The sequence below is a fragment of the Cyprinodon tularosa genome, unplaced genomic scaffold (genome assembly GCF_016077235.1).
Source record: "Cyprinodon tularosa strain WSP-4 unplaced genomic scaffold, ASM1607723v1 ctg46, whole genome shotgun sequence".
In the NCBI taxonomy this organism is placed as follows: domain Eukaryota; kingdom Metazoa; phylum Chordata; class Actinopteri; order Cyprinodontiformes; family Cyprinodontidae; genus Cyprinodon; species Cyprinodon tularosa.
This window is the reverse complement of record NW_024039185.1, coordinates 1,027,419-1,155,322: the sequence shown is the minus strand read 5'-3', so window position 1 is coordinate 1,155,322 and position 127,904 is coordinate 1,027,419. Positions and strand designations below refer to the sequence as shown.

The 127,904-nt window shown below is 38.3% G+C and overlaps 2 protein-coding genes and 1 long non-coding RNA gene across 4 annotated transcripts; 2 read left to right on the top strand and 1 right to left on the bottom strand.

The window, feature by feature from the left end:
* Nucleotides 1-40,664: 40,664 nt before the first annotated feature.
* LOC119793820 lies at nucleotides 40,665-42,658 on the bottom strand. The gene is made up of 3 exons (XR_005282135.1): nucleotides 42,510-42,658; nucleotides 42,292-42,395; nucleotides 40,665-40,780 (listed from the first exon to the last, which is right to left on the bottom strand). It is a non-coding gene; the product is annotated as an uncharacterized LOC119793820 (long non-coding RNA).
* Nucleotides 42,659-62,379: 19,721 nt separating this feature from the next.
* On the top strand, nucleotides 62,380-100,798 carry si:ch211-183d21.1. The gene is made up of 12 exons (XM_038301067.1): nucleotides 62,380-62,656; nucleotides 66,456-67,308; nucleotides 68,021-68,201; nucleotides 71,035-71,174; nucleotides 78,320-78,885; nucleotides 81,731-82,004; nucleotides 82,099-82,294; nucleotides 83,895-84,079; nucleotides 85,718-85,813; nucleotides 88,736-88,894; nucleotides 93,507-93,600; nucleotides 100,186-100,798. Exons 2-12 carry the CDS (start codon nucleotides 66,498-66,500, stop codon nucleotides 100,247-100,249), a joined length of 2,766 nt encoding a protein of 921 aa, XP_038156995.1. The 5' UTR covers nucleotides 62,380-62,656; nucleotides 66,456-66,497; the 3' UTR covers nucleotides 100,250-100,798.
* Nucleotides 100,799-103,714: 2,916 nt separating this feature from the next.
* On the top strand, nucleotides 103,715-127,269 carry nlrc3 (NLR family, CARD domain containing 3). 2 transcript variants are annotated; one of them, XM_038300964.1, is made up of 20 exons: nucleotides 103,715-103,999; nucleotides 108,842-108,900; nucleotides 109,903-110,072; nucleotides 112,384-112,647; nucleotides 114,006-115,752; nucleotides 115,835-115,921; nucleotides 117,713-117,796; nucleotides 118,947-119,030; nucleotides 119,140-119,223; nucleotides 119,336-119,419; nucleotides 121,229-121,312; nucleotides 121,437-121,520; nucleotides 121,623-121,706; nucleotides 121,974-122,057; nucleotides 123,398-123,481; nucleotides 123,725-123,808; nucleotides 123,936-124,019; nucleotides 126,330-126,413; nucleotides 126,933-127,016; nucleotides 127,099-127,269. In XM_038300964.1, exons 3-20 carry the CDS (start codon nucleotides 109,949-109,951, stop codon nucleotides 127,187-127,189), a joined length of 3,405 nt encoding a protein of 1,134 aa, XP_038156892.1. In that variant the 5' UTR covers nucleotides 103,715-103,999; nucleotides 108,842-108,900; nucleotides 109,903-109,948; the 3' UTR covers nucleotides 127,190-127,269. The 2 variants fall into 2 exon arrangements, with proteins under 2 accessions (XP_038156892.1, XP_038156891.1); XM_038300963.1 differs by lacking the exon at nucleotides 108,842-108,900.
* Nucleotides 127,270-127,904: the final 635 nt, after the last annotated feature.

The window sequence follows — 127,904 nt, the reverse complement described above, 5'->3', positions numbered from 1 at the left end:
GTTTTTCTTTACTTTGCCCCTTTCCCATTTTGAACTAAATTTGGGCCCAGTGGGTTTTCAACACCTGTCGTGTTCTAAACACTGGGGCTTCAGACAAGATGGTGATCAACGACTTTTTGTGGTAAAACTCACTTCAACCCTTACAGGTGGAGTTTTCTTGTCTACAAACATCCACAAAAGCTCACCATTTAACCCTTGTCTTTTTGGTATGAAATACAGATATCTAGTGATATCTATATTTCCTTACACACGCACACACACACACACACACACTCACTGCGCAGTTAACTTTTACTTTATTTCTGTTTACTTATTTTAAACACAGAGGACGCCGCCATCCTATGCAGAATTTAACTAGTTTACAACTCGGGGAGCCTGCCCTTACAAACTAGGGGAGCCTGCCCTCCCGCGGACTTTAACTGTTTTAAAATTTCTATTTTACCTGATAGAGTCTAGAATTGTCAGGGTTTTAGTACAAAAGGGGGACCTCGTTACCCCATGCGGAATTTAACTATTTAAGATAGAGGACACCGCCGTCCTTCACGAGGTTTAAACTGTTTGCAAAGGGGAATCTCGTGACCCCACGCTGAGAGGACTTCAAAAGGGGAATCTCGTGACCCCACGCCCTTCACTTCGATCTTTTTTTCTTTTTTTTTATATTATTATATTTTATAAATTTTTTATATTTTATATATTTTTCTTCCAATAATTCACTCACTCCTTATTAAAAGAAAAACTACTCACAATTCTCTGCGTCCTCGAAATGCTTCAACCGTCGGACCCCAGCTTGTAAGGGAGAGACCAGTCCCGTAAAGGGTCTCTTTGCTGCGGCCGCAGGCTTATCTGGATCTCACTCACCTGCTGGGGGTCGTCGGGTATCTTGCAATCCGGCTCGAAGGACCAATTAATGTTAGGTTTAAACACCAAACACCTTATTCAGCAACCTGCACAAAGAATGACACAGAGAATTTAGTATATTTTACTTGCAAGGAGAGGGGATCAGAAACTGCATTCAGTTACAACTTCAAACCCACTCTGAAGCAGTATCTGCTCTCCAAGCCCTTTATTGAAAAAACGCCCTGATTACAATGTGGTTTCAACCGCTAAAGGGGGAGGGAACAGAACCCAGTTGAAACCAGAATTTTCGTACAACATCATACAACATCAGAGGATAAGGAGAACCCCTCTCCTTATCTAGTTGCACAGTTCTCCATTCTCCTCCACACCCTTAACGACATCTGTTAACAGCAGTCGCAGTCAACATCCCTCCTGCACAGACTTAAAAAACATTAATGACACAGCAAACAAAACTAAATGTTTTAACACTCTTTGTAATATGAGTAAGATAGAGATAACAAAATGTGTAAGTATAATATGATTAAAGTAATATGATTAAAGTAGAATAACTTATGTTCAATTAATTAACCCAACAACGGCTGAATGTCATCAGCAAGATGTAATAAAATTAGAAAAAAACGTCTTTACTAAAGAAAATTTAAGAAAATAGTGGACTTGACTGAATCTGGTAGGACCCCAAATAATAAAGAGATTGAGTCAAAGGAAAACCTTTTCACTCAAATACAGAAAATCTTTCACCAGAATTACAGAACCGGCTTTTTCTAACTCTTTGGAGGAAAATATTTTTTTTTACAGTTTAGCAAGGTTCCTTAAAAAACAGAAAAAAACATGGAAAAATCAGATATTATATGTGAAACATAGTACAAAGACCAATGAAATACTGCATAAAGAGTTTTGTTTAAGTGCCTTTAAGTAAAAACAGCAAGTTATGGAGTAATTAATCCAATGGAAAAACCCATAAAAGAACATAGAGTCTGACTCCACTTGATGTAATAATAAATGTTTTTAAATTTCTTTAAGTCTGTTACATTTAAATTTGTTTTTATCATTTGTGAATAATATATATATATATATATATATATATATATATATATATATATATATATATATATATATATATATATATATATATATATATATATATATATATATATATATATATATATATATATATATATATATATATATATGTGCTAAAAAGCAAATAAAATACAAACAGTTGCTATAAATATTTGTATCTAACAATGAAAAAAGCAGATTTGTGCATAACTATGCTTCATGCACAGCATCTACCCCTGAAAGTTTTAAAATTTACTGAAAATTTTTTGAAACTTTTACTTTAATCTTTTAAGTATATCACAATTTCTAACCTTCAACTGTTAATACATACATAATTGTCTATCTTCTCCACTATGTGTTTCTATAACATAGGGAAAAGGTCCAAAGGTCTTATATGAAAGGTCCACAAGGCTTATCTGAAACCATATGAAGTGCAGAGGATAGTAAATATGGTAAAAAAGACCTTAGTGTTAGAGAAATTCTATAAAGGTTGAATGTGAGCTTCTCCAAGTTTCCGTACTTGTATCTGCAAGCCAACATCAGAGAAGACCCTTCTAGTATGTCTACCTACTATAACATATCTGAATATTGGAGCTTACTGGATGCAAAATTATGCTTTTTACTATAACTTTGTACTTTGTTCAAATAGCCCAAAGTATGATATTTTGATTTAAAAAAAACTAAAACAAACATGTCTGGAACACCTATGAGGCCAAAATGCTCTTAAGTCTTTGAAATCCCAGAATATTTGCGAGACAGATCTTCTGCATTTCTTTAAAAACTGAATGTAGGTCTTCACTGGGTCTTTTAGCATGATTCATATCAAAAATTTATTTCCAAACCAAAACATAAATTGTTTATCAGAGATTAAATTAACCTTCATCCATGTCCTTCTGGGAAAATTGGATATGTGCAAAACAAGGATGCTAAAAAGGCTCGCAGATAGGGTTTAAAAATCCAATGATTTCCTGATGTTTTCTTTTTTTCCTCCACTGAATAAATGTTCAAATTTATCAAATCAAAATTTACAGTTGCTTTTCAACATTTCAGACACTAATAAAATATTTATTCAAAGGATTTTAACACATAAATTGTTATGAGGCGCCAACATGTTTCTTGATCGATCTTTAAATTTGTATTTCTTTTTAAAGCATTCATTTAAAGCCTAAGGATTATATGAAAATAATTGCTTCATCTTAAGCTCTGACATTTTTGAGGATTTTAAGGTGAGTCTAAAATCATTAATCTCTTTAAAAAAAACTATCACCTTCACTTTGTTATGAGAATTTTGATGCATTTTTCAGTATATACACGATTTTAAACCATTGTTTCCATGCTAATCTAAAAATCTACTCTCAATAGCACTGGAAACAACTATTTTAAAATCCTCATTCCTCCAGACTTTCTAAAAATGTACTATGCGGGTGTATACATAAATGGAACCAGAAGTTTTGATCAGCATCGCCCACACTTTGCACATCTTTTTCTGCCTATTTTAACACTGCAGGGAGCACACAGTCCTATAATAAACCTCCTGCGTCACCCCAGTTTCCTGCCTCTTCTCCTAAAGATGAATCACTACATCAATGTTAGTTGAGCCTTGGACTTTCATGTCTTCTGCTGATGCTTGTTGCAGAAAAGGAAGAATTATTTTGGAAGGGAAAAAATAAGATGGAGGTGTAAAAGTTGTAAATTCAGTCAGCAGGGGACAAATGAGAAAACATGATTCCTCTGCTCACAGAAATGTGGAAAACAGAAGGCAAGGGATGCAAATAAAGAATGTCAGAGCAGCAGATGTGAAATGAGGGAATTATGTTTTTGTGTGTATGCCAGAATGTGCTACAGGAAGACAACAGGCACCCAATTATCTTCAGTTTAATTCTGCTATTTTAGCCTACATTTCCCTTGCCAGTTTTTAGGTCGTTGTGAGCCTATCGCCTTACAGGTTGCTTTTTATGATATGTAAGAAAATGTTGTTGAGATATATACTCTCAGACAGAGCTTGGTCGCCTGCCACCATTGCCATGGCAACGGAGACGATCCCAATTTAGAGGAGCTGTGAAATTCTGGTCTCGTTTTAGAAACCAGTCCCACGCATTCTTTACTGAGGAGGCACTGGGTGAGGACTTGATGTTTCGTTGTGTGTTTTAGTTTTGTTTATATCACAGTAACATGCTATTCTTTGTCTTAGAGGGGGTGTATTGTCTTCAGCACAAAAAGGGTTCTTAGAAGAGGGAGACGACTGCTTGTGCTGCATGTGCACAACCTGCCCCATTTACACATCCACATGAAGACAGGTCTTTGTGCCCCATATTGAAATGTACAGTAAGCCCATACTCTGGATAAGAAATCAAACTACTGAAAACTTTGCCATGTAATCCCAATTTATACACTGCATCAAGCTTCATTTTAAGGTTATCTAATAGAATAATTATAATTTATTTAGGATTTTTAATAACAATTTTCTAGTACAATGCTCACCTCCAAATGATCAGATCCAACCCAATATTTCTATGGGGCTCCAAAAGCAAAGTATTTTGAAGCCCAGAATGTTCTGATCCAACTCATGGACATTTTTGATCCATAAAATGTGTCTGTGCTGTAATATTTTCTGCTGCAGAGTCTCTAGTCTCTCTGTTGACTGCAGCTGTCTGCTAACTGCAGAAAGGATTTCCAATACAGGGCAGCATTTCCTCTCCCTCTCAGGAAGAAATCCAGGTGTAAATGTCTACATTTAACATTTATGGTTATATTCAGTGGTACTTCTGCCATCTGTGATCCAGTTTGTGGCCCTGTTGTCCTGTGTCAGGGGACAAATAACCAATAGAGGTAAGGGAGACGGTATTCTGGGGCTCAGAAAGAGCAGAGGGAAATCAGTGCAAAAAAACCCGGCAGAGCGAATATCAGAATTGGGATGAGGCGGCCAGCTGTGCTCCTGTGGAGCTAAGGAACCAAAGCAGGAGATCGGATAAGTCAGCCGAGCAGAGGCTGGGGCCTTCAGATATTTCAACTCCTGCAGCAATATGATAAGAATAATATTAAATCAAAAAGTGCTCTTGGAAATTTTTGGGTATCAGCAGATACCTAAATTTTGGGATCGGGATCAGATCGGAAGTGGAAAAAATGTGGATCAGTGCACCACAAGAAAATGCTTTCAAAAAATATTTGCTGATTTGGACAGATCACTCTTTCTACCTGCAAAGCTTTTTCTTAGAAATTGCTTTCTTCTTGCCTCTCTTCCATACAGATCAGCTGTGTGGAGGAAACATACATTAGCTGTCCTGCCAATTAAAGGGTAAGAAAATGCAGTTACATGCAGCTCTGTTTATGAATAAAATACAAAAAAATGGGTGACAAATTACAGGAAAATCAATTTTTCTTTAGTTGTGTTACTTCTGAAAAAAAGGACAATGGATTTATTTAATTGTATTGAAGTAGGGAGGTGAAATACAAATGCTTTTTATTTTTGATCGATAAAAAAATAGTATGTGAAAAACTAAAGGCATGTTTTTAGATGGAATATGGTGTAACATCACACACTATTGCTCTGTGTTGTTCTCCAGACTCTTGTTTGCAAACTGGGCCACCCATGCATTTACAAATACTAAAGTTATTGTATGAGGTTTATATATGAAGTCCAGAGACCTCAGATGCACCAAAACATTTGGTGCAAACATGTTTTTTCTTTTGATAAAGCTTATTGACCAAACTATAGAGTAAACGTCTTAAAAACATTTGCAAAAAAAAAGTCAGGGGTCATTTATTTAACAAAAAAAGGATAAGTTAAATCTGTTAATTGCTTTAAATTTTACAATAAAAAAATGCATCCAAATTAACCAACTTCACCCAAAATATCACGTGTTGTTAAAAACAGCTGAACACACACCTGAAGATGATCATTGGCCCAAGTAAAATTCTCTTGCTAGCAGTATTTCTTCACAGGCAACTAGTGGGGGAAACAAAGCTGGTGTGGCGGTAGCCAGAGGCTTTGCTTGTTTTTTTTAGAAGTTTTGATCAAGACAATGCTCAGCATCCCACCTAGTGGTGAAATATCACTTAATGCTCCTTTAAGGGAAAATGTTTTTCCATCCTGCCCTACAGAATCACCACAAGGTCTAATAACGTTTTAACCTGGAGAGACTCACACAGAGAAAAGCTGCCATTAGAGAAGTTTTATCCAATTCAGTTTATTAATCGAGCACCAATCCACACACGTACCCCCTATTCCATAGATTCCACCCAACCAGGTAACACAGACAGATTGGTCAAAAGTTTTCTATCCCGGGAAAACCAGCTGATTGAATTGACTAATTTACTCTTTGCAATCTCTCACACTGAGCATACATGAAACGACATTGGAGAGGAAAACCCCTATTTAACAGGAGCAAACCTCCAGCAGAATTAGACTCAGTGTGACAGGCTATCTGCTGAGGCTGACTGGAGTTTGTGATAGAAGCAAATGTACAGAAATTGACATAAATTAAATAAGTTATTCGGCGCTTGGGCCCTGGGAGAAGACCTTGATGTGGAGAATCGTCATTCGCTTGGATGAGGACTGGGAAAAAGGATTAGAAAGGTGAAAAAGCCAGGGACCCGGACACTGGTGGTGGAAAAAGCCAGAGGGTGAGTGGGATTGAGAATAGACTGAGAATGATGGAGGAATGAGGTGGAGGCGGGTGAAAATTTTTCTTATATGCGGCAGAGTAGCGAGGCAAGAGCCTAAATAAAGGGAATCTTGAGAGATGATTTGTTTCGGAGGTGCGGCCCCAATGCTGATTGGGTGAAGCTGAATGAAGGACATCGCAGGTTGCTCAGGTGACGCTGCTAGGAGTCTTCTAGGTTGAATTTTCTGTAATCTTCATATAGCAAATAAAATATGTGGTTGTAATATGACAAAATGAGAAAGGTTCCCAAAGGTACAGTGAGCTTTAACTGTAGTAGTTGTATGGATCTTTATGCAAACACGACTCAGACACGTAGCAGTAAGAGCTGCGGTTCACCAGAGCCACAAGACAACTTGTGACATGTTTGGCTTCTCATTGCTGCTAATTGTCCCGGCAATGTGTTTCACAGTTTGAATTCAAATTTTTACTATCATTAAGGATTGCTCCATCAAGCCTTTGAACCTTTTTGATTTTTTTCCATATGCTCCTTCATTTTTTCTCCTCCCTTTTCGCATGATTTGGTTCATCATGAAGACAGGAATGATATTCTGCTTGCATTTTTGGAGACTGAACATGTGCTGTCATGAGACACGCGTGTGCCACCCACTGACATCTGTCATCTTCCATGCTTCAGTACTCCAGTCTTCACACCCGAAGCCTGAAGAGCGGTTCCACCACCTCAATGCGTTTAAACAGTCTGTGATGTTCTGCTCACATCAGAAGGAAGTGCTGATGCTGTACTTTCCTTTTCTTTTGACTTCTAGAAGTAAGACTTCCTTGTGGGGGGTCCCCTGTGTTCATGCTGCAATGTGAAATTGCTTGAAAAATACTGTAACCTTTAGTGAGCATCCGAATATTTTTTGTAAATCAATGTAAGGATATGTAATCAGCAAAGGAAGAGCAAAAGGATAAAATGACAAATAGTATCTTATCTCTTATCAAATCAGGAAACCAGGATTTGTATACTTAAATCATTGCAATGTGTTTACCTGGTCGCAAGGTCATGTAAATGTAACTGTGCTCCTTAAAGTCATATTATATGTGCATAATTCAAAAAGCAGTGTAGATGATGGTATTAGGGTAAAGGTGAAATTAACAGGGTCGACTTCTTCTCCTAAATCTATTATGACACACATCCAAGATAAGATGATCAGATTTCAGATGTCAGCTCTTGATCTTTATCGAGGTTAATCTAGAAGATTAAGCTGTGATTATTGTGGATATTCTGGTTTAACAAAACTTTGGCCTGGTATCATAAAAGCAGTAACAAATAAGTTACCATGTTGATTGTTTCTGTGCAGCTAGCCTGCTCCAGACTCTAACAGCCAGGCTTAGTTAATTCTGCAGCTTATCTCTTCAGTCAGTTTTAATCCTGTTCTGTCAGAGACTGTTTTATTATTTGTGTGTTTTGGTATTATTTTTAAGCCTACATTAAAAAACCAGTGCTACGAAAGACTTATTATTTTTAAAAACATTGTGGTAGTCTTTACCGCTATTAATTCTATGACTATCCATGTGAGCATTGTTACTATTTTTTCATATGTAGTTTGATATATGTATGTTTTAGGCTATTTAATAACCCAGTTTATCTTCAGACTAGTTGCACCCCCTGAGCCCAATTTGGCATTCATTAAAAAGATAAAGCAAGAATGCACTGATCATCTCAAGCCAAGCCTAGTTTTCTGTCCTATCCTCGATTTCTAAATTACAATTTTGTTAAACAGGATTTGATGCCCGTCCATCGTGGTTATGTTGGTGTTGTCTGTGGCTTAGACTTTTTTTTACTTTTTATGGTGGCCTATTTTGGGTAGCCTACACAGCTTGCAAAATCATGTAAAATATTATGCACATAATTTCATTAATATTGAAGCTTTATAGAGAAACTCAACACATTCAATTTGATGAGGTTCAAAGCCAAGCATAAGGTATAAGAAGTAGGACCCACAATGGAAACTACCTTTGGGAAAACACACCACAGTTTAAAGGCAATGAACAGAACCTTGAATTTTCCACAGAAAAACATACACTTAAAGCAGGACAATAAGGAAAGTCAATAAGGAAATGTCATGCAAAACTCCAAGACCTAGTATGGAGAGAGTAGATTATGCAGTAATTAAAACCAATTATGTTTTATTATTGCTTAAAAGCAGAATGGCTCCCTGCTGGAATGAGGTAAAGACCATCATCCAGATATGATTGCATGCTTATAAAAATGCAAAGACCCCTGGGATCCTACAAACATTTCTCATAATCAGTGTCTGTACTTTCAATTATGCAATAATGAGTTTGTATAACAAGATGCGCAGCTGTGACAAAAAGGCCTGTGGCTTAACAGTGATAACGGATTTCAGTCAGGAGTCGGTTTTAGAAAAAGCAAACCTCCAATCAGTTTTCCTTATTAGAAGGACAAAAAGCTTTTCTGCATTGTTCTGAATGGATAATTTGTGTGGTTCCTCATTTGAATGAGAGACACAGAAATTGATAATTTTAAGATTATAAATAGAAGCAAAACAAAGCAGGTTTCTTTTCTTTAAGGGAGCCTGGGTTCAGGTTGGCTTCCCAAATAGCTTTGACATTTAACAACTGGCCATGTGGTCTGAAACAGTCCCAATCGATGCTTCCACTTGCAGCCATAGTCAGTGACCACCCTTCAGTCAGTTTTCTGATTAGTGTGAGGGTGAATTTAAAGCACCTGCTGAGACCTAAAGATTTTATATTATTGAAAAAACAGTCAGTTAGGGATAGCTCACCCCCTTAGGAAAGTCATTTCAGGGTGAAAACCATGTCAGGTATTTTCTTCCCTGTGGTTCTTTGCATTTACCTTGGTGGTATCTGAAACTTACTGAATATGTTAGAGGTTTAAAAATGAGTTTTAATAAAAGTATTTCAAAGGTTATGCTATTTTCACTCCAGTGAAAAAAATGTGACACAGATGTCCTGTTTTCTGCACGTATCTAAGGTTTAGGGTTGCAAAACAAAATAATTTCGGTACACAGAAATCATCCGTGTTAAAATATTTTAAAACGTTGCTGAGGATTGCTTTCAATTGTATTATTATGATTTTTTTAAGGTGGCAGAAATTATAAAAAGTATTAAGGAAACCTGCCAATATGTACAAGATGGCGAAGATGACAAGGAATTTAATTTTTCATCCATCACTTTGTCATGAACTGTCATTCTGGACTTTTTGGATCTGTTTAAGTTTTCATTTTTGGTTCTCAGTCATGCGTTATGTGTTGTTATCAAGATTTATATCATTTTGAATTCTTATATTTACTATTCCTTGTTATCCCTTTTCAGAATTTTTGGTATTATTTATATATTGGAGTAGTTTTAGTTAGTTATTCTTTCTGTTGTCTTTAGGTTATGTTCTCCCTGGCTTCAGTTATCTACTGTCCCTTCTCCTTTTCCCTAGTTTTCCCTTTAGTAATTTATAGTCAATCATTTTATTCCCCTTTAGCCTCATTTAAGTTACTTTCTAGTTACAGTTGAACCTTGTTTTCCCTGATTACTCTTTGTTGCCCCCTAGTGCCCCTTTCCTTTCCCCTTAGCTCTGTTTTTCATGTCCACACCTGCTCCCAATTAAGTGACTGCTCCACTTTTTCCCGTGTTCCATACAGTATATACTTGTCCTCTGCAGTTCCTCAGTGCTGGATTCTCTTCATTTCTTCTTGTATGTTTCTCCCATGTGTCTCCTCGTTTTGGTTCCTAAGTTCCCAGCCCTTTATTTCAGTATTTATGTTTTTGTACCATCTACCTCACCATTAAAACTGCGAGACACATCTCTACGTTTGGGTCCACAAATCCTGATATACTGTGAGTAGAAGTATATATCTATACCAACAAGTCAATGATTTCATTAGGGGGACAGAAAGTATTGTAATGGCTTTATCAAGATGTCAGAACTCAGAACAGAGAACCCAGTATTTAGGCTGAAAGACTGTATGATATCCCAAAAAGCGTTCTTTTAAAATTATGGATCTGTGGTGAACAGCAAGGGTGTCTCAGGCAAGAGGAAAACTAAGATTAAGTGACCACATCAATTTGGCAGAGGAAGATTATGATCGTGTGAGTCACTGACTTGGTCTCGTAGTTTAGTCCATGCCCAGAGAAAGAGGTAGGTTCCAACCGGTCGGCTACTGACAAGAAACGGCGGACACTGCCCAGAGAGTCCCAGATGTTGTGGCCCCGAAGCCTGAAGAAGCAGATGAAGGATGGCAGGACAATCCAAAGGGTAAGCCAAAACCAGTATCAAGAAGGTTCACAGGAGTCCAGAACAGAAGAACAGACAGGAAGATCAGATGAGGTACTGAAGACAAATCCAGGACGGTGTCAGGAAGCAGTTGCAGGTTTGGTAAACAGACAGAATCCAGCAGGTGTCTAAAGACAGGTCAGGCAAACAGATCCGAATGGGAACAGGCAGGCACAGAGGTCCAAAGGCAGTCAGGGTCCAAGGTCCATCAGGCAAACAGAAACACTAATAATCACTAGAAAACTCTTATCAAGGGCTCAAATAATTTGGCACTGATGACTGGAAGGAGGCAGGTTCAATAGAGGCTGGAGCAGGTGGAACAGAAGAGTGATAATGAGAAATTGGTCAGAGCTAGGAAGGTGAATGGAATGGGTGATGAAGCTAAGATCACAGCTAGGATCATCAGCGCCAAGATCATGACACTAGAAGGCCAAAATCTGTTTGAATTAGTAATTAGATGTTGGGTAAGCTCCAGTAACAATGAACAAAGGTCAGCTAACCTTAAAACCTTGAGAGCCTTTCTTACCTTTGCTCCAACAAAACCATTTTTCTCATAATGCAAAGGAAGCATGTTTTGATTTTTAAGTTCAAGAACAGAAAGTGCATTTCCTTTTGTACAGTTTTTTTTTCAATTGCTACATGAAAAACCTGAGCACCAGGTTGCTGACCCTAGATATAGAAAAATACATCTCAACATGTTTCTTCCACACCTTGCAACAGGAGGCAAAGGCAGTGATAAACACTCAGAAGGGTCTAGAAATAAACATGGGGCAAAAACATTTGGACATATTTCTGTAGGTGCTTGGTGTAAAGAGTCAGCTGATTGGTACTCTGCTCATCACCATGAATGAAATGGAAAAATGTGATAACAGCCTGCATTTTCATCTCTGCAAGCTCAGACCCAATTCTGTGAAACGGAAAGTTTCACAGTGGCAACAGCACATGGTGCCTGTGTTGTTGAAGTGATTAAAACAAGTTCCACACCGTCTGAAGTGCTTGTTTTTGCATCTGGTGTAAACACACACTTCTGTTGCCAAGGTAATCTCAATTAAACAGCATGGCTGGTGACAGGATATGACTGGATGCGTGATGTTTGTCGTTAAAAAAACCCCCCAAAAACGTCTGAGCAGAGAAAGATGCTTTCAGGAAGCGGGCAGGAGGCCCGCTGAGAGAGCTTCCACTTGCTGTCAAAGATAATGCATCATGAAAAAAGATGAGATGCTCTTGAAACCCAGCAGCTCAGAGGATGGTTAAATGTGCCAATCTAAATGCTTTGTGTTTATAATACTAGAGGAAATAAAATGAGGGATAATTTTTGTCCAAGCTGCGTGAAAAAGAACATTCTGCTAATTTAATCCTATTATCACCAAATATACAGGCCTGCACAGACCGTTGGAGTATTTATGTCAGTGAGTATAATGTAATTAATTCAGCTGGGCTTCGTCCTTCGTTTCTACACATCATTAAAGCAAACTGACTCTCTGCCGGAATTTCTTTTCTAACAGGTGGACTGATGAGGACTTGCTCAGTTTACTTTCATCAGATAAAAGAGCATTTATTATTTCTGGTAGAGGTGAAATGAGGTCATCGTGTAAAAGATTCCCCCCAAAAAAAGTTGTTTTCAAAGAATCCGGTTAATTACTGCATTTAGAGTGACAGGCTGAGAAGGAAAAACAATCAGTGTGATGCTTTGTTGTTAATTAAACAGAACCAAACAATGGGTTGTAAAAATAGAAATAGGCAATATTTACAGTGGGTATGGAAAGTTAAAACTCTTTGTTTCATTGCAGACATTTCCTAAAATCAAATAATTGTATTTTATTCCTCATAAATGTACACTCAGCACCCCATCTTGACAGAAAAAAACAGAAATGTAGAAATATTTACAATTTCAGGCCCTTTGCTGTGACACTCATATGTAACTGACATGCTCTCCAGTTCTTCCGGTCCTCATTGAGATGATTCTGCTCCTTGATTTGAGTCCAGCTGTGTTTAATGAATTTATTGGTTTCCTTTCCATTTTGTGTTATTCTAGTTATTTTTGGTTGTATTTTATGAGTTGTAATGTATTTCTTCATTACTCTCTGTTTCCCTCTTGTGTCAGTGACCTTCTCCTAGCTCACTTCTTGATTCTTCTGTCCACAACTGCTCCCAGTCTGCTGATTTGTCTGGTCTTTGTTCAGTCTCCCATTTATCCTGTTCAGTCACTGTTTGCAGGTTCTTCGCCGTTTCCTGGCTCCTCTTGTGTGTTTTCCCTGATGTCTCCTAAATTTTGGTTGTCTGTATTTTTGGATGTTTGCCTCAGGTGCCACATTTTTAATTTATTAAAACTGCAAGACACCACTTCAGCTTCATTCTCTACATTTGGGACCTCCAAAAGCTCCACCTAACCTGATAATGTCCATCCTATTGGATAATGATTTTCTATTCCCACTTGTCTTTAGATGTAGCTGGTGCCCATCTTCAGCAACTTCTGGGGTACAAACCAATAGGCATTAACTGAAGAGCAACATAGTTTTAGATAGAAAAAAAAGCTTTCCAAATCAACCAATGTGTGAAATATTGAAGATCAGACCCTGATAACCAGACTTTCTCCTTTAGGATTTTCTTCTTAGGAGCTAAATTCATGGCTCCATCATTTATGATAAGGCGGCTATGTTTGGAAGCAGGAAAGCAGGTCAAGATCATCACACTGCCCTTTTTATAATTTACAGCCAGTATTATATACTGAATGTTGTATTTCTTTTCCCCCAGATTTAACAGGACATACACCTTCAAATGGATCTCCATGTTTTTCTCATCAGTCAACAGAAAAATTGTTCAAATCTTTAGGAAGAATTTCTCTATCAGGAAGATACAGGTGCTGGTCATAAAATTAGAATATCATGAAAAAGTAGATTGATTTCAGTAATTCCATTTAAAAAGTGAAACTTGTATATTATATTCATACATTACATACAAACTCATATATTTCAGATGTTTATTTTGTTTAATTTTGATGATTACAAATGACAACAAATGAAAATCTCAAATTCATCATATCAGAAAATTAGAATATTACTGAAGACCAATAAAAACAAAGGATTTATAGAAATGTTGGCCAACTGAAAAGTATGAACATGAAAAGTATGAGCATGTACAGCACTCAGTATTTAGTTGGGCCTCCTTTGGCCTGTATTACTGCAGCAATGCGGCGTGGCATGGAGTCGATCAGTCTGTGGCACTGCTCAGGTGTTATGATAGCCCAGGTTGCTCTAATAGTGGCTTTTAGCTCTTCTGAATTGTTGGGTCTGGTGTATTGCATCTTCTTCTTCACAATACCCCATAGATTTTCTATGGGGTTAAGGTCAGGAGAGTTTGCTGGCCAATTAAGAACAGGGATACCATGGTCCTTCAACCAGGTACTGGTAGCTTTGGCACTGTGTGCAGGTGCCAAGTCCTGTTGGAAAATGAAATCTGCATCTCCAAAAAGTTGGTCAGCTGCAGGAAGCATGAAGTGCTCTAAAACTTCCTGGTATGTGGCTGCGTTGACCCTGGACCTCAGAAAACACAATGGACCAACACCAGCAGATGACATGGCACCCCAAACCATCACTGACTGTGGAAACTTTACACTGGACTTCAAGCAACGTGGATGAAGTGCCTCTCTTCTTTTCCTCCAGACTCTGGGACCTTGATTTCCAAAGGAAATGCAAAATTTACTTTCATCAGAGAACATGACTTTGGACCACTCACCAGCAGTCCAGTCCTGTTTCTCTTTAGCCCAGGCAAGACGCTTCTGACGCTGTCTGTGGTTCAAGAGTGGCTTGACACAAGGAATGCGACAGCAGAAACCCATGTCTTTCATACGTCTGTGTGTGGTGGTTCTTGAAGCACTCACTCCAGCTGCAGTCCACTCTTTGTGAATCTCCCCCACATTTTTGAATGGGTTTTGTTTCACAATCCTCTCCAGGGTGCGGTTATCTCTCTTGCTTGTACACTTTTTTCGACCACATCTTTTCCTTCCCTTCGCCTCTCTATTAATGTGCTTGGACACTGAGCTCTGTGAACAGCCAGCCTCTTTAGCGATGACCTTTTGTGTCTTGCCCTCCTTGTGCAAGGTGTCGATGGTCGTCTTTTGGACAACTGTCAAGTCAGCAGTCTTCCCCATGATTGTGTAGCCTATAGAACTAGACTGAAAGACCATTTAAAGGCTTTTGCAGGTGGTTTGAGTTAATTAGCTGATTAGAGTGTGGCACCAGGGGCCATCAATTTTGAACCTTTTCACAATATTCTAATTTTCTGATATGATGAATTTGAGATTTTCATTTGTTGTCATTTGTAATCATCAAAATTAAACAAAATAAACATCTGAAATATATGAGTTTGTATGTAATGTATGAATATAATATACAAGTTTCACTTTTTAAATGGAATTACTGAAATCAATCTACTTTTTCATGATATTCTAATTTTATGACCAGCACCTGTAGATGCAGCACTCTGGAAAATAATACCCTTGAATGTGAACTGCTTCCTAAAAATTGAGGAAAAATTCAAATTTTTGTCAGGACTGGAGAACAATGTGGATGCAAGATGAGTTTGGCCTAATTACCACACTGAGAGCAAAAATAATCAAGAATTTACCTCTGGGAATCTACTCTTTAAATCAGTTCTACATGACCTTCCATTTTGGTCAATTTTGGCTCCCCCCTCTGTGAACAAAAGCTTTATTGTATTACCAAAAGGCAGACTACATTTACCAGGAGGAGACGTGATAAAATCCGGACCTGTTTCCGGAGGCCGCGTGAAAAAGCAATAGCAATGAGGTAATGAACAAGTTTAGAGCCTTGATACAAATAAATATGTTAAGTTTGTTAATTTTACAATAAACACATATATAGATCTCAGCAGGAAGGTGCCACATTGCTTGAATATCAGCCCTGCATAATTAGCAGACATATAAAGTCTGATCCATTTTGGTGCCTGCGTACTCTGGTGGAAAATCTTACCTGGAGTGGGTCCTTCGAAGGATGTGAAAATAAGTCTGTCGGAAGAGTTGAATTTATGTCGGAAGATTCAAACAGTTCCTGCCTTCTCCAGCTGTCACCACCCCTAACTCAGCATAAGCTCTGTCGCCTAGCAACCCTGACAATTGACCCACAAAGCAGGCAAAGAATGGATGCCGACACTTCTTACTACAGTTCTGTGGGCTAGTTTCCTTCTTGAGGAGCTTCAGCAGCAGTACCGCCGTCACAGATATCAGATTATAGTCCCCACACTACAGGGATGTGGGAATCTCTGCTTAAATATCAGCCAAACCCATTTGCACAATGACAGATAAAACCTTTCAATAAGTCCAACATTTTCCGCCACATATCTGACTCAATTACCATTTAAAATAACAGTTTGTATTAATACAAGATTAAATTATTCACATACTTGTACTACATTAAACTACCGTTACAATATTCACCCTGTTTGACCCTTACTCTAAACCTAACCATTACATGTTCATACCCAACCAAAACAGACTCACATGGAGAAAAGCTGCAATTAGAAAAGCTTTATTGACCGAAATGAAATAGGTTCTTTGGAGCACGGGCCCTGGCAGAAGACTTTTATGCCGTGATTTGACATTCGATTGGATGAGTAACCTCGGACTAGAGTAGTCCCGACATTGACTGGCCGAAGCTTGAGAAGCTGATAAGTCTTCCAGACTGAATTTTCGCTTCAACTTAATTTCACACCATAGTCCTGAATGTGACCCCTGACCCTAAAACAACAATTCCCCTCATGGGGTCTAAGCATCTGGACCCCACCACAAGGAGCATTTACAACCCACAATGTGATATTTTTCCAGAAATTGCATCCTACAATGTAACAAATACAAGAACCAAGATGCACACAGCTGCATCATCTGGTTGCATGTTTCCAGTGAAAATAAAAAAGTAAGAAGAAGAAGGTAATGACGGCTGTTTAATTGTTTGGAAAGTACATACAGTATGCACATCTGTAGAAAGGATAATGTTAAGGGTACATCTAAATATTGTTTTTAATGTAGAGAAAGTGAAAACCAGAGGTTGTAGTTATCACTTTAGTTTCTCAGATTGATCCCAATATAATTATAGCCAGTACTTACTTCACTAATTTATGCAATACAGGTACATCTCAACTTATTAGAATGACACTGAAACGTTAATGTCTTTCAATAATTCATCCTTTAAATATGTAATCATCGCACGTAATTACACACAGTGTGTTATATGGCCATCACTTGCAATGTGTGTGTGTGTGTGTTATCTGTTTTAGTTCAATGTAATACTTTAAATTTCCTTGGAAACAGAGTTGAACTCTATGCCAGACTCAGCCGGATAAACTGACACAAATACCAGATATAGAAAACTGCATGTCATTAATTTTCGGTAAAATTGTTACTTCTTGTCAGATCTGGGGGGCTGAGAGCAGCTCTAGTGTGTTTTGCTGTTTGTCACTCCTCTGCAGGTGGGGAGAAATGATCAGCCACAGCTGCAGCTTGTCAGAACTCATCAAAAGGTTTCTTGGAAGGATGAATGAAGATGAAGTCTCCAGAGTTAAAATAACTAATTTAAATATTACGAAAAATAAAACAATTACAAAGTGGCATTATACAGTAGAATTAATAGTTAAAATGAAGGTGTTAGATTAGGTAAAAGAAGTTAGAGACAGGAAGGGTGTAATGGTTCGACCGGCACAAGTGTTCATTAGATTGCATCAGATTCAAGATAACATAGATTTACTTATTTTTCAGGTGTTAAAGTTATGCCACAGAAATCAAACTAATGTAGGTTCCTGCATATATTAGTAAAGAGGCTGGGCTGCCCAAAGTCGGTCTTCAAGGGCTGCTGTCCTGCAGGTTTTAGGGGTTTTAAAGTTTTAGGGCCGGCTCTGATGATTAAAATTCAGCAAAAGCCTGTTAATCAGCTATCAATGAAAATTAGCTATGCTGAAGAAGGGAAACCTCTAAAACCTGCAGGACAACGGCCCTCGAGGACCGTGTTTGGGGAGCCCTGTTATAGAGGGAAATAATTTGGTGGAGGAAATTTAAAAAATTTCAGAAAGTAAAAATGTATTTATCAAAATGAATGAAAATAAACAAGGTCAAGAGTATAAATAAAATATAATGTTAAGACAAAATGGTGAGAAGAGTGGACAGAGAATATAAACCAGATATTATTATAGTACACAAAAAAAGTGGGTATCAAGAGACTGTAGTAAAACAAGGAAAGAAGAGGATATATCTTGAAGATGTGGTCACATGGTACTAATTAGAACGCTTAAAATAATTACCAATTACCATGTAAAATAGTTCATAGTAGCACCGACAGACAAAGGAGATCATGCATCTCTAAATGAACTATTTAATAATTCAGAGAGAAGTATTTGTCAAAGGGCTGCTCAGTGGTGAAGTGGGTGGCACTGCTGCCCTTCAGCAAGAAGGTCGCAGGTTCTGCATGGAGTTTGCATGTTCTCCCTGAGCATGCGTGGGTTCTCTCTGGGTACTCCGACTTCCTCCCACAGTCCAAAAACATGACTGTTAGGTTAATTGGCTTTTCTAAATTTTCCTTAAGTGTGAGTGTCTGCTTGAGTGGTTGTTTGTTCTGTTTGTCTCTGTGTTGCCCTGCGATGGACTGGTGACCTGTCCAGGGTGAACCCCGCCTCTAGCCCGTAAGCAGCTGCAGCACCCCGTGTCAGCGTGTCAGACAATGGATGGATGGAAATATTTGTCAAAAGTCATAGTGAAAAAAAAAAATCCTTGCTGCCTTCCTTGGTAGCTTCTTAGTTCTCCTCATTGCCATGAATTCTCTTGGTCCTCTCACCTCTTCTTGGAGTAGATTTAATTTTCTGGATCCTACCTTTCTCCTGGAAAACACTCACCTGCCTGCCTGCACGCCCTGCCTCAAACTCCAACACTCAAATAAGACCAAGGACAGTGAGATCCCATTAGCTTCTGCTACAGTAGTCTCACATCCCATCAGATGCAGCACCCGATCCTCCTGAACTTCATCAGGAATCTCTTATTTCACATTAGTCAGTGAAATTCCAATATTCACTCTACTAAAGGAGAAATTGTCTTTTTCCTTGAAGCAAGGAGTTTAACTGATAAAGTACAGTCTGCAAAACATCTCCCCAGTAGGGGCAAAAGCTAAACGCAGATTTACAACCCTGAGTGAATCGGTATCTAAAGGATTTCTCCTATTTTCCCTTATCTAAATAGTAGATATGATGAAAGTCAGAATCCTTAGTAAATTAGCATACAGAGGATGCCGGGTCTAACAGCGCTTCAAATATAACATGGTGCTGGAATCTTTGCAAAAAAAAATTATATTTACAACATTTTCCAAACAACATTCATTAGAAAAAAATGAAAATATGATAATGATGATTGACGTGGAAAAGCTTATCTGGAAGGTTGTAACATGCTGTATCTCAAAAGATAAGAGCATGCAGAGAGGTTATATCCCATCCTATCAAGACAGACGACAAGACACTTATTTACACAACAGCATGAGGCCACAGCTAAAAAAAACCAACCAGTCTTGTCTGTGAATTGTCCTAAAAGCATTTTCCTTGAAGCTCAGTTTGTCACGATGGCGGGTTTATTGGTGTAATTATCTCAGCATGTAATGATTTCCAAAAGCTATTTTTTGTTGTAATGAAAGTAAGGTGATGGCCTCTAAAATGACCCGTTTGAGGGAAAGGAAGCGTGAACGGATTGTTCATGAAGCAGAAGAACTAGCAAATTAACTCTGACTAAAAATATTTTCAAAGTACTGTAAACTCTTCCATTACTTATAATATAGTCATTTTCCCCAACAAATTTAGTTTGATTGGGATCAAAAGGATACACTATACTTGAGAAAGTCTGATAATTATATTTGATCTTGTTTAGATCTGTTCTAAAACTTGAAATAAGACTAAATCGAGCTTTAGTACATCTTATTTCTCCAGAGACAATGGAAAAATAAACCATAGTCTAATTTTGGTGTCATTCAAATCCCATAGTTTCCTAGGAAAAGAACATTAAACATTTTCTCATTACAGATTTTCCTTTCCTCTGGGAAGTTGAGATTTGGATCTGTTCCGTCTAAATCTATCAGCTTCCACAATGACTCTTTAGAGAAACTTAGGGGATGGGAGATAATATATTTAAATTCCCTTTAGGATTATTATTATTATTTAAATTTAACTTTTAAATCATGTTTTTGAGTATTTTGTAACTTCCTGAGTTGTTCATCCATATTGTCATACATGTTCTGTTTAAGGAATTTCTAGACTCTACTTTTCAAGCTGTTAAAGTTGATTAAAGATTTGAAGAGGAGGGAATTACTTTTTATAGGGTCAGGTTGGTTTGGACTTCAATCAAATCTGTGAGGGAAAACATCCACAAGTAAAAGTTAATCCTCTTTTGGCCGGATTTATCAAGATCCAATTTTGCGTGCAGTAATTTGCGCTCGCAAACTGGAATTTTGCGCGAGGGGCTGAACCATGGTTTGCGGGTGATTTAACAAGAGTGATTGCGTAACTGGTGGCAGGTGCAAAACTGTTGGAGACGCCCTATTTAAATGATGGTTTTGCGCGTTTTGTGGTTTGCGGCAAAGTAGTTTGTAGTTTCTACAAACTAGTGCATTAAGAAATTTAAATCTTACAGTGACCCCCAACAACAACAAAAAAAAAAACAAAAAAAAATATAGGCCTATATATATATATATATATATATATATATATATATATATATATATATATATATATATATATATATATAAAGAAAAAACTTTGGCAACCTTCATTCCCTAAGGTGGTATGTGGCTGAATTTCTACTTCACTGCAGTAAAAAAACAAAAAACAAAAAAAAAACAAAAAAAACTGGTGTTTTGTATTGGCCTGTAGAAAAATGCACATACCAAATGGCTCACAAGATGAGATTACTGCGCTTACGCATCCCCGCAGCATTGGCATGTTGCTCCACAGGCGCAGGGGGAGAACCCTGACCCCGTCGGACAGCACTTCGGACAGCACTTCTGAAAAACGAGATTGGGAGATCCCAGCTCTCGCTGCAACCGTACGCAGGAATGACCCAGATGCAAAAAAGTGCAATGTTGCAAGGAGTTTTGTGATATCTGGTATTGCGTGGGTCCTCCTTGTGGCTGGCTCCAAATCCATTCGGAGTTCCCCCAACAGCTCCAAAACAGCAATGCTGGATAAACGATATGTTTTGATGATCGTTTCCTTCTTCATTGCAAAAATATTCACACGGAGTGAAAAAAATGCGTTCTCTGCGTCTCCTTGCTTCATTTCGATGTCTCCTTCTTGCGACAATAACCGCTGCCATGTGTGCGCAATTACGCATACAGACCATTTGCACCTTCTTTTGAAACGTGTTAAATATAGAGTCAGATACCGTTAGCAAAATTGCCTTCAGGTTTAATAAATCACTTTGCGAGTGCTAAATTAATATATTTACATGTTCTCCTCCCACAAGACGTACTTTTGCGTGTAAACGCCCCATATTGCATATTCATTGCAGAAAAAGAACTAAATGGATAAGAGGCGCTATTTAGCATGTTTTAAAGACCAAATCCTTTTAGCACGCTGTTGATAGCTCAGTTTGTACATTTTTTAGCGTGTGCAGTGAAATAGCTCACGTTTTTATACACGCAAACCTTTGAAAGATCCGGCCCTATGTGTCAGAGCCCTATCTCTTTCACTTTAGGTTACATAATATTCTGTGTATGCAGAGTTTTTCTAAAGTATTGAAGAACAATGAGAACATAACCTTTCACCTAATGATTGCATAAGTTCCAGGGACTGCCAGTTACATGAAATAAAGAGTTTGGAAAAAGATGCAACTCCACCTACAGCAATCTGTTTAGAGCTGGCTGTACATTCAGCTCCCATGAGGCCACAGAATCACTCAGAGCACAATAAAAACAAAAACCACAACAGCTTCTGTTTAAGTGACCCTCTTTGCTTTTTGTGCTGAGAAGGGACCCCCATGATACCGTCACAATGTTTCTGGCTTCTGTTTTTAGCTTATTACGCAACACTCTTGGTGATGTTTTTGATTAGATTTCCCAGAGTGTAAGTATTTTTTTCAATGCAGGGTTTCAACCAGTTATGTAATAACAGGCAACAGGAAAGAGTTTAAATTTTAATCATTGGTAAAGTACTTTAGCCTGTTTGAGTGCTCCCCTATGAGCCTTGACACAGCTAGCATATATCTGAACAAACTGAGGAACACAGTTTTTGAAGCTGAAAGCATGCCAGACTGCTAAACTGCAGAAACTGAAATATATTAAGTCTTTTTATTTCTTGAAAAAAGTGTATTATCCACCATTTTAAACAGATAAGACAATATATCAATGTGATGCCATGATTTATGTTCAGAATATAACATTATCATAATAGCAATTATCTGATTTTAAGACCAAACATACCTACTTCATTGGCATATAACCTTATTTACCTGCTTATGTTAAGGGCAAATACACTTTTTCAAGAAACCTTTATTTATGATTTGATTCAGTGTAAGATTTCATGACATTCTTGGATTAAAATCCTCTCAGCCAGACATTAGAGTTCAGTAAACTATCAGCAGAAACTTAAGCTGTCATCCCGTCTGTCAATCTGCTGTCGGGGTTGCCTAGCAGCAAACCAAAGGCACCCTATAAGCTTCCTCTCCCCCTGCGTTGCTGCAGGCATCGCCTTTTCTGGAAGAGACCAATGTAATGAAGGTAATCAGAAGTATTGTCTGCTTTGAGCACGCTCATTTGTACCCTGCACAAATTCATTCCATTGACTGCTGTGATAATAATGCCGAGAGCGCTGCACTGACAGGGCATAGCTGATAACTTTCATCATAATTACAGTGCAGCTTTTTATTCTGATAGCATCGCTGTGGACTTTATCGACAGTTATCCTCTAATTGCTTCCATAATTGCTAAGATCCATGGGTTTCATTTATGTATCTGGTGGGCATGAATGGTGACCAGCACTTTAAAAACAACCCCAAAACATTCAGATGAGATATTGGATAACATAGTTGTACTAAGCCATATAAAATTATTCACACCCATAAAGAGAACACAGAATTCAAGTTGGCTATTGTATGTGGTTCTTATAGGGCAGATGGGAAGAAAGAGCTGCAAAGATGTAGGATAACGAGAAATGGTATTTAAATACCAAATTGTAATCATGCTAAAAACTCTCAGTTGGTCTTAGATCTGGATTTTGATGGTACTGTCACTATCTTGGCACTGATGACTGGCCTGATTACTAATTTCACACCTGTCTAGCTACGACTAGTTTCTAATAACCGTTCATCTGATCCACCTGTTCCAACCTTTATTTAACCTGCCTTTTACCAGTCATCAATGCCAGATTATTCGAGCCCTTGGTGAGATTTTTCGAGGATACCTGATTGTTTCTTATTGCCTGATAATGACCTGTTCTATCTTTGGACCTCTGAAACTGACTGTTCCTGTTCTGATCTGTTTGCCTGACCTGTCTTTGGACTCTTGCTGGATTCCAAAGAGGATTCTTCATCCTCTGACAGCTTTTTTCCCAAAATTGTCCAGAATTTAGCTCCATCCATCTTCCCATCAACTCCTACCAGCTTTTCTGAATCTGCTTATATAAAGCATCTCAAAGCATGATGCTGCCACTGCTATGTTTCATTTTTGGGGTGTTGTGTTTGAGCTAACTGCAAGGAATTTATATCTAAGTAAGTACATTTTTCTTAAAGTAGGTGTATTTTTTCTTGAATTGGGCAGTTAAGAAAGACACTATGCTCATTCTATTGGCAGATCATTTTATTTACCTTCTGAAATTAAGGGTAAATATACCTATTAGAAAATACTAATTCTTGGATCATTTTAGCAGTGTACATTGTGGTGTTATGTGCAAATTTCATTTTGCATGGAGGCTAAAAATTTTAATTTTGACCTTAAACAACCAAAGCCTCATCTGAAATGTATTCACTTGTGACAAATGGAAAAATCTGTAAAAGGAATGTTTTGTCTTATAAATTGGTCATTTTTGAGAAAGTGTCTAACTAATGGTTCTCCAGAACTTTCTCTCTGACTTGTCTGCTCAGTTGCCTGTTCTTCATCATATCATTTGTGCTCTAATGTTCTCTAAAGAACTTCTGAGACATTTGCAGAAAAGCTTTATTTATATTCAGTTCAACTGCCTCTAATTAGGTGTTCTAACAGCAAACAGCAACTTTGGACATTGTTCAAGGATATTAGAGAAAAGGGAGCTAAATATAAGTGGCATTTAAAATTTTTGCAAACAAATTTTTGCAGTGCTTTGGTCTGTCACATCAAATCCAGGACCTTAAATAAAAAATAAAAATATGAATATTTGCAAAGCTCTGTAAATGGTTTGTTGTGTTTTTCTTATTTTCAAATAAATAAAGAAATAGTTTACTAACAATTCATTAATGCAGCAGAAGACATTTGAGCTGCAGGATCACATAAGCCTTCTTGACTCTCCTTTCTGGTAATATTTTCTTATCTCCTCCCTTGCCATCACTTTTAATTCTAGGCATCGATCATAAATACCATGAAATGCTGTAAGTCATGTGTGGCAAGTGGTGTGTGTGCTCAAAACCTTTGTTGCTAACAGCTTCTCTGATTAGCGAAGGACAGTTCAGAAAATCTGATAATTATGTTTTCATGCTGTCTTCATGAGCGTCCTCAGGCTGATGTTGGAGGCGGTGGCAGAGCCCTGCTGTTGCTTCTCTACCATCACCACCCTCATTATCGGCTAAAATCATTGCAACAGTGCTTACGCTGCGCAAAATCACACAGAGCACAACATGATTTTGATTAAATGTAGAAAAAATTTAGAACAGAACTTTGTTTAATGGTTCAGGCAGATACCACATCCACATAGGGTTGTTATGTTTAATTCAATACAAACCACTGCAGTTTAGTTTATTTATATGCCAGAAATTCACAACAAATAGCATCTTGGTTTAATTCAACCAGCAAAACAGATTCAAAGTCAATTACATGAGATCCAATAAGATCCTTTTTTTTAGTATTTACGGCACTAGTGGCTCGTTTTTTTTTGGACAGTAGGCTGACAGGAAAGGGGGTATGAGAAAAGGGGCGAGACATGCGGCAAAGGACCACAGGCTGGATTCGAAACCTGGGTCGACCGCATCAAGGACTAAGGCCTCCGTGCATGGGTCACGCACGCTAACCGCTGTGCCACCTGTATGCCCAAGAGCCTACTGTTTAACAAAACATGAAAGTTCAGCTTGTTTTAATAAGTACAAAAGTTTTTCATCCAAGCCACGCAATAATTGACTTTGCAGTAATCAGGAGGATGTGTTGCCACAAAAGTCCCTTGATATAGATTACGGCAAAGGTAAGTCTTGCAGGTGCTTGCAGCCACCGATAGGTTATGTATAGAATTTAAGTAAGGGAAATCATAAATATGCAACACAAACTGGTGTCATGATCTGGCCTGTTTGCTCCTCCCTAATTAGTAATTCCTCTCACCTGCCGTTTTCTGTCCCTGCCTCAATTACAATTTATTCCTCTCACCTGTTTCCTCTGGTTTAAATTCAGTTCAGCCTGAGCATTCAGTGCCAGATAATTTCTTGTCTTTCTGTCAGTCTGTCTGTTCAGTTTTAGTTCATGGTTCATGTCCTTTATCCTAGCAGCCAGTGGAAAGAGGGTTTTTGTGGTTGTCTCGTCTCCTGATCGTCCACTGTTCCTCCCCCGCGGAGTCCTCTGGATTTTTGGCTCAATATGTGGGGAGGTTCAGTTTTTATCCAGTAAGCCTGGCTCAAGGGAGGAGACCAGTTTAAAGTCCTGCTTCAAGTTCCGGTTCCACGTCCTGTCTCGGCTACCCTCTTTCACTGAGCCTGTCTGTCTGCACCTTATCCTGTCTGCTCCTGTGCGTGACCACCTGGTCATGCTTCTGGTCCCAGTCAGACTCTGAACCCTCCTGGAAGCCTGTGGATGCCTGGAAGTCTGGATCCTGCCACCTGTTTCTGTTCCTGCCTGATTTGGATACTGCCTGTTCTGTCTGTTCCTGTCTGTTCTGGATCCCTGACCAGGATCGTCTTCCAGCATGACCTCTGGGACTGCAGCACTTGGGGACATTCTTGGTCTGGACTGTTAAACCAAATAAGTGACCAACTCAGATAATCTTCTGTCAGATGATCGTGGTCACTTACCTGTGTTTCTCCCACTACAGAGTGTCTGAGATTGGGCGGTGCCCCGCCCCCCCGCTTGCAGTGTCCGCGAGCCACAGCTCCGCTTTTGTTTTGTTTGTTTATTTAATAAACGTTTTGAACTTTTCTACTGACTGTCTCTCCTTGAATACTGGGTCCATCTGTCCGCGTTCCTGACAACTGGTCCATTAAATTGTTTCTTTGAAGGTGCAAAGTGACGCTTTAATTCAGCTTTCATCGTATTTAGTTTTTTCAGATGTTGAATCAGTGGTGGCTGGCCAATAGAGGGCGCTAGGGCGCTGTCCCACCCACCAAATGACCTTGATTAAGACATAAAAAAATGAATTAAAATTAAATGATAAAAGTAAAATATTTTTAAATACATTGATTTATATTTTTTAGATGTGCAAAATAAATTTTTTATCTTTATTGATAAGTGAAGTGTTTTATTTTTCGTCGAATTGGTGAGGTATTTCCACCCTATGGCACAAAGATTTTAATCCATTGAATCTCGATAAAAGGGCGCAGTAGCTCCTCTGCAATGGAGAGGTATAGAAGAGCTCAGGGTGCACCAAAACTACGCCCCGCGGTGACAGGAACCGTTGTCACAGTTGTGCTGGTGATTGACAGGCCGAGGCACGGGAGGGAAGCAAACTTACCAAGAGAAGTTGGAGGTGAAATCGTTTGGACCTGATCAGCCGAACACCAAAATTATTCAGCAGTCCAAAGACAGATGGAGATGGTTCACTTGGTCTTTTTCCAGGACGTGGTTTAGCTACAAGGCTTGGCTAACTGCATGCAGCGAGGCTAACGCTTTATTCTGCTTTCCCTGCATCGTTCTTAAAACGTCAGGTTCTGGCCCAGCGCAGATAAAAACAGGTAGGACTGGTTTAAAGCACTTTTTAGAAAAGGCAAAGAATAATGAACAATCTAGGATATTATAGTTCTGGTTTTGTTATGTTTTCTTTTGAGTGTTCAGTTTTGCTTTGCTCCATATTTTCTAGTTTTAGTGGTTTATTTCTTATTTTGTTGTCTTGTCTCTGGTTATTTTTCTGTCTTCAGGTTTTTATTTGTTGCCCTCTGCTGCCCTCTTGTGTTCTCCTCTTTCTCTAGCTCTTTTCCTGTCTGCTCTGTCCACACCTGCTCCCAATCTGCTTGTTAGTCCTCTCTTTGTTTCAGTCTCCCATAAATACACTCTCTGTTCAGTTCCTTGTTGCTGGTTCCTCGTCTAACTTCCTCCAACTCTGTCTCTCTGAGTCTTCCTCCTCGTTATAGTTTTCCCCCCTGATGTCTCCATGGTTTCCGGTTTGTTTGACTTTGTTTTCATGTTTGATTTTTGGATTTCCTGCCTCTGTGTTCAGTTGTTTATTCATAATTAAATCATCAAGAAACTCACCTCTGCCTCCCTGACTCTACATTTGGGTCCACAAACTCAACCAATTCCTGACATAGGATTCACATGGAAAATAATATAATATAGTGCACTTTTTCTAGATGTTTGTTAATTTGCATAGTTGCTCTTAAATAGACACAGTCTCAAAAAAATATTATTTATTATATATTAAAAATATATCGGGCTGACCATTAGCTTATCCATTATTAATCTGTTACATAATATTTTTAGGTTTGTGACACTATATTGGACCATGCAAAACACAGATTTTTACCTTCACAAAGCCTCAGAAGGGCTGATTTATGTACAAAAACTAAACCTGTACATGAAATTACGTGTAAGTGTTTTCATAAGGTTGTTTTGTTGTTGGAATTCATCTAAATATACTAGTGGGTTAATTTAGTATATAAGTTTGATTGGTTTTTGGTATACGTCCATTTTGAATTTAGTTCCCCCCCCCCCGGAGAAAACTCCACCTGAAAGTGACTTTTCAGGATTGTATTTTCAACATAAAAAAAAAACAAAAAAACAACAGTTTTACAATCAACTTAATCTTTTTATCCTCATAATGAAAAACACATTTTTCGGCATCTTGTTTTGTCCTACAGGGATTTGTGTTTCCTAAAAGCACCTACTTTATAAAAGAAAAAGATATATTTATAACCATAGGAGACTCTGAAGTAGAGTGCGAATTAAGATATTTTGAAAGGATATGAACTGTTTAAAAAATGTGTTGGTTAATTACACTGTTTGCCTACTTTGATGGTGGATCCATGATCTAATACAGTTCCTCACTCTGTTAGGATACTGTCGTGAGATTTCCCATCATGCTTGAGATACCTAATTGGGAAAATAATCTATGATCATAATCTATTGGGGTTATTTTGCTGTTTTTAAGTAGCCGCAGTAACATGATATTAAGAACAAGGAAGAGTGAAGAGTTTGACCCCCCCAGCCATTTTCTGAACATCACTTTAATTTGAAACGCTCGTTGGTGTGGTAAATCGGTGCTGGCCTCTCAGTGGCAGGCACCAACATGTGATCATCAATCTGTCCCCTCTCATATTTCCTCTTATCATCCGTTTCCCACTGCCATCTCTCTCCATGTTCTGATCCTCTCCATTCCTCTTTGTAATACTGTGTCCCCCTGCCTCCCATTTGCACCCCCCTCCCTACTTGATTCTCTCCTGAGGTCTACACTACCTACTCACATGAACGCATTTGCGTCAGTCTTCCCATGCATCGACGTCAGACCTACTTTATGATCCCGTGGGGTAGGGGGAGGGGGTTAACGCACCCTTCAGAGATTTAGATAAGTTTGAGAAGTAGTGAGGAGGGGAAATTGTTAAGAAAATAACAGCCAGGAAATTAAGAGGAAAAAAATGAGTACAGAGTTTTTCTTAGTTTAGGCGGAAATTGTTTCATTCCACTTTGTATGGAGTACTATATTTGAAAATAATGTGTTTCCTGTTTTATTCTTGTAATCCAAATTGGAGTATCTAGACCTTTTGATCTTAATATTCTTTTAATTTTCAGCTATCAGAAAGGGCAATACATTTTCAAAGAGTTTTTATGACACCAGGTCCTGTCAAACTTTATAAAAGGAAAGAAATGTTTGTAATTTTAATAACTAAAATACATCAAGTACAGACATGGAACATCTCTTTTAACTTTTCATCAACTCATGTTTTGTAATGCTAATGAAAAGAATCTTTGTTTCTATTCTGTAACTGTGTAAGGGCATTTTGTTAATGTTTTTACTGAGGGTCTACTACCAGAACTGCCAATGTATAAAGCTCCAAGTGCACAAAAGCTTGACGCTTTATATGTATATATATATAGGTTATAGGTTCGATTCCAGGCCCAGGGTCTTTCTGCATGGAGTTTACATGTTCTCCCTGAGCATGTGTGGTTCTCTCCGGGTACTCCGGCTTCCTCCCACAGTCCAAAAACATGACTGTTAGGTTAATTGGCTTCTCTAGATTCTCCTTAGGTGTGAGTGTGTGTGTGAATGCTTGTATATCCTGTTTGTCTCTGTGCTGCCCTGTGATGGACTGGCGACCTGTCCAGGGTGTACCCCGCCTATCGCCCATCGACTGCTTGAGATAGGCAGCACCCCTCGCGACCCCAATTGGGACAAGCGTGTCAGATAATGGATGGATGGATATATATATTTGTATATAAATATTTACGAATGAAACACTACCCTAAAAACGGGAACATGTTTTGCATAAGCCTGCATATTTATGTCAAATTAGGGTTGGATCATATTCCCAACATAAATCATCAGCTGCTTTACAGTTTGTTAAGATCAGTACCAAGACCGCCTCCTACAAACATGGTTGTTTCGGTCCACACACTATTGTGATTAATGTGTTCACATCTACACAAAATAAACCCCTGAGGAAGCCATAGTTTGTTTTAAATGAACTAAACCTGAGTGGCGAAAAGACCCTTCAACAGCTGTCTAACCAGAAACCAGTGAAACTTGATAAATTTCTCTTTATCAGAAAGCTCAGAAGAAGTAGAGAAAACCACGTGCACAAATGTTTCGATGAGGTTTTTTAACATAAACACATAAAAGATCAAGAGGCTGTGCAGGTTTTAGCAAATTTAATTCTTTACAAATATTGATATTTATATAGATATATTAATATTGGCTTAAACACAATAGCATACAAAGATATCTACTGCTATTTTAGATAATCAAGTTAATTTAGTGATATAATTTGAGACACAAAGCTAATGTATACAAGCTTATACCGCTCTGGCACAGGAACAGCAATAACATGTGGGAAGACAAAAAAAAAAATCAATATTTAATAATATTTTTTAAAGAAAATAAAGTGAAATAAATTAATGCCCTGTAGCAGTTAAAGAGTCTATACACAACCATTGATTTCATGCACCTGTGGGGGAGAGCAGAGCAAGAGAGGCAGGTAGGGTGGAGTCTTTATATAATAAGCACATAAATGGACAGACACCATCACAAAAACATAAAATAAACACGTTTCAAGTTTTATTCCAGAGGATTATTGTGATATATAAGTCTGCTTTGCTGTTTGCTTCTACATATGCACTTTGTTTACTGATTAAATCTAAAACAAACCACACACCGTTCATCATTTATTTAAAAAAAAAAAACAAAAAAATCTTACAGCTAACTAAAGGATGCTGTCTTGGCTTATTGCTCTTGTTTACATGAATTGCCTTGTTATAAAATCACTAAAGGCCAAGTGCATTGCTCCAGACTCAGATTGCATGACTGCTTCCCTCACCTAATATGTGAAAATTAAATGGGCTGCTAGAAATTACACAATTCCTCGAAGTTGATGGCATTAGGACATCATATAAGCTGCCTTGTTGCTGAGGGGAGGTTAGCCTGTAATAATTACAGCTCTGGGACTTACCTCTCATTAATTGCTTCTGATTTATCTTGAAAGGAAAACAGCAACTAAAGCAGAGAAGACGAGCCTGTTAATTGTGAGTTAATTCAAATTGTCACGGAGAAAAGACTTGAAGCTAGAATACTTTTTTACTGTTTCACTAAACAGAAACATATTCAGTTATTAATGTAAATATTTGGTCGCTCACATTCACAGTCCACTGAGGCTTGACCAGCGTCAGAATCTGCCAAGAATGGATCTCCTCTAAACCGTCAGCTAAAAAGCAGAAATTACACACATGAACTAGCCAGGAAAAAACTGGGATTCAGAATTAAGTCTTTATTTCTTTAGAAATAACTTAGAAAGGATATAAACCAGTCCCTTAAATGTGGTAACAAATGCTCTGTTTCTGTTTTGGTTGGTTAGGAGCAAGGCTCTACTCATACTATATGTTTTGCTTCCTGTGTTTCCTTCCATGCTGGTTCAATTCAGTGTAAGCCTGTGCTTCCTGTCATGCATGTATTTGAAAAGCCGTGACTCACAGAAAGGGCCATCTGTCAGGAGCAGACTACTTGGCATGGAGTCTGATGAGCCACTAAAAATATGACCAGGACACATGTGATGGAACCACATATGTCTGCAACGTTATAGCAGGGATGACGTGGCTGTGTATCCTTTTGAAGAAGGGGAATGTCAATATTTACTGCATGTTTTAGTCTTTATGCAAATGCAGTGCAGGAAAAGTCAAAGTAATTAACTTAGGAGGCTGAGCGAGGTGATTATGAAGACATAATCCTGATGGTGAGTAACCAATAATGAATTCTGCTTTCCTGCAAAACACAGCCCTCCTCCTATTAAACATTAAGCTTCTTCTTTGAACACGACCGCACACGCACATGTACGCACACACAGCTTCTCACTATAGGTTAGATCTTCATCTGAAGCTCAGAGTCCTGGATAATACATTTCCCAGATGTGCTGGGCTGCCTCATGCATGTCTGCAGAGAGTGGGAGCAGTGGCCAGCTGTGTACTTTAGCGTCTCTCCCCATCTTCCCCGGTCCTGTCTGACCCATTTACAGAGGAACATTGAGGGAACAAACCACATGTGCACCTGTGTGGATAGGTCAGTGATGAGGTAATGGTTTACTAGGAACCAAATAAATAGGCCATAAAATTCACTCATACAGATATGAATATATGGAGGACCAAAACTGATATAACTAAAAATAAAAGCAGAAATATATATATGTATATATTGTTGTTTTCCCTTTCCTTATGCATGCATTTTTCTTATACGTGTATATTGTCCATGTATTAACCATAATTTTGGAAAGTAATTCAGCCATTATGAATAAGTTTACAAAAATATGTTTATGTGTATATATTTTGTCTGTTTAAATGTGGAAAATACTTTGTCTGCAGCTCAGCCTTTTATTTTGAAAGAACCCCGAAAGCCAAGGCACAAAAAGAGAAGAAAGAAATATATGGGTTAAAAAAAAGAGGAGGCAGAAATGCATTGGGTTAAGGAAGAAGAGGAGGCACAGGAAGAGGAGAAACAGATGCGGAGGGTAAAGGAAGATAAAGAGGCACAAAAAGAGGAGGCAGAAATGCAAGTGGTAGAGTAAGAACAGGAGATGATGAAATGTAAAAAGAACAATGCCATGTATAAGGAGAAGGAAAATATATACATTTCCAAATGTAAACACATGTATAAGAAACATATATATGTATATATATATATATATATATATATATTTATATCTTGTTTGGTGTCCATCATTAGATTAGTTTACTTAAAGTCTGATGAGACAAGACACATTGGTAAAATAATTTATTTGGTGTTGTTTGGAAGAACTATTTAGTCTGGAACCGTGTCCACTTTTGACCACAGCGCAAGGCAATGGAAGTTATTCATAAATCCCCTTTCAATTACAATTCAAAGTATATGATGTTAAATGAAAGAGAAAAAAACAAGATATCTGAAAATTGTGTACATTTTCATTTGTTCTAATTTGTTCTCCTCATCACTGCCTTTAAAATCTCTGTAAATATCCTGTGTCACTTAAAGCAAAGCCAACACCCTTCAATGCTGTTGGTTCATATTTAGTCAGTTGTGGGTTTTAAACAAACAAGTTTGAAAAGCATTGTTCAAGTACCACCAAAACTGTGTTCTTTGTGTCCAGAAAATTGACAAAAAGACAAAGATACTTGGAGAAATATACATATAAAAAAGTAAGTTTCCCTACAGCTCTGACGTTAAAAGCACATATTTGTAAAAAAACAAAAAACAAAAAAAAAACTGGGATGGTTTTTTGTCATACTAAAAAGCTTATGCAAAAAGGAGACTTTCACATAGCAGGGTTGCTTTGCTCTAATGGGTTTTAGCAAACCTGTAAATAAGTAATCAGCAGCATCACACAAGCAGAACATGTGATGATGTTCTGTGATCATTTTAATCAAACATGAACAGCATGAACAAAAGATGAACAGCCTTCCTAATGCTGGGTGGTTAAAATTAGCAATAAATTCAGTTCCTTTGTGTCTCATGAGACACAGCTGCATGTACAATCTTAAACCAGTCATCAATCTGAATTGTTGCAAAGAACAAGCTCCTGCATTTGGATGTACGTTTTGAAGATGGTTGAGGATTTGACTTTCTGGAGTAGACCCTTCTTCACTCTCTAAAAAAGGCACTCAAAGCATCCTTCAGCATGATTAAACTGGCACAACTCATTAGACAGCACTGATTGAATATGCAGCCTTGTACGCTGTTACACTCGTCAGCATGTGACCTTGCAGAATATGAACAGTTCAGAGCTCAGGAAAATCATTGTTAGGTATTTTCAAACCTGCTGTGATCATTTGAAAACAGCCGGCAGCCAATCCCGGCTGCAGCTGGGAACAATTTTCCCTGAATGATGACCAATCAGGATTTCTGTCACTAGAGCGACAGGGCTGGAGTTAGCTGATTTATTCCTACAGACGGCCTGAAGCCAGAGGAATGCCAGGATACAGTTCAAGTTTCCGTGGAGGAAATTATACGTCTGTGGCTGTTGTTGATGCTGGAGATAAACCCCTTTCTGTCTTATAAAGTTTTTCTAGTCCTGGAAGTTTATTACGACTCAACTAATACGCTTTTTGGATATCTTTTTAAACATTTATTCACTATTGAATAATAATTACAGAATAAGATTATTCACTAAATAATTTTGAGCACTATTACACTTCCTACAGTATAAACAAGTTTTAACAAACTGTTGAAAATAAGAAAGTGTGGGTGGAATCATAAGGAATTGCTCTCTAAACCAATATGCACTGAGCAGACTGTACTTTCAAGGTGTCATGTCAGAGAGACTGCCTTTATAAGTCTGGTTTAAAACAATAACAACTGCGAAGAGAGACAAAGAGACACAGCCTTGTGGAAATGTCACTAAATGGGAGTTGATGATCCAGTGTGAATAATCCAGGTTACAGTACCAGTCAACCAGCTCACCGTAGGTTTGGAACAAAAGGCTCTCCTGCACTGAGGGGTTTCTTCATTTGTTCCTCCAGAGAACGTTGTTATTAATAAACAAAAAAATTAAAAGGCGTTATGAAAGACTGAGGGAAAATATACTTAAGAGAGAAGGCATTTTATGCTAATTGTGGTGCCTTTTCATACATTATGTATCAGCATGAACTTTGCAGACTTTAGCAGTCTCACAATTGTCGAGGGAAGATAAGTGTGGTGAAAGGGAAACGCGGGTGAACTTGGCTGCTTTTATGAAAGACAAAAAAAGAGTTAAAATTGTTTCCTCTTATTTTGTGGTCTTCAGCTTTCAAAGTGCACTGTATTATCTTATGTCATTTCCTCCTCTATTCTCATAAAAGAACAGTATTAAATCTTAATGAAGATGGGAAGTTGTTGCTCACTGGGCTGTGAAATTCCATCTTTAGTTATGATGACAAATTTACGCAGAAAGACTCCTGCAAAGCCAAGTAGCACCAAATGGGAAAACAATTCCTGGAAGAGGAGATGGGGAAGATGAAGATGGAGAAATATGGCCAAAAACCATAACAACACCTTCTGCATATTAGTCTGTGGGGGAAAAAATGGGGCATAGTTTTCCGTTACAGTTTAACAACCTGAAGTGAACTCATACCAAGTTCTTAGACTTGGCCACTGCATCATCATAATCACCACCACACAGTCCTTACAAATTTCTGACGAAAAATAATGCTTCAGCTTTTGTTTCATGGCCTTATTATCATAACTACAGCTGGAGTGTTTTGTCCCAGAGGTGCTCGACCATCTCTCTCTCTTCCTATTTTAACACAAAAGAGAAAAGAGGATAAAAACTCAGCAAACATGAGTCATACATGGCACGTCCAACATTATCTTTATCAACAGGCTGAATGTAATTACACAATTTCAGCTCTAGGCTTCTTTTCTTCTTCAATAATGAAGTTAATGTCTTATATCCATAATTCTTTTGACCCAGATGATTTGTATCATACGAGTTATGTTATGAAGCTAAAGATCAGATGTCTTTTTGAGTTATTTGCCAATTCTATCACATTGAAGACAAACAGTCTTCATAAACAGAAAAACAAAACGCACATTCACTAAATAGTGAAGGTCTGTGTTCATTTATACTGTAGCTCCCTTTCACTAAATATTTCAAGTTTTTTTTAGTAACATTTCTGACTCTATGGAGCCCTTGGAGGCAAGCATCTTCAAATGGAAAGTCATGCATCTTCTCCTGAGAGGATCTTGGTGGAGTACCTGGGCTGCCTACACAGGTGGATGTAGTTTTTGGGAGTATTTTTGGTTTTCTAAGAAGAACGGGTATTTTAGGGAGAATATAATAGATTGTCTGGAAGGTGGTGGTAATGCACCTATAAGTTGTTTGCCAACCGTCATTAAAAAAAAGGAGAAGAAGAAGTGCAGCAGAGCCTTCACTCAGCGTTGGATGATTAACATTTACAGGTAGACCTTTTGGCTGTCTCTTGTTGAAACTTTTAAATAGTTTGATTATCTCCAGTGAACGTGCCTGAAGTTGCGCAATCCCTGTCCTTGTTGTCTCTAGGTTTTTCACACGCTTAGTTTCAGAGGATTCGGTTCTCCGACTCGCCTTCCAGTGGATTTACCAGCAAGTAACCTGCCTGGCCGCTCCACCAGCAATCATTTCCAACCTGGCTACATCAGAACTCTGTATTTCCAACCATATCGCACCATCAGAGGTAAACCATCAACCTCCCCACACGGGACCCAGACCATCTTCCCTCCACGGCCCTCTCAAATTACTCAGAAATAAGCTCAATTTCTTCAAATTTCCTATCAAAGATTTCTGGCCAATACTAATATCCTCCCAGTCCAGACACCATTCAAATAACCTCTTTACACTCCTGAAGGAACTAGAACTGTCCGTTTCTCATGTTTTGTCAATAAATCCTTTTTACAAATTTTTACTCAGTTGGTTCTCCAAGTCCTAAGATTAAATCCTAACGTGATCGATGGATCTCCTGGAACAGCAGCCTGGTTCTGCTAATTCCTTGAAAAATGAACAGGGATTGTTTTCTTAAAACCAAAATATGAGAACAATTACTCAAGCGATTTTATTTTTTTTGTCAAAAGAGACAGGATGTGGCGAGCAGAATGTAGATAAAAAAATAATGATTAAAACTTGAGAGTTTTTTTCCCTTGATCCAATAATACTTTCTTTATGAGCCGCTTTTTGCTTTGGGATTATAAAGGACTTTAGCGAAACAGAAAATCTTGGCTTTCAAGGAAATATCAACCCAATTGACAGGGATGAGCACAAAACACAATGCATGTCATGCTGTCCAGTTGATGTCAGACCCTTAAGGTGACCACCACCGTTGTTTGTGATAGTGCCTTAGACAAAAAGTTCTTCATTATAGGATATTTTTCTTATGTTTTCTGTTTGTATAAAACCCCCATGTAGATCACTTTAATCATTTTAATAACCAAATTTTCAATAAGTCCTCCTGCATGTTTTGTTTACTCATAATAAATGGCTGCATCAGTGATTCATTATTTTTTGTGAGGAGCATTAATTCAAAATGGCTTTAAGGGGACAGAGGGTCCTTAGAATACTGCTTTAACAACATCGTTATGGCAATGCTGTTAAATCCTCATAAGTATAACAGTTATTTTATTATATGCATAGAAAATTAATTTCAGTGGCTGCTATTCAGTCACAAAGACATGCACGTATAAACTATCCAATGACACCATTGGGAGAATTTATATCTGATGGTGCATGTCGTAGAAATAATAAAAGTCAGAAGTGTAATAGAGGTAATAGTGTTTATCTTAAAGAGCCCGTAGCAGGTAAGAGCCTCACTTATATCTGTCATGATCGAGGGGATTTTTCTGACCCACATGCAGGAAACCACAAGCAGGATTCAAAGGATCAATCTCTTTATTGTACTGAAAACAGAATCCAAGATGGGTTCAGACTGATCAGCTGCTTCAGCTGCTTCTGAAAACGGAGAGGAGATGTTATTGGGGGCTCGGGAAGGGAATCTGTCCAAGTGGGGAAAAGAACGTGAGGAAGCTTACTGTTTCAGAAGATGAGCCGATCCCGGAGGGGGCTTGTGGATTGCAAAGGTGGACTGGAGACCAAACGGTGGAGAGCGGGCAGGCAGATGGAGTGACAGCGGAGCCTGGAGGAAAAAGACAGCTGGATGAGCTGGAGCAGGTAAGTCAGCAACAACCTGACGGTTCTGATAAAGATCTCTGGGAGAGTTTTACTCAGGGAGTGAGGCTTGAAGTTACCAACTTAGTCGGACAATCAGGCGGTGAAGGGTAGTCCAGCTGCTCCTTATAAGAGCTGCACCAGATGAGAAACAGGTGGATCACCTGTCGGGTTGGCACGCCCTCCAATTGGAGATCTGATTGGAAACCTGTAGTCTCAGCCACACACAGATACCATGACACTGCCCCCCCCTCAAGGGCCGCCACCTGGCGGCCTCCCAGATCCAGAGGACCTAGAGGCAAGAAAATCTCTGATAAGGGACTTATCTAAGATGAATGAACGGGGAACCCAGGAACGGTTCTCTGGACCCCAACCCTCCCAGTCTACGAGGTACTGGAAACCCCTGCCCCGTCGACGAACGTCCAAGATACTTCTGACCAAGTAGGCAGGGTGACCATCGACATCCAGAGGGGGTGGAGGGGACCCGGGAGGAGGACACAAGGGGCTAGACAGAACAGGCTTGAGTAAGGAAACATGGAAGACTGGGTGGATCTTCAGGCTTGGAGGCAGATCAAGGCGCACAGAGACAGGACTAAGAACTGAACTTATCCTGTACGGACCAATGAATCGAGGAGACAGCTTCTTATTTAAGGCTTTCAGCCTGATGTCTCTGGTAGAGAGCCAAACCTCCTGACCAGGTGAGTACAGGGGTGCAGGGGAACGTCTCTTGTCAGCAATCCGGCGGTTACGCTCGGCAGTACAGTTCAGAGCCTTTGTGACAGCCCTCCAGGTTTCTTTGCACCGACGGACATATTGTTGAACTGAGTTCACAGACAGATCCCTCTCCTCCAGGGGGAATAGAGAGGGCTGATAACCCAGAGATGCCTCAAATGGAGAGTAACCAGAGGCAGCCGAGACGTGGCAGTTATGAGCATATTCCACCCACACCAGTCTTGAGCTCCACGTCGAGGGACGGGAAGAACAAAGACATCGCAAGGTGGCCTCAAGCTCTTGGTTCATGCGCTCAGTCTGGCCATTGGTTTGAGGGTGGAAACCTGAACTAAGTGCTGCTTTGGCACCAAGTGCCGAACAAAACTCCTTCCATACCCTAGAGGTAAACTGAGGCCCACGGTCTGAAAGGATCTCAAGGGGAATCCCATGAAGACGAAACACATGTTTCACTAGAAGATTAGCAGTCTCTAAAGAGGAGGGGAGTTTCTTTAGCGGAACCAAATGACAGGCCTTCGAGAATCGATCCACTATTGTGAGAATGGTGTTAAAGCCCTTGGAACAGGGTAAACCAGTCACAAAGTCTAAAGCTATACTAGACCATGGACGCTTGGGAACCGACAAGGGTTGCAGATAACCACTGGGAGGCTGGTTATGAGACTTGTTCCTGGCACAAACAACACAGGCGAGGACATATTCCCTGACGTCTTTGTACAAGGAGGGCCACCAAAAGTGACGTCTGATCAGGGCTACGGTCCTGCCTACCCCTGGGTGGCAGGAGAAGCGAGCTGTATGAGCCCAATGTATAAGACGAGAGCGAACAGCACTGGGCACAAAGAGGCGATTGGGGGGGCCATTCCCAGGACCAGGGTCAGATTTTTGAGCCTCAAGTACCTTGTCTCGTATGTCCCAGGTTAGGGAACCTATGATGCAGGAAGGAGGAACAATAGTGTCAACAGGGGTCTCGTCATTTGAGGAGAACTGTCTAGAAAGTGCATCTGGTTTGGTATTTTTAGAACCAGGTCGATAAGTTATTAGGAAGTTGAATCTAGTGAAGAACAAGGACCATCGAGACTGTCTAGGGTTTAACCGTTTAGCTTCCTGAAGGTATAAAAGGTTTTTGTGGTCCGTCCATACCACAATAGGGTGAGAAGCCCCTTCTAGCCAGTGGCGCCACTCCTCAAAAGCCAACTTAATGGCCAATAGCTCTCTGTCACCCACATCATAGTTTCTCTCAGCTGAGGTGAGGGCACGAGAGAAAAAGGCACACGGATGGAGTTTATTGTCCTCAGAATTTTGAGAGAGGACTGCCCCAACTCCCACATCTGAAGCATCAACCTCCAGGACAAACTGTCTAGTAGGATCTGGTTGAGTCAGAACAGGAGCGGACGAAAATTTCTGTTTCAACTCAGAAAAGGCCTGCTCAGCCTCAGACGTCCACGAAAATTGTCTCTTAGTGGAGGTGAGTTTGGTCAGAGGTGCAACGGTCTGGCTGTAGTTTCTAATGAAACGTCTGTAAAAGTTGGCAAAGCCTAGAAAGCGCTGCAGCTGTTTTCTTGTTGTGGGAGTTGGCCACTCCAAAACCGCCCTGACCTTTTCGGGGTCTGACTTCACCTGCCCGCTCTCAAGGATGAATCCGAGAAATGTTATTGAGGAAACATGGAATTCACATTTCTCAGCTTTCACAAAGAGTTGATTCTCCATAAGTCGTTGGAGGACTCGTCTTACATGTACTCTGTGTTCCTCTAGTGTGCGAGAAAAAATCAGGATATCATCCAGGTAGACAAAAACAAAGTCATTCAGGAAATCACGCAGGACGTCATTGATTAATGATTGAAAGACCGCAGGAGCATTGGTGAGCCCGAAAGGCATGACTAGGTACTCAAAGTGTCCTAGGGGGGTTTTAAAAGCAGTTTTCCACTCATCCCCCTCCCTAATTCTGACCAAGTGGTAGGCAGTTCTTAGATCCAGTTTACTGAAAATTGTGGAATCTCTAACAGGTTCAAAGGCAGAAGTTAAGAGCGGAAGAGGGTACTTGTTCTTTATAGTAATCTGATTCAGACCCCTGTAATCAATACAGGGTCTGAGTGAACCGTCCTTCTTTGCTACAAAAAAGAAACCCGCACCTAATGGGGACGAGGAAGGGCGGATTATGCCTGAGGCCAATGACTCATTCACATAGTTCTCCATACTCTCTCTCTCACGGTTTGATAGATTATAGAGCCGGCTGGATGGCAGTGTAGCCCCAGGAAACAGATCTATAGCACAGTCATATGGTCTGTGTGGTGGTAAGGACGAGGCTCTGGACTTACTGAAAACCTCCTTTAAGTCATGATATTCGGGGGGTACATTGGATATGTCAGGTGCTTTTACCTCTTTCCTGGCACTGGATGAGGTTGGTGGAACAGCTGACTGCAAGCAAGTGGATAAACAATATGGACTCCATGACTCCACTCGACCATTGCTCCAATCCAGGTGGGGGTTGTGGAGAGAAAGCCACGGGTAACCCAGAACTAGGGGAGACTGAGGAGAAGAAAAAACATACAAACTAAGTTTCTCTCTATGGTTGCCAGACACAACGACTTCAATAGGTTCGGTCTGGTGTGAAATCACAGGTAGGGCCTTACCATTCAGGGCAGATACACAGAGAGGAGCAACCAGGGGAATGGTAGGAATCTTTAGCTGTTGTACCAACTCACTGTCAATCAGATTCTGCTCACACCCAGAATCAATCAGAGCATGGAGCTGAACTGACTCCTGCTCAATGATAAGGGAAGCTGGTAAGGCTAAACGGGAAACAGAGTTACTGAGACTACCCACCAGTATTCCCGTAGCTACTGGTGGGCTCTCTCTTTTGGCCGAAGGGGACAAACTGAAATGTAATGTCCAGCCCGGCCACAGTACAGGCATGCCCGGGCTTCAAAGCGACGCTGGCGCTCCTCTGGTGAGAGCCTGGCACGTCCCACCTGCATGGGTTCCTCCATGGGTAGATCTGGCTGGGGGCTAGCCCTTTGGGGCCCCTAGGTGGAGTTGCAACAGGGGAAGCCGGCCTACGCCTTCGTTCTCTTGTCCTTTCACGTAACCGGTTGTCAATCCTTATAGCTAATGTAATTAGCTCTTCGAGGTCTGGGGGATCATCCCGATAGGCTAACTCATCCTTAACATGCTCATTTAGTGAGTTAATGAATGCCCCCTTGAGAGCCTGGGGATTCCAACCTGAAGTGGCTGCAATAGTTCGGAAATCAATAGCAAAATCTGCAACGGATCTCTGGCCCTGTTTCTGGGTCCAGAGTCTCCTAGTTACCTCTGTTTGGGTTTCAGCATGTCCAAAAGTCTGTTTGAATTCAGAAACAAAATCATCGAAGGATTGGTTAAACAGAGAATTAGAGTTATTCTTAGCTTCCGCCCACTGAAGTGCTCTCCCCTGTAGGAGTCCCACTAAATAAGAAATCTTAGATGCATCATTGGAGAAAGACTGGGGTGACCTACAAAAAACAAGGGAACATTGCAACAAAAAGCCTCCACACTTTCCAACCTCCCCAGAATAATGTTCAGGAACTGGCGAGGTGACATCCCGGAATTGACCACCTGGGGGCGGTAACGGGAGAGATGCGGCCGCTGCGCCAGCCGGAGAATGGGGCGTAATGGAGAGTTTGTTTGTCAGTTCCTGGATCGACGCGGTCAGCTGATCCATGCGTTGAGCAGCAAACCCCTGCTGTTCAAACAACGAGCGCAACATCTCCTGGTGTTGTGTTAGCACGCTCTTATGCTCGGGGGAGGAGCCCGCTCGTGGTTCTGCTGGGTCAAACTGGCCTGATTGTTCTGTCATGATCGAGGGGATTTTTCTGACCCACATGCAGGAAACCACAAGCAGGATTCAAAGGATCAATCTCTTTATTGTACTGAAAACAGAATCCAAGATGGGTTCAGACTGATCAGCTGCTTCAGCTGCTTCTGAAAACGGAGAGGAGATGTTATTGGGGGCTCAGGAAGGGAATCTGTCCAAGTGGGGAAAAGAACGTGAGGAAGCTTACTGTTTCAGAAGATGAGCCGATCCCGGAGGGGGCTTGTGGATTGCAAAGGTGGGCTGGAGACCAAACGGTGGAGAGCGGGCAGGCAGATGGAGTGACAGCGGAGCCTGGAGGAAAAAGACAGCTGGATGAGCTGGAGCACAGGTAAGTCAGCAACAACCTGACGGTTCTGATAAAGATCTCTGGGAGAGTTTTACTCAGGGAGTGAGGCTTGAAGTTACCAACTTAGTCGGACAATCAGGCGGTGAAGGGTAGTCCAGCTGCTCCTTATAAGAGCTGCACCAGATGAGAAACAGGTGGATCACCTGTCGGGTTGGCACGCCCTCCAATTGGAGATCTGATTGGAAACCTGTAGTCTCAGCCACACACAGACACCATGACAATATCAGTGTTAAAATATGTTAGGAATTGATTCTCTATATGAACTATTAAAGCTTTTTAGGTTGTTTTGTGAACATTTTACCTGTATCAAAAAGCTGGCATCAGAAATGACCTAACGTAGATGAGTCCCCTTAGTTTTACAGAAGTAAGCAATGGATGCCAATGCCAATTCAGACAAAAAGATACTTTAAATGTGTACAAGTGCACAAATGACTTAACCTGACTCTGCCAGATGGATTTGCTCTGCATATCCATCTGGAAACCTTCCATTGAAGTAATTTTGTGAAGGGGCGAAAATACTAGTTAGCTGATTGGCCTATGTTGGTGATAGACGGGCCAAATAAACCAATCAGATCAACGAAGCATATGACGTACGAACAGAGCGACCACGAAAACACAACCACAGGCCAGGCTACTCTTGCCGAAACCAGTCGGGAAAAGAGCAAAAACATCTTTTCCTCTGAGAAAAGCCTCCAGAGCAGTGTTTTGCTCTTCTTTCAGTGAAGAAATACTCTGTAATTCCGATAAAACTTGCTCGATAGCCACGCTAACGCTAGTTTCATCGGCTGAAGCCGCCATGTTCTTTAGACTGAACTGTCGCGCTTCTCGTTGCGTCACACCTCAACCCGCCTCAAAGCCAACGCTGATTGGACGTTCGTTTGGTGAACGCCTCCAAATTTTCTTTAATGGAGAGTAGCCAGACTGATCTGCGAGTGAAACCTTGAAAGCTTGCGAAATCAGGATGGTCTCACGAGGCTACAAATGATTGACCATAACTTGATAATTATTAGCCTGTTGTATGCCGAAGAGTAAAGAGAGAGACCGGGGTAAAAATTCATTCATTGCTGTATTGAAAGAATAAGATCACTTATGTCATAGTGTCACAGCATGTCCTCAGACAGTTTTATTGCGATGGTTTAGTTTAGCAGCATCCTGCTATTTTCATGAACCATGGGCATCATTCTGAGAGATTTTCAGGGGTGATCTGTTTTTAGAACTTAAAAACAAATCATAGCTCAAAATCTTGGTTAGTTAGGAGTGAGAAACACCATTTGCTGGTGGGGCAAAGTCCGATACTTTTATTGTGTGTGTGCTGCATGCACTGCAGTTTGCCTACTGTCCTGGCTTTGGGGCAGACGATGCCATCATCTTCCTCCTGCACCAAGCTCTGAATCACCTGGAAGCACTGTGAGGATCATGTTCTTTGATTTCTCAAGTGCTTTCAACCCCATCTAGCCAGGATTCCTAAGGGACAAGCTGGAGCTGTCAGGAGTGGACCAGCACATGTCCAAGTGGATTCTGGACAACCTCACTGGCCGCCCGAAGTATCAGAGTGCACAGGGCTGTGTCCCTGATAGGTTGGTTTGCAGTACAGGGTTCCTACAGGGAACAGTGCTGGCACCGTTCCTCTTCACCCTTTACACTGCAGACTTCTTCATCAGATTTAGACTTTATAATTTTGTACACACAGAGTGTATACAAAAAGAAATTCTGTTCAGTACAGCTGTCAAGACATTTTTATTTTTTCAAAGTGACGCCATGATAAAGGTAAGCAGGAGTGATAATGCAAACATACAACCGTATATTAGTCACAGTTACAACATTCAGGGCTTTGTTTTTTAGTTCTTTATCAACTGCCCATGCTGCCACCTCCAGAAGTTCTCTGGAGATTTTGCCATAGTTGGCCTCATCACAGATGGGGACGACTCAGAGTACAGACAGTGGATCCAGAACTTTATGGTCTGATGCCAGCAGAACCACTGTCTGATTAATGCAGGGAAATCCAAGGAACCAGTGGTGGACTTTCGAAGAAGCAGATCCACTCCAATGACACAGGTGAACATCCAGGGAACGGACATTGAGATAGTGGACTATTATAAGTACTGGTGTTCATCTGAATAACTAACTGGACTGGACTCACAACACTGAGGCTCTGTATAAGAAAGGTCGAGCAGACTCTTCCTGCTGAAGAGACTGAGGTCTTTTGTAGTGCAGGGAGCTCTCCTAAAATCTGTAGCTGAGAGAAAGCAGCTGAATAAGCTGATCAGGAAGGCCAGCTCTGTGATTGGATGCCCTCTGGAAGCAATGCTGTAGATGGGGAAACAAAAGGACCCTAAATTAAAATCTCTGTTGGATAATGTCTCCCACCTCATGCATGAAGCTGTTCCAGAACTGGAGAGCTCCTTGAGTGACAGACTGAAGCACGTTATCATAAACCCTTCCTCCTAACAGCTCTAAGACTCTATAACCACCACTGTTTCCAACAACCACAATAAGTTGTTCATGCTGATTTTGCACAGTTTCTATCTTAGTCAGGTAAATAACATGCTGTTGTCATTTTGCACATCTCTGATGTTGCAGCTATTTTCAAATATCCATTACTGTAAAAATGTCCATAGCTGTATATTGGTTATGTATTCTCCAGGTGCACAGTTTTTATATTGTTAAAACACTGTACAGTACAGTATTTTATTGTTTATCTTTTAACTCTTTACTATTGTGTTATTCTTATACATTTTTATAAGGTCTACAGTTGTGTGACCATTTTTTCTATAATCTTTTTGCTGCTGTAAACACCAGAATTTTCCCATTGTAGGACAATAAAGGGACTCTTTTCTACTTATTCAAATACTTTTAGTGTGTGTGTGTGCTGCGCCACCAGAGAAAATATATCTGGTTTTCTTCCCTTTCTATAAAGTTTCTCCAGCATTCTCAACTAGCAAGAGGATCTCCTGTTTACTGATTTATCGTCTCTTGCTAGGTTTGCATTGGGATGGGCACTTTCCTGTTTGGAAAGGTGTGGATCCAATGTCCTAACTGGTTGGAGCTTGTGCAGCCCTCATAAATGCAACATAGACCATGTTTTTGACCAATAAATTCAGTATCAAACTTCTCCCAAACTCAACTACACATCCGCTCTACCCAGTAACTACCTACTCTCCACACAGAGCTGAAGCAAAGGTGATTATTTGACTCATCCACGTAATATCAAATGATGCAACTTACTAAATAACTCAGTTTTTAGAGATGCTGCTAAAATATATCACTTGTGTTGGTAAACTTTCCTTCTTATGGCCACCAAAACACCTTAATTCCTAAATTAATGTTTCAAATATCCTCAAATAGGCAGCCCTTGGTTTTCATTTTGTCAAAAATCTAACATGCAATTTGCTCTTTAAAGCCTTTTTGTCACATTGAAGTTTTCATAACTCATTCAAAACTTTTTTAAAAGACATGTTCACCACACTGAGCTCACAAATACCCTATGGGGGGTTTGGGTTTGTTAGGTCTCTAAGCTACTCCTTCAGATGCTCTTGATTCTGTTCTCTTGCTCCTTCTTCTCACAAAAGAAATGTCCATATGAAAAACTGATCAGGTGAGCTGGGGGCACATGCTTTACTGTCGCTACTTCATTCCTTTGTGGTTCCTTTGGTCACTTTCTTGCTTTTTTCTTCCTCTTTTTATTGACAAAGTTCTGACTTCTGATGTGAAAACAAATTCAATTATGCTCAGCTCCAAACCGAAGCACAATTAAAAAAAACAATCATGTACACCAAACTGTCCAACAGGTTATATAAAACTGTACACTCACCGGCCACTTTATTAGGTACACCTTTCCAAATGCTCGTTAGCACTTAATTTTTAAGCAGCCAATCACATGGCGGCAACTCAGTGCATTTAGGCTTGTAAACATTGGTCAAGACAATCTCCTGCAGTTCAAACCAAGCATCAGTCTGGGGAAGAAAGGTGATCTGAGTGACTTTGAACGTGGCATGATTGTTGGTGCCAGAAGGGCTGGTCTGAGTATTTCAGAAACTGCTTTTCTACTGGGATTTTCACGCACAACCATCTCTAGGGTTTACAGAGAATGGTCCGAAAAAGAAAAAAACATCCAGTGAGCGGCAGTTCTGTGGGCGGAAATGCCTTGTTGATGCCAGAGGTCAGAGGAGAATGGCCAGACTGCTTCGAGCTGATAGAAGGGCAACAGTGACTCAAATAACCACCCGTTACAACCAAGGTGGGCAGAAGAGCATCTCTGAACGCACAGTACGTCGAACTTTAAAGGCAGATGGGCTACAGCAGCAGAAGACCACACCGGGTGCCACTCCTTTGAGCTAAGAACAGGAAACAGAGGCTACAATTTGCACAAGCTCATCGAAATTGGACAATAGAAGATTGGAAAAACGTTGCCTGGTCTGATGAGTTCTCAATTTCTGCTGCGAGATTCGGATGGAAGGGTCAGAATTTGGCGTCTACAACATGAAAGCATGGATCCATCCTGCCTTGTATCAACGGTTCAGGCTGGTGGTGGTGGTGTCATGGTGTGGGGAATATTTTCTTGGCACTCTTTGGGCCCCTTGGTACCAATTGAGCATCGTTGCAACGCCACAGCCTACCTGAGTATTGTTGCTGACCATGTCCATCCCTTTATGACCACAATGTACCCAACTTCTGATGGCTACTTTCAGCAGGATAATGCGCCATGTCATAAAGCTGGAATCATCTCAGACTGGTTTCTTGAACATGACAATGAGTTCGCTGTACTCAAATGGCCTCCACAGTCACCAGATCTCAATCCAATAGAGCATCTTTGGGATGTGGTGGAACGGGAGATTCGCATCATGGATGTGCAGCTGACAAATCTGCGGCAACTGTGGGATGCCATCATGTCAATATGGACCAAACTCCCTGTGGAATGCTTCCAGCACCTTGTTGAATCAATGCCACGAAGAATAGAGGCAGTTCTGTAGGCAAAAGGGGGTCCAACCCGTTACTAGCATGGGGTACCTAATAAAGTGGCCGGTGAGTGTATATCAGGCTTAACTCATCACTTTGGCAAGGAAGGTCTTTATCCTATGAAGCAGCATAAGCAGTGACTGTCAGTAATGTATAGCAGAACATACAAGTATCAAATGTAGATTATCTGATCTTACCATCTGTAGGAGGCTGCAACAGCTCGGTGTTATTCTGGTCAGTGTTTTGCTTGGTGGGATGTGTGTAACAGCTTCTAATTCCCACCATCATTGCTGAAAAACACATCTGATGTGCAATATGCTTGCAGGGATCATTGCAACATCAGAATGTACTTTCTGTGGTTATCTGTTGCTTTTGTGCTTTTATTCTTGCTGCTTTTATATTAGAATGTTTTCTATTGATATGGTTAATATCTTATGCAATTGGACAGCACTTTTTAATCTTGGCTTATTTTTTACAATGGCAATAAAGGGGTATTCTCTTGCAATATTATATTCTACTGTGATGTGGAGCACTATTATCAGTACATAGCTTTGTTCTCTGTGTAAAGTGATTTGAAATACTGAATAGCGGGCATACTGATCAAATGTGTTACAAGCTCTGTAAATAGATTTCACATGGCTGATTGTTTCTAACAAGACTACTTCCACATTAGCCAGACTGATGTTTTGGCCAGACCCAGATAAAACTTTTTTCACAGCATCCCAAGAGCAAATAGCCTGAGCAATCTGAAGATGCAGGCATATGCTCTCAGACAAAATTACAGGGAGGAGAAGGTTTGCGTAGCTGAACTTGGGCAACAAACACTTACTAGGAGCAATTTCCCACAACAGATGATCTTTTGTTTCCAAGCACACAAAACAGCGCTTCTTCTCTTGCATAACAGAACCACTTCTTTTTCTAAGGAGACAGCAAACCCACCACATGTTCAGGAAATCCTGTGCCTTATTATTACTATCAATAAATTAAACATAATTATCTAAAAGTTGAGCTGAGAGTAGGTCCATCAGTTATATGAAAGACCTGACCAGATTTCAGCAAAGTCACTCATTATTCAGTTTCACCTCAATGGTACTTTCGGCCCACTTTTTCTTTTCACTGTGGATATTTTAGTCAGGATGAAAAGTAGGCCGTGATCTTCCCATGAGGAGCCTCTACATGCAGACAGGAAGGAGATTTATTACCCAGACTGCCCCACGGGGGAAGACTGTCCCGTGCCCTGTCTAGGCAGAATCGATGAAGCACTGAGGAAAGATGGGAGAAAGAGAGTAAGATGAAGATAAAAGGTAATGGCTATTTTGGATCAAAGAGAACTCATGAGAGTAAGAACATCTTCTTAGGAAGATAAAGAGGAAAGTGAAATAGGCACATTAAGAACCGTGTTTCATATCTTAATGGAAACAGTGGATATTTCTAAGCTTCTTTAGTTTTTTCTTTTCCAGAGTAAACTGCACTTATATTTAAAAATGCGTTCATGCGTAGCGCTTGCGACACCAAAGAGTGATACCACAAGTGTTTGTGATCATAAAATGAACAATGATATTAGGTGACATTAAAAAGAGGTTTTATTCAAAGTTCAAGTCCAGCAGAAATTTGTTCTCGTACAAGTTAATGTGTTGATAGATTATCTTTTTTCTAATTGTTCAATTATTTTATAAAGTTGTGGCTTTAAAGTTGAAATACCATTCTTATAATTGCCTACTTTATTAAAACAATTCTTTTACATTTAAAGTTTACCAATAGTTGTTTACATTTCTTTTTCTATGTTTTTCAGCCCTTCTCTCTGACTTCTTACCATCTCTGTTCCTTGCCTTCCTCTTGAATTTTATATTGCCTGAGGAAATGAACGTAGCATAGTTTTTGTATACACAGAGTATATACAATATGAAATTTTGTTTTGTACAGCTTTCAGAACATTTCCATTCCTTAAAGTGCATCAGTGATCACATGTAAACAGTGTGGAAGAAAAACAAACATGTGCTAAAAACACATTGATATGCAGGTTCAGAGCATTAAATATTTAAGATGCAAATATGCACAATTTTGATTTGGTGTGATGCGGAGTCAGAGACATGATTTAAGAGTTTTCTCAATAGTTCAGCAGTCTAATGGCAGTGTGGAAGAAGCTGTTTCAAGCTGCAAAGCCTCTTCCCAGAGGGCAGGAGGGAGAACCGTCCATGGTGGGGGTGTGAGGGGTCGTTGATAATGCTACAGGCTCGGGACATGCAGTGCTATGATTACATGTCTTTTATGGAGGGAAGAGGAGCCTTGATGAACCTCTCTGCTGTTCTCTCCACTCTTCTCACCTTCTTTAAATCTGTGGAGCTGCAGCCTCAAGACCACACAGTGAGACAGCTGGTCAGAATGCTCTCTGTGGTGCTTCTGTAGAAGGTGGCGAGGATGGGTGGGGGCAGGTGGGCTCTTCTCATCCTCTGTACAAGTGCTTCTGTGCCCTTTTGACCTGTGAGGTGGTGTTTACAGTCCAGGTGAGGGTGTCTGTGATGTGCACCCCCAGGAATTTGGTGCTGCTGACCTCCTCTACAGCTGATGACCAGTGGAGCGTGGTTAGGCCAGTTCTTTCTGTCGAGTCCAAGATGATCTCCTTCCTCTTCTCCACATACAGGATCAGGTTGCTATCTTTGCACCAATCCACCAGCTGCTCCACTTCCTCTCTGTAGTCCTAGTTGTTGTCATCTCAGACATTGCAGATGACCCACACCACCGTGGGTCATCTGCAAACTTCACAATGTCATTGATGGTGAACTTGGGGATGCAGTCGTGTGTCATCAGGATGAACAGCAGGGGGCTCAGGATGCAGCCCTCAGGACATTTTCTATGTCCCTCTAAATCTCCCCTTCCTCTCTCCTGCTCTCTGTGTCAGGAGATGTTTTGATCTGAAGAAATAACATAATTTCCTAACAATGTTGTCCTCTCTGACCACTTTTTAATAACCAAATTTAGTTAAACAGAGTTCTTCTAACAAAAAAGACAGCTCCCTTTCGCAGATCTTTATCACAGAATGCAATAATACATTTTAAAGAATTGGTTTCATTTTTTAATCTCCTCTGTATCTATGAGCAACATTGCAGAGGGTAAACATTTAATTTATTCCCCTTCAGAAATTGATGATGTTTTTAATGTGGTTACTACTTCTCTGCATACCTTTTTAGAAAATGTTTCCACTTTGAAAAAGAAGAACTTTGTTAATAGGAGGCTGGCTCCTTGGTTTAATACAGAGCTGCAACTTTGAAGCACAATGCTTGGAAACCAGAGAGATAACGGCGCTCTACATGCCTACAGAAATCCTACCTAATCTGGAAACGCATATTACTGCTGTATAATATGGTCCTTTGTCCAGAAAACAAGAGTAAAAATAGGAAAAAAAAAAAAAAAAAGCAAAAGAATAATTAGCGGCATGTTTTCTGCAAGGATATCAGACAATAGGACCACAGCTATACTGTAGCATGCTCTTTTCCGTTCCCTTTTTTTCCCCTTAATTCTTGGCAAAGATAACTTCCACCTGCTTATACAGACGATCCTCTTCTGCACACCAAGAATGATGTAATTCATGCTGAGCGAATAGGATGAGATAATTCGGATTTGGTGCCTTACAATGTGCACAGCTGAAATGCTGTTGAATAGTTGACAGTAAGCTGAGAGTTCCTAGTTGAAATTATGTGAAAGCAGGCTGAATAAAGCATGTTGCAAATTTAAGAAGCTGTAAAACCAGTTTATCATTCTGTTATGTATGTCCTACAGAGCAGCGGACCTGAAGTTAGCTGACATTCTTTTGCAAACACCTTTTACTTATTAACTATATATAATTTCATATCCTGATCCTTATTATTGCCATTAGATAATAGAATTCTTTTACGGACAAGATGAAAACAAACCAAAAAAGAAGCTCCTTTGTTAATTTAGGGGCTTGGTAAGTTTTTTTAGTTCCCGCATTTGTTGTGGTGTTGGTTTGATCTGCCCCTATCTGGAAAAGTTTTCTTCCTGTGCGATTGACAGGTGTCTCTTATTTGTGCATATACACCATATTTGTAGGCCAGATACAACACAATCGCTAGTTGCCATGGGAACTGGGCAACATACTGTAGGCACAGTCTTCCTCTGGCCAAGTTCCCACTCTCGCACCTCATGGCAGTTAACTCTTGCAGATTAGATCTGGCAGATTATATGAGGATATAAATATAAACAGAGAGCAGGCACGTGACGGTTTACTGCATTCTGCTAAGGCTCCACTTTAGATCAATAATCCAACCCACATCTGGTCAGAGCAGCTTCTGCTACCATTAACCCAGATGTGCCGAAGACAACTAAATCCTAATCCTGCACTCTGACCTGCAAAGTCAGATCTACCCATGAATGCTCAAATAAGTGAATTCTCCCGTTTCCTGATTCTTTTTCCTAACATTTCTTGTCCATTCATAAACAAATTCAGAGTGTGAGTGGTAATTGGATGCAGTGGGCTGGAGATCCACATGGAATCCTGATGAGAATGCCCGGTTGCTTTTTCAGGGGTAAAAAAACTAAAAAGCTGCAGAAAGCTTCCTCTGTGCATGAGAGAGCAAGAGGAAGGAAGGAACAGAGAGAAAGGAGGAGAGAGAAAACTGACTTCCACACATGATTCATCAATGTCAAACCCTACCAATGTCCTCCTGGTGAGCCCATACATGTGCATGTGTGTGCTTAAATAGTGCCACATATAGGTGGAAGTATTTCGTCACATGGCCCCCTTTCATGATGAATCGCTGCCCTTTCTTTTTATGTCATTAATTTGCTTCAAGAACCAAAGAGTATCACCGCTTCCCAATGATACGGCCTCCGCCTGCATCCATCCTACTGGCCAATGCCTTCCTGCTGTGCATGTGTACACAGGCCTCCTTTGTCCTCACAGTGTCCCACTTTTTATGTCTGCCCAGGCTAATGAGGTGAAAAATTAGCTCGAGGCCCACCAGGGAAGCTTTTAGGGTCAGTAGCATGCAAAGCTATTTATTGTGTGACACAGCTGCAGATTAGATGCTCTGAATTACTATACAGGACTGACGTACGCAGTCTTAAAATTGATTTTTAGGCTGAGGTGGTTACCTATGTGAGGACATGTCCCTGAAGCTTAAAGAGTTTACCTGATTTTATTCATTTCTCATCATTGCACTACTTTTGACACTTAACGCTCACGCATTTGTTTTGTTTCAACTGCAGTCTTAAAACATTTAGTGCTTCTTTAAAAATGCTAATGTTTTTCTAAACCCTCAACTTTATTTGGGGGGGGGGGATATTTAAGTAAGACAATGATACAAAATACTTCAGAATTTTTCAATAGAAAAAATGTTAATGGTAGCATTTTTTTTTATTATTATTATTTTTTTTTTACCCCTCTTGGGATTAACGTGACAGAAAATGGATGGATGAATTATTTTTATTAAGGCCACCATGAGTTTCATGCCCCTAGGTTCTAAAACTGGTTTACTATGAATAAGCATCTCCATTAGCTCTATTGCATTCATAATCTAAGCTTGGAATGAGCATGTCAGCTACGGCAGTGTTTTTCAACCCTGGTCCTCAAGGCACACTGCCCTGCATGTTAGATGTTTCCCAGCTTTCACACACCTGTTATCAATTGATAGCAGATTATCAGGCTTTGCTGAACTGCAATCATCTCAATCAGGTGAGCTGAAGCTCAGAAACATCCAAAACATGCAGAGCAGTGTGCCTTGAGGACCAGGGTTGAAAAACACTGAGCTAGGGCTACCAAAATGGGACTGTTGACCTGAACTGATAGGCCACACAAGGTGAGCCATAGTCAGCCATATTAACTTTGGAGGAGCTGTTGAGATCCAAATAGCATGTGGAGAACCTTACAGTGAACTCAAACGGTTATAGAACAAAAGGAAAACATGAAAAGAACAGAAAAGGCGTTCCAGTGTTTTTAATGTAGTCACAAGCCATGAACGACAGTGTCTTCCTAACTATTGTCCTCCAAGCCCATGCTTCATGCTTAAATATCCCTGCTCCAGCACCATTCATTATACAGTATACAGTAAGCAAAATTACAATTTCAGAACCCTCCATGATTTCTAAGTGGGAGAACTTGCAAAATAGCAGAGTGTTTAAATACTTGTTTTCCTCACTGCACGGTCGCACTTGTTCCTCAGCATGGTCTCAAACAATGCAAACGGCTGTTATTAACTCGTTTATTTAACTAAGCTGTGAAACGTAAAGCATCCACAACAACTGGCCCACGGGACTGGGGTTGCATGCCTTGGAAATAGAAACAAAAACAGTTGATCCAAGCTGGCTGAGTATGATCTATCTTTCAAAGAAAAATCTGCACCATTTTCATTTCTAGAAGGGAGAGGGTGGTAGACGTTTTCCACAAACATATCCACCTGTAAATGCAACTTTATGAGTAGAAAGTCAAAGGGTTTTCATTTGCACAGTATGTATTCTGCGATCCTTATCTTGACTCCAGATTGCCACGTTACCACTTGTTTTCCCTTTCTCATTAATTTCCCTCTATTCACTTCCCTAATTAGCCCTCCCAGTAATTATATGCTCTTCGATTCCTTCCTTGTTATTCGCTTGATGTCCTGTTAATTCATGAGGGTGTCACTCAGCCTGGTTTTCTCTCCACAGTCCGGTTCTGACTCTAGCTGCATGTTTACTTTGCCTAAATAAAATGGTTTCTTTCTGTCATCTGCAGGCCTTAGTCCTACATTTGAGTCCTCTTCATACCTCAATCTTCCCAGCTGTCTTTGCATTTCTCACAGCTAGAATTCGATGGAGTCAATGCTTCCATACAAACAAAACATTCTCAGGAAGATGGTGTCAAAGTAACCAAGGGTATTTCAAACCCCGTATGAAATTATTTAAACTTCTCTACACTGTTCTAACTGCATAACATCTTGAGGACAAGTAGCCCATGTTCTATTTGGGCCAGATAGTTTGGGAAGAACATGAATAATGTAAATATTGTGCAAACTTTGTAGCTTCTATTCTTTCGGTGACAGCTAACATTTAAGTCTAAGACTTAGGTTGTCTAAGTCATTTTTATTAGATTATTGAAGAGAAAAGAGTTTCTATGAAGAGAGTTGGGTTTGAACCTGTGCTGAAAAACTGGATCTTAGTAGAGGTAAAAGATGATTGATTGGATAATGGATGCTCAGTTATTGCTTGTGATCCAGTGCTGCAGTGTCACAGCTCAGAACAGGGAACCCAGTATTCAAGGCAGACAGACAGTTGAATAAATTAAAAGCGTTTATATTAAAACAGTGGATCGGCAGAAACAGCAAGGACTAAGGCAGGGACCTCTGCAGGAGGAAAACTCAAACTATAAAACAAAACTGGTTTTATAGTTTGTTCTGTGGCTAAAGTAGGATCCAGCCGTTGGCCTGCCAACAAGATGCGGCGGGCCTCACCCAGAGTATTCCAGACGCCGCAGCCCCAGAGGACAGAGAACAAGATATCCGAGCAGATGAAGGAAGGCAGGCTAATCCAGAGGGTGGAGCCAAAGTCAGGATAGAGGACGTGTTTAGGATTCAGAACCAGCAAATCAGAAGTCCGAAGAGGTTCTGAAGGGAAATTCAAGTCGGTGAAAAGAAAAAGCTCCAAGCTCAACAAATGGACAGAATCCAGCAGGCGTCCTAAGACAGGTCAGGCAAACAGATCAGATGGTATCAGGCAGGCTCAGTGGTTGAGAGCCGAAAGAGATCCGAATCAAGCAATCAGAAACACAAATGTAACGCTGGAACACCTAGCGGAAATATTAGGATAATTTGTCATAAAATCCTTACTTACCCTGGTTACCTTGGCGACGCATCAAAACTCAAGATAAGTGATTTCCTGAAAAGTAGCCAATCACCGGCGGGTGGTTCATCAGGTGCAGCCATAGAAAGAGTGTTACGACAGACTTTGAACTCATCAACACCTGATCATGTGGGTGATGTAACCCCAAAATTGTTGCAAAACATCACTGCCGTCACTTAGTTTATAATTAAGTGCTTATGCTGTTACCAATATAAGAATATCTACATGTGTTAAATTAAATTATTCAGGTAAAAAGGTAAATTAAATGGAAGTAATATTACAATTTTAAACATCCAGCAGATCTTTTCTGCATGCATGGATTTACTCCTTTAGTATCCAAACACCTCATGTGTAGAAAAATGGGATTCAGTCTCTGTTTTCTGCTTTGTATCAACAATATACTGTAAAAATTTAACATGTAAATTTTCTGAAGTCCTAATGACGCAGTTATCATTGGCGTCATATATATATATATATATATATATATATATATATATATATATATATATATATATATATATATATATATATATATAAAAGTGTCATGATTTAGTGTTTGGAACGTAATCATCTTATGTGTATAAATCAATGTATAAATGAGAGATAGAGTTTTAAGTTGTTCAAGGACAATTCATGTATGCTTATTTAATCAGTCTGGATTAGAGCTGGAATTGATGTACTACCCATGGTGCTTTTCTGCACTTTTCAGTGCCATTTAATCTGTGCAGAAATCAGGCTGATATTACGCTCAGGGGAAAACATCCTTCAAAGCTTGGACCTGCAGCTCTTGAAACTCCTCTAATGGCAGAGTCAGTAATGATACTGGCTGCCCTCTCTTCCCACAAAATGACTCAACATTCACATCCAATCACTGTCAAAGCTCCGTCTGCAAACATGAAGGTGACATGACAGCACATCCATCTGGCATCAAATGTGAACTCTGCAGATCTGCATGGATTTCAACACCACCAGCTTAGAAGTCTGACTTTTCTTGACTGACAGGTTATTTATTTAAAACAGTCCACATTTGGTTATAAGATAATTTCGGTTGTGCACAATGGAATGACCTCTGAAAATAAATAGGTATATTTTTTTCCCCAGACAGGAAGCAGGTCCTGAATCAGATGCAGCATTAAGCTGTGAGTCATCAAAATAAGTCAGTCAAAGAATGAGTTGAATGCTGTTAGCAGACTGACTTTTAAGAAAATGACAGAAATGCAATTTCCTGTTCTGAGCAGTTAATGCTGTGTGCAAACAAATATCTACACCATTAACATTTTGCTTGACCTTTTCTGAGTCAAAATACTCGGATATTGTCAAAGAGCGCACTGACTGCAGCTATCAGACTGGAATAAATATCCCCTGCAAACAGCTTTAGTCCAGAGAAGAGGAGTCAGTGCATGGCTCTGTCTGACTTAATCCTCAGAAGCAACTCAAACACATGCTTAGAGAGCCATCTAGTGGTGATGGAAGATAGTAGAATCTGATTACTGGAGAACAGTAAATGTTCTGTCTTAGAGAAAAAAGCCTCATATTTGCTTAGATTTTATTAATATTATCATTGGCTAGAGTATTAAGCTCAGAATTATTTAGATGTAACCTTTTTTTTGTTGGGTTATTTAGTTTTCTTTTCTGTCATCTTACTTTGGTTATTCTTTCTTTTATGTGTACATATTTGCTAAGATGGCAGGTTATAACACAAATAAATGTATTGGTCACCTTAGCTTGATGTTCACTCTTCTACCTTCTTTCAAGTTGATAAAAGGCAAATAAAAAATTACTGCTGGTATGCTGTTTTTATTTTTAAACTTTGACATATTCAAAGTGCAAATATCCAGAAATTCATGCAATACTTTTCATGCTTTTATGGTGCATAAACTGGCTTATAGTAGTTCGGGGAATTTATAAAAATTTTTTGGAATGCATGTTTTACCAAAATACATATATAAATAGTGGAGCAAATTTAATGTTATTGGGACACACATTTAAAAACAAAAAAGGAAAAAAAAGGGAGGGTTTGTGAATTTTTGTATCCTATCTGTTCTTCCAGGTTCGTGTTCTATATACTTACAGCATTTTCAGAAAAGTGTGTTTATGGGTACTGGTACTTATGGGTACTTTATTTAGGTAAATAGGTTAATATTACAAAGAACTCTACAGAACAAAATTAACACCAAATAGAAACATTTCTAGAGCAGGTTATAACGTGAAATTTTTTTATATTTAAGTAAACACTTTTCTTATTAAAAATGTCTTCAGCTACCTTTTAAAGGCATAAACAGAGTCGGACACATGAAGAAACATGGGAAGGTCTTGCCACAGTCTGGGGCAGGCATCCCCAAAGTGGGTCCTCAAGGGCCACTGTCCTGCTGATTTTAGAGATTTCCTTGCTCCACAACAGCTGATTTTAATTGAAAGCTGATTAACAGGCTTTTTCTTAATTGCAATCATCATAATCAGCTGTGCTAAATCAGGGAAACCTCTAAAAACTGCAGGACAGCGGCCCTCAAGGACCATCTTTGGGGATGCCTGGTCTGGGGCCTACTGCTTGGATGGACAGGTCTCCTCAAGTTTTAAGCCAAGCCTTAGAGATCTTTAGAAGGTTTTTAGGGAAAGGGTTGGAGGTTGTGGAAGAATAAGGGATTAAAAGGCCTGAGATGAATTAGGAGGGTTCTGTCCTTTAAAAGCTCCAAATCTTAAAACTGAAACTTCTAAATCTATTCTAAATTTGACAGGTATGCAATTTAAGCCTTGCGGAGATGAATGCAGATATTTTTTTAGCAAGTAAGAACAGCGTAGCTGATTTGGAAATGATAGGCATACATTTAGATAATTCTCATGTGATAAATGACATTTGATGAAAAGTTTTGAATAGTAATTCAGGGACATCGACTGATCAAAAAGAACACCAAGGTTTCTTAGACTGGGCTGGGATGAGGAGCCCAGTGAACCAAAATAAGTTTAGGTAGATCTTTCAAGAGTCCTATAAAAATGAATATCATAGCAGCTTTGGTTTGTTAGTGGATCAAATTATCCATTATTCTCCTGTAGCATCATGTCTTTCTACTGTATGTAACTGGAATGAAAGCAGACAAGCAATATACGACAAAGGTCATACATTCTATTCCTTTTATTGGTTGATTATTATCCTGCAGTCCAGAAGTAGTTCTATTATCCTGCTTTCTAGTAAAGAGAACTTCATTTTTAATCAAGGTTGTAAAAGTAAACATGTAATATATAAGTATATAAGTTTTATGTGTAGCTATTCTTGTGGCTAATAGTTTCAGCATTGCTTTAAAATAAAACTGAAAACTAAAAAAACAAAACAGCACAATCTCTACAGGAAGTCTAAATTTTAGTGAAAGTTAAAGAAGCTGTTGTCATCTAGTGTGTTGTTAAGGATTTTTTCTAAAACCAAGTATTTTTTTTTTTTTAGATTATATTACCACTGGCCAGCTTGATTTTAACTGACCTCTCAGATGGCATGAAATCTAAATGAATTTAATGTTTCCCCCCTGATGCTGCAAGTTTTCACAACCAAATAAAGGAAAAAGCATCAAAGTATCAAAGATCAAGCACTATGTTTCGCTGTAGGCATGGCTACCTTAAGCTGCTCTGTTCCTTTTTTCTATGTATGTAATTTTATCCATTTTCTTGCCTTGTTTTATTTTCTCTTCTAAATATATGGAATGGCACTAATCCATGGACAATGTAGGTCTCAAAGGCTGTTTTTCTCACACTTAAAGAAGTAAAATGGATAAGAATATTAGAAGCAACTCCTAAATCGTGAAGAAACTATGATTTTATTCTTATTTTTATATATTACCTTGAGTGAATTTTATAGTGATTTAATATAGAAAGATTTTTATATATATATTTCAGGGGGTTTCTGAACATGATTGCTTCATTTTTTCTTTCACCAAAAATACCACTTACCTTCCCCTTAGACCCTACTGGGATATATGAACGTAGCAAATATTCAAATGGATTTAAACAAATTGAGGCTGACTTTCCTTCTGTTTGGGGGGTCACTGCTGGCTGGGGTGCTGGCGTGCAGACATGGAGTATTGCACTATTTATTGTTTCATACTGTGGAAAATTGTTCCCCGTGTTCTCTGCTGTTGCATGTCTGATGCATCCAGCAATTTAACCACTTTCCTCCTCAGGAATATGGTGACAGCTGCTATTAACTTCCTCTATCTGCCACAAGGTGGCATAGCTACCATTCTGTTAACCTTAATATATCATATGGTGCATTCAGGGCCTTTGTTATCTTTTTCTGTCATATTCTATATTTGAGGCAATAATCTCTCATAACTGTTTATGATTTTTCTGTTAATTAACCATCTTTTATATACCAAAAACTGTTACCAGTCCTGGAAATTAAGAATTTGTATCTCAACACCATCTGGTACTAATGAAACCGTTGACTGGTTGAATCACGTATGCCTTGTATTAAAAATCAGGATTAGTGTTGAAAACACTAAATCCTCCAATCAATATAATTAAATGTTAATAAACTATTTAAAGAAATTTATTTTAAAGGGGCCTAGTCACTTACTATATCTATAAAAAAGCACAAAATATGTATGCTAAAATAAAACAATATAGCATCCGTCACCAATGGTGTTTTCTTAGTCCTTTTTGAGCCTGAAAAGAGTTTTTGCGCCAGCTGCCAAGATCATCCAACATAAACGTTGATGTATGCCATTGCCTCTGTAAATCCCACATCCATCAACATGCCAGTTTCCAAGGCTTTAGCTGTTGCTGCAGTGAACTCCAACACTCATTCTGGGTGCTACTCTTGTATTATCTGTTAGCATCTTATATTAATGTGCTTTTTTACGCTTAATCTTAGATTTTTTTTTCTATTTATTTTCACACATCTAATGTTGAATCCTGGGAACCATCTGTTTAATGGATGATCTGGTCTTTAGAGTGAATGAAGAGCAACTTGACCAGAGACTGAGACAAGTCTTTCAAAGTTTCCAGAATAGAATTCTAACTCAAAAGAGACAACTGCATCTTTGACTAAAGGTGAGATACTTCGACAGGTGAACACCATTAAAGGAATCAAACCCATCTCCAAGTGCCAAGACCTGAAAATGTCCAACATATTCGCTCATTTCCAGGAAATTTTGGATTTCCTATGAAATTCATACCAAACTGTAAACTTATCAGATCCAAGATAACAAAGAAAGCACAAGCATGGGATTGGACAAATGAAACAGAAAAAATCATTCCAAGCAATGTGTGATGATAAGCAATATTGTTGATCATTTTCTATAGTTTTAAATTTATATACACATTTTATTTATAAGATCTATATTCTCTAATCTCAGTTTAGTTGTTTCTGTGTATATAATGTATATGTGTGTGTTTGTATAATACTTTAGCCCCAAAATCAATGTTGCACACCCCTACCTTAACATTTAGAAACTGTGATCTTATCCTAATACGGGTGAAGCTCAAAGCTGACTGTAACTTCTAAACACAGCAGCATGGCAGGAGTGCAATGAGTGAAATGCAGTTGTCTGTAAAATTGAAAGACCATAGTAGCCACGTTTGCTCAGCCATGTCTTTTTTCCAAATACGTTGTCGCCTTTTCTTTTTAGGTCTTTCAGCACAAAATTGCACAATTTGACAAGGCAGCGCATTTCACTATAGTGAGCTTAATATTCCCCTTCTATTTTTTTGGCTTCCGGATAGACGAGTCATCAGAGCAGCTCCATCTCACTGCAAAGCTGAGTCCGACGTGGTTTTTAGTCGTGCAGTGTGATATATAATATAAGCTCACACTGTACGACTGGTTATACTCCCGCAGCAGTGTGTCGCAGTGAGCTTGACACAGACATTTTTGATTTATACTCAATATTGAAGCGTGGTCTGCGCTATAAGCTGTGGGTCTAGATACGGCCGAGGCGATGAGGAGGAGGGGGGGCGAGTTTAGTCCGACAACGGAGGGACATGAGGACAAAAAGAGTGGGGATGCAAGTGGAAAAAGTTCTCCGAGCGTTCCCCCGCACCTCGATCTTTTGGTCAAACTTCACGACTTATTTTCCGCAATTTCGGTCATAAAAACTAAACAAGCCGGGCTCCTGTCTGGGGCACTGTCTGCGCTCAGCTACAATTTGGGAGAGGTGCAGCGGAGTGTCTGCAGAGGGTGCGGAGACGTCTTTTTGTTCACCTATGAAGAGGACCTGGTTTTGAATTATAAATCAGCCTTAAACCCTGCGATTAGTCGTACAGTGTGAGCAGTAAATGCGTGCAACGACTGAAAAAAGAATCGCACAGTGTACGCCCGGCTTTACAGGGAAATAAACTGTAGGGGCGGCCACAGGGGTGGCCAATGATTGACTAAGGGTGGCCATGGCCACCCTTTGCCCCCCATCTAGCTTCGCCCCTGCTCTACCACAAGTTATCCCCTCCTGTAACATTCTACAGCAGAACAATGTAAGAAAAATACGAAAAGTGTGGCTTTGCATATACACTCACACAGAAGACTATTTCATTTTCGAGTTATTTACAATACTTTGCTGTCAGACCACGAAAACAAAAAAGCAATGTCCGCTGTGTTTTCTCTTTGATTATGGCATAAAATGTGCAGTCTTAAAGACGAAAATGAAAATGCAATAGGGTGATTGATTAATAATTTTATTTATGGGTCAAGTAATGCAGCTACATTCTTAAATGAAAAGGCATTTCTGGAAATGGTTTTTCATTTTCAAATTTTACATTTCAAATTTAATTTTGGTATGTATTTGCTGGTGTACATTTTGAAAAATAAATCTCATATGTCTTTTTCTTCATTTTAATTAAGTAAAAGGATGAGAAGTGTTAAAGAAGAAAATGAAAATATTGATTACATAAATTTCATTTATGAGTCAAACAGTGCAGCCACATTCTTAAAATGAAAAAGTATTTCGGAAAATGCTTTTTCCTTTGAAATATGGTAACGATTTGCTTCCACAGCAGATAAGGATCGAGTCTCTTCACATTGAAGTGACGTAGATGATAGGCGGGGCTTTTTCTCAAAGTGGGGTCAGAGGCCCTCTTCATGTCTCTTAGGGAGCCTTGGAAGATATAATTAGGAAATAAATGACATTTTTTCCACGTCACTGTGTCAGTAATACATTTTCCTCCTGAGTTTTAGTGTTTTAGCATCGGTCTGTCTGTGGATAGTAGGACAGGAAACTGAACCTCAGGAAAACAAAAAAGATCCCTTGTAGAAGACACCCCCCCTCCTTTCTCCCTGTGTGACCGCCCAGAAGCAGGGAAGGGAGGGGGGAGAGAAAGTGGAGCTTTGTGAATGACGGGAGCGGCGGAAAACAAACTTTAACACTTTATCTCCTCAGCCTGCGTCTATTTCTGCTCCTCTCTCTAAAAGAGGAGATCCTGGACCAAGAGGGGAGAAATCACGGTAGGTTGGAGCCTGTTTGCAGGTTAGAGGGCAGATTGACAGCAGGGGAGGGGGGTCCATGGATAGATGCATGCAAAGCAGCAGCCTGACCGTGACTGGAATAACTGTTGAATGCAGCAGATAATTAAAAACCAGAATGGGAGCACAGCTTCCTAAACAGAGAGGATTTTCTGCATGTAAACCCAAAAAAGCGCCTAAAAACACAAACAACATAAAGAGCCGAATGCAATTTAAGAGTTTCTAAATCGCATCTTATTTAAAATAAAGGTGCTTTCTTGCAACTTTGTTTCAGGCTGGGAGATAATTTCCTTCACTGATCTTTTCTGGAGCTTTTCCACATTTTAGGCAAAGTTTCCATTTGCTTACTGAAGTGTTTCGCAATGTTTCATGACTCATGCATAAGAGGGGAATTAGCTCTGCTCTAAAACGATGCACAAAGACTCACTAAATGCACTATTGTCGGTTTAAATGTGTTTTATAAGAAGGCTAAATCCAATCCATTAAAAGACAGCAGTATTATATTCAAGTGCCTATCAATAAGATACAATATCACTTTAAATAAAGGTTTTAATACCTCCTTTAGATCCATACATAGACCTACCTCAGCCATTTATTCCTGTAAATTCGGATGACTATCTCAATAAATATATATATATAGATGTGTGTGTGTGTATTCATTGTTTAGATTACTGTTTTTATATATTTTTTTTACTATTTTTCTAGGCTGCACTTTAAAAAAAATTATATTGTCTATAGAGCTGTTCTAAACTAAATGTATTTTTGTCTTACAATACTTGTGTAAACAAAATGAAAAATAAATCTAAGTCTAAATAAATAAAATAATATATTTTGAAAAGGATCTCTTCCACGGGAAATGGTTGTTGTTTAATTAATGTTGCCTACAGTGTTGGTTCTGGGTTGCATGATGTTTTTTTGGAGGGTAATAGAACTAAAGAATAACTAACACACACACACAAAAAAAGGACAAGAGTGTTTATTGTAAATGAGCCATAAAGCCCAGGTTGCAATTTTGATCTAACAGATAAAAACTGTGAGAATTTCTCAGTACGGGTGAAGCTAAAACTGCTTGAAAGTTCTAAATTATTGTTAAAGTAAATTGTCCAGGCAAAATATTAAGTTGGTCCAAGGTAGAAATCAGTAGAAGTCTCTTCTTTATGACCATTAGAAATTGATTTACTTACACTGCAATTTATTATTTTTATAATTGCATCTTCTAATTGCATCAATTTTGTTATGTGTGTTTCAGTACAGGGGCTACAAAAGGGGCCAGGACTAGTTCTACAGGGGCACAGCAGGCCCCTGTTGGCTCCTATCTAGAACCGCCTCTGCTTGCCTACGTTGCATATACATTATTTTTAACTCATTCTTTAAAACACTTGATTTTGCAAAGAACTGTATTTCAAGAGCATTATATAATTTTAAGAATATGAAATGAGATTGTATCATCATGGCTAGTAAATATTAGGGGTCAGTATTGGCATGGGTGTTGCGATACGATGTTTGTCACGATACTCGGGTCACGATACGATATTATCACTTTAGTGCATTATAAACATATATTGCGATTTTTTTTTTCCTGCTATCCAAATTAAATGCATAGATAAAAAAAAAACAACCTCTGTTTATGTTCATCAGATGAAATTGATGGTTCAGTTATTTTGTTATCCATGTTGTTTGGGGTTTAAGTGAGTCCATGTCTTCCACTGTGAACGCCTCAACTATAAATAATATGCTGCACCGCACAGCAAAAGGGCGCCACAGCGCCATCTGCCAGAGTGGTGGTACAAAGGTAGCCCATTTTCCCTCAGTTTTAGGTAAAAAATTTTCCTTTAAAAAAATCGATACTAGGAACTAAAAGATCGATATTATATCAGGCAGCCAAAAATCGCGATATATTGCCAAAATGATTTTTTTCCACACCCCTAGTAAATATATCAGTTACTTAGTAATCAGTGAGAAGCCTCTTTCATCAATTTAGAGGACTTCTTACTTTTACTTGAGTAGAAGTACGATCAAATAGTGCAGCTCTAGCTTAGTATAATTTCTGGTAAACACCTCTGATGTTTCTACTGTACTTTTGCACTAAAATTCTCATTCATCCAACCAAAATTGCAAACTTTTCTTATATACTGGTACACAGTTTGGCAGTTTTGGGAAGCAGAAATCCATCTTAACACCTGTAGATAGGAAGACATCCATTCTTCCCACTAAGCCTAAAATGACCAATTGACAAGTAACAGGAATAACCAGTCCTTTGTGGATTCTGAATTAAGTCGATCCCATTCAAAGGTTTCCTGGAGATTCACAAGGTGTGGCCTTTAGCTAGGGATCAGAGCTCCACCAACAGAACACCAATACAGATATATCCAAAATATGCACCACCACCTGTGTGATCTTAATCTCACACCTCTCTGTTCAGATGTAAGTTTATCTGGCATTTTATTTGAAAATGTTCCATAATCTGTAAGGGAGAGTGGAGTGGCAGAGAATTCACTTTGCCAGTGGTTATATGTGAGCTTTCCACTGTCATTAAAAACAACCTTACCACTGGTCCTTAAATCCAGTTAAGATACTGTATATCCAGTGTTTTCTCTCATTCAGGAATTGATATAATGCAACATTACACGGTATTCTGAAAGCTTTACTTTTGCAATTTGCATATAGATACATTTCAATAAACTCAAACCTAAACTGAAGTATCCAGTTAATCCATGTTATATCCAGTTTGTCTTATAGAGTTTCTATACAGATTATTCATGGATGTATATTATCAACCAACAAAATTTAATCAGTAAACATTCTAATGTTAGCCACAGAGCTCGGGAAACTGTAAATCTAACAGCAAATAACATGCGACATAAACCTCCATCAGCCAGTTCGGTCTCTCTTTCAAAGTCAATGACAATCTAAAGGGTGAAAAGCACTTTAATATATGGGAACCTCACAAATTCAGCAAGAAACTAGAAACTATCATCTTATATAAGAAATAGCTGCTGCAATTACAGCTTCTCAAGCAGGTGGACTGTGACTGAACAATACATAATTCTGAAATGTATATAGTCTTTTTTTTAGCACAAGTTTTGATGCTTTAAAACAAACTCATGACTCATCTGGGTTCAGACAAACTGAAAAAGAAATGGCTATACAATGACCCTGATATGATTTATTTTTTTCATTTCTTGCAGTTTCCTTTCCTTTCAGTTCTGCTTTTTTGGCACCCTTTAAACATTCCTCAGTATCAGTTTTAGAAATTTGGATGGAAAAAAAAATTGCACATTCTTTTTTTTTTTTTTCACCATGTCTGAGGTTTTTCTTTTTCTGTTTCTTTTGTCTTCGGGTGAGAGGCAGGGTACACCCTGGAGAGGTCACCAGTCCATTGCAGGGCAACACAGAGACAAAAAAAACATTCACACAAACACCTAAAGACAATTTAGAGAAACCAATTAACCACATATTCTTCTTTTGGACTGTGGGAGGAAGCCAGAGAACCCACACATGCTCAGGGAGAATATGCAAACTCCATGCTGAAAGAGCTGGGCCAGGAACTGAATCTTGATCTTCTTGCTGCAAGGCGGCAGTGCTACCCACTGCGCCACTGAGCAGCCCAAAGCTATTTCTACAAACAGACAAAATTGAAAGCACCATACCAAATTATAAGGTCCCCCTTTAAATCTCTTTGTAATAATTATTTTATGTGCCATCTTGCTTGTCAACCTGTTATTTGACTTTAGTCGATAAGTCACCCTGTATGCTGATGAACCTGTGTTCTATTTTTCAGAAGCTGATGTACAACTGAAGCGATTCAGAAAAACTGAAGAAAATGTTTGTTACTTTATCTATTTGGTTCTACCTGCTGGGGTTAAGTTTAGCGGACCCTTGCCTCATTATCAGTGAAATCAATGCTGATAACCCCAGACTGGACACCTCTGAGTTTGTTGAGCTGTACCACACTAGTGGACAGCGGGCCTCTCTGGATGGCTACACCCTAGTCTTTTATAATGGAAATGGAAATATAGCCTACAAGGTGCTAGACCTCAAGGACCACAGCACAGACGACAGAGGTTTCTTCCTGGTGGGCTCAGTGGACTTGGTGCCCAGCCCGGCCATCCCCCTGCCACCGAACACAGTCCAGAATGGCCCGGATGCAATAGTTCTTTATCGCACCTCTGCCGCCCGATACACGGAAAAAATGAACGTCACGCCAGTGGGGCTGGTGGATGCCGTGGTCTATATGAATCGCCACTCTGCAGATGCACAGTTCCTGGCTGAGACCCTGACCCCTGGGGAGCAGCCCTTTGTTGAAGACGATGCGGCGCATGAGGCCGATGAGTCAATCGAAAGGTGCCTCCTCTCTGAAGATCAGTGGGGTTTCCAGTTATCCCTGCCTTCGCCAGGTCAACGAAACAACTGCACCCCGCCTCCTGCACCATTGACCAGTCCCTTCATTAATGAGCTGAAGCTGGGGGGAGGACAGGTGGACGGGATGGTTGAGCTGACAGACACCTCGGCTGCAGGTCCTATAGCGGTGGTGGTGTGGGATGGGAAAACGGACAAGGTTAGTGTCAGCATAGACGTGGACACCTCCAGATCTGGCTTCCTCTCTGTGACCGTTGACAAGAAATACATGAAAGGTTAGTTCTCTGAATGACGTAAAATGCCTGCTAATGTCGTTTTTTTTAAAAAGTGGGAATTATAATGGGCTAGAGTTGAAAATACAAAGATATGGTGGAACTTCAACAAAATATATCCTTTTTTCTTCATTTAAAAGAGAAACGCAACAGTTCTCCGCTCTCCTGCAAAGATATTAATCAGCATAGATGCAATGGAATCTATATCATTTGGAGTTGGTATCAGATATTTACATACACTGCATGCAAAAACTTTCTTTATCAAATAATTCAATATGTTGATACCAGCTACATTGAGTTATTGGCAATGGGAAGAGTTAGCTGCAAATAAGCTGCTCAAACTTTTTTTTAATCAAATATAAAAAGGTGACACCCTTTCTGTTTTCACACCTTGATTGACCAGAAATATTTCCAGGCTGCTAAATGTGTCTGTCCTGTGAGTTGAGGAAATGGGTTGCACTTTTTTAGCATCAAAGGTTGGGTGGAGGCAGCTCTTCGTTGGGCCTTAAAATCTCTGATAACTCAGATCTCTACAGCCCTTTTTTGTTTTATTTCAAACCAAGAAACTGTACAAAGGATTATTGTAACCTTCAAAAAAAGCCTAATATGCCTTGACATTGGGGAACCAATTCTCACTTATACTGGCTGTTTTTTTATTTCCCTTGTAGCTGCATTTCTTTGTAAATTCGTTCTTCCTGTCACTGGTTGTCCTCAGGAGATGAGTCCGGCGCTGTGGCTATTTACAGTGGCAGAGCTGCAGACTTTCCGGTGGGGAGTCCGCTGAGCCAGACGCAACCTCTCGATGCGTTCGTGTTCGCCGGTCCAGGAAGCAAGCCGAGCTCCAATCTCACAGAGACGCTCATCCCAGGCAGACAGCCATACCAGCTCAGCAACAGGCAAGAGCTTTTTTATTAGAAAAAAGCTACTCTAATTCAATAAGTAGTGTTTCTGATCACCTATTTGTTGAATATGTGTGAGGTTAGAGTCTTGTGGTTATTTTTGATGGTTTAAAGTTTTTTGAGCTGAGTAACACAGGAATAGGTCTGAATGGTAGTGTAGTTCCCCTTTTTAAGTGATGGAGGTAGCCTCCTACTTGCTGAAACCCACTGAGAGTAAATTTACACTGAATTTGAGTTAATAAAAGCTCTTTAGTTAAAATAAATAGTATGTAAATACAAACTTGACCAAAAAGAAATACTTAAGGTTAACCACACCGTCCCACTCATATTTGGATATTTTTTTCTAATGACATTTTGCGGTATTTTCACACGACCCTGCAAAACCACCCCTATATGTAGAAATTTAGCCCCCATTTTACAGTCATAGAATTAAAAATATATGTTTTATGCAGCAAAATGGGAAAAATATGATTTTCCTTTTTTTCTATTTTTAACAGATAAAATCTAAAAAAGTTTTGTGTAAACGCTCTATATTTCTTAGAACCCTATTTTGTTGCATTTAGTTGTAGATCATTTTTATTATGTTTCTACTGAATTTGGAAAAATCTAGAAATAAAAAATGTCCATTTAAATTTGCTAAATCATCTAGATTGCATGGAGAACAAGTATAATAAATAATAAATGTTGCACTGGTATCCATCCATCCATTTTCTGACAAGCTTAATCCCAAGTGGGGTCGCGAGGGGTTCTGGTCCTATCTCCAGCTGTCTATGGGGGAGAGGCGGGGTACATCCTGGACAGGTCGCCAGTCCATCGCAGGGCAACACAGAGAAAAACAGGACAACCATTCACACACAAACTCACATCTAAGGGAACTTTAGAGAAGCCAGTTAACCTAACAGTCATGTTTTTGGACTGTGGGAGGAAGCCGGAGTACCTGGAGAGAACCCACACATGCTCAGGGAGAACATGTTACACTGGTAGTTTTTCTAAAAAAAAAAACTAAAAAAAAACATGTTTTGCTTAAACTTTGGGATTTCATAATCTGCAGTGTTTAATTTCTCAGTCACAGATTAGATCTCAAACAATGTTTAAAACCATACTGTAATTTATTTTTACAAAGGCACACTGCTTAAAGTAGAAATATGTCTGCTCAAAAAAACTTGACCAATCTTACCAGTTTGGTCACAAATGTGAACTATAAGGTTTATGATACAATGAAAAAAATTAATAAAGTCTTTATGTGCTTTGACAGACACTAATAGACTACTCTTCTTATTATGCTTAACATATAATTACTATATCATTTTTATTTCAAGGTCTTTATTAATACCTTTAATTATCCTCTAAGATGTTTACTTTTTCACTTAGTTTCCCCCACTGTTAAAAAAGAGGAATTAATAATAGCAACATTTTGTGTTGTTGTTGTTTACATACATTTCTCTGCACATTAGAAGATCAACTCAAACACTAAAACTTTCTACAGGTAAACACATTAGAAGATCTGATAAGCATGAGAGTAAATGGACCATGTCTGGAAGATGTTGACTCTAGAGAGTGTGTGAAAAGCTGGTTCAGCCAAGGCCAGGGTTAAGGAGGACCAGACTACATCAAAACAGCATGTGGCTGCAATGCAGGAATAATCCATGAGATTTTCATTATGTTTAGTCTGAGGCCAGCTTTGAACTTTTATTTTGGAATAAATTTTTTTATTTTTTTCTAAGAATATCTGAGTTGTTTCATCTTTTGTAGTTCAATGTGGCACTTTAAGCACCAACATTTTCTCTTGTAGAATTGTTTCAAATAAAGGATTTTATGTTGTCCAGACTTTTACTTAATCGTGTAGAAGTCAATATTGTCTCCATAAATAGATGTAAATAAAAACAAAAACAAAGGTGAACTTGTAAAACTGATTTTAAATAGGATTTGGTTGCACCTAACATTTGTGCTAATGTACAGTACCTAAGAAAAACAAAAGGGTTAAAGGCAGCAGTTTCTGCTCACCCATATTTTGTGTCATTTGGAGCTGTTCTGAAGATATTCGGTTTTGGTATTTTCAAGTATCGTCTTCCTATGGGCAACGACTTGAAGGCACAAACTAAACAGTTCATAATTTATTCTTTTTGGTACGCCAGCATTCATAACATGTAGGCGAATCACTTTCCCCCAGACATCCGCAGTAATATTTTTTATATTTCTATATTTTTTAAAACAAAGCGGAATGTAGCCGGTGCGCACGGATGACGTCATACACGCACCGCTTTGTTTTTAAGAAATATAAATATAAAAAAAATATAACCGCAGATGTCTGGGGGAAAGTGATTCGCCTACATGTTATGAATGCTGGCGTACCTTAAAGAATAAGTTATGAACAGTTCAGTTTGTGCCTTCGGCTTGTTGCCCATAGGAAGACGTTACTTTGATATAACAAAACCAAATATCTTCGGAACAGCTACAAATCGCACAATACTCATATGGGTAAACTGATGTGAATAAATCATTCATACAAATCCCCCAACATGCAGTGCAAATGCATTTATACCGTAACACTCATTGTTTTATAAATAAATAAATAAAAATAATAATAATTTAAAGAGCAGCTCCATTCTGGGTGAAGCATGACAAACTCTTTGTTGTTTAAAAAAGTTGGTTTGATAAAAAGTTCTCTTATTTCTTTTATTTTTGGCTAATATAGCTTTAAGCTCTCTCCCAGAAAGAAACAGACCTCATCTACATGTTTAGGTGGATATGCTATGCAACTCTTGCTTGACTCTGATATTAAATCTAACTTCAGTCAGGATGCTTATGGCTGCTTCTTTCTTGGTTTCAGTTTGCGAGAGGGAGGCTTCTATCTCAGTCGCTGCGGTGTGGCTACCTGGCCCAGAGATCCAGGTATTTTCTGGGAGGCCCCACAAACCCCTGGGCAGTCCAACAAGTGTCCTTGGCCAAAAATCTGCCCTCACACCATTTGTAAGTGTTTAAATTAACATTTAATTGTTTATATTTTAGATTTGCTGCATCATACATCGGTATATTCTGGTTTTGCTTTTTAAGCACACACATTTTCAATGATCCTACACCTTTTCACTACCAGACAAAGATGACATGAATAAATGCAAAAATAAAAAATAAGCCTTTAAACATGATCTAAAGCTGCCTGGATCTGTGTGACATGTAACTAGCCCCTTAAATCTAGGAAATGGTCAGCTGCCATGTAGCACTGATGATAACTAATAGTCAGTCTCTACTGTCACCGTGGAGGAGCTTTGGACTCTTCTTCTTTGCAGAATAATTTTTAGGGCACATTAAAAGGGTTTGGGGCTTGAATTGACCTGTTTATACCACATAGCATACCTCAGTTTGACTTTAACTAGGCCACTCCAACCTTAACTTAGTTTTCTTTTTATTCATGGGTAGACGTGCTGTTGCCCTGCCAAGGTTGTAAGGTGCTGAACCGATTTGGTACCATTTTGGTACAAAGAAGAATTTGGGTCCTATCAGATCCAAAACATCAAACACCATGACTGTGTTTGATTGTACATGGTATTTTTAATACTGTTAAAAATAAAAATCTTTAGAATATCTCCCCTTACAGTTACAGTGTTTAATTTTTAGTGACATCTGATGGTCAGATTGCAGACTGCAGCGACATAAACCATAAGCAGCTGATGTCTTTTCTTGAACGCTCCAACGCACGGTCCGCCAGGTGTGGTTTTCTATCTGCATCCAGTGGTTGGCCTCTACAGGCAAGCCTTGGCCTAGTGCCGTCTTTCGGGCCAATGGCGCTCTGCACTGATGAAGCTGTGATCTTCGGCTCTCATCCTGAGCTACAGTAGTTGCGTCGAGCTGCCGCCTCTGCAGCTAAGGCTGCTTAGCTCCAGAGGGCAGCATATTTGACCGGCTCATCATGGGTATGGAGCTCTCTCAGCTTCTGTCCTCACACTGCTTACCGTCTGCTCCTGTCTGAGCTTAGCAACTCCCTTTACCTCTGTTGTCCAAATCATTGTCATCCTGTTTTGGGCCCTCTGACCAAAACAAACATGGACCAAGAGCAGCGGAATGATGTGAGTCAGCTTAGAAAACAACCCAAAACTTATCACAATAAACAGGCTGCTCTTGGCTTGTGTAAGTCTAGTTTACATAGATCGAGTAGTATTTTATTAGTCTGTGTAGAATTTTTAGATACGCCTTACTTGCCGCAGTCCCATTTGAGCATAATGGCAATCTCTACAGTCACTAGTTGGTCAACTTTTTGCTGCCGTAGCACAGAAAAATGTCTGATTCGACAAATGCACACCCACTCTGTTATTTTAAATAGGAATTTCTAAGGCAAGGCAAACATAAAGATTGAGCCATAACATACATATAGATAATATATTACATTTCTGTCAGTGAATCCCTATATTAATTTTACACTGTACCATTATTGTTTTTCAGTAAATCTAAAGCCAGCGTTTGTGTTCTTTTGGATCAGCAGAGGTTCTGACCTTTAAACCTTTCCAGGGTTTATTTTTTCTCTCTTATTATTGAATCATGATCTCTGATCTTAACTGAGGAAATGACTCCTGAGGAAGTTATGTTGTTGTTTTGGGTTTTTCTGGGACTTCCTGGATGAGCCAGCAGCCTCTAAGATCAGTTTTTGGAAGGTAAATCGCTCTTTAAAAGCTGTAACATTATTTAATCTTTTCTTTCTATGTGGATAATGGCGTTAAGTTTCACTTGACTTCCAAAGTCTTATCTAGACATTTTTGCATACCTCAGTATTTTAAAGAAAGATTCAAACTTTTTTATTTGTTGGTTGTACCGTTCTGATGATAACCAGGCTTATGTGTTGCTAGGAAACAGTTAATTCACAGTAAACTCATGGTTCAGCAAGAGGGGAATATTTCTCACTTGCTTAGTTAGTCAGCATGATAATAAAACCAACTTATATATTTACATTACTTTCATTGATTGATTGGTTTGATGACCTAATTCTTTTAGTGTGACGAAAAAAGCATGCAAAGAAAGCTAATAGTGTTGAATATCCTACTTTAGCAGGTTATGTTTAGAGGTAGTGTTGTTTATTAATGCCTAAACTTTTAAATAATCAAATGTATTGGTCCTTAACTTCTGTTTTATTTTGTATAACATAGTTTTTAAAAGATAGTATTTTTAAATGTATGTTTGATCAGGGATCTGTTTCTCTTAGAAGTTGGTGAATACATCCTGGTCTTCTCAAATACATTTTTTCTTTAAAATAAAACCGGCTACAGTAGGTAACAATAGAAACAATGAAACATGTGAATAACTGCATTACCTTTCAGTCAAAAACCAAAGTAGGATGAGTCTTTAGGTCGAATTAGATTGTTTTTAGAGGATTACCAATATGTTTTGCATACATTTATTATTATTTTATTTGGTTTCATGGTCTTTATGGGACACCAATGATTTAAAAAAAAACAAAATTATCTCCTTTTTTTTCTCTTATCAAAGCAAGCACATCTAGTGAAACTGAAACATTACAGTGAATGCTGGTTGAAGAGTTAAGCACTGAGAGAAATAGAGAAGTGAAAAATCAGGAACAAATACTAATGTTTGGAAATCAAGGAAAATATTGGTTTAATTCTGGTTTTGGCTCATGACACGATGCATCATACTGGGTTTGCAAAACTAGATGTGTTTTTAACATTAAAAATAGGGGAAAATTAAGAATCACTTTTTGTTTTGTTTTTTTGTAATTTAGCATCTATGTTTAACCAGAGGTGTCAAAAGTATTCATGTTTATTATTCAAGTAGAAATAATCAACTTAAGCTTTTTACTCAAGTAAAAGTCTAAAAGTACCATTTGTAAAATTACTCGAAGTATACAAGTAAAAGTAATTCAGGGAAAGCAGAAGCTTTACTGCACTAGCTTATTAAAGGACATTTTTCTACAATTCTGGATGATAATTTCCTTATACTTCATTTCCTAGTTTTATACCTAACAGCAACAGTGTTAAATTTAACTTTGCATAATTTTGAAAAAACTATTTATTTTGGTATGTAGTGAATGAGAAGTTGGTACAGCACCGAGTCCAACCACAAAGAAATTAATTATTTGGATGAAATAAATTATTTTATTGTTCTTTATTTTTTTAAATGCCAACACGTCATAACGAAACTGAGCTCAAATAAAACAAAACAAGTCTATTTTTAAAATTTAAAGACTGAAAAGTAGAGATAATTGCCAAAAAAATGTAAGTGGTATAGAAAGTAAAGTATAGATAGCCAAAATTTCTACTTAATTAACTAATTATTTGTACTTTTGTACCTTACACCTCTGTATTTAACAATATCTATTTCATGTATGTTATTAACTGTACAATAATTGTGTCCATTTTATATGCCCTGACATGAGGTCCACCTTTGGTAACAATTTCCTTAAAATCTTTTTATAAATTTATAAATAAGGCACAGTGTGTCTGCAGCCACTGGTGTATGTTCTGCTTCAAACTTCCTCGATCACTCTGCCCTCTGCTGTCATTTGATCAGCAGATCGAGACTTCGAGACCTTTCCTCTGTTTTTGTCTTCAGTGTAATACCTCTGGACTTTTTTTTATCCTGATGTTGAAGCTGTCAATGTTCAGTGCTGCCTCCCTCTGGTTTAAGGGGGAACTGCCTGTTCCACCAAATTTTGTGAAAGAATCCTTTAAAAATTCATGCATCCACACTGTAAAAGTTGATCATCACCAAAATTTTATGGATCATTCCTTGGACTGGTAAAATTAGATTAAAATCCGTTCACAGTTTTAGAAGTTATCCTGTACAGAGACAGAGAGACAAACACACAAACTCAACTAAAAACATAACCTTTAGTTTAGCTCCTATAGGGCACTATCAAGTACTGTAAAGGCTAACTTTACCAGTTTTCGGCAGCCAACAGTTGGTGAGCTGCAGTCCCAACCGAGTTAACAAACTGCTAATAATTTGTCCATTACTGTTCCACTGTTTACCCTTCCTCAGTGCTAATTTAACGTTGTTGTGTTTTTTCTTCTTTAAGATGCACAGTCACTGCTTTACTAGCTTTGGGCTCACCTTGTACTTTAGTGCCGTGATTGTATTTTTTACTTGCTGATCTAAAAATATATATTTATCCGGCTTTTGTTAAATGTATACAACTTCCAATTATTGGATTTTTAATCAGTAATGCCTAGGGATGGGAATCGAAAACCGGTTCTGTTTTTTCCGATTCCATGGCATCGCTTGGCAGCTCGCTGGACAATTCTTTTTTCGATTCCCGCAGCTCCAGAGCCTAGAGCGCCGGCTCTGGGGAGCACGACTTTACGTAAGGTTTTTATGCAAGTTACGCAAGTTGGAAGAACTACAGTATTCGAGGAGGAAGACAACGAGCTGCGGTCACTTTGTGAATCAAAGCCCCGTCTTTCCTTAGCCCAGAAGGTAGATCAGGAAATCCAGCTCTATAAAAGCTTGCCCTCCATCCCCTGCAGGGATAGCGCCACACTGTGGTGGTGGAACAAGCAAGATACACTGCCCTTGCTATCTGGACTGGCTGAAAACTACCTCTGTGTACAGGCTTCCTCCACCCCATCTGAGAGGGTGTTCTCCACGGCTGGAGACACCTTAAGCGCTGAAAGATCCCATATCTTCCAGAAAAAGCAGATATGCTTATCTTTCTGCAAAAGAACTGTTAATTTTCGCTACTACTGTTTTATAATTAGTATTTTTTGTTATTTAAAATAGGTTATTATCCCATCATTTGTTATTAGACATTGTTGGTTATTAAGTTTGTTCCTGTATTCATTTTTCATTTAAACACAGATGTTACTCCAGTTTCACATTTCCTGTGGACATCTTGATCTTGTTGAGTTTGTAAGATTGTGCAATAGTTAAGTTAACAAAGTTGATGGTGATAATCAAACTGTTTGTTCTCCGTTTTCCCCCAAATTGGAATCGAAAAAAGAATCGATAAAGAATCGAATCGTTTCATAGAATCGAAAAGGGAATCGGAATCGTGAAAATCTTTTCAATTCCCAACCCTAGTAATGCCTATAAGTAAATTAAGTGAAACGTGATCTTATGTATAAACCACCATGTAAAGTTATAGTTTTAGAGGCTGCAATGCCCCAGTTTTGTTTTGTTTTTGTTTATTTGTCTTTGTCTAATATAATCTGATGTAGCTGTTGAGCCCATACTGGTGGTGGTAAAAGAAGCATGACAGGACAGCCACAGGCCATGTTCTCAATGAGCACCCAGATACCCCGAGGGGGGGGAAAGCTTCTCTTGAGCCTCACCATGTTTGTCTTCAGGCGATGCTAGGAATTCTTGTTGATGGAAACTGAGCAAACAGGCCATGATCTGACTGATTCAGGCCTCCGGATATCTGCCGGTTGTGTTTATGGCCTTAAGGGAAAGCAGGATAAAACCAGTGGTCTTATATAACAGCCTGTTGGTGGTGCTTAGCGTAACATGTGAACAACACCCAGTTGGAAATGAGAGATGACGATTATTCTCCACCTCTGTGGTATTTTTAATTACTGCTGGCAGTTTGCCGATGCTGTCAGCATGCTTTTACTGACTTATTAAATCTGCTATTTTAACATCAGCCATTTCACACCATGATTGTAGAAAAGGTTGTGCTTTCAACACTGCTAACTAATATATTTAGCATTTTTTTGTTTATGATCCTGTATTTAAATTAGTTTTAATGACTCAGGATGGGAATTATTTTACCACAACAGCATCCTGCAACCATACCCCACCTATTGCTATTATTGCAATGATGACTTCAAATTGAGGAGGAGAGGAAATGTTTTTGGTTAGAAGAAAAACAGACGCTCATGCATAGAACAGTAGAGGCATGCCATCCGTTAATCTGTTTGTAAACCGGACCTGTTTTGAATCAGACATTTGTAGCAAGTTATGACATGTTAAAAACTGCTAGTATGCAGTATCTCTTAATAGTTGCTCCACCTCTGTGTTTTAAACAGCTTTCTGAATCTCAGGTGTGTAGCTTATGCTACTATTAAATGTGTTTCTGCGATTGGATATTAAATGCAGCATTCATACTTTCTGCTCAAAAAATATCTTTAGCTAACACCGATTTTAAATACTTTCTTTGTTGCAAAATCCTATTAATAAGTCTATGAAATTGATTTATAGCAGAAAAACATGCTATTAAAAGTAAAATTTTTAACTGTTTTAATGGATATTGGTATGATTGGTATATTCTCATGCATAGTGCATAAAGTATAAATTGGTTGATTGTAGCATGGTTTTCTGCTCATTATTTTCATTGTCCTCAACACATCTGTCGTACTTTTGTCATGATGCAACAACTGTTATTATGAGTTATTTAGTTAGATTGAATCAGTGCTTATTTTTGGGCAAAGTTACATAGTTAGCATGTGATAAATCTGTGTGTTTAGCTAGTACATGGTGTTCTGTTATAGCTGACTGCTTGGAAAGCGTAAAATCTTAGGAAGTGTGGCTGCAGTGCTGGATGAGCAAGCACTGGGCACATAGAGAGACTGCACAGCTGGAAGTGATTATTGTGCAAATGCCAAATGTGCATCTGACTGATGGGAAAAGGAGAGGCTTGTTTAGATTATTATTTTCAACAACAACAAAAAAATTAATATGATTTATTTTTGAAAGTTGATATTATTTCTAATGTCTATGAAAAATATTTATAAAAGTTTGTTTCGACTTCAAAATCAGCTTTTGGGATGTTATGAATATCTTACCAAGTTGTATTTTCCGTGTCAATTTAGGATGTTTAATGAAAAAACTGTTTTAAAACTTTGTTGTTCCATTTTTTTATTTGCATTTTCAGAGTTTAGTTTAGAGCAATTTAGTTATATTGTATAAAAAATAAGAAATTAAGAATAATTTTACTCATTCAAAAAAAAAAAAGTTTATTTGTAAATATGAACGAATTTATGACAAATTGTATCTGTTCCCTGAGCCCTGAGAAGTGTTGGAACCATTGAAATCATGGGGTGAGTTGTAAACGTTGAATGTTTATGAATATTGTGATAAATATGTCCCATGTATTCATATTTAAATTGTATGGGTATAGGCTTTATAGTGAAATTGTTCTTGCTCTTAATAAATATTCTGTTTTTCTACTTTAGTGATTCCTGGAGGTACAGATTCACCGCGTCACCTCCCACCGGGAAGCAGTGGTGACTTCCTGATCAATGAGCTGAACACAGACACGCCTGGTGCAGCCGAGGATGGAGAGTACATCGAGCTCTGGCACCCGTCCGGTGTCAGGGTCTCCCTGCAGGATGTCTGGATTCTGCTCTTTAGTGCGCACAACAACAAGCCATATCAGGAGATCAGCCTGAGCGGGCATTTCACCACCTCCAAAGGCTATTTCCTGCTGGGCAGCCACAGGCTGGTGCCGGCTCCGTCTTTACGCCTTCCTCCCAACACCATCCAGAATGGACCGGACGCTGTGGCTCTGTACCGTAGCCTATCCGGGCCGCCGTCGGCTACTCAGAGAGGGATCCCAACAAAGGGCCTGCTGGATGCTGTGGTCTATCGACAGAAGGGGTCAGATAGGGAGGCACAGGAACTGAGCAAAGCTCTGACCCCAGGACAGCTGCCGTTGTTGGAGGACGACCGCGTTCTGACGGGGGATGAAACCCTCAGCCGCTGCGGAGGCCTCTACCCTTTGGATCTGTCTGCTTTCTCGGTAAAGTATTAAAGAAATAATAAGGCATTTTTGAAAAACATTCTTTCATCTTTGTGACCTTTGAAAGGAAATGAAAATGAAATGTTTTTCTTACACGTTCATTTTCTGGCTCATCAACCAAGTTCTAATATAAAGTTAATATAAGGACACACCAAAGCAGTTTGCATGTGATGGTTTTATCAAATTATCCAAAACAACCCGTCGCTATTTAAAAATATAAACATCCCACTTATAAGATTACGCATCTTACTACTAAACTTAAGAGAACCCTACAGGGTTCTTTAACAAATCATCCAGGAGGTCATAGAAGATCCCATCAGCTTCCTGGTCTCTTAAAGAGGGTCAACATTTTGGGACAGAGGTTACTAAAGTGGAAATTATTTAGATCAGAGGTGCTAAGGTCCAGTCCTCAAAAGCTACCATCCTGTAACTTTTAGCTGCATCTGTTCTCTTACAGTCCTGAATCCCCTCATTTAGCTAAGCAGAGGCATGGTAACGAGCCACTCGGTATAGTCGGGTGTGTTAAAAATGGTGGGCATCAGAAAGTTGCAGGATAGTGGGTCTTGAGGACTGGACTTGAGCATTTCAGAAGGCGTGCATCTGGGGAACATAGAAATAAAAAAAGAGAGATTAATGTCCACAATCAAACACATTTGATTAGTAGTGTGGTTCTCGGTGGTAGTGTGGTTGTCTGTATGTGCTTTGGCTATTCCATATCTTGAGGACTTGCTGTTATTAACGGAACTTTGATTCCAGTTTTTAAGTTAAAAACCAGAAATTCACCTCTGAAAGGTTTCTCAAAGATTATTTTTAGCCTTTATTTTGTTATTCTTGAAAGTATGGAGACATGAGTGGGTCACAAGAGAGGATAGAGAGATTCAGCAAAGGTCAGCAGGGCAGGGACTCGAACCTGCAACAGCTAGTTCAAGGGTCATGCGTCCTACCTCCACGCCATAGCAGCCCCCCTCTGAATGGTTCCTAGAACTGATACTGAAACAATAGGAAAAATCTAGTTAAAGACTAACCTTATAGTGCAGCTCCCCCAAAAATCTACTTTTTTTTTTTTTTTTGCAGTTAAACTGTATAAACTGAGTGTATGGTGCACTACTAATTTTACTGTGCTTCTTCTTCTTCTTTTTTTTATGTTATTCTTTAGTTTTAAATTCTGTTGTTAAATATCTAGAGAAGAAATAGAGCTGAAATGTGTAGAAATGAGTAGAACTGTGGCTACTGCTGTTGAATTTACTTAGTGGTACAATAGCTAAAAGAGATCAAATATCTTCATGCATTCTTTACTTATGCAGGCTTTAGTGATTTTAGCTCCCTGTTTAAATATAAGAATTCCCTCAGACACGCCCTCATAGCAGTCAATATGTCCTCCATCACTAAGGCAGTTGAGCTCAGATCCACAAAGTGTCCCTCAGCATCAACAAAAAAAAAATCTTTCTTTGGTAAAACTACTAATTTCACTTTGCACACTCTTAATGCTTCTGTAGGTCTAATCTAAGCAAGGTTGGCTAATATTTTCCCTCATCCTGACCACACCCCCATCTGGACTCCCACTCATCCCCACACTTACTGTAGCTCTGCCCCCCCAGTGTCTTCTGGCTACGACCACTTTGATGACATTTACATAAGATGTTATGGGGCTTTGTAATGTTTTCAAAATGGGGTGAGTTAAACTTAAAAGCTGAATTGATATGATGAGATTTAAAATCAACATAATAAAATGTGTTCCCTATTTATCGTAAATAACTCATAGGTGTTGTTATGGCACAATCATTCATTGTGTTTTGGGGGTTGATTGATTTATCAGACATGAACATAATTGTTTGGACAGTTTTTTTTTTTTTTACTGAAATTATTTCATATTTTTTCAGGAATATCTGTAAAATATTGTCCAAAAAAACAAACAAAAAAAAAAACAGCTGATCTATATCAGGGAGAAAATTCTCTGAAAAAAAATTATCTAAAATTAAACAGTGATTGAAAAATACAGTTGTGCTTTAAATTTTACATACCCTTCCATCAAAGACGGAAAAAATCTAAAGGTGACAAAAGTATTAATAAATACAAATAATAATAACATGGAAATCATGTCACTGATTTGGAATATATATAAATAAATAAAAGAGCAGGCCTGATGGAGCTCCTAGAATAAATTTTGTTGAACAATCATTGAAGTCAAGTTATTTCTCTTTAATAGGAGGGTATGTAAACTTTAAGCACAACTGAAAATGTGTTTGCCCTTGATTTGAGATGGTAAATAAGATGATTTAACAAGGAAAGACTAATAAGGTATTATACATGTGAAATACACTACAAAAATACAAATTACACATACAAATCTGAATAAGTCATTTTTTTCTTGTACTGAGGATGTAAGTGAGACACTTTGCAAATGGAACAAGGAAATTTACATTTAAAATAAGAAACAATAATTGCATTGTCTTATTTTAAATGCATAATATCTGCTTATCTTTTTTTAAGAGTAAAAATACTCAATCATCTTATTTACCTACTCAAAGTAAGCGAAAATACACTTAATTTAAGCCATTTTTTCTTATTTCTAGATCGTTTTTGAGGGGTCTTTTTTCATATTTTAAAATCACCTTATTCCATTGACGGATTGTGTACTTAAAAAAATAAAAATGAAATTAACTTGTACTCTAATTTTTATAGCTTTTTAATAGAGCTAAGTTCTCCTCATTCTCAGGAATGTTTTGTAAAGGTGTCATTTTGCACCCCTCGTGACCCCACTTGGGATGAAGTGTGTTAGAAAATGGATGGATAGATGTCATTTTGCACTTGTTTCAAAGTTTCTGAAGTTGATGAATCATTCTAGGTTGCTCCCCCCACACCTCTCCGGGAAAACATCTGCCCCCGGCCTCCTCCAGCGCCTGAGGGTGTTGTCATCAGTGAGGTGTCCAGCAGGCACTGGAGCAATCACAGCCAGCAGACTGCCTTTGTGGAGTTACACGGACCACCCAGGACAGAACTGAGAGGCCTTGTGCTCACTGTGTTCGACCAGGACTTCAGCGGGACAGTCATGGCTCTTCCTTTAAAAGGTTTTATTGATCAGGATGGGTTATACGTCATTGGAAATGTAACTGAAGCAGGTGAGAGGAGTGAGGAACCTTGGTCTGTGATGTCCCATCCTGTTTAAAACTAAAACTAATACCGACTCTTTTGCTGTGTTTCTGTCTTGCGTAGATCAGGTGTTTCCTGATGGCACCTCAATGCCGGCGCGAGGAGCAGTGGTCCTCTGCTATGACCTGTTTAGCGTCTGCAGAGCTGGTAATGCTCTGACCAACTCAAGCCTCAGAGATGTGCTGGTGTTCAGTGAAAACCAGCGACTGCTATCCTCTCTCTCCACCACCAGGGGGAGACAAGTCATCCCTGCTTCAAGGTGAAATCACAGACATGCAGCACTACTTTCCAAAGGGGAAACAAAATTAAATTTTAAATATAAAACAAAATGAACTGCTTTTTACATTGACGAGAAATCAGCATATAAAATAGCAAAGAAGATAAGCACTTTTTTATAGTAGTAGTGGATTTGAATTTACATGAAAATCAAGTAAAAACTGTTGATTGATCCATTAAGCCAAACCGAAAATAAGAAGAAAAAGATAAATCCAAATTTTCACCCCACTTTATCTGATCACTGATTAGAGGTTGAAGTAAAAGTTTCTGTCTGTATCTTCGTGATTTGTTGGCACTTCTTTAATAATAATACACACAAAATAAAATTCAAATAAGCTTGCACTTCTTGTAGACCATGATGCAGGGAAATTATGAATACAAAAAATACGATAAATAGAATATGACAAATATGTCTACACTGTAATAATGGTCAGGGTGGTTTAATATTTGTTCAAAAGCTGGGTTAAAAACATGAGTTAACTTGATTTCAAGGAAAACTTGATAAAAATTTGTTGTTGTAATATTTAATGTTTGTTTTAGGTGTCTCCTTTCTGCAGTCATCAATGCACACATTCAGTGACACACAGGAGCTCTTTCAATCTGGGCACCGTTTCATTCACAACACCTGTCCCATTAACCAGGAATCAGAATCAGAAATACTTTAATAATCCCAGGGAGAAATTACTATTGTTACATTACTCTATATGTAAGAGAGTGACTATAGGATCAGTTTGATATAACACTATTTCATGCAATATATATAATTAGATATTGCATCAGTTTTGGGATGCTTGGCCTGCAAAACGTTAAAGACTCCGATCTAGATTTTGTGGCTGTTAAGAAAATTGAAGTAGGTTAAGTTAACCTTGTTTCACTCACTACTCTCCAGTTTCTTATTCAAAAATACTAATATTGCTGTTAAAAAGTAACCATCTGCCACTTCACTTTTCCCATCCTTCATAAGTTAAGGTGGTCAACCTCTTTAGTTGATAGGCAAGCATAAGTGAGGAAAGCACCTGCTCAGGTGTGAGTAGTATATATTAATTTTGATTCCCATATCAGATTAAAACATACGGTTTTAAAACTTAGAATGTTACGGTATGTTAACTTTTCCAAATTTATATTTCCTTAAACTGTCTTACAACATTGAGTTGGAATGAAATAAACTCATGAAATCAAGTTGAAGTTTCTGAACTCTAAAAGTTAAGTGTGAGTCAAATACTGTATAGACATAAGCCATGATGGCTAATTGAGGGTATTGCTTTTTACAGTGAAGTAGCCTCTGAAGCTAAGGAAAAATAAACGGTAACACACGCCTCCTAAAATAAGATAATCTAGACTTTATTGATCCCACAGTGGAGAAATTCCCTTGTCACATTTGCTCAATTGTCAAAAGGAGGAAAAGGTGCATGTGGGATATACTGTATATACAGTAATTACAGTAAGATATTCACATGAGTGCAGTTGCTTCTATACAGACTAAATCAAGGTTGGAGTTCATGATCTGGACCCATAAACCCATCAGAAGCCCCAGATATAGAAAATGAACATCTGATGATGTTCTTGTGTGGACTGTTGTGCAGGTCTGTGGGGAATGGTCCCATCTCACTCAGCCGATGCTCATGCTGTGAGGTCAGGAGCCCGTCCTCGTGGACCACCTCGTCCCCCACGCCTCACAGAAACAACCTCTGCCCAAGCTCCGCCTACTCGACTCAGGTCCAACTCTGCCTGGAACGCCCATCGAACGAGGGACAAGAGCAGTCAGGAGGTGAAGAATTGTTTGTTTTAATTGTTTACAAAAAGACATTTGCAGAAGTGATATAGTGAAAATTTGAGAGAACCGAATCTAGGAAGAAAGATAGGCTGCTTTAATTCTTCCAAAATGGTTAAAAAACCAACCACTGGATTTTTTTTTTACAAGTTTGAAGAAATTTTGCTTCCCTTCCAGGAAGCTTTTGTCTGAAATAGCGTTGAGTTTCAAGTTTTATAGAGTCGCCCAACAAAGGTTTGTAACGGCTTAGAAAAGATGCTAATTGAACCGGAAGAACAGGTCCGCCCCTTAGTACTGGTGAGTCGTTTAGGTCTTTGTTAGCCTGCAATACCCGATACTGGTTTATGACTCTGAAACGGGGCAGTCGTTAGGGGCATTGTTGGCCCGGATGAAGAGGCAAGATGTCTCAGTCCCCTGCATGGCGATGAGCTTTATGTTAGCGGGAAGGAATCAACTCTTATCACTGCATTGTAGGATTTTGAGAGCTAAAACCTGCGACCACCTCCTCTGTTTACGGTTAGTTTTTCTCTCTTAACATAAATGTCTTCCTTCACATCAAAAAATTCCTGGATGGGAAGCAAAACGCCTTCGAACGTCTACAAACAAGGTCCAGTGGATTGTTTTTTAACTTTTTTGGAATGACTATGACCTTGATGACTGAGAATCTTCACCAGCTGCTTTAATTCCTTTGTTTTGACGAACAGCATTTCAATCATTTGCTCATTCTCAGTCATTAAAGTTGGAGGAAATAGGGGAACATTTTTCATATTTTGGACTTTAAAGACTTTTTGATGTTAATCATCTGAGCCTTCTTCAGACAAGTACTAAAATATTCCATCTGTCCTCCCCTTCAGTCTCCCAGAAGCACTTAGCAGAGAATAAGAATGCTAAATGAACAGACAGCGCTGCTCATATGACAGACAGACACAATGAAAGGATGGAAGGCTGCAGATAAACCACATCAGTTAGAATATGAAACTTTATTCCCTCCTGAATAATTTCTGTGATCAAAAGGATTAAAACTACGGTAATATTCCCATAAAGCAGCAACATCGTAATCAGGATTCCTTCGTTGCATTTAGCAGAGTTAAAGCTAAGCACTAAAGTGTCTGAGTCTCACAGGCTTGAATGGACATGATATGAAAATCTTAAAGAATTATGAAATAACGCGCCCCACCCAGTTCTGTGGTGTTTATTTTAAATTTAGAAGCTCTCTAGACATAAACAGCAGCAACTTTGTCTTATCCAGAGAGAGCTTGTTAGAGGCTTTCTATAGTTACTGTTTAGATCCACATTTTCACCAATCAGCTACAAGAAAGAGGAGAAACATGCAGATTATTCTCATCCCCCTCTTTCTGTTCCTCCTTCTACATTTTTCTTGTACTCTTTTCCATACATCTATGAATAACAAAGAATACAATTATTTATTCTGTTTTATTCCTACCTAAACTGGTTAAATGCCAAAAGCTTTATTGAGCTTTTATCCTTTTTATTATATAACCTAGATTTTAATCCATTGTCAGATCAGTCTTTTAGAAAACCTGTTAAAATGTTTGCTCTAAATAAAGTAAAACGGTTAGAATTATTGGTAACAAAATAAATAAACCTCCTCATTTTCCTCTCTGTTTACCCCAGACTGCAGCGGTCTGATTCATGGAGGGAAGGTGGTGGAGGTGGCTGACTACTTGGAACAGAGGTGTCACTGCGGTATCTCTGCGCTCCATCTGCAAAGTAAGGCTTCTTCACCTCTCTTCATGTAGGAGATGAGATTATTAACTACATTAACCCCTTAAGCCTGAGGGGTTTCAGGAACTTTTCCCACCTGAAATGACATTTCTGATATAAATCGAATACAGCTCAAAAGTTAAAAAGCGTAAATGTAAAAGTTTGTACTTTTGTGACATAAAGGCATTAAAGGATAATTTTCAAGTGGAACCAATATTGCAAATGTAACAATATCTGATTTATTGGTGTTTAATCAGAGAAAAAATCAACATTTTTTAAAACTCTGAAAGAAGCCCCAGATTTTATAGATATACTGCATCTTTAACTGCAGATAATCTGGAATAGATCAATTGAAGCACATTTGATACACAAAGGATTTAGTAGGCATTCCAAAAAAAAAGAAAATTTTCTTTTCTTTTTTTTGGAATGCTAATGACCTGGATGACTGAGAATCTTCACTAGTGGTTTAGTAGGCAGTGTGTCAGAAGATGTCTATGTGGCTTAGGCTTAATTTTCAATTTGGGAAAGGCAACAGTGGATTAAAGTAAGCAGACATGTTGTTTGAAAATGATCCATTTGTTAGCCTCAAATAAGCAGGTGAAACATCTCAAAAGTCCCACAAATACATATTTTCTCAGACTTTAACCAACCAGAGAATTTTCTCAGATAGTTCACTTATTTTTGGCCGGGCTGGTAATAAAAAAAAATAAATAAAAAATTACCTGTGGTAGGTTTGAAAACCTGGGTCTCAATTCAACTCCGAGTGAGTTCTGGTCCTTTTTTGTCTCTTATTGTGCACAATATGGACATTTAAGTTGTTTTTCTCACTGCTGATTTTTTACTCCTGTGTGCGCTAATCATGCTGTCATGGAGATGCATGATTAGGACAAACGGTTTAAACATATAGTAGCCACACAGGATCTGTAAGACAAACACCCATTTCTAAAAATTAAACTTTGTCCTAAAATGTTAAATTTCCTAAGATACATGATGTCATTGCTTTCACACGTTTTTGGTTTTTAGCTAAATCTTTCTCCATTTGCATTCTTCTTACCTAGAGATAAGATTTTATAAAAATTCTCTTAAAAATAGTTTAGTCGAAAAGATATCTTTACTTTCCACTGCTTTTCTTAGGTTTCTCAGGTTCGGCATTATCAGTCACATGAAAATTTGGTAACAAAAGGCATAAAAAAGTAGTTCTGGTTAATCGGGGGGGGGGGGGGGGGGGGGGTGCTTCTCATCAACAAAGCCTCCCTTGGCAAAGCAAATTTGTTCAGTGTAGCACGGCACTCAGATTTCAGTTCTGCAACCATAATGCTGAACAGGACTAAAAAGAAAAATAGTTGAGTTTAGATTAGGTATTTAACAGTTTGCCATACATAATTGCTTCATCCACAGTGAAGTGTTGTTTTATGGAGCTGCTAATGCAACATGGCAAACCAGATTAATAATGTGTAGCACTCATATTCAGTTCCACGTTTTATTAAACTGGTTTTGCTCCCATCAAACCCGTCAAGGGAAAAGAGGGACATTAAGCAGAACCTATCAAAATGACATCTACTGAGCAATCACTGGTACAAATTAATTGGCACTGAATTTGTCCTCATAAACCATAAAAACTATTTCTAATGTTTTTGCTGTTTCAAAGATGAAATGGTGGATTCTGACAATCGGATGTGATAGCAGCAGCTACACCTCCTTCCTTCTGTACTGCATGGTTATTTTGGTTTTGCCGGTGGCTCGGCAGCTCTTTGTTTTATCACAGCTTTACATCACACGTTAAACCATAAAACTGCAACCAGTTTTTTTGTGCCTATTTGTTAACGCACCAATACCATGAGAATTAATCTTAAAGGCAAATGAGCACCTCTGGCATGACATTGTCCAGGTGGTTTGATCCACCTTTGCTGAAGTAGTGAGAAAGTGAATCAATCCAGTGAAATGTGTAACATTTTCAGCACTGCTCTCCAGATTGAAAAGAGCCCAGCAGATTTTCCTAGAGGAAAAAAAGCATCTGTGGCAAACTAATGTAGGCATCTTCAGGGCTAAATTTTTATGATTAACAATCAGATTCTCTACATGCAGACCAGTTGCATGTAGAGAATCTGTTATTTTCTATTATCCTGTTATTTTCCAACATCAAAAATGTTAACTTGATTAGTTTACTGGGGTAAAAATGTGACTAAATTCAGTATTTTGACAGTATAAACCTTTGGTAAAATTGAAGTGAACAAAGACTGACTTAGTATCTCCATTGATAAGTATAAGTAATATTCTGCTGTAGTCCTGTTTTGCTTTTGACCTGTTTATCTTACGTAAAACCTGGGAACCATATTGAGATAAAGTGGTGTTCCTTTCCTCTCCATGACTGCATTCTTACTGTCAACCCACAAAAGTTGGAGGTACATGAGCTGGGAAATAAAATGTGATATATTCTGACTGAATGGGTCATGTGGCGACAGTGGCGTTGGATGTAGGAGTTTGCCCTGAAATAGAAGGATTGACAGTTCAAGCCCCGACTCCGACTTAAAGTGTCGTTGTGTCCTTGGGCAAGACACTTCACCTGCATTGTCTACTGATGGTGGTCAGAGGGCACGGTGGTGCCAGTGTACGGCAGCCCCGCTTCTGTCAGTGAGCCCCAGGGCAGCTGTGGCTACAATGTAGCTTGCCACCATCAGTGTGTGAGTGTGTGCGTGAATGGGTGAATGAATGTAGTGTAAAGCGCTTTGGTCAAGTCTCCTGACTTGGATAAAGGAGCTATATAAGTACATGCCATTTACCATTTCTTAGAAACAAGTTTTTTCCCTGGTACCAATGCAATCCCATATAAAAGACAAGTCTAAAAAAAATTAGGACATTCACAACCAAACACGGCAAACTTCCTGTTTCTTGTTTCAACTCTTCTTGGTTCTATTGTCTCTGTTAAAGGCACCAATTTTTCTTGTGTGTCTGGATGGCTGCGGGTGTGGGGAGACATCAGGGCGCTGTCGGACCACCAGGCGGCGCACATCAGCCAGACGTTCAGCACCACCTCCTCCCCTGCTGAGGCCTGCTCAACTCCTACCCCAGAGGGTTACAAAGATACAGGTCAGGACATCTCTGATATAGATCTGTGACTCTCAGCATCAAACACTGTTTCATTAAAATGCAGCTTTGCACTTTATTTATTCATATTTGGAAAACAAACTGCTGCTAATCAGCTAAATTAATAATTGAACATTCTGTACTCTGCTAATGTAATAATGTAATCCGCCTCAGTGTATAAACACACAAAGAGGATTGTTAATGATAGTCCACAGGTTTGTTAATATGTGCCTCTGCTGAAATCAAATCAGCTGTGGATAATAAGCAGCAATGCAGGTTTTACAGGGAAATTACATTTTTGTCTCAGTTTAAACAGAAATTCAAAATCTGTTGGGTTTCTTAGATATTTTCTCACTTTTTCAACTTCTATACATTTTCTGTTCGATGCATTTCCTTCCAGTAGTATACTGACATGTAATATTCTTATAATATCTGGTTGCAAACTGATTGATTTGTAATCAAGGCTTATAATAAGAGAATTTCATGCCTGCAGTGTATATATGCTATCTAAATTTACAAATTTTACAAGTTTAAGTCACTTTATTGTCCCTTATTGCACAGCAGTCTTCAAAGAAACAAAGGAAGAATCCCCCGAGCATTAAATGTCCAACAAGATTGTCTGCTAAAATCCCAGATGACATGCAAAGGACAGTACATCAAATTACCTCATAATAGTTAAAGTTTGAAGAAAAAACGTGCTTGACGGTGATAATTCAATAAAAAAAAACGTGTAATAATCCTAATTTCCTCAAAAGATTTTTAATCAGGTTATCATATTCTCGATTAGGATTTTGAATGATAGTAATAGTTTCATTTAAAACATCAGAACAAATTAAATATTTTACTAGTTTAACCATTAAAGCTGGTAACTGGTTCATCTGTTAACCCATCACAAAACCGGACACCAATTGCTTCACTTTGGTAAATATATCTTTGTCTTGTTGAAAAATGTATTGGGCTCAAATTTCATTTTCATTCTTTTTATTGGAGGAGTAACATTTGAATGTCTTTTGTTTAGAAATGTATTGTTACCTTAATTATTAAAGGACATTTTAAGTTTATCAATACGAATGAACAATACTTTTAAAAATTATGATGAAAATAAACACATCTATCTATGTATAACAATATATAACATTTAGATAAAAGGAAAATATGTCAATATTATCTGTTTTATAAAGGCCTTATTAAATCTATACTGAAAACAGGAGGAGTTCCTCATATTGCTTACAAAATGGAGCTCAAGGTTACTGCATTAAAATACCACGTTGCGCATTAAATGTGGTGAACAATATCCTCCATTTGGTAAAGGAAAGACATTTGATGAGGAATAATGAGCAACCTTTCCAGAGTTTTTGGCTACTTTTCACTAATAACCACCTTATTCATGAAAAGGCACCGGCTGATGAGCAGATTGGAGACAACAGGTAGCTCTAAAGTACATGTATGGTGGATTGATCAGTGATGATGTATTTAAACGGCTAAAAGTATTTTTCCTTCACTTTTGCAACATGGAAGCTCAAATATTTCCATCAGGATTAACTAATGCAACTGTTATTTGACTGTAGGGCTGAAACTGTTAATCACATTAATTGTGATTAATCGATGTATTATGTCAACTCATTTACTAATCGATTAATTGTTAACAGGAGTATAGAGACATACCTTTCACTGATAGAGCGACCCCCTTAAAGCTTTGATTTGACCAAAATAGCAGAAAAATAGACCTTTTGAATATAAGATTAAAAAAAATAAAAAAATTCATTTGTCAATATGCTCTATCCAGAACTCCTTAAAGGGAAATGTTTTAGTTTCAGCTGGTTTAATTCCTTAACAAAAACTTTTTCAAGGAACCTTTTGCTATTCGATTGTTAATCGATTAATCAACACAATAATTAATTAGCAAAATAATTGTTAGTTGCATCCCTGATTAAATGTTGCTGCAAATCCTGCGACCTGATGCATTCACCTGGACCTTCTTATTCTATGACATGGATCTAACTGGAATGTATGTTTTAATGATTGAGCTGATTCTAAGTTTCTTTAAACAAACTGGACTTTTAAATGATATTTATTGTAGATTGGAACTGTAGGAATAAGATAAATTAAACTGAACGTTTTTGAATGAAGGAAACTGTCATGATGGGCTTTAAAGATCTCACCCACATGCAGAGATTCACTCAGAGAAACAGGGGAAAAGTTAACAGGTTTATTGAGAGATTGACAAAAACTGAGAGAGAGATTATATGCAGGGTTATTTCAGTGGGACTTCAGTGGTCTGGTGAACCGGAACTGGAAACTGTTAGGGGGAGATCACAAAGCTCAGTTCTAGGCCCTTAAAGAAAATGACTGAGACTGGTGAATTGCGGGAGAAGACTCACGTTAGGGGGAATTCTTGGTTTCCCTTGGGTCCAGTTTGTGGGGGTTTAATCCAGAGATGAATGAACTCGTTGGAGGGCGGACAGGCAGACTAGCGTTGGGTCCAGAGGAGCAATGGAACGGACTGTCACCGGGTTTTCCTGAAGTGGGCTTGAACAGATCTGGTGAAGGTTTCCTCTTGCACAGTGTGACTTGAATTATTCCTTCCAAGGGGGGGGTAGAAGGACCAGGCTTATCCAGTGGATCAGGAGGGCATCCTACCGGAGAACAAAAGACAAAGGCAAAGCTTGGACTCAGAGAGACAAAGGCATAGGTTAGACTCTGCTAATCTCAGTATGGCTAGAGTACCCAATACTGGCAAACACTCTGGCGTCGAGGTGGTGACAGCCCGCTGCTCAAGTACTCCTCTGGTAATAACCCAACGAGCCGCAGGTGTGCAGGGAGGCCCAAAGAGGACAGGGCACCGCCTGGTGGTGGAGAGAGGAAAACACAAAAAACAACCCACACAAACAAAAAGGTTTTAGACAGACAATGTTCTGCTCTTCATCCAACTACTCCAATTATTGAGACATATAAGTCTGATATTAAAGATTAGTTTGGCAACAATATTTTAAAAATACACCTCGAGTATATTTTTCCCATATTTATTTCCATTACTTTTCTGCAGAGAAGAACAACTTTTTTTATAAAATGTTTTAATTTCACAAAACTGGTTTATTCCAATTACTTTCAAGCTTCACACCATTTTAACTTTCATTTCAGTAATAACAGCTCTTCACCAATCTTAATTTATATTCTAAAGCTTCTTGAACAATCACGGCAGCAGGAAGATGATTTCAATCACGAACCATTGTAACAGAACTTCTGAAGGGCTTCTTGACATAACAACTCTTTAAAACTGTGAGATTACAGGTGTCTGAACCTGCAGGTGTAGATGTGCAAAAGATGTGACACCATTTATCATTTTTTCTTTAACATTTTGTTTAACAGTTTGTAATGTGACAGGAGGTGTTAAACAGGGACATGGGGCACAAACTAGAGCATGACTGTTATTTTTATTATTTTTGACAAAAAGATGTATTAATTGGGGTGTACTTTAATGTAACCAACACTGAGTGAATATTTTGGAAAGCAAACTTTTATTAAGGTTCCAGACACAGGTGTTAAAGTTATGTCACATTACAATTTTTGCCAATTCTCATTTGGAGAATGGCTCAAGCTCAGCCCAATTAGATTAATTAGTTTGCTTGAATTAAGTTAAGAGCTTTGACTGATCTACAATTTAATCTTAAACATCCCATTGATCTGGCTGTATGTTTAAAGTTGTTGTGCTGATAAAAGGTGAATATCTGACAGACTTCACTGGTTCTAAAAACAGACAATAGGCATGATGCTGCCACCAACATGCGTCACTAATTTAAATTTTTGACCAGATTGCTTTTTAAACTGGAACTCTAATGGTTTTCCTCTTGCAGCTCAAAATTAAAGGCTTTCTTGTTCCACTCATTTATTAACTGCTAAATTAAGCTAAATGTATTAAACCACTTTAAATCAGAACATATTTGTTATCCAGACTTCTTGTGATTTCGGTTTTAAACGTGGATGTAGAAAATAGTTACGGTATATAGACATTTTTAAAAAAAATCTGCTGCTCACGACAAGAAGAAAACCTTCCAATCCATATTTATTGAAATATACAGAAGTACTGGACAAATGAAGATGAGGATAAATATTTATTCTACTCATTACAAAGTAAAACAAAAATATGAAATCCTGCTTTTATCTGTTTTTTTTTTTTTTTTTGTTTTTTACACATAAAAGCATAACTTGATTAATTTTCAAATAGACATGTTGTCACGCATTTATTAGTTTTTGCATTCTGGATACTTTTTAAAGTGAGAGATAAAATTCTTAATGAAAATCTATAATTGTTAAAATTTGTTGTGGTAATGTATGCCTGAGGAGAAACATTTCATGTCTGGATTTCTAACCAACAGCGATGCAGAGTTGAAGGAGAACTAGATGTTACAGATTTAATGATAAAATGTTTGCAGATATGAGACTTAGAGTTAGACTCTGGGGGTGGGGAGGAATAGTGAACATGTCTGGACGTCCTTATGAGGCAAAAGCTCGTATTTCCTGAGCTTAATAAAGATAGAAGAGGAAAAAAAGTTTTTTTTACGTATGTAGTTTGCCTCTTTTGCTGTTTTACTGAAATGAGTTGTGTCCCTCCCAGCCTCGGCCTTGGGGTTACAGATCGGTCTGATCATTTTGGTGCTTATCCTGCTTGGACTCGGCGCTGCTCTGTTCACATATTTCTACAGGAGGAGGTGAGAACCTGCAATTATTCTGCTTTTATCTCATTGCTTCTTTAGCTACTGTTGCACTGTAAACATTTAATGCCTGGATTTACAGTTAAATCTTTATTTTTTAATGCGCTCTTTTAATCTTTCACGTAAATTTTTTTAAGCGTGCGTTGCAGAAATTTGTCTAGCATGTTGAAAGGATTCTTACTTTATTGATTTTGTTTGTTTTATTCAAAAACAATCAGTTACTGATAGCTAACTATTAGGTGTTGAAGCATTTCATACGCTTTTGTTAATAACTTTATATTTAACTTTTTGGATATAAAACAATTCTAAAATAGAAAATCAGTTTAGTTAATTATATATTTTTTCCCCCTTTTAAAACACGCTTTTGATTTGGAAAGTAATGCGAACGGATCTTAGCATTTATTTCATTGTGTAAGAAAACAGTTTTTTTTTCCTTTTAACGATCATTAGCTGTAGAATTAATTAGTATTTCACCGATTTAGGGGGCGAACAGTGGGCCCTGTGTTTTTTTTTGGTGATCTGTAATCAGCTGATGCTGTGATATGAAACCGATCTTAACCACTGATCTTATCTGCCTTTGCAAGGGTCTGAAAATAAGACGCTGTCAGTGCTCAAAATGTTTTCATATCTACGAGATTAATCTATGCACTTAAAAAAAGTTTTTGTTGTTTCGCAGGTTTTCTATGTTTTTTTTTTTCGTTTTTTTTTATGAAATAAGATTGAAACATTCAGGTGTTTTGCAATCTCTTTATAAAGAAAATCAGCATCAGTCTAAATCAGACTCGGCATGCCCGACATTATTGCCCTGGAAACTGCAATCGGTGCAGCTATCAATTTCATTGCATATATGGACTGGATTGATAGCAACCAACTAAACTGTCTGCAGATGCAAAGCGAAGCCGATGATCTTTAATTGGAGATGCAGGTTCTGTTTAGTTATGATCTTTCATCAATATAAGGGAAATATTGGTGTATATAGCATCTTGCAAGATAAATATAACAAATTCCTTTACAACAAAACAAATAAAAAATCAACAATAAAGAATAAAATGTTAGCTAAGGAGCTAAGGGTTAGGTGACTTTAGATTGAAAGTCTTCATATCAAATGCTTTTAGTGCCCCAAACAGTTTCTATCATCCCTGGCTTTTACCATCACTACTAGGGCTGAGTAAAAAAAATAGATTTAATCTATTGTGAATCGATTCCTTTACATTTTTGCAATCAAGGTCTAGGGAATGAGATCAATTAGTTTTATAGTGACACGCTTGATGTCCATATTTAAATGAGCAGGAAAGATGCACTCAAGATGACTTCAAGCCAGACAGCTGCAAATATAGCCAATAGTTTGACTGAAGACATTAACAAATGGGGGCCGACCAGCGAACACCGTGTAGTTGTTACAGACAACGCTGCAAATATGGTTTGTGCAGTGAAGATAATGCAGCTCATGCATGTCTGCTGTGTCCCCTCTGTGTCACCTCTGCTTGCTCGAGTGAGGCTTCACTTTTTCACTTTTCACAAACAAGTTTGCACTTTTGAGACAGTTTTGTTCAAGTTTAACCTGTCGGATTTACAAGTTTGCACTTTGTGTTTAATATCACAGGAAAAAATAAAATACATGAGTATTTTGAAACACAGTTGAACCACTTTCATTATTGTAAAAACAGATTGAATTGAAATTAATAGATTTAGAACTGTATGAATCAAAATCCAATCGATTCAAGACTTTAGCGAAAATATCCAGCCCTAATCACTAAAATTAGTCAATCACAAATCTGAGACAAATTTCTACATGCAGCATTAAATTGGGTTGTTTTTTATTGATTTATTTCAAAATCAAGTGCGTCGTTGTTCTGCACATTACACTGTTAAATGAGGAAGTTATGTCCCCTTAAAGGCAGCTGCGCCTCGGGACTTCCCTTCCGGTTCTTTTCCTGGGAGCAAGTTATTTACTACCGTATTTTCACAACTATAAGGCGCACTTAAACGTCTTTTTTTTTTCCTCAAAATGTGCGGTGCGCCCTATGGTGCGGTGCGCCCTATGGTGCGGTGCGCCCTATGTGTTTTGTAACTGCGACTTTTGAGACCACCTCATTGAGGAGATGATGAAAGAGTGGCTGAATGTAAGGAGACCAGGTGTTTTTTTTCCACTCATCACCATCGCTGTTAATCTGTAACTCCATGCGTGCCCATCTCACAGCTGATGTGAAAAACATGGGGAAACAAATTAACGCTGTGCTCGCTGTTCAACCGCTCGACATCGGTGTGAACCGGACCCAGCAGGTGCAGCAGAAGCAGCGTGTTTACATGCAAAGTCAATGGTTGACGCGTGTATAGGTGCAGCAAAAGGTCCCGCAGCGCATTTTCAGCAGCAGGCGCAGCACGTCGGGAGCGTTTAAGCATCTGCCAATGCGCTGCTGCTGCTCCAGATGGAAAAATTTAAGTTTTGCTGCTGGACGCGCCGCATCAACCAATCAGAGAAGCTTGATCTGGGAGCTGACAGCGAGACAGACACAGCGCTCTGATGACATATGATATTAAATGAAAAAGGCTAGATGGATGAGGAGATGATGAAAGCGTGGCTGAGGGAGGTGTATGTGAGGAGACCAGGTGTTTTTTTCCACGCATCACCATCGCTGCGTGCCCATCTCACAGCCGATGTGAAAAAAAAGGTGAATCAAATGAACGCTGTGCTCGCCGTTATCCGGGGGGTCTGACAAAGGAACTTCAACCGCTCGACATCGGTGTGGAGCGGCCGTTCAAAGTAAGGCTGCGAGCGGCGTGGGAGCGATGGATGACAGACGGAGACCACAGTTTCAGGATAAGTGGAAGGCAGCGCCAGGCAAGTTACGCCACCGTTTGAGGATGGATTGTAGATGGACTAACGTGTCTGCTGGCTCTGTTGTTCGAGCTTTCGCAAAAGCAGGCATTATTTCTGAGGAGCCGCGCTGCACGGAAAGTGACTCTGACAGCGAAGAAGGGAAATTGGCATGTCTGATTTAGCGCAGCTGTTTTATTCAGAAACAGAGGATGATGACTTTGATGGGTTTGATTAATACTTTGTAATAAATACATGAATAAAGCACAATCATACTCAGTTTTGCTCCGGCTCTATTTTTCTACCTGAAAACTTAATTCAACAGCAGCCTCTGGGCCGGGTCTCCTCCTCTTCAGCGCGGCGGCTGGTAGGTGTTTTTTCATCTAAATAATCTAAATCTTGCAGCTATATTTGCTGTGATCAGTGGGAATAAAGTAGTTTTAATATGTTTTTAAGTGAGAAAGTCCACCTGAAAACTTAATAATTGCAGTCAGTTCATCCAGATTATCTATTTCTGTCAGAGGCGCTCAGACCCCCACATACCAGCGGTGCACCGACAGTAGGAATCCCTTCATCAGCAGCCATAGGCTGGGCAGCCTCCAGGTTCACCGCGGCTGCTGGCAGGTGTTTTTCATCTAAATAATTTAAACTGCAGGCACCAGGATACCGGTAATAAAAGCGAACATATTCCGTCGGCAGGTTTCAGGATTTTAAGTTAATTTAGGAGTGACCACAGCGCTGTGTCATCTGCGATGTGTCTGTCTCACGGCCAGCTGCCAGGTTTGATTAATACTTTGTAATAAATACATGAATAAAGCACAGTCATACTCAGTTTTGCCCCCGCTGTATTTTTAAATACGCAGTAGAGGTATTTAAAGGTAGTAGAGGACATGTACCTGTATATAAGTGTGTGTTAAATACAGAAATGGGACACATAACTGAGAGTGCGCCTTTTAGTACGGTGCGCCTTATGGTCGTGAAAATACGGTACTCTTAACTCAAACTGGGTAAAACCATATAACAAAGGACTATAAAAACAGGAGTAAAAAAGTAACAGAGTTTATTCCAGATCAGGTCGTTACAGGACAGAGAAAATGCTTGGAGCTTGCACAGCTGTGGGCTCAAAAATCCCTTCCGCGAGCGTCCGGCAAAGATTGAGCCTCGAACAAGGTCATCTTCTCCTTCTTATACCTCATGAGTCTATGTTTTGCATCATGTGGATGTTTAGCTGTCCGTATCAGAAACTGACACGGCATCCATGTCTTGAACTTCATGCATCTTGCCTCTACAGGTATGCCCAAGAATTACAGATAGCTCTCCTCTATCAGTCCCGCTCCAAGATGTGCCCATATCCTGTGTATCTTTAAAAGACAAGAAGGCTGTCCTATTTAGATGATCTCCTTACACACAGTGACATCTACAATGTGAAGGAGGGCCTTCTACTCTCTCTAATCTGGCTAACAGAATAACAATGCACATGATGTGTAATGATAAACCTAACAACACCGAGAGGTAATTTACAGACTTGGCAAGGATCCACAGAATCCCATCAGATGAAAAACATCCAACCATTAATGCAAACATGTGAAGAAGGTGTTTCTGCAGACCAGCGTCGTCCTCAGCTTCGCCATCCACAGTAGAACCACTTCTGGCCTGATCATCAAACTGTGCATTAAACCAGAAAGGCTGAAGCTCTGACACCTTTTCTCATTAAATGATCATAGTTAAGATTAAACTTCTCCAAACTGTTTGAATAATTAAAAAGTCTCTCATCGTCCGATGTTCTAGTAGAGCTGTCTTATCTTTACATATCAGCGCTGCCGCCAATGATGTTAGTAACCCCGATGTACGAAGTGCTCAATGTTGAAGCTAGTTTAATTTTTATACACTACTGATATGTAGTGTTGCAGAACCCAGCAGTGTTAAACCTTGATTAGACGGGATGGGCAGGAGCTTTAGTTGATTTATGAGGAGTTTTTTTTTTTTTTTCATAATTTCCTGCTAAAAACATCTAAATTTCCCGCTATGGGCCAATAGATTGTTTTTTATTTTTATTTCTAAAAATAGAAAAACATTTTCTATTATTTAGGCAATGCTTAAATCAATGCAAGTCCACCTATTTTTTGTAAGTAGCTAAAATGCTTGACTGAGGAATGGGAAAACATAATTCATAAAAATTATAAAATAAATAATGCAATTCGATGAGTTTAACAAAGAAGATCAGTGGAAATAATCTTAGTGGTACTTAAATGAATTATTGCACTAATTGAGAACAGCCAGTTGAGCTCTAAACCATGAGATTGCTAACTTTATAGCTCCTTTATACCTTACCTTACCACTATTTGGATAAATATAGAGACTAAACAGTCCCTGAATAATTAGATGTGCATTGGACAAAATGATCTGAACAGTGTTATTTTGTCTCCTACATAACAACAAAAACATTTTACTGGTGAAAAAACAGGCTTATCTGAAAAGAAGTGTATGCTTTTATGGACTGCAAGCTGATTTCAGGCACAAATATGAAAACAGACAATATGCAGAGGTGACTTGCAGACCTAGACTTAGCAGTCATATCCTAAATCTTGCAGTTGATATCCAAATAGCATCCACTAAATCTGGCCTGCAACCATGATCTTTTTTGGCCCTTAAACAAATTTTTTATTTTTTTTTTATTACTTTGACAAAAACATAATAACCAATCCCTTTTGACTTGAATAAATAACAAATGCATATTTTGGCTTGTATGTTACAGTAAGTGCTCTTCAACATATTTTTTTTACAAACATTTTCTTAAAGATTTATTGTATCTCAAAACCTTGAAATATAGATAAGAGTCTTTCCTTTCTTACATCTTTTTTTTTTTTGATTGATCATGTAAGATAACCAACTCTAATTTAGTTTAATTTAGCTGAACTGCTCTTTGGGTTGTAGAGGCTGAGGACTCCTGGTCTATTGGGTAGCTGAATGCAGCCATGGTTTCCACCCAGACTTAGTTTTAGAGAAAGAATAATTCATAAATCACAGTTCAGCACTGTGGAATGTCTTAATTAGGGCTACAATTTATAATTATTTTGCAAATCAACTATTCTGTGGATAATTTTTCCAATGAATCGAGTAATAATGTAATCGGATAGCCAAAGGTTCCTTAAAGAAGATTTTTTTCTAAATTAAACCAGGGAAACCGAAACTTTTCTACTTGAGGAGTTCTGGATAGAGCAGATTGACAGATGAAACTTTTTTTTCTATCTTCAAAATATATATATATATATATATATATATATATATATATATATATATATATATATATATATATATATATTTTTTTTTTTTTTTTTTTTTTTTTTACAATTTTGATATAATTACTGCTCTATATGGGATGCTCTGTTAGATAAAGCCATATTTTACAGTCTCCACACTCCAATTAATGATTTATTGATTACTAAATTAGTTGACGACTGTTTCAGTAATTGATTAATCACAATTTATCTGATTAATTGTTTCAGCCCTAGTCTTAATTAATTAATCAGCTGGCAGAATTGTAGGTATATTGCTGATTCAATATGAAAAAGTATTGCATTTTCTAGAACCTACATAGATTTCCCTCAGTATAAGATTGTGTTAAAATGTAGAAAAAGAAATGAAGATCTTGTCCCATGTTGATGTATACCCAGAATAAAAACAGAAACGTCTTAATATAACAGTTTTGTATGCCGGCTCGGTGCTCGTTTTAGTGTTTCTAATGCTGTTTTTTGAATTTTCAGGCATCCTCCAGACTATTACACCATGGAGCTGAGCAAACACGCAGAGGGAATGTCTGATCTATAATCAACGCTTTGAATTGCCGTGTTTACATCTGGAAAAGACGACGTTTGAGGGAAGCGAGTGATGGATGGAGATATTCAGAGGCTTGTTTCAGGTGTATGTAAGCAGAGCTGCTCCAGGTGACCCTCTGTGTGACGACACAGGACTGACCGATGAGAATCATTTTGTAAAAGTTTGCTCCAGTATCATCAGATCAGGCAACACCAGACTAAGGACTGATGAGCATCCTTTTCATTTGAACTCTGCTGGTTTGTAAGGGAAATGAAAAAGAAGGGAGCTGTTTCCCATTTGAGTCCTAAATACTCATTTTGTTGATCTGTTTGTTTGATTTTGGATAAACTTTATAAATCCGTACCATTGAAACAATGTTACTTTGGAGCGTTTTAGCAAGAAGCTCCTAAAAAAATATCTGTTCTGCTGACCTGTGTCGTTTTAATTCATTTTAGGTTACAGATGATCAAAGGTTTTGACAGTTCCTTAAATGTGAATTACTTTTAACAGACACAAGTACCTATAACCACTTTTTATCTGCCTGCTTAAAGCAAATTGTTTAAACTTTTCTAACTAAGAATATGACGAAAAAGGTGCAAATCTGACAACAACAAAAAAAACATCCCTCGAATGAATGTTTGTTAATAGTTTGTCTTCAGAAGTGAATCTGACATTTTTCTTGGCTTGATAATATCAGTTGACTTCAAAAGGATCAACAGCCTGGTTTAACTCGAGAGGAAACATTTACAGCAGTGAAAATGATGACTGGAAATTACAGTCCAGCTCTTCTTCATTTTGGACTTTTTTTTTTTTGCATTTAATGCTCTATGAGTGAAATATTGTTAAGTTTACATCTTCAGGGTTTTTTTTTTTTGTTTCTTTTAAAACAAGAAAGGGATGAAAGTTTTTCATATTTCTTTTTTTTTTCCATCAGTAAGGGTACATGGTCATCTAAAGGTACTGCATATTTTGTCATGTATTGTGGTGGGAATTACTTTTCATTTAAACTGGTTTGTTCTGTAATCCATAAATTTACAGCATTATTTTTATTCAGAATTTAAAAGTTTAATGTAAATGTTTGTTTTTTTTTTTCTTCTTCAGAGCCAGTTTTAATCTGTGTTTTGCGTCATTTTTCTTCCATTACACCCAGCTGTGTCCAGGTTTTAGCTAATTATATGTGTTGGCCCCATGATAGTTTGTTTTCAGGCTTCATTGCCACCAATAATACCAGGAGCCACAATAATTGGGACACCAAGAGGCCTTGACCAAAATGAACCTAAAGTATAACTGCAAGACCTCTTGGGAACCATTTAGATCTTTGCTGAGTCTCATACGGATATTTAAAATCTAGTAAAGATTCCATTATACTTGTTTTTGTTGCCAAAAAGCTAAATATTTGTTTCTCGGATCATTAATTTCATCTTGATAATTAGTTTTCTTTCTGTGGACAGCTGCATTTTTCAGTTATACAAGAAATTCTTCATCTTTACATGGTGGGCTTTGTTTTTTTATCCTTCCCCCCTTGACTCCAAGCAGTTCCTGGTCAGTGTGGATCCTTCTGAGGTCCAGACCGGGTCAGGTTATTGAAACCTGGACACAATGAAGATTTTTATCTAACTTTAATGAATAATTTAAGGCTCCGAAGTAACAATTGAATATTAACTGAATTAGATATTCTAATTGTAGTAAAACGTTCCGCTCAATCAGAAAGAAAAAATCTTGTGTGTTTGAATAAGTCTAATGAAGAAATCAGACTCATCAGCTCAAAGCTTCACAGAAATCATAAATTGGACCCAACCCAACAGCTGCAATCAGTGTTTCTCTTCCTCTCATGCCTTTGTGTGTTCCTCCAACTGCAGATCACACACTTATTAGCTCTACAGCTATTTTTGGCTTCCTTATCCATTCAGCTTTAAGGAAATGTCCCTGTATGCCTGAATAACATAAACCACAGTTTCCTTCTCTCTGCATTCATTTCATTTCTACTGAAATCTAATCAGAATGTCTTCAAGCAGCCTTAATCCACAGAGTTCTGCTTCTACAATTTATCTGCTCCTGTGTTGCAGAAAGGATTCCAGATGAGACCACTTTCATTATTTTCCCTTGGCTTCTTTTTTTTCATGACAATTAAAAATTTTATGAACCTCTATGTTGGATTTTAATGAAAGACTTTATGTAGATTTATCAGAATTTGTTTTAAGTTTGATCTATTTGTTCTTTTATGCATATTCAGATCTAAAACAGTCATTATAGGCTGTCGCTTCCAGGCATTTAAAATGCCGTCCTCCAGCATAAAACTCCACTTAAAAACATGTTACTAAAAAAAACACCAGAAGCATTTATTTTATCAACAAGGGTTGAGAATAAATTGTTAAATTTCTCTCCAGTGTTTCATGCATAACAAAATAAAAAACATCTCTGTTGTGTAAGTTGTTGGGTTTAATGTTTGCTTCTTCACCTCTTTTCTAAATAACATCTGGATTTATAATATTATTTATGCAAAATGTAATTTGTTCCTTTCTGTTCAATAAGTAATACTCATACAAATCATTGCATGATGGATGAATAGATGGAGGGATGATACAAATTATCATATTAATGAGTGTCTGATTGTCATGAATTTGACAGATTGGGCCTTTACAAAGTCCTGCTGGAAAATTAAAACCTAAAACTGCGGCGGAGTTTCATCTTTCAACATACAGCCAGAGATTCAACTCTTCTTGTTGATCTGTGCCTAGTCCAAATTGGGACCTAAATACAGTAAGATTAATGTTCAGACATTTTCCATCCAATATGAGTAAACTAGTTTGCAAAAAAAAAAAAAGAAAACGGGCTAAATCTTTTTATTTGAAATTGGTGAAAACATCTCCTTTAGAACATAAGGAGTATTAAGGATTGGGGTTGTTCAATGTGAACTCCTTTACAAGTAAAAGAAAAAACATACATCATGTCCCCTTTACGTCATAGTCAGGTACTTCCTCTTAAAATGCTTCTGTTTGAAAGTAACCAAGCACTTAACCAAACCCCAATTCATTACGGTCCATAGACAAACTAGACCTATGAGAAGATGTTTGGGCCATAAAACTCACTGGTATTTTTGAAAATCGCCCCCTCCTAGGAAAAGAAGCACAACAAAACACCCCCCTAGCGGATATGGTAATTTGCTGGAAGCTTTGCAATATCATTGAAATATAAAATATGTACAGAATGCATCTTTTCTTGACAGAAAAAATAAATTTACTTCTTATCTCCCAACAACAGAAAATATTGAAATCATTTGAACTTTTCCTTGTATCTCTCCCCCCTCCTAACCATAACCATGTGTCATACGGAGATGCAGCTGTGGTTTAATACCTCCTGCAGCACCAAGTACCTATTTATGATATGGTTAAGCTGTTAGGTTTCAAACCTTGTCACGAGGCCTGCACAGTTAAAAAGCATGCTTTTTTTTCATCTCATTTCAACGTTCAACCTGCTGTCACTGCAGCACAGGAAGCCAGATAGACAGGAAGATGCTGCAGCATGAAACAGTATCTCCGGCAACAGAGCTGCTGACTTCATTCTGACTTCTGACTTGAGCTGCTGCATCCTCTGGGGGTTTCTTTAAATTTGCTCGGTTGTGCTCGAGTAGATTTTGAAGTTTTTCTACAATTATATTTTTTTTCTTTTGCGTCCTTTTATAAGCTTCATGGAGTTTCTGTTTAAGACGCCTGTGGGTTCAGCATTCTTCTCAAACTTTCAGACAACTTGAAGGAGCTCATGGTGAGTTACTTACATAGTTATGGGCTTTTATACCTTCAGGGTTTTAAGCTTAAAGTTGCACATTATGTCCAACACACTTTTTCCAGTCAAGGGGGTTCCTGATTATTTCTGTATTGCTATAAATATAGAAAAAATACATGCATGATGCAATAGATGCCACCTCTTCCTTCTTTTCATAGCTTTTTGTATACACTTTCTCAATTTCTGTTTTGTAATATATCACTGGTTATTTATGCTAAGTTGCTAAAGCTTCCACACCATTTCCTGCTCATCTAAAGGCTGTGCCTCGTTCACTGGTTTCCTTTGCGTGACGATAGGGGATTAGCAGTGAACCACAGAGGAAGGTCTTCTCAGGAAAGCTTCAAACATTATGAACCATGTGTACGCTGGCTTTTCTTTCTTAAACCCTGAGAGAAATATACTGATATCCTCAGAGTTTGGCTTCATGGACTAATTGCCATGTCGTTTAAGAGGAAAACTTCATCTGACATAACCGTTAGTTTAATCTATAGGGGAAGAGTTAAAGCTATGTCACACATCAGCCTCCCTGCTGGTGTTGTTAGTGTTAGCCTTATTGATGCTGCAGACTGGGCTGGCCTCTCGTTCTCATCGTTATCCCTGGTTTCTTTAAAACTCACATTGCAGAGGAGAGGATTTAGTGAGTTTAACTGAAATGTGTGTTTGTGTTTACGGCTTATTAGTTGAAAATGTTCACATGTGTTTAATGGATGTCATATAAATTGTCATGAATTATTTAGAATTATGCAACTTGAAAAATAAACAACTTACATAAGTTAAAAATGTGTATTAATAGGGTTGAGGTTAAAGCATTTCATGTCCGGGGCGTTTAGCTGCTTGACCAAACAGTTGGATAAGATTTTACCCTTACAGCTACAGATTTAGAGTAAAGAAATAATTAAAAAAAAAAATCAATCTGCTCAATTAAACCGTGCCAGTTGAAGAATAAGCCCTTAACATGACACTTCCACTGCCATGCTTGGCAGTTGTTGATGAGTTCTTAGGTTTGAAAGCTTAATTTTTGCTTCTCATAACAGCTCAGTTCTTAACATTTCTCCAAAAGGAATTGAGCTGGTCCATGTCGTTGTTCTTAGGAGCAATGGGAAATAATGCTGCCTAATGTGTCACACCAGAACACAAAGAGATAGAGACCCCCCCGTTAGAGCCTCATGCATTTGCCAAGCTGAGAGATGACCACAGCTACTTCTATAAGGGTGTTGAGGCTTCTTAGGTTTTACTGAGGTTTATTTTTTTTTTGCTTACAGACTTGTGATAAAACCACAAGCTTTTGAGTGTAACTCTGGTATGGTGTGAAACTTGCTGCAGGTTCTTGCTATCATTCACAGCAGTGCGATAAAACAGAAAATGCAAACTGAAAAAACATGAATGTTCTTTATTTATGGAAGAAAATCCTTTGACATATCAGGAAAAGGTTACAAGAAAAATCGTGTTCAGAGCTGACGCTCTGATTATGTGAAATAGACATTTGTTAATGATTTTCTTTGTGCAAAGGTTGCCAGAAGACAAAGAAAGCTTAAGAGAGCTACTGGTGAATAAACTATTGGTGAAACATTAACAGGCTTATTAAAGATATGAATCTCCATTAAAATGAACCTGTAACAAAATAGTTTGTGTAGACTTAAAGTTTATATCTACTTAGGTAGCCGTTTGTTCATGCATCCTGTAAGTATGATTCCCAGTGAAATATTATCATTTTCAATAGAGATTATAATATTTTAGTATTAGAAAAAAGACAATATATTGAGAGATGCAAGACTTTATTTAAACAAATAGTAAAACAAAATGTCTCATAAAAAAACTCAATCATTTTATGCAAAAAAATAAAAACTATAATTAACTTATAGTCTTACTTGAGTATCTTTAAAATCAATCAGTATTTTAAAAGGATTGTTTTCTCAAAAAAACAAGCTTTTATTGAACAGTCATCCTCAACCTTGATGCAAACAAGGTGAAATGTGGTTTTTATAGGATAAAAAAATATATATATATATTTAATAATGCCTAAATGTGGAGAGTTGATGTGGGTTAAATCCAAGCCTAAATTTTAGCATCTTAGTTTTGGATCTATTTGGATAACATTCTATATCTGACACCACTCATTAAAATGCCATACAACCAAAACGTTTTAAAGGGCACCTTTTTTGGTAAATAGAGTCAACCTATGTGTAATAAAGAAAACTGTTCTATTTGTGACCTCAGAGGGTCTTTAGACAACATCTATTAACAAATAGCATCAAATATCAGGAATATAAAAGATGGGTTAAGAGGAGGTGGAGTTTTGGTTCAGTTTAAAGCAGGGTAAGCTTCTGAAACAATGACCCAAGCTTTGAACATCTCCTAGAGCTCTGAACACATCGCATCGATCTATGGGCAGACATTCCTGCAGACACAATAGGGAAGCTGGTCAGGGCTGATAAAAAGACTCGTATCAGAAGCATTATGCATGGAGAAAAACAAATGAGACGAAATAATACTGAAAACATGGTGTTGGCAGCATCATAGTATGGAGAGGCATTTGTTATGCTAGGACAGGGAAGCTAGTAACTGAGAAGATGGAGCCTGGATCCCTCTACCTGATCTGTTCATATACATATCATCTATTTTAGAGCATCATAGAGGAAGACTGCTTCTGTTTGAAAAGAACAAAGCAAGATGCAAACTTGCACCTGACCAACCCACAATTCATTGATCTCCTTAGACAAACTAGACCTAAGAGAAGATGAAGATAGAGCTCACATTAAGTCCCCCCCACCCCACCAGGCAAAAGGAAGAAAACACATCAAAACAAGCCCCTGGTAGCTATGGTAATTGACTGACATATTTGCAGTGTTAACCACATAACAAAGAAAACCTTCAGTCGCTGATCAACCATTACCTCAAAATAACCTTCTAGACTATCTGCCTGAGACATGGAACAGAACCACATGCTGCAATTTCCTGAAGCTCAGCCCTAAACTGAGCTGAGATGTCATGAAGGGCAGCAGAAATAAAAACCAATTACAATCAGTTTATAAATCAAAACACTCTTAGACAAAACAATATAAAACCAAATACAAAACTGACAATGTAGCACACATTTTTTAGGTCTAATATCTAAAGTAATTTTAGCCCTATTAAAAATGTAAGTAAACTTAAAGAACAATAGTTTTGTTCTCAGGGCACTTTACAGTTCAACCAGATCATAAAGTCAAATTGATTAAATTTTCTATCTAAGGAAAGCCATTTGATTGCTTTGACTCCTTGACTCAAAGGCAATCCCTCACACTAAGCATGCTTTTAGCAACAGTGGAGAGGAAAAACTCCCTTTTAACAGGAAGAAACCTTGAGCTGAATCAGCCTCAGTGTGAGCGGCCATCTGACAAGGCTGCTGGGGTTCAAGGAGACAGAAGCATACATAGAAAAACAAGCAGAGATACAAAAGGCAACTTTCAACCAGCTCTACAAGCGTCCCCGCCAGGAAACACACAGCCAGGCAGACAAGCTCTGAGCCAGCTCCCATGTCATCAGGCTATAGAGAGCACGTCCAACCAGCCACAGTCAGAGAACCAGGACTATACTGAAAAATAGGCAGAGCTTAAACATCTATGAACAAAGGTGTTGATGGCAGCAGCGCAGCTGATATTTCTCTCTAGGAAGGAGTCACAGCCAAACAGGAACAGACCAGATGAAGTTATGAGAAAAAGTAGAAAGAGCAGAACATTAGAGATTAAGCAAACAAATTCTGCAGAGCAGGAGAATAGAGAGAGAATCAAGCAGAATGATGAAAAAAAAGGGGTCCTTATGTCCTCCAGCAGTCTAAGGCTATAGCAGCATTAATATAGAGATAGATCAGGATAACCTGAGCAACTCTTACTATAAGTATAATTAAAAAGGAAAGTTTTAAGCCTAGCATTAGAAGTCGACAGGGTGCCTGCCTTAATCCAGTTTCCATCTTGGTGAGGTCTGCTTCTGTTGGATGATTTACAGATGCTTTTTAATTTTACTTCAGCTTTGTTGAGGCAGACACATTGTTGATATGACAATTTCTGTTGTGCATTTTGAATTTAGGTCCTGTTATGGTTTGTGAAAAAAGTCTGGAGTTTAATTTATCTGAACTGTTTTCTGCTTTCAGCTACTTTTTCTTGTAAAAAAAAAAAAAAAAGAACAGCAAAATGATTCAGGTTTTTGTGAGCAGGAGAAGAATTATCTGTCATTCTTATAATAAAGCAGAATCTAAGCATCAAGAAAAAAGAAGTGGCTGAAATGTAAAGGTCAGATAGACAAGTAGTGTGAACTAAAGCAAAAAAGGACACTAATGAGTCCCATCAGGATAAAGAATATAGACACATTCTTCATTTAACAGTCAGACCCTCTGAAACTTATTCTGATGGCATGTATCTGAAAAGAGGCAGAGGAGAGGTCAAAGCTGAAGAGAACATTGATTTTCCATTGAAATTCCTTCTTTTGCTGCGCTCATTCAAGGCTTTGTCACACAGAGAAATTCAGAGAATCGTATTGAATCATATAATCTAGTTCAACTGAAAAGTTGAATGCTATTCTTTGAAAAAACCTCACCTATATCTATAGTAACCCAAAACCTCATAAAGAGTGAGGCTGTGAGACAAAATGTGATCGGCTACCCATTTCACACCTCTTCACCGGGCTTAAAACTGAAAATAAAAAATAAAACTGATGTTGATCATCTCCGACCAGGGTGCTTATAGCTTATATATGAGGCCTTGAATTTTATTAATTTTTTTCTTTTTACAACGACAAACGTTGGTGTATTTTAGGGGTAATTTAACTGATTCCTCTGTTTCTCAGGCTGTTTAGGGCGGGTGTCCAGCCGGAAGCTGAACCTCCACCCCTGCAGCCTCGAAAAGGTTATTTCCACATTTAGCACCATCTATCTTAACCTTAAGCTGCAAGCTGGATTGTCGCAAGATCTGAGTTTTCTGTCTCATAACAAATTTTACTCGGTTTTAGCTAAAATAGACAATTTCTCGTTTAAAAAAGGAGCAAAAAGAAGCTTTGTTTGTTTGTAGATGGGAAAGATGTCGTTGCTTTTCTTCCAACAGGATTTTTTCTGACAGGAAAAAGTTGGATTTATCAGCTCACAAAACGTCAAGATTCTCTGCCATGATTGGCTGAAAGCCAATCATGGCAGATGGCAGATGTAACCAGATGGCACGTCACCCAATCAGCTCAAAGTATTGTCTAAACATCCCTCCTTGTCACGTACAGACTGAACGGCAGCCATCCCAGATTGATAACATAGAAATCAACTCAGATCTACACATATCGATCTGACTACTGCCAGGTTACATCTATCTACCCATTATTTCTAAATATTCCTGTTAGAGAAGAGCATTCACACGGCATGATGCTGCCACCACCATGTCTCAGAGTTGCAATGATGCTTTTGTAGAGAAGTGAAGTGTTCTTTTTCTGCCATAAATTGGAACAAAATTGGCATGTTCCTCACTATCAGTTATAAAAATAGATTTCTTCTTGCTGCGGTTCCATAACAACAGATTTGTTGCTTTGTCCCGTTTAAAGCTGTGGATTTCGGGCTCCATAGAACATTTGTTCAGATTTTGTTTGTGCATTTGTCCCTGCACTTCAAAATCTTTCACCATTTCTTATTGCTTGATTTAAGTAAGTGTGAGGTTATAATGTGACAAAATGTGTCAAACTGCAAACAGCATGAATAGTTTTGAGAGTTACAGCACAATATCATAGTAAATCCTATTTCCATTAACATTTCAATGTTATTACTGCTTTATAAACCAGCTTTTTTTCCATGTTGTTTGTTTGTTTAATTGAAGATGGATTACTTTCATATTTTTATTTCTGTTTTATTTCATCCTGGATTAATTACGCAGACGGACGGGAGCACCGAGGGCTAAAACTGAGCTTCCTATAGTTGTTATGGACAGAAAAGAACATTATGATTCAATCATGGACCGTAGCAAGCGCATTATGTGGCAGGACGATTGTTACATGGACCTGCAATCTACATCCTGCTCTGCATCATCACACTCAGAGACAAAAGGTAGGAGATTTAATGTGTTATTCTTCCCTATTTTTGTATATTTGGGATTATCAAGAGGATAAAAGAACCCTGGAGACATCAGAGGTGAGAGAAGAAATAATAGGGTGTGTGTAATGGATTTTTAACAATGAGGTAATGAGTAGGCGTGAAAGGAAATAAGAGAGGGTCATTTATTTATAACAGATACCACTTACTGTAGCTCACTGAGGGAGACTTTTCTGTGCTGATTCTGATCGTTCCAATGGTTTACATCATTGTCAGCAGAGGTAGGTAGTAATTAGTTTTATTTACTCAATAATGTTTACTTGAGCAGCTTTTTGAGAGAAATGAACTTTTAGCAGTTTTATCATAACATAGTTTTAACTTTACTTTAAGTAATACTCTTGATGAGTATCCCTGCTCTTACTTGAGTAAACTTTCTGGCTACTCTACCTAACCACAAATAACTCCAGCTGTTTGGAGATTAGATGATTGAACTGTAAATACTCGTATTGGATGCTATTTAATCTGATTCAAGAGATGTATACTTGGTTAAAGAATAACAATGCTGTTTCATTTTCTTCTGTTTTTTAAAATATCAGAAGCTAAAATTAGCTGTCTGCCTGAACATTTTTAAAAATCCATGAGTGCTTTTTGCTTGAATAAAAAAAAAACGTTGAGATACTACTATTACGTGGTTCAGGTTTTAGGGTTGTTAGTCCATTCTACTGTACTTTTCTAAACACTGGAATTATATTTTTTTTTTAAAGAAAATAAGTAATTGATGGAATTTACCACACAAAAGTTGGAATAAAACCCCATTAAAACAGTGTTTATTGTTAAATTACAGACGAAAACTTTTTTCAGTTATTAAAAGGGGGATGAATTAGAATTTCTATTAAAACTTACAATTTTCCTTTCTTTTACTTCTCGCAAAGCACTATTTATATCTATTGAAATGTTGCCACATGTATAATTAACACCAACATTTACCCAAATTCATATATTTGGATCGCTTTATTATTAGATATTTCTTGCATTATCAGACTGACTGCTCGCCATCTGTTTATTGGTTAACAGGGGAAACCCAGAGCAGGCAACCCGGGTTTACAGTTGTTTAGCAAGTTTTTATTCATTTCCTGTTAATTCAGAATTAGAGCACACTGTAAATATTAAATTGTCATAAATAATCCGTGTTTTATAGCACAGAATTGCATTGTAGTATTTTTTTTTTTTTTATAAATTTTGGATTATATAAAAAAAATATAGATATATTTTAGTGTTTGGGAGGTTTTCATTTAAAGGTAACATGCAACATGGCCTGTCAAAAATAAACTAAAAGAGGACCTTTAACTCCACGGAACGTTTATGAAATAAGCTTCTTATTTGATATATCATACTAAAGATGGTTAGCAATACAAAAAAAGGTGCAAGCGCTCCAGTTTAAGTATTAAAGAGAGATGACATTTTATACTGGAGCTCATTTTGCACACAAAAGCAGTCACTGAATGTGAAACTTTGCAGAAACTAAAATCAGACCTCATTGTTGGCTTCATATATATGCTGTGATAACTGCTATAATCAGTAATCAGTAATGTCCATTTCACTATAAAACCTTGTTTACTTTTTCAGCATATTTTCAACTATATTTTATCAGACCTATAATTTTACCTGCTAATATTTTACAGGCAGGAAGATTTGAATTGAGGCACTGGAAATCATTTTAAATACTAGCAAAAGTGGCAAATAAATACAGTTGTTGTCCACAAGACCGCCAATTACTTTTCTCCACAATAACTGCTGTAGCATGCATATTATCCACTCCACTGAGCTGACCTTTGAAAGAGTATGTACCTACGATGCATCTTTTTAAAGCTTTTACAATGCAAACTGAACAAACTCAAGGGAAAAATCAAAATAATGTGTCAGTACACCTGTGAAGCTGTTTGAAGGCACAGCAGGATTTGACCTAATTGCTACCATGTGCTCTCTCAGACAGATTTAGAAGGGAGCTGTGCTTTTCAACCTGTGTTGTCACATTAACATTGGTGTGTTTAAAATGTTCTTCTGGTTCTTCTGTTCTATTGATTTTGTGCTGATCTCCAGCTAGAAAAAAATAAAGAGCTTTTCTTTGATCTTCACTGCCTAGCAAAGCTGCTTTTACTCCCAATCTCTCCAATAGTCAGGTTACAACTATTCTATTTGATGTTTTTACAACACTAACTATAAGGTGAAAGAAAATTAACTAAAAATTGAATGTAAAGTCTAAATGCATTCATTTTGACCAATTTTAAAGTAAATTCAAATGTTTTTTTCCTCTGTTTTGCTTTAGATGTACAATGGATCCAAAAGCATAAAGATGGACTGCAGAACTTTGTTTCACACTCCTTCCTGGAGGAAATAGTGAGACACCTTAGAAGTATGGATGTCCTAACCTCTGCTGAAGAGACTGGCATCAAGGAAGCAGGAGCGCTACAAGAACAGATTAATATGCTCACCACTATCATCACCAGCAAGGAAAGCCAAAGCTCAGATGCCCTGCAGGCATTCATAGAGAGTTCAGATTCAGAGGTTGCCCAGCTCATCTTAAACTATGGTAAGAATCCTGAGGAGGAATATGCTTTCTAAAATGCAAATACTATAGATATTAATGGTCCCATATTTTGCTAGATTCACATTATAATCATTTGGTAACAGGCATATGTGTCCTGAGGTAGGTATGAGATAGACGAATGAAATAAACCCTTTCACCTCTATCATTGCCTTTTTCAAATCCTAAGCTACTGTGAGCTGAAAATGGTCTGTTTGAAAAGCATTCCCCTTTATGGTGTCATAAGGGGAAATTAGCTGCCCAGAGCGGTCTGTAGAAGGCAATCGGCCAAGCTCCTAGACTATCTTTATGAACTCTGACTGGTTGGCATGTTTATGGGTTGTGGGGGTGCAGCCTTCAGGAGGATGGGGAGTGGAAAGCCAAAACTGCTTGTTTAGAAAAGGACTGAATTTTTTTGGTAAAGGCCTTCTGTCTAATCTGGGAGGAAATTTACTGCACAAAAAAAAGCAGTGCTCCGGGGGCCTCAGTGCTTCAATTTTTTACTTTCAATCTAGCATGATAGTGGGAGGTGATGGCCTAGTGGTTAGAGCAGTGCACTTGTGCTCTAAGAAGGTTGCAAGTACCTGGTTTGATCCCCACAGCCTGAACTCTGGGTCCCTGAGCAAGACCCTTAACCCCACACTGCTCCCTGGGTGCCGCACAATGGCAGCCCACTGCTCCCCAAAGGGATGGGTTAAATACAGAGGTGAATTTCTCCAGTGTGAGATCAATAAAGTAAAATTATTAACGATATTAATATAGGACCTTTAAATTATTTTTGAACATTAAAAATTTCATCCATCTATCCACCCATCCATCTTCCTCCGCTTATCCGGGGTCGGGTTGCGGGGGCAGCAGCCTAAGAAGGGAGGCCCAGACTTCCCTCTCCCCAGCCATTTCTTCTAGCTCCTCAGGCCAGCCGAGAAACATAGTCTCTCCAGCGTGTCCTGGGTCTTCCCCGGGGCCTCCTCCCGGTGGGACGTGCCCGGAACACCTCACCAGGGAGGCGTCCAGGAGGCATCCTAACCAGATGCCCGAGCCACCTCAACTGGCTCCTCTCAACGTGGAGAAAAAAATTCAAAGACTTTATAATTTAAGTCTTTGGGCGTGCTTTGATGGCGCAGTGCTAAGCGCAAATGACCCATGTTTGGAGGCGTTTGTCCTCGACATGGGCGACCCAGGATCGAATCCGGCCTGTGGTCCTTTGCCACATGTCTCGCCCCCTCTCTCATACCCCCTTTCCTGTCAGCCTACTGTTCATAAAAATGATCTATTAGTGCCATAAAAACTAAAAAAAAATGTAAGTCTTTAAATAAAGCATTTACCCAAATCACTGATCAGAATGTTGTTGTTTTTTTCCATAGATGTCATGGTGAAGAAGCACAAAGAGGTTCTGTTACACCAATATGACAAACACAGAGACAAAGATTCAGGCAGCTGCCCAAAACTGAACATCTCCTCGAGAACTTTGCTGTTGGTTGACGGACTTTCTGACTTCCAACAAAAGGAACATGATCTGATGCAGGTGGGAGTGACTCGAGGAGGGAAAAGAAACCATCTGAGACAGCTGGGACTTGCCAAACTATTTGAACCTCTTACACGAGTCAGTTTGCCTCCCAGAGTAACTCTTACCGTTGGGGTGGCTGGTATTGGCAAGACAACATGGGTTCGACACTTCATCAGACAATGGTGCCAAGGGAACATCTGCCCAGATATACACTTTGTTTTGCCTTTCACGCTGTGCGAACTCAACTCCCTTGAAAAACTGTCTGCAGAGAGGCTTTTAAAAATGTTTTTCCCTCATTTACCATCCCCCAATTTGATCCTGAGCAATGCCTGCAGGACACTGCTCATCCTCGATGGTTTGGATGAGTTTCGCAGCACTTTAAATTTCTCTGATGCAGCTCCTTGCAACGACCCAAAGAAGGACATTTCTATTGACGACCTTGTCACGAATATCATCCGAGGAAATCTGCTACCAGACGTAGCAGTTTGGGTCACTTCGAGACCAGGAGTGGCCTCTCTGATCCCTGGGGGACTTGTTGACCGAGTTACAGAGATCCCAGGATTCAGCCCAACGGACATCCAAACATTTCTGAACCACCACTTCTCTGAAAAGGATTTTGCAAGCAAAATATGGGCACATTTGGAATCCAATAAGATACTGATGGTGATGTGCTACATACCATGCATCTGTTGGATGCTAGCAGAGACTTTGCTGTACATTATGCAGAGCGGGACACAGGAAAGCTTGCCTAAGACCTGCACTGAACTGTATGCCCATTTTTGCTGTATGAAAGCAGAAGTAGGTGAACCAAGAGGCAGAGAGCCGGTCAAATCTGAGCAGCTTCATGCAACCAATCGTAAACTGCTAGGCAACCTTGGACGCCTGGCGTTCTATAGCCTCCTGAAGCACAAATACACGTTTAGTGAGCAGGACCTTAGAGCCTATGGGATAGATTTGCTATTAACTCAATGCAGTCTTGGTGCTGGAGTTCTTATTCGAAGCGAGTCCACCATACACACAACCTATAGGTTTACCCATTTGACTTTACAGGAGTTTCTTGCCGCTACTTTTTATCATGTTTCTTCCAAGCGTGCCATATTTGACCTGTTCTCAGAGAGCACCATGTCCTGGCCCAAAATTGGATTCCAAAACCACTTCAGGAGTTCCTTCCAACACTCCCAGCAAGCCGAAGACGGTCATTTGGATCTGTTTGTGCGCTTCCTGACGGGCTTGCTCTGTCCAACAACGATAAAACCTCTATCTGGGCTCTTGGCTCTCGGGAAAGATGATGGAAGTCAGAAGAATTGGGCTGCAGGTTTTTTACAAGGCCTGCTGTCCAGCGTGGGTTCGGTGGTGTCCCTCCGTGCAGTCAACTTGGCGTACTGTTTACAGGAGCTGCAACACAGTGAGCTTCTCCGGAGTGTAGAGGAGGACCTACGGCAGGGAACCCTGGCTGGAAAACTGACACGGCCACATTGTGTGGTGCTGGGCTACCTGCTGCATGTTTCTCCAGAATGCTGTGAAAAAACCAACCTCACCGGCTGTTTGAACTACTCAACGGTGAAAAGCTTACTCCCACAGCTGCTGTACTGCACCCATCTAAGGTTAGCTTTTTGAGACACTGTCTTTCAGATTGCTAAAGCTCAGAGCATAGAGCTTTAAAGCTGTATGTTTTCTGTTGAACAGGCTAGAGAATAATAACTTTAAAGATGATGTCATGGAACTGCTTGGAAGCCTTCTAAGTGCCAAAGACTGCCACATCCAGAAATTAAGGTTGGAAATTTAAATGGTGTACAGGTGCTGGTCATAAAATTAGAATATCATGAAAAAGTAGATTGATTTCAGTAATTCCATTTAAAAAGTGAAACTTGTATATTATATTCATACATTACATACAAACTCATATATTTCAGATGTTTATTTTGTTTAATTTTGATGATTACAAATGACAACAAATGAAAATCTCAAATTCATCATATCAGAAAATTAGAATATTGTGAAAAGGTTCAAAATTGATGGCCCCTGGTGCCACACTCTAATCAGCTAATTAACTCAAACCACCTGCAAAAGCCTTTAAATGATCTTTCAGTCTAGTTCTATAGGCTACACAATCATGGGGAAGACTGCTGACTTGACAGTTGTCCAAAAGAAGACCATCGACACCTTGCACAAGGAGGGCAAGACACAAAAGGTCATCGCTAAAGAGGCTGGCTGTTCACAGAGCTCAGTGTCCAAGCACATTAATAGAGAGGCGAAGGGAAGGAAAAGATGTGGTCGAAAAAAGTGTACAAGCAAGAGAGATAACCGCACCCTGGAGAGGATTGTGAAACAAAACCCATTCAAAAATGTGGGGGAGATTCACAAAGAGTGGACTGCAGCTGGAGTGAGTGCTTCAAGAACCACCACACACAGACGTATGAAAGACATGGGTTTCTGCTGTCGCATTCCTTGTGTCAAGCCACTCTTGAACCACAGACAGCGTCAGAAGCGTCTTGCCTGGGCTAAAGAGAAACAGGACTGGACTGCTGGTGAGTGGTCCAAAGTCATGTTCTCTGATGAAAGTAAATTTTGCATTTCCTTTGGAAATCAAGGTCCCAGAGTCTGGAGGAAAAGAAGAGAGGCACTTCATCCACGTTGCTTGAAGTCCAGTGTAAAGTTTCCACAGTCAGTGATGGTTTGGGATGCCATGTCATCTGCTGGTGTTGGTCCATTGTGTTTTCTGAGGTCCAGGGTCAACGCAGCCACATACCAGGAAGTTTTAGAGCACTTCATGCTTTCTGCAGCTGACCAACTTTTTGGAGATGCAGATTTCATTTTCCAACAGGACTTGGCACCTGCACACAGTGCCAAAGCTACCAGTACCTGGTTGAAGGACCATGGTATCCCTGTTCTTAATTGGCCAGCAAACTCTCCTGACCTTAACCCCATAGAAAATCTATGGGGTATTGTGAAGAAGAAGATGCAATACACCAGACCCAACAATTCAGAAGAGCTAAAAGCCACTATTAGAGCAACCTGGGCTATCATAACACCTGAGCAGTGCCACAGACTGATCGACTCCATGCCACGCCGCATTGCTGCAGTAATACAGGCCAAAGGAGGCCCAACTAAATACTGAGTGCTGTACATGCTCATGCTTTTCATGTTCATACTTTTCAGTTGGCCAACATTTCTATAAATCCTTTGTTTTTATTGGTCTTCAGTAATATTCTAATTTTCTGATATGATGAATTTGAGATTTTCATTTGTTGTCATTTGTAATCATCAAAATTAAACAAAATAAACATCTGAAATATATGAGTTTGTATGTAATGTATGAATATAATATACAAGTTTCACTTTTTAAATGGAATTACTGAAATCAATCTACTTTTTCATGATATTCTAATTTTATGACCAGCACCTGTATTTTTAGATGAAAGAATCACATTGCTTTTATATTATTTAATTGTTTAGATAATGAAACAATGTTCTAAGAATAATGGATTGTCACTTGTTATAATGCTGCAGGAAACACTTGTGTGATTGTAATATTAATGAGACTTATTCTTTTCCTCCCTTCAGTTTGGCAGACAACCTAATCAGCAACAAAGGAGCCAAAGCCCTGAGTCGGGCCCTCTTGGTGAATCGAACACTAACATCAATCAAGTGAGATATTTCATTCTTTGCTGTAATTAATATACAACTCTCGCCTGTGATTGTTTAACTGTTATTTAAAGCAACGCTGTTTTCCTTTTTAGTACTGCAATGCCTTTAACTTTCAGGTTAAGCACCCTGAAAGCAACTGGTTACACTGCACTCTGAAACTAAACAGTCTCCTGTGATGTTTTGGAATCTGATACCAAACCACTTTTGACCAGCAGATTAGAAAGACACCAACATGTCAGGATTAGGCTACCTTTAACCTACTAGATTACATTCTTTATCATAGAACTAAAACTATATCAGACCAGGTAAAACTCATATCTGTTTTGTAGTTAGCTCTCTTGGATGTCAGACTGCTGTAGTATGACACTCTGGGTTATTTAATGTATCTCAAATAAAGCTAATAATTGGATCAAAAGTTATGCAATGTTGCACTAAGATCCTGATTCCCCACCTGGAGTACTCGATCAAACAGTTTCGGGTCTTGAGATCCAATATTTATCCAAATTAAACCAAACATTAAACACTTATTTAAGAGTGCTTAAAGGTATAAAAGAATCACCTAAAATGATAAAAAAAACAACTACTTTGGTTGTTGATGCTGTCTGTAATAATTGATTTTGTTGAAATATTTGTATAATCAAACAATAGGCTGGATCATGAGTCAGTTCTGGCACCATTTTGTGGCTCAATTTCTTGATGGCATGAATAATATGTAGCACATATTTGCAAGTTGAAGAAGGATAAAAGGTTTTATATTTTTATACTTAAAAACACTGGATAAACACAAATTGAATTTGTATTTAGGCCCCCTAATTCTGAAACCCCTAAATGAAGTCAAGTGGAAAATAGTAACCTTTTAAAATAGAGAAGACAAGAGAACATGCTAGTTCATTAGGTAGTTAAAAAGATCTTCTTCACAGGTGAAGAAAATATTACAAGAAAAAAGCTACCTGCAAAAAAATTGTTTTTTGTTTTACAGTCAGACAAACAATTGAATTTAAAGCTGGAAACTGAAAATACAAATGCCAAATGCCATCAAAGACAGCAATTTCTTGGTCATCAAAATTAAAATTTATTCATATGTTTTGTTGCCATATTAACCAGAAGTGGAAACATAAATATGCAGTTTATCCTCTTATTATAAATTTAGCTTAAAGAACAACAACATTGGATCAAAGGGAGCAAAGTTTCTGGGAGAGGCTCTGAAAATGAACCAAGCCTTGGTATCAATCAAGTGAGTATGAATTGCATAACATTTGTTGGTTTTCACATTTTACATTATAAATACAACAAAATAAACATGAGACACCCCACGTATTAACTACATTATCACCCATTCTCAGCTTCCAGAACAACTCCATTGAGGAAGAAGGAGCTCAGGCCATTGCAGAAGTCCTGCAGTGTAACCGCAAACTAGTGTCGCTAAAGTAAGTTTTTTTTTTGTTTAAAGTACCCTCTGAGTTTACCCAATGTCAGAGTTCTTAGAGGGGATGAGGTTTTAGAGTTATTATGTGATATATGCAACATATTTTCTTTCAGCATGCGGAAGAATACAGTCGGAGCAGGTGGAGCAAAGAAGATCGCAGAGGCGCTGAAGACAAACCGAACTCTTACAAAGTTGATGTAAGCAGTTGAAATATTTTCATTCATCATTTCAACAATGAAATTTATTGATTTCTTAGAAGAGTATTTTTAAATACAGAATAATAACACATTTTATGTAAAACTACCATTCAAAGCTTCACTGTCCATGGTGCTGAGACAGGTAGAAGGAAGAGTATGGTAAATTTAACAGGCGGAGCTGAGGGCGTGGGCAGGACTAGAGATGTGAATCAGATCAGAGATATGGGGATGGGGGGTGGGGGTGGTGGTAGGGGGGGGGTCGGGTGTGAATAGCATGAATGTGTACAGGAGGATTTTTTATTCTTTTCTATATCAAAGGGGTCCCTTCAATACATTCATGATATAAAATCAATATCAGTCACATTAATAAAATACTTCCAATTAATATTAAATGTATCAAAACCTAAAGAGAATCTGTTTGATCTATTCAGTGAGCCTTAACTGCATACAGTATATTATTTAAAAGAATGGAGAGGAAGATATTACAAATATTTATTTTTAGTATAAAAATCTTATCCCTGTTATTGAAATTAAGTCATTAGTTTGCACTAGTTATTTATATAATCAATATTTAACCTATTATTAATCAAACTAATATCTCTTGATGATATACTTTAAAAAGAAAACATAAACAACAAAGTATTCTCAGACTATTACATATTATCATTATTATCTGACGGACGAGAATATTTGGAGTAATGAGAGTTAAGCTTTTTGACCTAATAACAATGTATTAACTATCATGCATGGTGGTGGAACTATCTTGCTAAAGGGTTTATCTTGCTAACAGTGTAACGCATATATGTGAGAATAGAAGAGGACCAAATTTGAGATTTAGATACTCTTTCAACTTTTTAAAAGCATAAAACATGCTAATATAAAGATTATAGGATTGATATAGAAAAAATTTTAATTATGTCCAAACTCAAAGATTTTATTAGAATTATTCCAAGAACCACAGAGGGCATAAAAAACTGTGTTCTCTTACTAGGGGGAACTGGATAAAATGTTTTCCGATCTCTACGTATGATTTTAATGTGTAAGGATTTGATAAAACCCAGATGAACTTAATCTTAGGTATCCACAATAATCATTATCCACACCTTTAAAAAAACTGGGTGTAACTTTAATGAAGAACTTCTGACAGATGGTTTTACATAAAACACAATTTTTATATGATTTCCACACTTGTTTCTGGTGTAACTAAAGGAAAACACTGCAGTAGTTTGGTGTCCTTTTGTTATATAATTTGTTTAGCAACAACATATATTTTTGTATTAAAATCTGGTGAATGTTAAGGAAGCAGATTGTAACCATAAATGTGTTTATTTAGCAACGAATCAAATGTTGACCTAAGATTTTCTGAGAGTTTTTAATAAATCCATATTTAGGCTCCTTCAGAAGCATGTCACTGATAAATAGTTAAATTATAGACCAGCATCAGCATCATTAGGCAAAAGTCTTTCTCTTTCCCTGCAGTTTTTTTTTTTAAAGTTTGTAGAAAAAACAGAGAAGAGCCAAAAAAGTAGATAAAAGAAACCTTTAAATCTGTATTCCTTACATGTACAGTCTTTCTTCTATTTGTACGGCAGACCAACAAAGGCCTGTTCATCTTTTAATGCAATGCTTGGAAAACTATGACCACTGTAACATTTTGGGGATTGATTTGTGAGCTTTGAATGTGCAGGAACTATCAAGGTTGAATGCAGTAAAAATAGATGCCGTGCTGCAATTCCACTCTGGCAAACATGAAGTGATTTTCTTTTAAACTACAAAAAAAAAGATTCATTTTTCTCCTCTACTGTGCAGACTTTGCAGTAACCACCTTGGGGACAAAGGAACAGTTGCACTGGCTGAAGCTTTGACATTCAACCACACTTTGCTGTCACTTCAGTAAGTATCCTCTTAACAATAGCTTTTATTCTCTGTGACCTTTTTACTAAAATTACCCTCTGTGTTTTCATTAATTAAAGCTTCCCTTATTATATTTTTATTAACCTTTTTATTCGCTCAACAGACTTCAGAGTAACTCCATCAGCAATAAGGGAATGACAGCGCTGACCAAAGCTCTTAGACTCAACCGGGGTCTTGTCTCTTTGAAGTGAGTGCAGGATTTATTTTTCATTATCTAGACGCTACAATGAGACCATCAGGCAAACATGACCAGAAAACTTTCCTATTCTTTTCCTGTATACACATGAAGTTTAAGGGAGAACTCAATTGGAGTGGAGGGAGCCAAGAACATGGCCCATGCCCTGAAAGAGAACAACTCTTTGCAAAACCTCGAGTAAGTACCTTAATAATAATCACAGATTGTACTGTTTTAAATAAGGTGGATATATTTGAGAAATTGCTATAAATCGCTGACAGCCCCTGATAATTATCACGTCTATATAATTAAGATGAAGTTAGCAATGCAGAGCAATATAAATGACTATTAACAATGACAAATAGTATAAAACCCTCTAATTAATCACTGCACTGTAACACCTAAACTATCAGGGAGCCTCTTTTTTTGCTGTATCAGTTCTGACTCTGTGTTTCTGCATCCTAGTCTCACAGCAAACCTTCTACATGACGACGGGGTTCAAGCAATTGCAGGAGCAATCAAGTTTAATCAAGGACTTACATCTCTGCAGTAAGTTGAGTTTATTAAACAAGCAGCTAAAAAATCTTCTTTCTGCTTGTAATAGCTCTTTATATTTTATATTACCAATCTGTCTAGATACTCTTTAAAATAACGTGCAGTTGAAGATTCTCAGGCATCCAGGTCATAGTCGTTCCAGAAAAGTTCAAAACAATCCACTGGACTTTGTTTCCAATTTTGAAGACGTTTTGCTTCTCATTCAGGAAGCTTATTTTGGCTTAGACAACATGCAAATTGAACCGGACGAACAAAAATAAAAAAAGCTTTGTTGGGCTACTGCATAAATGCAATATCCCTTTCTTCTTGCAAAAGTATGCACCCACATTAAAGCTTCTTTGCATTTCAATGTGATCTCATGTTACAGGCTAATGTAGACTATTTAATTTTGAGGTGCACAATCATTAATGATTTCAAACCTCATTTTTAGAAAATTAAAAAGTTTGGTTTGCTCATGAATTTAGTTTTCTTGAACCTTGCAGAATCTGACAGTGCAGTTACAACTTCATGTTTTTAGGTATCTCGATCTGAAGGCTTAATTCTTGCCTTTCTTCTTCAAAAGCAGCCTAACTGTTGTTAGATATATGTGTAGCATTTCTGGACAGCAACCCTGAACTTTTATTACAAAATCAGTTGGATTTAGTTCTCTGGTTTGACTAGGCCATTCTAATACTGGCATACGCTATGACTGATAACATCTGATTCATCTTTGGCGGTATTTTTGGAAGGTAAAATTACACCTCTGACTCTAGTATTTTGCTGCCTCCAACATGTTTTTATTCAAGATTATCCCAGATTAAATAGCTACTGTACCTCCATCTTTAAATTAGTTCTGAAGAAAACCATCCCCATTCCATGACTTTTTCACCACCGTGTCTTTTGAAAGAGGGAAACACTTTTCATATTTCTGTAAATTTTTTGAAAATAAACTCATTTTTTCATTCACTTCATAATCATGTGCTACTCCTTTAACTTGTTTTAATGTTGCTAAAATCAGAGATGTTCAATGGGCGTATATACTTTTGCAAGGCCCTAGAAGTAAGATCAGCATGACATGATCAGTCTTGATTGCACAGCATGATAGTTTAGATCTGGCAACAGATTTTCAGTGCAAGGCAAACATGATAACCATGTCCTTCGAAGGATAACTAAACATTTGGATCAACGATTGTATATATCGATTGTATAAAATGTTTTTCTTTACAGTATGATGGTATTTTTTCAAAGGTAAGGTGCTGAAGGAAATTAGATACTAAAATGTTGCAAAATCCAACACCTGTACTTTGAAATGCTGACATCGTCAAATGATTTTTCTATTTTTCCTCTTTCTACAGCCTCCAGTGGAATTTCATAAAATCAACAGCCACTAAGGCTCTGGCCCAGGCCCTCCTCTCCAACACCACCATTCAACTCCTAGAGTAAGACCAGTTGCACAAAAAAATCCTGCATCACCACTCACTTCTATCCATCATAGTATTGTATTAATTTACTACCAACTTTCAATCAGTACCTTAAATATGAGGGTAAACAGAAAGCCTTTTTTTAGGTCGATCATTGCTTTATGTCTTTCTGAGCAGCTCTATGAAATGCTACTGGTGGTGCTGGGAAATTTCTAACTTCAGACCGTCTCTTGTGTTTGTATTTCCCATCTTTTTATGCAGTCTACAAGAAAACACTATTGGAAACGAGGGAGTGATTTACCTTGCTGAGGCTCTTAAGGTCAACACATCTCTGCAAACTTTATGGTTAGTGTAACTTAAAATGGTTCAGTCCCTTAAGAACCCACATATGGATGTAAATGAAAACTGAAAGACTTGGCATGTTAGATAAAGAGTTACATTTATTCTGTGACTGCGATGTTGTTTGCTTCAGTCTCCAGGGGGTGTCAGCAGGGACGAGCGGTGCTGTCGCAATGGCAGAAGCTCTAATGTCCAATCAGACTCTGCAGACCTTAGAGTGAGTCTAAGCTTTCCTCCTGTGTCTGTTTCTTACATTTTTCTTATTTCATGTCTGGTGCTGCCATTAGCAGATAAATAGTTCTTTATTAGCCTTTAATGAGGCTTTGATCAGCAGACAAACTTGTTCTCATTTATTTTCTTTATTATAAGATTACATTGGAAAACATTCTTATTTCTTGTTCTGCTGCCATGCAATGAAAGTTACACTTATGATAAGATAGATAACATTCTGGTTGAAAATTGAAACTTTATGAATATAATTCAATTTCCATGTGGATGATATTCTGATTATCAATTATGAATTATTCCCATGCCCCTCTAAATCATTCTACTAAGTTCACCAGTTTTTCACAAATGTCAAACTTGATGACAGGGTGATTATTTTAATTACAGTCATTTTTTTCAGATATGATCTCAACGCAGACTGTAATTCATTCAGTTTTGTGATATTTCATTTTCTGCCGCTCATTAATTCACTCTACCTGACTGATCTTAGTTCATTTTCTATCATAAAACATGTTTTAATGTAAATTAGGCAAGTGTATTTACAATAAATTGCATACTTTGCATGACATTATTGAGACTATGGATGAAAGAATGAATTAATTGGGATTAATTGACGACTCAAATAATCATAAACTAGTTTAGTAATCAACTCAAACTGTAAATTGGAGAATGCAGACACTAAAAAAGCCATTTGCTGGAAGAACAATCTACTCAGAAAAGTTTATTAATTTAAAAATTGCCTAAAATATATATTATTAGTATTTAAGACAAAACGCCTACATAAATTCAGCTTCACTTTCTGCAAATTCTTTGTTGTCTGAATATGAATCTGTTAATTGAGAAGCTGTTAGCTGCTTTATCAATTAGCAAAAAAATTATTGCAGCCCTGTAGATATTCAAGCAAAAATTGTCACTGCAAACTAGTAGGAGCATGTCTAGTAAGCTGTGTTGTCTCTGTGAAATACCTTGACATGTGTTGTGAATTGGCACTATATAAATAAATTAAATTAAATTGATAGCAATTTTATTCTATTCAAATTCTACTTAAAGGGCTATAAGAGAGATAACGTTTGCACTTATAAAGTTTTTTTTAGCTTCCCTTCTGTAATAATTTTATTCATAGCAGGTGAAAATACATCATACCATCATGTTGCTGTAGAACTGGGTTTAGTACTAAAACAGTTGTTCACTTGGATCTTTATCTTAACTTCGACACCTTCAAAAGCCTGCCAACATTGTCCGATTTAGAACTTCCTGTGATGGCCGACATAGAAACTTCATTGGTAGTGCTATACATAGCCTTTCTGTTATTAGTTTTTAGTACCATGGACGTCAACGTTCTTTAGAACAGAAGCCTAAAAAAATTGCAAGCTTCGGCTGGCTCTGTTTGATGAAGCCAGCTGAACTATGCAAGTCATGACAGCTCATATTATCTTAATCTAACTTGGATAATTGAGAATATGGACAGACATCTAGGAGGCCCATTTGAGCCAGCTGAATGGCAGTGTGCAGGAACAACAAATGTAGTTTCTGCTTGTGGCATCTGTGGGATGGAAAATGTCTCCTTTTAAAAAAACAAAAAAAACTCCATAACCTTGCAACATATTCTCATTATCAGTGCGTATGAAATCGTACGAAAAGTTATGCACACTATTTCGTACGTTTTGGACGTTTTTCCTCAAAAAACCACATCAGTGCGCATGCGCTGGCAGACAGAAAAAAAAAAGCAGATCCGCGGACGGACGTAAAACTGGGAAAAACAGTGCAATCAGCACTTATTCATGTCTCTAACTACGTTGCTTGCTGTTTTATATCTTAGGGTTAGGGTTAGGGTCAGGGTTAGGGCTACTTGTAATTTATATTCTATATTCGTGAAAAAAACGTCCAAAACATACGAAATTACGGTGCATAACTTTTCGTACGATTTCATACGCACTCATAATGAGAAGAGGTTGAACCTTGATAGCATGCTACCAATAGCTTGTCTGGTCCTGATATACAACAGAGGAAAGTCAAGAATGGATTTGGTGTAAGAGTTCACTTTTTAAAGTAATTTTTTAAAATGCATATCAGGATAGAAACTATTTTAAGAATGTAATCGAAATATGTTTTTTAAAGATAAGCTGTTTAAATAATTTTGTGGTTTGTAGTGTACTTCTGACCCAGCTGGTTAGGAAGTTACGATTATAACAGATTAACATGACATATTAACAAGTTGACTGGTATATCTTACTGCTAATACGGCTGTCTTTAGTGACGCATTCTGTCCCTTTTGCATATTTTGTGCTGTTTGTTTTTTCAGTCTGCGAGGGAATGCTGTGGGAATGGAAGGAGCTAAAGCTTTGGCCAATTCTCTGAAATGCAACAGAAGCCTTAAATCTTTAAAGTAAGTGCCAAATGCTGTTTATCATTTTGTTAATTGTTTCAAAACTAATAAGTTTCTGACTTTTTTTCCTGCTAAAAAAGAAAATGGCTTTTTCTGCTGTTTTATTTCATTTATTGGTGATTTTATGGTGTTATGTTGGTAATTTGTTCAAATGTTTTGTGTTTTTGTAAGAAATTATTTGGACTAAACTATTTCTTGCGGACACTTTACTAATGTTCTTTCACAGACCTAAAAGATATTTTCGAAATCAAGATTTTCAAGATTTTTGGTGCTGTTGATTAAGACGTGTAAAAAAATGATTTCTCATTAATATTATATGCTTAAGAATAGAGGCTTCCGTAGATTGTTTAGACTTTGTGAAATTTACCGTCTCTACTATTGGTCTTGCTCAGATTAAAAATATGCAGTAATCTCACATTCAGCAGCAGGGAACTTACTCTTGCCTGTATAACCTTATTAAATAGTCATTCAAGCTTTGCTTCTAAATAATTTGGACTCTGACTGACTCTGTCTTTTCAGTCTCCAGGAGAACTCTTTGGGTATGGATGGGGCCATATTCATAGCTACGGCTTTAAAAGGAAACCACCAACTTGCATATATCAAGTTAGTTTTCCCTTCTGAATAACAGTATATATTTTCAGATATTATTATGATCAGAAAACATAAATTTGATTTTTTTCTCCAGTTTGCAGGGAAATGGTATTGGAGAATCAGGAGCAAAGGTGATATCTGATGCAATAACAGCCAGTGCTCCAGGCTGTGTGGTGGACATCTAAGCAAGAAAAAAAGAAGAAATTCAGTGCAGGAAGGCTTTAAGTCATAACTTTCTATAATATCGTCATCATGATCTTTTTTTATCATGTCACTGAAATACTTGTGTTTCAGCTGTTTGCCATGTTGGCTATTGTTGGGCTTCTTTCCCACATTGTTTTGTGATTAAGGAAAAAATGCAACTCATCAAAAAATCTGCTACTCAACATATTAAAATATGTTAATTGAATGGATAAATTTGGAGCCGTTTAAAGATTTGTACACAAATGTTGATAAGAATTTTTTTATATTCTCTGTATTTTTTTTATATGTATTTTGTATTATAGATGTAAATTGCAACATAAAGTAATCCTTGTTACAGAATAGAGAAAAACCGTTTACTGCAGTTTTGATCACTCTCCTTCCTAATATATAAAGAAATAAAATGTATCAAACAGAAAAAAAACATATTTCTTTTGTATGTCACAGTAAAAACATGTCAATGATTGAATTTATGATGTTGTTGGGATTCAAATTGTAATAAAGCTGTATTTATGAATTTACTAAATTTGGTCTCCCAGTGCGATCTTATTTATCTTCTAATAAATAAAAAAAGATGCTTTGTTGTTCATAGCAACCTTTCCCATCCCATACATGCAAGTCTCTTATTTTTACAATTCTGCTTGCTTGAGTGTGATACATGTTTTGGTCTACCCTTTCTAATAAATAGGCTGAAATCCA

Coding starts and splice junctions, on each gene's coding strand:
- si:ch211-183d21.1 (XM_038301067.1), top strand. CDS start 66,498: ATGTTTGTTACTTTATCTATTTGGTTCTACCTGCTGGGGTTAAGTTTA. Junction 67,309..68,020: donor TGACAAGAAATACATGAAAG/GTTAGTTCTCTG, acceptor GGTTGTCCTCAG/GAGATGAGTCCGGCGCTGTG. Junction 93,601..100,185: donor ACATATTTCTACAGGAGGAG/GTGAGAACCTGC, acceptor TTGAATTTTCAG/GCATCCTCCAGACTATTACA.
- nlrc3 (XM_038300963.1), top strand. CDS start 109,949: ATGGACAGAAAAGAACATTATGATTCAATCATGGACCGTAGCAAGCGC. Junction 122,058..123,397: donor CAAGGACTTACATCTCTGCA/GTAAGTTGAGTT, acceptor CTCTTTCTACAG/CCTCCAGTGGAATTTCATAA. Junction 123,809..123,935: donor ACATCTCTGCAAACTTTATG/GTTAGTGTAACT, acceptor TGTTTGCTTCAG/TCTCCAGGGGGTGTCAGCAG.